Source organism: Amborella trichopoda, chromosome 13, assembly GCF_054954075.1.
Source record: "Amborella trichopoda isolate Santa Cruz 75 chromosome 13, AtrichopodaSantaCruz75HAP2 v2.0, whole genome shotgun sequence".
In the NCBI taxonomy this organism is placed as follows: domain Eukaryota; kingdom Viridiplantae; phylum Streptophyta; class Magnoliopsida; order Amborellales; family Amborellaceae; genus Amborella; species Amborella trichopoda.
Window position 1 is genome coordinate 46839686 of NC_142348.1, and position 144179 is coordinate 46983864.

The 144179-nt window shown below is 34.4% G+C and overlaps 4 protein-coding genes, 1 long non-coding RNA gene, 2 other non-coding genes and 1 pseudogene across 22 annotated transcripts; 6 read left to right on the forward strand and 2 right to left on the reverse strand.

Annotated features, from left to right (window-relative positions):
- Positions 1-11999: 11999 nt before the first annotated feature.
- On the forward strand, positions 12000-17425 carry LOC18438283 (la-related protein 6C). The gene is made up of 10 exons (XM_020669917.2): positions 12000-12484; positions 13121-13202; positions 13408-13502; positions 13639-13710; positions 13924-14003; positions 14090-14186; positions 15250-15297; positions 15393-15461; positions 16095-16226; positions 16764-17425. The coding sequence occupies exons 1-10, from the start codon at positions 12215-12217 to the stop codon at positions 17001-17003; spliced, it is 1185 nt and encodes a 394-aa protein (XP_020525576.2). The 5' UTR covers positions 12000-12214; the 3' UTR covers positions 17004-17425.
- Positions 17426-20372: 2947 nt separating this feature from the next.
- TRNAI-AAU (transfer RNA isoleucine (anticodon AAU)) lies at positions 20373-20446 on the reverse strand. The gene has a single exon. It is a non-coding gene; the product is annotated as a tRNA-Ile (tRNA).
- Positions 20447-20516: 70 nt separating this feature from the next.
- On the forward strand, positions 20517-22616 carry LOC105420975 (pentatricopeptide repeat-containing protein At1g08070, chloroplastic pseudogene; annotated as a pseudogene). Its single transcript, XR_016047483.1, has one exon. The product of XR_016047483.1 is annotated as a pentatricopeptide repeat-containing protein At1g08070, chloroplastic pseudogene (transcript).
- A 4039-nt stretch (positions 22617-26655) lies between these two features.
- Positions 26656-27235, forward strand: LOC148779281 (uncharacterized). Its single transcript, XR_016047054.1, has 2 exons — positions 26656-26853; positions 27006-27235. It is a non-coding gene; the product is annotated as an uncharacterized LOC148779281 (long non-coding RNA).
- Positions 27236-32448: 5213 nt separating this feature from the next.
- LOC18438285 (desiccation-related protein At2g46140) lies at positions 32449-36389 on the reverse strand. 10 transcript variants are annotated; one of them, XM_011626693.3, is made up of 3 exons: positions 36050-36389; positions 34656-35560; positions 32449-32656 (listed from the first exon to the last, which is right to left on the reverse strand). In XM_011626693.3, exons 2-3 carry the CDS (start codon positions 35556-35558, stop codon positions 32651-32653), a joined length of 909 nt encoding a protein of 302 aa, XP_011624995.2. In that variant the 5' UTR covers positions 35559-35560; positions 36050-36389; the 3' UTR covers positions 32449-32650. The 10 variants fall into 10 exon arrangements, with proteins under 10 accessions (XP_011624995.2, XP_020525571.1, XP_020525572.1 ...); XM_020669912.2 differs by having other exon boundaries at positions 35646-36310; XM_020669913.2 differs by having other exon boundaries at positions 35984-36157.
- A 1170-nt stretch (positions 36390-37559) lies between these two features.
- Positions 37560-72571, forward strand: CTC1 (conserved telomere maintenance component 1). 5 transcript variants are annotated; one of them, XM_006848476.4, is made up of 16 exons: positions 37560-39263; positions 39354-39472; positions 40267-40341; positions 40442-40520; positions 42525-42587; positions 42775-42852; positions 48064-48252; positions 48412-48516; positions 65759-66046; positions 66383-66892; positions 67276-67896; positions 68025-68113; positions 69115-69328; positions 69904-70021; positions 71102-71424; positions 71861-72571. In XM_006848476.4, exons 1-16 carry the CDS (start codon positions 37941-37943, stop codon positions 72044-72046), a joined length of 4380 nt encoding a protein of 1459 aa, XP_006848539.2. In that variant the 5' UTR covers positions 37560-37940; the 3' UTR covers positions 72047-72571. The 5 variants fall into 5 exon arrangements, 4 of the variants coding, with proteins under 4 accessions (XP_006848539.2, XP_088711848.1, XP_088711849.1 ...); XM_088855723.1 differs by having other exon boundaries at positions 38891-39263; positions 42738-42852; XR_002281672.2 differs by lacking the exons at positions 71102-71424; positions 71861-72571 and adding an exon at positions 69589-69708 and having other exon boundaries at positions 69904-70008.
- Positions 72572-76557: 3986 nt separating this feature from the next.
- Positions 76558-76631, forward strand: TRNAE-UUC (transfer RNA glutamic acid (anticodon UUC)). Its single transcript has one exon. It is a non-coding gene; the product is annotated as a tRNA-Glu (tRNA).
- An 18272-nt stretch (positions 76632-94903) lies between these two features.
- LOC18438288 (peroxidase 10) lies at positions 94904-99454 on the forward strand. 2 transcript variants are annotated; one of them, XM_011626678.3, is made up of 4 exons: positions 94904-95281; positions 96134-96325; positions 97797-97962; positions 98675-99454. In XM_011626678.3, exons 1-4 carry the CDS (start codon positions 95081-95083, stop codon positions 99091-99093), a joined length of 978 nt encoding a protein of 325 aa, XP_011624980.1. In that variant the 5' UTR covers positions 94904-95080; the 3' UTR covers positions 99094-99454. The 2 variants fall into 2 exon arrangements, with proteins under 2 accessions (XP_011624980.1, XP_088712794.1); XM_088856668.1 differs by having other exon boundaries at positions 94990-95281; positions 98555-99454.
- Positions 99455-144179: the final 44725 nt, after the last annotated feature.

Below are 144179 nucleotides of genomic sequence, written 5' to 3' on the forward strand. Positions count from 1 at the left end.
ATCCGGCACTCCATTGTTCAATCTTGAAAATGTGTAGTGTAGAAAGTCTAATGTGGTAAAGCGTGTTATGTCCATGTTTCTCATGGCATGGCTTGGTAGCTCTTATCAATCAGGCTTTTTGCATTAATAGTTTGGATCAAATTGTCTGATCCTGTGAAAAGATATTTGGGTGGACTCCTATGCAAACCCAGATAGAGGTTACAATCTCTCAACTTTTGATTTTAATTTTATATTTCGGGTTTATTATTCTTCCCTGCATTAGTTGGTATCAGAGTTTTAAGATCCGTGCTGACCACAAATAACCAGGGTTAAAAAAATCGGTGACCCAACCTGGAATCGGGAGATCAAGATCGGGAATCACCCAGGACGCTTCAGATTAGGCCAAAAAGAGGTTTCGGGCAGTTCAAATAGTAGAATCACCGATTTTTTTACGGAACCGCCGATTTTGAAGATTCTTCACCGAGTCTGACCAATTCTTCATCGATTCCAACTAATTCCTCATCGAGTCAAGTGAAAAAAGGATGAACAATTTTTCTTGAATTATTTTTTTAAAAAAATTTGAAACAAAAATTACCGAATCTGTTGATTCTTCTGATCTGATGTACCGATTCTCCCGATCCAGCACGGGTATGGGTGTGACCGATTCAAGTCACTGATCCATTTTTTTAAACCTTGCAAATAACTAATGATCTATTTATGGTGCATATATATCAATTATTTGAACTATAGGATAAAAAACTTGAGAGACTTGAAGAAGACTGAGTATAACATATTAATAAAATAATACAACAAGGTCTAAGAGGTCTATTTTATAGATTGCAATCAGAAGAAGAAGAACATGAAGAGATAACTCTCAATGCAAAATATGTTAATTATGAAGAAGAAAATATATTAGTTGCGGTACGTAAAATACAACCCTATGAGATTAAAGGAGAATTCAAGATCTAGTTTGGTATTCCAAAGTTCGACAGTTTAAAATTCCTCTACATATTACACTCCAAGTATTTGCTCAGTTGGCTCATTAAAAAAGGCAAAGTACCACGAAGAATAGTCAGATTATATCACCAATTATTCGATTGGTCTCTGAAGGATGTAAGCTCGAGGTCGTGCTTCTCCTAACCCTAGGATAATAATGTGGTAGCTCTTGGGTGGGGGCATGCCTTTGCTCTGACCAAAGATGGGAGGTCGTATGGTTGGGGTTTCAGTCGATGGAAGATTGGGACAAGCAGGTGACATAAACATCTTTATCACTAAGTTCCACTTCTGATGTAGTAAAAAATGCCACAAAAGACAATCGGTTCCTTGCTACAAGTTGAAGAGAAGCTTGTTTTAGATGATATGGAAAAGGGGATATGTTTCATAGATGGCAATAGGAAGAAGAAGAACATAAAGAGGTAAATCTTAGTGCAAAAGATGTTGACAATTATGTACAAAGAAAATATACCAGTTGTGGTATGTGAAGGATAACTCTTTGAGATCAAATGGCAATTCAAGATACAATTTGGTATTCCAGAGTTCGATAGTTCAAAATTCCTTTACAAATTAAACTATAAGTTTCTGCTCAGTTAGCTCATTAAAAAATTCGATCATGGATTACATAAAATTCGATCATGGATTACATAAAATTCGATCATAGATTACATAAAATTCGATCATGGATTACAAAAAAAACAAACAAAAAAAAACAAAAAATTCAATCGTGGATTACAAAAAAAGAAAAAAACAATTCGATCATGGATTACAAAAAATTCAATCATGGATTACAAAAAACTCTATCATGGGTTACAAAAAAAGCAAAAAACAAAAAATTCGATCGTGGATTACAAAAAAAAAAACAAACATTTCGATCATGGATTACAAAAAAAAACAAACATTTCGATCATGTATTACAAAACATTCGATCATGGATTACAAAAAATTCTATCATGGGTTACAAAAAAAAAAAAAAGCAAAAAATTCGATCATGGATTACAAGAAGAGTGGTCAGACTATATCACCAATTATTCGATTGGCCTTTGAAGGATGTAAGCTCGAGGTTGAGCTTCTCCCACCCCCAGGAGAATGATGCAATAGCTCTTAGGTGGGGGCATGCCTTTACTCTGATCAAAGATGGGATGTTGTATAGTTAGGGTTAATCAGCCAATGGAAGATTAGGACAAGCATGTGACATAGAGCTATCTTCATCACTAGGTTTCACTTCTCCAGTAGTTAAAAATGTCATTAAATACACTGATTCATTGCTACAAGTTGGAGAGAAGCTTGCCTCAGATGATATAGGAAAGGAAAAAATATGCCCATTTTTTGGGAACCATCTCTTTTGCCAGATTTAATTGGTGTTGATGTTGCCGATACTGCTTGTGGCCTTGATCATTATTTAATTCTCATCATAAGTCATTCTCTTTTGAGCTATGGAAATAATACATATAGTCAGCTAGGCAGGACTTCAAAGGAACCAAGCCTAGGTCCAGTTGATATAAAGGAGCAGCAAATTATAAGCATTTATGTTGGTCTAGGCCATTCCATTGCCTTGTGCCATCGATCGTTAGAATCAACCCATGAAATCTTCTCATGAGGATGGATTCAAGATAATCAGTTTGGTAGATCAAGTGTAAACAATTTGTGGTCAAAGGTTATGGGTTTGGAAGGTGGGGGATATAGTGTCAGTATGTGGGGGGCCTGTGCACTTGCTCGCACTTAGTTCGATGAAGGAAGTGTGGGCATGGAGTTGGGGTAAGAATGGGAGGCTTGAGTTATGGAGCTCGAGGGATGAAGCAAAGCCCGCATTGGTGATATGTCTTCAAGATATGGAGGTAATTCAAATCTCTTCAGGTTTTGATCACAGTTTAATGCATGCAGCAGGTCCTAGTCGATAGCCAGTCAAATAAGCATAGAGCCATGGGGAAAGCACATAAATCTCAGCCTACATGTGGTAGCGGGACACAGTGTGGCACTCCATTGTTCATTCTCGAAAATGGGGCAGTGTAAAAAGTGCAATGTGGTAAAGCTTGTTATGACCCTGTTTCTCATAGCATGGCTTGGTTGCTCTTATCAAACAGTTTTTTTGCATTAATTGTTTGGATCAAATTGTCAAATCTTGTGAAAAGATCTTTGGGTGGACTCCCTTGCAGACTCAGGGTATAATCTCTCAAAATTTTTATCTTACTTTTATTTTTTAGATTTATTATTTTTCCTACAACAGTTAATATCAGAGCCTTGAGATCTGTGTTGATAAAACTGATGATCTAGTTCTGAAGCATATAGATTAATTATTTGAGTGATCGTGTCAAAAATTTGATGACCTCGAAGCAGACCTAGTAGAATGTATTAATAAAATAATACAACAAAGTTTACAAGATTCATTTTATAGATTGCAATCGGAGGAAGAAGAACCCAAAGAGATAACTCTCAATACAAAAGATGTTGAAAATTATGATGAAGAAAATATACTACCTATGGTACTCGAAATACAACCCTTTGAGATCATAGGAGTATTCGATATTCAGTTTCATATTACAGAGTTCGGCAGCTCAAAATTCCTCCAAATTACCCTCCAAGTGTCTGCTCAATTAGCTCATTACAAAAGACAATACCGAAAAGAATAGTCTAAGAACATCGCCAATTATTTGATTGACCTCTGATGTATCGAGGTCAAGCTTCTCCAACCCTGAGAGAATGATGTGGTAGCTCTTGGGTGGGGACATGCTTTTGCTCTGACCAAAGAAGGGAGGTTTTATGGTTGGATTTATTCAGCTGATAGAAGATTGGGACAAGCAGGTTACATGGAGTCATCCTCATCACTAAGTTCCACTTCTTCTATAGTTAAAAATGTCATTGAATACACCAGTTCATTGTTAAAAGTTGCAGAGAAGCTTCTCTCATATGATAAGGAAAAGGAGATCTCTTTCATAGATTGGAGTTGGAAGAAGAAGAACATGAAGAGATAAATGTCAGTGCAAAAGATGTTTACAATTATGAAGCAGAAAAATATACTAGTTGTAGTATGTGAAATACAACCCTTTGATATCAACGAAGAATTCAAGATTTAGTTTGGTAGTCCGAAGTTCGGTAGTTCAAAGTTCCTCTACAAATTGTACTCCAAGTGTCTGCTCAATTGGCTCATTAAAAAAGACAAAGTACAAAGAAGAATGGTCAGACTATATCAACAATTATTCAATTAACCTCTAAAAGATGTAAGCTAGAGATCAAGCTTCTCCCAACCCTGAAGAATGATGCAGTATCTCTTGGGCGGGGGCATGCCTTTGCTCTTACCAAATATGAGAGGTCGTATGGTTGGGGTTATTCAATTGATGGAAGATGGGGACAAGCATGTAACATGAAGCTATCTTCATCACTAAGTTCTACTTCTCCTATAGTTAAAAATGTCATTGAAGACACCAGTTCATTGCTACAAGTTGCAGAGAAGCTTGTCTCAGATGATATGGAAAAGGAGAAAGTTATGCCCATAATTTGGGAACTATCTATTTTGCTAGATTTAATTGGTGTTGATGTTGTGGATATTGTATGTGGCCTTGATCATTCTTTCATTCCCAGCAAAAGTGGTTCTCTCATAAGCTGTGGAAACAATAAATATGGTCAGCTAGGCAGGACTTCAGTGGGGAACCAGGCCTGGGTCCAGTTGATATAAATGAACACCAAATTGTAAGAATTTTTACTTGTCTAGCCCATTCCCTGGCCTTGTGTCGTGGATCGTTAGAATCAGGCCATAAGAATGGAATCAAAATTATCAAATTGGTAGATCAGGTGTGAATGATTTGCCATCAAAGGTGGTGCTGCAGGAAAGTGGGGATATAGTGTTTGTAAGTGGAGGGCATGTGCACTCGCTCGCACTTAGTTCGATGAAGGAAGTCTGGGTATGTGGTTGTGGTAAGAATGGGAAACTCGGGATAGGAAGCTCAAGGGATGAAATAGAGCCCACATTGGTGGAGTGTCTTCAAGATATGGAGGCATTTCAAATCTCTTCATGTCTCTATCACAATCTATTGTATTAGGTCACAGTAGATGGCCAGTATGGGAAAAGCATATAGAACGCATCCTGTATGTGGTAGCGGGACACAACCTGGCACTCCATTGTTTGTTCTCGGAAATGTGTAGTATAGAAAGTGTAATGTGATAAAGCTTGTTATGGCACTGTTTCTCGTGGCATGGCTTGGTTGCCTTATCAATCAGTTTTTTTGCATTTATGGTTTGGATCAAATTGTTTGATCTTATGAAAAGATCTTGTGGTGGACTCCCTTATAAACCCATAGAGATGGTATATTCTCTCAAACATTTTATTTTATTTTTATTTTTTTGGTTTATTATTTTTTTCTGTATTAATTGGTATTATTGCCTTGAGATCCATGCAGATCACAAATAAATGATGATCTAATTATGGAGTGTATGGATCAATTATTTGAGCAATTGGATAAAAATTTGAGAAACTAGAAGAAGACCTAGTAGGATGTATTAGTAAAATAATACTACAAAGTTTATAAGATCTATTTCATATATTGCAATTGGAGGAAGAACCTGAAGAGGTAACTCTCAGTGCGAAAGATGTTGACAATTATGAAGAAGAAAATATACTAGTTGCCGTACGTGAAATACAACCCTTTGAGATCAAAAGAGAATTCAATATTCAGTTTGGTATTCTAGAGTTTTGTAGCTCAAAATTCTTCTACAAATTACACTCCAAGTATCTGCTTAGTTGGCTCATTAAAAAAGGCAAAGTATCGAGAAGAATAGTCGGACTATATCGCCCATTATTCGGTTGGCTTTTGAAGGTTGTAAGCTTGAGGTCGAGCTTCTCCCAACCCCGGGAGAATGATGTGGTAGCTCTTGGGTGGGGGCATGCCTTTGCTATGATCAAAGATGGGAAGGTGTATAGTTGGGGTTATTCAGTTGATGGAAGATTGGGACAAGCAGGTAACATGGAGCCATCTTCATCACCAAGTTCTACTTCTCTTGTAGTTAAAAATATCACTTAATGCATTGGTTTGTTGCTACAAGTTGCAAAGAAGCTTGTCTCAAATGATATAGATAACAAGAAAGATATGCTCATTATTTGAGAACCATCTCTTTTGCCAGATTTAATTGGTATTGATGTTGCTGATATTGCCTGTGGCCTTGATCATTCTTTAATTCTCGGCATAAGTGGTTCTCCCTTGACTTGTGGAAATAATACATATAGTCATCTAGGTAGGACTTTAGGGGAACGAAGCTTGGGTCCAGTTGGTATTAACGAGCACCAAGTTATATGCATTTTTGATGGTTTAGGTCATTCCCTTGCTTTGTGTCATTGATCATTGGAATCAGGCCATTAAATCTTCTCATGGGAATGGAATCAAAATTATTAGCTTCGTAGATCAGGTGTGAATGATTTTCCACCAAAGGTGGTGGGTTTGGAAGGTGGGGATATAGTGTCTGTATATGGAGGGTGTACACACGCTCACACTTGTTTTTTTTTTTGGTGTGTACACACGCTCGCACTTAATTAGATGAAGGAAGTGTGGGTGGGGGTTTTGGTAAGAATTGTTGGCTCAGGTTAGGGAGCTCAAGGGATGAAGTTGAGCTCGCATTGGTGGAGTGTCTTCAAGATATAGAGGTAATTCAAATCTCTTCAGATCTCGATTACAATCTAGTCCTTGTAGCGGGTGACAGTAGATAGTAAGCCAAATAAGCATAGAGCCATGGGGAAAGCATATAAAACTCGGCCGGCATGTGGTAGCGGGACACAGCCCGACACTCCATTGTTTGTTCTCAAAAATGGTTAGTGTTGAAAGTGTAATGTGATAAAGCATGTTATGGCCCTGTTTCTCGTGGCATGACTTGGTTGCTCTCATAAATCAGTTTTTTTGCATTAATCGTTTGGATCAAATTGTCTGATCTTGTATAAAGATTTTTGGGTGGATTCTTTTGCAGACTTAGAGAGAGGGTATAATCTCTCAAAAAAATTTATTTTTATATTTTGGGTTTATTATTTTTTGTGCATCATCAGCCCGATGAATATGGTAGATATGTGAAGATTTGAAATGGATGGTCCAGAGAAAGTGTTGAAATATATACTATTTTAGTGATTAAAATCCTTTTTTTTTCTTCGTATCCATATTTGTTATGGTGGAGATGATTGATTTGTAGGTTTTCCAATGTAGAAACCTTTTCATATTTTTCATGGTGGAAATGATTGATTTGCAGTTTTACCAATGAAGAAACCACTTTTTCTAACAACATTTGAGTTGCAACTTTACAAAGTACTCTCTCTTGCGTATTTTATGTAAAAAGTAATTTGGGATATTTTTTGGACCGTAAAGTAAGGTAGAATTGAAATTCTTGATGTCATGTTGCGGTTTCACCACCTAGACCATTAAGCCAAGATATATAACTCTTTTTACGTATAGTCGATCCTAATCAATTGGAAAAAAATTATGATGATGATGATGAAATTTTCATAGGATAAACCCACACTAGCATTGATAAGTTGGAGGAAAGATACTAATGCTGTAAAATATGTATTATATGATTTTAAGATTGTAAAAATAATGAGCAATTATTTACTTTGCAAATTCAACCAACTTTATTAGAATTTTAGTGCGCACTTGATAACAGGGTCTGCAATTCGCTTGGGAATTGGAATTGGAAACCTGAATTTTCATTTAGGTGATTTGAAACCTGCGTTTTAAAACAATTTATTATAATGTTAGTATCCACTATCCACTAATTAACGCCACAAATATCTAAAGACTCTAAATTATTAAGTAAATAAAAAGGAAGGAATAACCTGCACAATATTTTTCTGATAAATCTTTTTAGAAAATGTTATCATCATCGTCAAAGCCTTTTCCCAACTAATTGGGTTAGGTTAATCCTTTCAAAAAAAAAAGGGAGAAATAATGTTTACCCCTTGTACTTCTTAAATTACACAATCAACCCAAGTACCATTTAATTTTGCAGTCACCTTCCTAAGGAAGAAAATAGCTTTGTTTTAGATGAAAATACCCCTAGTGTGCAAACCCAAGATTCTCTTTTTAAAAACCCGAAATTTAAAATTTTAGAGGGATAAACTATTTCAAAATTTTTAAAGAGAAAAACTATCTCAAATTTTAAGTTTCTAGATAGATAAACTATCTCAAAAGTTTAGAGAGAAAAACTATTTAACATTTCAAAATTTTAAAGAGAGAAACTCCCTAAAAATTTGAAAGCCTCGAGAGAAAAAGCAAAGGGATGAGAAAATAACTAATAAGCGGGTTAGCTGTGTGATTTAAAAAGCATTTGGGGTTATGCTTAGCAGTATAGATAACATTCTCACAAAATAATTCTGTCTCGAAATCCATATTGTTTTATATATGCCTGATATTTATTTGACTAAAAAAAAAGATTTCAGTCTTAGTTTTTACTTGCCTTGAAAGCTATCATCATTATTATTATAGAGAAAATGACCTACTACCCCCTCTCTCATACTTACGGCCTCATAGACCCCTAGGTCCTTGGTCTCCTAAAATTTATAAAAAAAAGGACCAGCACCCCACTTTTTCATCCTTTATCACACATTATTTACCAAAAACAGTCATTTCTCAAAAGAAATGATATACTGATCCAAAATTCAAAACAAAACGAAAGAACCCCAAAATCATCTCTATTGTACGTCTCTTAATGGTATAAGTGATTTTTCCACTTAAACAAAGTACAATAATCATGTGCAACTCGTTCAAGAAGCATCAACGAGTAGGGTTTAGGATTTTGGGAGTTAACGATTAGGAGTTTTAGGGTGTAGCATTGGGTAGAGGAGAAATTAAAAGCCTAAAAATTATAAAAATAAATAAATATCAATAAGTCCGTACATTATTTAGAGAGAGAGAGAGTGAGGGAGGGAAGAGAAAGCTTGTGCTTGTGAAGGAAGAGACATGGACATTACACCATTCTTGGTTTTAGGCAACGGAAGAGAGAGAAAAGAGAGAGGGAAATTGTTTTCATTAATGGACGTATTTGATATTTTGTAAAATAAAATGATGAAATTCGGTAAAAAGAATAAAGAAAATCGTAGTTCCGGGGCTGACATCCTCAAGATTTAAACCTGAGGAGATCTAAGGGATTTCTGAGGACCCGAAGGTTTAAAAGGGATGAAAATTGGGAGGGGGGTGCTGGTCATTTTCCCTTATTGTTATCCCTTTCCCCTTATTACAGTTTAGTCCACTAAAAATTAAAGTTCAATAACACAAAAAATTGTTCTAGGATAAGAATATTTAAATCCCCAAACAATAAAAGGTCTGCAACTCAAACCTTTTTTCCTCTTTTTTTTTTTTAAAAGATGTGGTTTTTATAAGGTTGCAACCTTAAATAATCCAATTAAAGCGCAAATCATATATCATAACATGTAGTTTTGGTATAAAAAAATCTTAGGATTATCTCAAATCTATTTTTATATTTAATTATAAAATTTTAAACTTCAAAAATGGTCAAAATCAAGTAGATCTATAAACATATGAAAATCTCGAAAATAGACGGTCTAGAAAATGTGTTTTAAGATGCGCTATTGCTGGGACTCAAAATATTTTTTTTTTTTTTACATATTTATACATCTCGATGCCGAGATGATCAATAAGAAAGTTTTTCAACATTAAAATCACATTGTCCGATGGGTTTTTGGGGTGCATCTTTAACTCCACATTTTAAGTTTGCAATCTTGTATAAACTTTTTTATTTTGTAAATTAGCACAACTATGTTTGCATTAAGGAAAAGGATTTCAAGGCATCTAGATTTCTTGTTCTTTGAGATTTTAATAATTATTATGGTGATATTGATCATATATGCTTGATAATTAGCCATATTTATGTGCTTTCTCTAAAGCCATGCTAGCATTGATCAAGCTTGACAAACAATCGTCGATAATTTCTAGAAGGTATAGTAAGAATTTAAAGATTTCTCCACTTGAAACAAAAAATTTTCAGTTCTACTCCCCTCAAAAAATTATTAATATATTGAAAACTTGACTAAGCAACAACAACCAATCATTTGTAGGAGTAGCAACCATAAAGCGTGATGTTTGTATGAGGCGCCCTCAGGTAAGGCGCACATTTAAAATTTGCTTTGAGATGTAGTTTTAATGTCGGAAATCTTATGATGGTCTGAAAATCTATTTTCATCTTTAGTTATGAAATTTAAAATTTCAAAAATAGTACTGATTGAGCAGATTTATGGATCTTGAAAATAAATGGTCTAAATATTTTATTACAAGATGCACTATTTTTAGTACTTGAAATTCTTGTTTTCTTAATATACATTCATCTCGAGGTTGAAATAATCAATTGGAGGGTTCTCCAACATCGAAATACTCTCTTTTAGAAGATTTTTTATGTGCACCTTGCTTTAAAAAGTTTAAGGTTGCAACCTTATATAAAATATTTCCAACTACAGATAACCATTTTTTCTTAAAGGAGCTTCAGTATTTACCCAATTGGTTCCTTACTTTATCGTTAAATGCATCAAACTATGGCAATAAAGGATCAATGATCACAAGAAAATCAAACATTCACATATACGCATGAAGAAGAGATCGAGATAATGACCATTCACAATAATTAGGTGCTATTGTGATATTATGAAGACTAATCTCAATTGATAATTACTTCAAAATCAAAATTCACTTTTTAACACCTCAAGAATTTTAAGAGTTTATTGTGAACTGAATTTCAAAAATGAAAGATAAAAAACTTCAGTAGTTTGATCTAGATGAAAGGAATTCCACATGAACACAAGGACATTTTTTTTTTTTTTTTGATACGTACAAGAATAAAACAATAATATAACATGTTAGTAAAATAGATATTGATCACCTGCTCGGCAACAATCCTATATGAAATTGACAATACTATGAGCCTAAGCATTGTCATCCAAAGTGAGAAAAGAGGTAAATATTCTAGTGAGGGAGATTGAGAGGTTTGTCAATAGACAATTCTATGATACATTAGAGGGAGAGGGAAAAAGAGGGCTATCAGAGAATAATTAGCGGATCCGGATTTGCAAAACAGAGTCCAAATATGTTGCTTCAGTAGAAGACATCTTTATGATGACCTAAAAATTTAATTTCATCTTTTATGATAGCCTGAAACAACATCTTTCGTGATGGCTTGAAACTAGTGTAGGAAACATAGAATCGGAATGGTTAACCGGACATGAGTTGGAAGCAGTTCAACCGGCCTAATCGGTGAACCAACCGGTTCAATTTGCCTAACTAGGCAAGTCCCAGGCGGTCAAAAACATGTTAAAAAAATACAAAAAAACCTAATAAAATATGAAAAATATATTTAAAGTATGATTAAACAAAGCACATTCAAATGAAGTTGAAAATTAATGAAAAAAATGGATTTTAAAGTATCGATTTATATCCAAAGATATTCTTAAATTTTTTAAAAAAGATGAAAAAATGTAAAATAAGTATTAATGGCCAAAATACTTTTCAATATTTGCTAAAATGATGACAAACACTAAAAATACATTACAAATAAAATCCCTTATTTTTTCGGTATTTTATATAAATTTTTTAAATTATTTTTAAAATACCCGACCGATTCACCAAAACAGGCCGAAACGTTAACTAGGTGGTCAGAATTCTAACCCCTAAACAACAACTTTTGACACCATTTGAAGGTGCGCTTTAGGTTAATTGTTTAGGGCCTAAGCCGTTTACAAACCACACCCTTAAAAAAAATCGGAGGGTAAATTGTCCTTGTTGAAAAGGGTAATTTTCTCATTCACTGAGACGGTTGTGTGAACTGAAAACCCTAAAAATACGCGCGGGAAAGGATCAAACTTTGAACGAGGAAAAGGGAACTGCTATCTATGCAGATTTCACTATTTCCACCCAAAAGACTGGTGGATCTTATATCATTGTTTCCGTCTAATAATACCACCTATATTTTGGGTGGTAATAGCAAGAACAGCATCGCGATCTGAGAAATGTTTCTCAACACTAGAAACCAGAAGAACCAGGAGAGAGTGAGACAGAGATCAATATTCTAAACAAATACTAACCCTAAAACCAAATTTTGCAGTAAATTGTTATAGGAATCTCTTGAATCACTATTTTTTGTTGATCAATTATTGCCTAATTGAGGTCCAGGCAACCCCCAAATTTGGACCGATACTTACAGAGAATTCTTTCAGTAGGCTCTGAAAACACTAATTTTTTAACAGATTTGGTTGAATTTTTGGGCTGAAATGGCGCAGGAGTATCCTGAAAGGCCTCAGGAATCAGCAGAGGCTCCATTAGAGAGGATTGTCTCATTTAGCAAATTGAATGCTCAGGCCCCTGAGTTTGTTCCTAGAGCTCAAGCTCAACCCCATGTCTCTGCCTGTATGTATCCTTCTTTCCAGGTTAGTGGTACTGGTTGGATTTATGGAGGAGAATCAGGGCAGCTGCAAATGGTTTCTACTTCTTCTTCAAAAGAAATTCTCACTGATGAGCTTAAGCAGAAGATTATTAAACAGGTATGAGTGCAGTATGCTTGATTATTTTCATTTTTCTTCGTGTTTTTACTGGATTTTGGTACACAAAAGGTTTTATATATGAATTATTTTTTAAGAATTTTGACTGAAATTTGAACTGAAGTTCTGAATTTTGTAATTGTTTCTTATTCTCATCTTGGTTGTTGAATTTTCTATGCCATTCTGCACATATCTATATTCCAGTGTATTTTTCAATCCAGAACCTGTTATAATTCTGGGTTTCATTTGGGTTTGATCCTTATGGTGCCTCAATGTTGTTTGAAGTTAACTTGCTTTGATTTTGATATCTTGAATCTTTTATTGTGGGTTGGTTGGTGTTACTTCTATATCCTTGTTTGTTTTATATTTTGGTTATTTGACATCATGAGAATGATATTCATTTACTAATGACTGATGCTTCTTAAATTTGGATCCTCGATAAAATGGGAGAGATCATATGCATTTTACAATTTTTACTACTTGAATTTCTGTTTTAGTCCTGATTATAAAATTTTCTCAACATGTGTCCATATAGTGGTCTGTCTTTCTAAGTAATGAGTAATTCCTCCTCATTTTCATCAAGTATGAAAGAATATGTATTCCATACCTTTTCGGCTTTGAAAATGGCACTTGTAACAGGTGGAGTATCATTTAAGTGATTCAAGTCTGGCTACCAATGACTACTTGATGAAACAAATGAATAAAGACCCAGAAGGTTATGGTAAGAGAACTTGCTCATTCCAGCTATGCAAAGGAATACGCTTATGTTTTACTGATAATTGCTCCTTTCCTCAGTTTATCTTTTTGACAATGTTTGATGCTATGAATATTCTTATGATCCTTCCATTTGTTTTTAGCGAGAACTGCATTTCTACTGAATCAATGAGAGATAATGTTAAAAGGGTGGTCCACCTTTTATTTTGCAGTCTCAATATCATTGATTGCATCCTTCAAGAAAATAAAAGCCCTCGTTAACAACAATCATATGCTTGCAACAGCACTTCGGTCCTCATCTAAGCTTGTGAGATAGTCACTTTATCCATGTCTTCTTTTCTAGATAGTCACTCTGTCTTCTTTTGTATATAGTCACTTTATCCATGACTTTTTCTGCTTCTTATTCATTAATCTTTCATCCATTTTCTGACTCTACCTTGAAGGTTGTGAGTGAAGATGGCAAGAAAGTCAGACGCCAGCAGCGACTTACTGATACTGACATAGAAGAATTCCAGGTTCTACATGGATATCTTTCTGAGAGAGAGAGAGAGAGAGAGAGAGAGAGAGAGAGAGAGAGAGAGTAGAATTCGTAGATCATCTAGGATTTGGATTTTTAAGGGTGGATACCTTCTCTATTACTACTGTTAGTTGTTAGTGCTGTCAGGCTTTTCATTAAATATTCTAACTTATGCCTTTTTCTTTTTTAAAAAATATTTGTTAATGTGCAGTCTCGTGCTGTTGTTGTTGAAAACTTACCTTCAGATCACTCTCATCAAAACCTTGAGAAGATTTTCGGTGTAGTTGGAAGGTAAAGCATCTCCAGTTTTATTCTTGATTCTATCTTATTGCTTGAGTCATATAAGGTCTTTATTAAATGCTATCTATCTTTTGCAGCGTGAAGACTGTCCGAGTTTGTAATCCACCAGCTTCTAGTACCTCAGGTTCCTTATCATCTAAGTCTCCTAAAACTGACATGCTCGTGAGTAACAAGGTATTGATGTTTCATATTATCAATTACGAACTCAGATGTTTTTGTACCTTCCTGCTGCACAACAAAATCGAGCAATGAGCTGAACTTAAACATTCTCTTCTTGGTGATGAAACTGAGAGCGTTAGTAATCTTTTGCATTATCCATATTATGTCATACTGAATATAAGAGAGTAGTTCTTTTATTAGTCCTCCAGATATGAGTGGAAATACCCATCACTACAAATAGAAGTTGATTAGGCCTTAGTAAAATGTCCTTTTAATCCTTTTAATATAGAAGATTTAAGTGGGACTTAAATAATCCCTCAAACCAATTACTGGCTTGGATGTTGGATCTTATCTATCTTTTGTAGAAAGGATGCCAAAGTGCTTTGCATAATCTCAAGGGGAAGTTGATCAGAATGGTGGGGTGATTGGAGTTGGTCATGTAATCCTTTTTATGTTTGGTGTTGAGGAGTTCTCTAAAGGTTTCAGTTGTTTCAAAGAAGATCAAATCACAGTTTTTCATGAGGGGTATTTTAGTCATTCTTTATTTGAATTTTTTTTTTTTTGTTGGATACACCCTGTGTTGATGTAGGATACCCCAAATTTCATAGAAAAATAATATTTTAAAAATAAAAAACTGAAAGATATCTAGGCCATTGGGCATACAAGATGAGATGTGCAAGTGGGTGTAGCTCATCTTTTTCATATGTGTGTGTGCGCGTGTGTGTTTGTGTATGTGCATATGTGTATTTATTTATTTTATGCATGCATATTCTCCAATGGTATTACAAGTCTTATTTTACATATATCTGGGGGAAAGTATGCATTAACCCAATGGACTATAAGAAGACCACAATCCTTAGGATCATTGTTGTCCATTGACATGATTGACGGTGATGGAGATAGTTGGGTTGAGTGATGTTATCTGGTGGTTCCTATTCCCTACCACTGTCCATTGTTTCAATGGACAGTAATGACCCAGTGGATTATGGTTTCCCTAAGTCCATGGATTAGATTATAATCTTCCTAACAATGTTGTCTGCCGAACAATAACTTCTATTATTTTTATTGATTTGTGAAGCTGCATGCTCTCGTGGAGTTCGAGACTGTTGAGCAAGCTGAGAAAGCAGTGAGTGTACTTGAACATCGAGAACATACTATTTCAGCTTTCATTCTTTGTCTCTTCCTTGAATAATGATAAATTTATTCTCTGGGATTGAGCAGGTTGCAGAATTGAATAATGAAAAGAACTGGCGGAGCGGTCTCAGAGTGCGACATCTTCTTAGACGTTCAGTGAGGCCCCAGTTCAACAACTCATTTTTTTGCCGTAGCAAAAAATCTTTCTAATACTTGGGCATGAGTGGGTGGCATGCCAAGCGAGCAACTTAGGGAATGGTTAGCAGAATGCCACAAAGAAGCCTGGATTTGGCCTAATGGATAAAAGAAAAAACATCTCTTTTTCCTCTGTCCACAAAGACTTGGTTGTTGTTCCACATGATTAACCATTGCCCATAGATGCAGTTAAATATATGGCTTGGATATGACTATCTCGACTTTCAAAAGCAGCCTCTGTATACATGGACAATGTTAAATATGAACACAAGTATATGCACTCAAGCATGTCTCACAAAAACATATATTTTGAGAGAGAGAGAGAGAGAGAGAGAGAGAGAGAGAGAGAGAGAGAGAGTTGGTACATGCCCAATAAAAAAGTTATGCAAAAGTAGATAGGTACATATTTACATCTATAATAAGTATGCATATAACTATAAGCCAATAGGCACTCTTGCATACAATAGGCGAATGCATGCATAACATGCCAGTGATCCCTATTATGCCTCAATGTTCATTAACTTGTTGAAAAATGAGCTCACTCTCTTTGGTATTTTTGATTATGGATTTTCCATTATTCCTCTTCATGTGCAGCCCAAGTCTGTTAGGTGTAGGAAGCTGGACTGCGACAATACTGACGTGAATTGCGAAGACGATGCAGCTCTGCCCTCCAACGAGTCTGTGGAAGATGGCTCTCAATCTTCCAAACAGCCAGCAGAACAAAATGTAAACCTCCATCCTCTGTTTCCTTCCCTAGCATCATCGTTTTTTTCGTTTTTTGGGTGACAATTTCACTATCGTCTGTTTCTCTCTAATACAATTGTTTCTCTTGGCAAATTCTCACTATCCAATGTTTCAAATTACCTCACTTTCTTTTTGTCATACCAATCTTGTTTTCTCTGCAAATTTTCTGAGTCCCCTGTTTCTCTCAATTATCATGCACTCTCTTTCTATGGTTAAAACCACTCTCCTCTGATTCTCTCTCAATCACACTATTTCTCATGATATATCCTCTGAACATCCTCCATTACTCTCCCTTAAACTCTGTTTTTTGGTAAATTCTCTTACCATATTCTGTTTCTACCTACCAAACTTTCTCTCGGCAAAATCTCTCACTGTCCTCTGTTTCATTTCCTACCACTGTTGTTTTCTTGGCAAATTCTCTCACTGACTGTTTCATTCTCTACTACTTTTATTCTTTTGCCCAGTTCACAGTATCGCATAATTCTTATATATTTGTTGCCATATTTTGAGTTCTGACAGGGTGATGATGATGTGGAGGAGAGAGAAGGTGGGTCCAGGAGAGGGAGGGGACGAGGCAGGGGAAGGTCTCGTGGGGCCGGGCAGGGTAGGCCCCCCTCTCAGCTTGGAAATGTGGGCTCCACCCAGTCTGAGAGCACGAACAAGCAGACGCCACATAGCCCAAGAATGCCTGATGGAACTCGTGGGTTCACGATGGGGCGTGGAAAATCGGTGATCTCTTCACTGTCAGCATTGGATTAAAAGGAATCCAAGCTTCATTTTCTCAAATGGTTTACGTTTTTTATGAGGTGCATGCTTTTCAGGGCTTTTCTTATTGCTCTTTTTGTTGTTATTTAGTTGTGGTATATGTAGTTTGTGTATTGCTAGAAGGTGTTTGTGTGAGGGGGTTCTACCATTATCTAGGCACTTGCGTTCTTTTCCTTTTTTGTTTATTTGTTTGAGAAGGGTGATGCAAAGTACAAAAAATGGGTAAAGAGAGTTCCTATATTAGAGATGAGTTATGTAATGCAAGATATGGAGTAGTGCAGACTTAGAAGTAAAAAATGGGTAAAGAGAGTTCCTATATTAGAGATGAGGTATGTAATGCAAGATATGGAGTGGCGAGGACTTAGAAGTTAAGTTTATGTGCTTGTTCAAATAAAAGAAACTGCTTTTTAAGATCATCTATGTGTTCAATTGTTGGATGTTATTCTAGCATTTCCATGACTGATTCCCCACTTCTCTTTTTGTTTTGTTTCATTATGATTTCTGGTTTGGGTAAAAGATTATATAATTCAACAGATTTAATTTGTAGTGTAAATCACTTGGAAAAGAAGAATCCTGTACAGTGCGCACACATGTCGATCTTGTCCATGCACTCAGAAACTAAATGTGGGAAAAAATAAAAATAAAAAAAAGTATTTGCTCAAAAGAGAAAAGGTGAGAAATGAATCTATCTCTTTTTAGTGAACAAAGTGTCCATATAATGAATGATGAGCTAGTAGCTCTTCAAGAACTCAAAATAAATTTATTTTTTGAATATTTTTATCAACTTAAAAATGTACAAAATTTCAGCTCAAAAAGATCTCTCTAGCAAATACATTTTAGAGCTCGGCCTGGATTACAACGTATAAACGTTATTCCCTTGTGATTGTTTTCGGAGATTTTAGCTTTTTGTTGCCAGCTTTACCTGCCGGCCAAACCCCTTTACACTATTGGAGCTTTTTTGGGGACAAAAAAAAACGGACATGATGTGGACTATGAAATATTATGGATATTTTTTAATAACAGCAAAAGATATTTACTTCAGTTTCATATCATAAAATCAATAAATGTTAATCGTAGGTCATGCATAAAACAGTATTGAAAACTACTACCTGGGCCGATTACTCGGCCCATGCCCGATGTCAGCATTCAGACCATTCCGAGTAACTCGGCCAAAGTAGTGCTGTAGCAACAAAAAAAAAAGGTTCAAAAAATTATAAATAGCACAAAAGAAACCAAAAAGATTAATGAAATGTATGTTTAAAGTACGATTAAGCAAAGCACAACAAAATGAGGTTAAAAAAATAGTAAAAAAATAGATTTAAAAAAAATCAGAACGTATTTCTTAAATAATCCAAAAAAGATGGGAAAATATAAAAATAAGTATTTATGGCCAAAACACTTTCTCATCTTTACCAAAGTGATGGAAAATATAATAAATAAATAAATAAACCATATCCAAATAAATTCCTGATTTTTTAGAATTTTTTTATGATTGAACAACTCGGTCTTGGCAAGGGTTGAGCCCAAGCAACTCGGCCAAGTAAAAACTACTCAGCTGATTTTAGGAAAGAAAGTAGCCCTTACCAATTTTAAAGAAAAAAGTTTATATAAAGTTGCAACCTTAAAATGTAGAATTACAGATGCACCTCAGAAATCCATTGGGAAAGGTTGTTTTAATGTTGAAAAACCCTCTAATTGATCATCTCGACATCAAGATGTATGAATCTGAAAAAAAAAAAAAATAAAAAAAAAAATTGAATCCCCAAATAGTACATCTTACATCACATTATCTAGATCATCCATTTTCAAGATTTTCATAGGTTTATCGATCCACTTGATTTTAACCATTTTTAGAGTTTAAAATTTTATTAATTAGATATGGAAATAAATTTTCAGATAATTCTAAAAAAAAGTTTTAACATCAAAATTACATGTTATAATAAAATTGTGAGGTGGGCCTTAATTAGATTGTTTAGAGTTGCAACCTTATAAAAACCACACCCAATTTTAAAAGTTGCATTCAAATTTGTACATGGCACTGCTAATTAGTAGAAAGTAACACAAAATAAATATGCAATCTCCATTCGCCCATGCTGCTTTAAAGCTATTTTACAGAAAAGAGAACAAAAAAACATTATTTAATCACCATTGGCCAGCAATTTAAGGCTAATTAGTAGAAAATAACACAAAATAAATATGTAATCCCCATTGGCCCATGCTGTTTTAAAGCTATTTTACAGAAAAGATAAAAAAAAAATTTACAAAAAAAACAAATTACAAAAAAAAAAAACACAAAATAAATATGTAATCTCCATTGGCCATGCTGCTTTAAAGCTATTTTATAGAAAAGAGAACAAAAAAACACTATTTAATCACCGGCAATTTAAGGCTAACTAGTAGAAATAACACAATATAAATATGTAATCCCCATTGGCCCATGCTGTTTTAAAGTTATTTTGCTATTTTACAGAAAAGATAACAATAAAAACATTATTTAATTACCATTGGCCGGCAATTTAAGGCTAATTAGTAGAAAATAGCACAAAATAAATATGTAATCCCCATTGGCCCATGCTGTATTAAAGCTACTTTACAGAAAAGATTAAAAAATTTTTTACAAAAAATAAAAAAAATTATATAAAAAAAACACAAAATAAATATGTAATCTCCATTGGCCATGCTGCTTTGAAGCTATTTTACAGAAAAGAGAACAAAAAAACGCTATTTAATCATTAAGGCTAATTAGTAGAAAATAACACAAAATAAATATGTAATCCCCATGGGCCCATGCTGTTTTAAAGTTATTTTGCTATTTTCCTGAAAAGAGAACAAAAAAACATTATTTAATCACCATTGGCCAGCAATTTAAGGCTAATTAGTAGAAAATAACACAAAATAACTATGTAATCCTTGGCCCATGCTGTTTTAAAGCTATTTTACAGAAAAGATAAAAAAACATTGTACAAAAAAGAAAAAAATTTATAGAACAAAAAACACAAAATAAATATGTAATCTCCATTCGCCATGCTATTTTATAGAAAAGATAAATAAATAGATAATAATAATAGTACAAATTATTTTTATAGAAAAGATAAATAAATAGATAATAATAAAAATTAAGATACATGAATAGATAATAATAAAAATTAAGATACATGAATAGATAATCATAAAAATTAAGATAAATGAATAGATAATAAAAAAAATTAAGATAAATGAATAGATAATAATAAAAATTAAGATAAATGAATAGATAATAATAAAAATTAAGATAAATGAATAGATAATAATAAAAATTAAGATAAATAAATAGATAATAATAAAAATTGAGATAAATAAATAATTAATTTAAAACCAATTCAATGGCCCATGCAGGTCTCGAACCTGCGACCTTCGCGTTATTAGCACGACGCTCCAACCAACTGAGCTAATAGGCCAGATGTTAATTTTCTCTCAGCAAGTATTAAAATACAGATACTGAAATTTCTAAATCTTTTTTCCACTCACCATTCAATAAGTTAAAAAAAAAAAAAATTAGCGCCATGGCAGTGGGCAAACCTCGTCACCACGAAGAGGTCAACCCGCATAAACCAGAAATAAGAACACACAGCTGCCTCTCTCTCTTGCGAAAACCAATCAACATAGACCAATTCAAGGAAATTCATGCCTTTTTCATTGTAAAGGGCTTTGGAAACGTGAGCTTTTTCGCCACCAAGCTTGTAGATTTCTGCAACTCCAACAAGAAACTCAAATACGCTCTCAAAATATTCAATCAAATTCCCAACCAATGCTCTTTTTTGTTCACGTCCATGATAAGGGGTCACTCGACAAATGGATTTTATCAAGAATCCATTGCCTTTTTTCTTCATATGTTGCGCAAGGGGATCAAGCCAAACCATTTGACCTTCCCTTTTGTTTTGAAAGCTTGTGGTGCATTAATGGGGGAGAAATTGGGTAAAATGGTTCATGCTCACACAGAAAAATCTGGCTTCTGGTGTGATTCTTATGTGCAAAAATCGCTTTTGGATCTTTATGCTAAGTTGGGTTTATTTGAACAAGCACGCCAAGTATTTGATACGATACCCGCAAGAGATATCGTGGCCCATACTTGTATGGTGTCCGCATATAACAAGGTTTCGGATATTAGTTCAGCTCGTCTAGTTTTTGATAGTGTATCAGAAAAAGATATTGTTCTATGGACCGCCATGATTGTTGGGTACTCTCAAAATGGGGCACCTGATGAAGCTTTGGCATTGTTTCGAAGCATGAAGAGCACCAGCGTAAAGCCTAATTATGTGACACTGGCTAGTGTCATATCGTGTTGTGCACAATTGGGGGAGTTCGAGGAGGCAAGGATGCTTCATGAATCTATGGAGGTCGATGAGAGAGCGAATCCAATAGTTTGCACTGCTTTGTTAGATATGTATGCAAAAGGTGGCTATGTAAAAGATGCTCTTGATTTATTCAATAAGATGAGCCAAAAAGATGTAGTCTCATGGAATGCATTAATAACCGGGCTTTCAAAGAGCGGGTATGGCACCGAGGCCTTAGAACTCTTTTGGAGGATAAGAGACTCGAATTTGGAGCCAGATGAGGTCACCTTACTAGGGGCTTTGGCTTCATGTTCCCAACTAGGAGCTCTAAGCATGGGTGTAGAGATTAACAAATTGGCACAGGATATGTGTTTGGATTCTGATCCAACAGTGGGGACGGCTATCTTGGACATGTATGCAAAATGTGGTAATATACACGAGGCCCGAAGGGTTTTTGAGGGCCTACATCGCAGAGATGTGATAGCATGGAGTGCCATGATAAATGCCTATGCTATACATGGAGAATGGAAGGAAGCAATCTCTCTCTTCTCTAGTATGTTAAGGGAAGGTCTCAGGCCTAATTTTGTGACCTTTGTGGGCATTTTGGTTGCTTGCTCACATGGGGGTTTGGTCCCTGAGGGATATGACTACTTTAACTCTATGAGAGAGGTTTATGGCGTGGAGCCAAGAATGGAGCATTACGCATGTATGGTCGATCTCTTAGGTCGAAAAGGAAGGCTTCAAGAGGCGCGAGAGTTCATAGATAGCATGCCTTTTGAGCCAGGGCCGACAATCTGGGGCTCATTGCTTGGGGCCTGTGCAAAGCACGGAAATGCGAGAATGGCTGAGCATCCGGCTCGACACTTGTTTGAATTGGAACCCGATGACAATGGAAATTATGTGACTTTATCTAATATATATGCAAATTCATCGAGGTGGGAGGAAGTTATGAGCACAAGGAATAAAGAGAGAGAGCAAGGGGAGCACAAGACACCAGGGTACAGTTGGATTGAGGTTGGGGGTGTCATCTATGAATTCTTAGTGGGAGATAGGAGCCACCCTCAAAGCCATGAGATATACAGTGTGTTAGGTGGATTGGCAGTGAACATGGGCCTAGGGGTTCTAACATAAGTAGTAAGCTTGATTCTTGACTTCTTTTACTGATATGGGGTTCTTGGATGACATTCACAAAAATATAAGTATGGTTGGACCAATTGATGGTCCCTGAACTTAGTTCATCAGTACAAATATGTTGTACAATTACATTATAATACATTGGTCTACCTTTTTCAAAGGTTTCTTTGAACACAATCTGAGGGACATGGTTGTACATTTTGTAAGTGTGCGGGTTTGTGTGTGTGAGAGTGAGAGAAAGAGAAGGGGGGAGAGATTGATTCCTTCAGATTCCCTTAATGTCTTTTAAAAGAATAGAAATAATAAAAAATAAATAAAAGCAAAATATCCAAAAAACCTACCCAAAAAAGTAAAACCTACAATAATATACTTATTGAAGCAAAAAAAACCATTAAATTGAATAAAAGAAACAACCTATTTGATAGATTTTAAAAAGATATGTTGTTCAAAAATTTTCTCAATATAAAAAAACAATGTAATAAACTTGTTGGATTGATGGCCAGAATCCCCGTTAGAAGTCGCCAAAATTTAGCCATAGATATGTGGGGTTTTCAGGTTGACAGAGAAAAATTGCTAAAGTTGTTCTCTCTCTCTCTCAAACAAGCCGAAATATTCGAACCTCATCATAAATTCCTGGTTGCCTAAACCATTGATTGTGGTTGAATCTCTCTTCCTCTTTATAATGATACTCTTGATTTAGAGAAAAAGATTTCATTAGATTAATTTTTTTTAATAAAAACTCAGCCTTTTCTTTTGAGATATGCAATAGCTTTGAGAGATTTATATTGGGATAAGGCTTGGATGATGATGTATCAACAATACTAATCATAAATACTTGACAAATTTTATGTTTAAATTTTCATTAAATACAACAATGCTTGCTCTATTGTCGATACGCAAATCAGACGACGGATTAATTGGAGGGTACAATGAAGCATCACAAAAACTACCAAGCATAATATTTACATTAATAAATAACAAGGATTGTAATATGATTAATGTTAGAAGGAAAAAAATTGCTTACTTCTACCGAATAATATCCATAAACAAAACCAAATATTCGAACCCCATCCTGAATTCCTAGTTGCCTAAATAAACAAAAGCAAATATTCATGCCTCATCCTGAATTCCTAGTTGCCTAAACCAAATATTCATACGTCATCCTGAATTCCTAGGTAGTGACTGAATCTATCTCTTGCTCTTTGTAATGATACTCTTGGTTTAGAGAAAAAAATGTCATTAGGTTAATCTTTTATATAACGCCATCTTTTTTTTTAGATATACAGTTGCTTTGAGAGTCAAGGGTTAGCATTGAGCTCGTACCTTTTTGTTTTAGTTATGGATAACTTAACTAAGCATCTACAAGATGAAGTACCGTGGTGCATGTTGTTCGCAGATGACATAGTTTTAATTGATGATACCCAAAATAGTATCAATACAAAGTTAAAGCTTTGGAGGGATGCTATAAAATGCAAAAGTTTTTAAAGTAGTTGGATTAAGACATAGTATATGAAGTGCAAGTTTAGTAATAATAAGAGTAGAGACGAGGAAGTACAAAAAACATCGCACTTTTGATATCTTGGGTCCATAATTCAAGAAAATTGAGAGATCGAAGAAGATAACGCACACAAAATTAGAGTTGGGTAGGCGAAGTGGAGATGTACAAGTGGAAGGACTGAAAAAGAGGGGTAGGCCCAAAAAGACATGGTTGGAAGTAGTATGAAAAGATATGGGGTCTTATGACCTCACTGAAAATATGGCCTGTAATAGAGCAGAATGGAGAGCCAGGATTCATGTGGCCGACCCCAACTAAAATGATGATGATGATGGCAGTTGCTTTGAGAGATTATTTTTTATAGGATTATATTAAATTAGGATAAGGCTCGGATGATGACGATGATAAATACATTCCTTGTGTTTTTTAGGAATACATTATAATTTTTAAGAAAATTTGTTTGTGAAAAGTTTATATGGAACTTTTTGTTAAATCAACATTATTAATTTAAGGACCCAGTTTTTATGCAGCCAAGCCTGCATATGTAGAAATGCAGGCCTATTAATAAATCCATTTTTGAGATGTATTTTTGGACTTAATTTTTAACTACATGTAATCTCTAATATGAAGATCATGAATATAAAATAATAAATAAATTTTAAAAACTAGAAATAATAATCTAATAAGAAAACATTTGGACTATTAGTTTCCATTATTTTTAGAATGAATACCTACTTGCATCCATCGTTAAGATGGATGTTTTTCATTTGTGGACCGCATATGTAGTCATGCGGTCCAGCCAGCATGAAATAATTTTCCTTAATTTAATCTCTCTTTTGGAGACTTCTTTTCGGTCTATGCAACAGCCAACCAGTAGGGTGAATGTTCTCATCTCAAAACCAAAATTTAAAAATTTTAAATCAATAAAGGGAGTGGAAGTTTCATTCATGTTACGGGGAAGAAGGTTTTTTATTTTTTATTTTTATTTATTTATTTATAATAAAGTACAGATGTATATAAGTTTTAATAAAAAAGCACGATTGTTTGAAGACCTATTGAAAAACTCGACATTCTTAATGGATATAAAAAAGAAAAAATATATCCTATTTTTAGATTTTATTTCTTAATAAACTCAACTTTTCAAAAAATATATTCCAACCCCCTGGCCACTTTAGACTAGTTTTTTTAATATAAACAAATATGATAAAGATATACTCTTTCTAAATTCATTCCCTTCTCTCTTCATTTATATATTCCAAACTTGTCTCTTTCTCTCTTTTCCTACTGTTTCACTCTCTCTCTTCCCACGTTTATCCAACTACCTCTCTCTCTCCCTATATTTATCTAAACACCTCTCTTCTCTCGTATTTATCAAAATACCTCTCTCTCCTCTCGATAACTTCTCATCATTAAGCATCTTTCTCCTCTTATGTTTATCCAAGTACCTCTTTCTCTTCTTATGTTTATCCAAACACCTATCTTTCTCATCTCGGTGACCTTTCACTACCAAACACCTCTCTCTCTCTCTCCGTACACATCTCTTTCTCTCTGTATACTTATTGTATATTTAAGAGGAGAGAGAGTGAAAAAATGTAGAGAGAGCTAGAGAAAGAGAGTGAGGGGTTAGAAGTAAGAAAGATGGAGAGAGAAAGGTATGGGGAGAGAGAGAGAGAACTTTGAGAAGATAGCTTATAGAAAATACATATCTTTTTAGGTTTATTTGGCCTAAAAAAAAAAGTTTAAAGTAGCTTAGGGGGTTACAAGAAATAAAATGTTAAATTTTTATGTTTTAAGATATCTTTTAAAACTTTGAGTCTATTGTAAAATGAAATCTAAAAATAGAAGGTATCGAGATATTTTCCTTATAAAAAAAACAGGAGATTTTTTTAATAATCATGTTTTAATCGTAACGTTGCTAATTATGATTATAACAACGAACTGCCCATCTTATGGGAATTCTAATGCTAACCCCCCCCCCAACCAAAAAAAAAAAAAAACTACACTCTCACCCACGCCCAAAAAAATAAATACGGATAACCCAACATTTAAAAAAAAAAAAACAACAACGTGGTTAGACAACTGTAAAATTGGCATAAATACTGATCCTATACATCTTTTACTTATGGCACTGACCCTCTCACTCATGGTACTGGCGTAATTTTTCGAACCAATTTCAACTGGACTGGACCGTGTCCAAACGTGGTAAATCAACTCTCTATCTGTACCTTCTCCTTTTTGAATTGAGACTCTCTGCAATATCCTCGTCACTACAAAAATAGAAAAAGCATTAATGCAGTTAAATGCAATAGCCTATTTCCTAGCCTGTAAATCTGAAAAACACGGCAGAAATGGATGCCTTAAAATATCCTTTGAAAGTGAAAGAAAACCAACTCAATTATACCACTATACACAAACGCTGTATTGAAATATTGTATATGTTACACCATAGAGACATCCACCCCTGTTCTTCTCAATGATTACACTTAATCAGATACGGTCAATCCCCGCCGTCCATTAATGGAGCAGGGTGCTAAATGATCCTCTGGTGTAACATATACAGACCCCAATTGTGCATGGTATGCTTTCCATAAAAATTCAGTCTTAGATAGCTCCTTAGGCAAACAATGGGTCCATGCACAAGGAAAGCAATCTCATTATTCATAGACAGTATTCATCATCCTAAAATAGACATTTATTTATTTTTTGCATTTAAATCCAAGAAAACTTTTGATTATAGAACTGAGTCATTCTTTTTTTAACAGGTTTTTGAAAGATAAATATATTGGGTTTTGAGATTAATGTGATAGAGATGAAACCACCTCAAGTTCAAGGGTTTTCAAGCTATGAAGCTCAGGATTATGAGGTTGAGGATGACAAGAAAAAAAAGGTTCATGAATAGCTGGTAAGACACCTAGGGTTTCCATTTCATTTAAGCTAAATGTTGTTTACTGAAAATATTGATTTCTCTCCCTCTCTCTCTCTCTCACAGCTATGATATCCTCTGGTTGCATGTATCCTTTTTCCTACATTGAGATAAATTTCTTGTGTTTGCAGTTGCTCTTGGGTTTATGACTGCTGTGCTTCCATTGACTGTTGTGAACATTTCCTTGATTGTATATGTTGCAATTATTGAATAAGTTTGTCCTTTTTACCTTGAAGAGAACCCTTTTCACAACTTTATGTTATGCATTTCTTCGATACTTTGTGTGTGTTTTTGTTTTCTTTCTTCTTCATGTAAATTAAAAGTTGGTGAATACTAGAAATGACGAACCCCTTCGTTTTTTTTTGTTGTTTGTTATTTTTTCTTTTCATTTTCTTACATATGGAAAATGAAGCATGGGGAGTTTGAGCACTAATTCATAATTTATGTTTTGTGTTCATTTTCTACGAGGGTTCCTTTAGCCATGATTGCTGTTGAGCACATGAACGGGCATTTCATATTTTTACGAAAAATATATTATAAGAATTTTGCTTTCCTGGGGGATCCAGCGAAAAGGTGGGATGGGTGAAACAAAACTAAGGCTCTCAAAGAAAAGTATAGGTCTGAGGGATTCGAGGTGTTATACTCCCATAGGAGTATGATGTCCATTTACTCCTTAAGATAAAACCCATTATAAGAGTAATTTTTGTATCTTAAATTTTGGGGATATAAACTATTTAACCCATAGACGAACTCTTTGGAAAAAGGAAAAAGTTCGAATTGAACTCTCTATGTTATAGAAAAAAATTAATGTCTCAAAAGATTTGAACAAACAAGGTCCAATTCTTGAAGGGCCAGATCAAGTATCAAAAACTCAAAATTCAAAATTTTTTTTTTAAAAAAATCATGGAATGATTATTAGGTGGTTCCCAAAATTTCATACTGAAAAATTCGCCCACATGGACTTTGACTGAGGGAATTGATGCACACTACATGCTCCCGTGGAAGAACAACAGACGAGTTGGTATATACCAGCGTTTAAAAAATCGCTGTCCGGTTCGACTCGGATTTCACGAAAATGGACCGGATCGTTTCAAGAATCGGGAATCGTCCGGTTCTAGAGAGAACCGGACGATTCCGCACAGTGACTCGCTGATTCACTGTGCGGAATCGGCGAGTCCGTGAAAAACACGGGTTGCACAGTGTTCTTCACGGATTCTTTCAAATTTGTCATTTTTTTATCATTTTTTTTGTTTTTTTTGGCATGTGATCTGATTTTCAGGCTGTAAACAGCTTTATTCAGCTTTTTCAAGAATTAAATGGTGGAAAAATTGGTTGTTTTTGGATCACAAAAATTTCGGGGTTTAGGGTTTCCGCCTTTTCTGAAATTTCATGCCAAATAGGGCATGAATCTTTCAAAATTTGTAGGCATTTTGATCTTAAAGCTGTGAATCAAAACCTTTTGTTACTAATTTGTGATAATCGTTGAGAAAAACTGAGTTTTTTGGAGATTGAAGGCTTCGGTTCACAAAAACAGGTAAGAACTTTGGGTTTTTTTTTTTTCCGCCATTTGATTTATTTCACGGCATATTTTGAACAAAATGAGTTCAATAATTAGGGTTTTTAATCTTTATTGTGTCTAGTATGATTTAAAATTTTTAATTTTACGTAATCTAGTCAATTACAGCAAGATATTTGATATGAACAGTGAGATGTCTGCGGAACCAAATTCCGCTGTTTTTTTTTTTTTTTTTCTGCCTTTTGATTTTGTTTTCATGATATATTAGAAATAATATGTTAGAAATTTAGGTTTTTGATTCCTTATATTGTTGTTTATCAGAAAATATACTCAATTGGATGTAATTTATTCACTTAGAGGTGAATTTTACAGTTAAAATCGCTTATGTAAAACGAACTCTGTGAAGAACAATATTTTTTTTTTATTTTATTTTATTTTTATTGTAGCCCATGATAGAATTTTTTGTAATCCATGATCGAATTTTTTGTAATCCATGATCGAAATGTTTGTTTTTTTTTCTTGTAATCCATGATCGAATTTTATTTTTTATTTTTTATTTTTGTAACCCATGATAGAATTTTTTGTAATCCATGATCGAATGTTTTGTAATCCATGATCGAAATGTTTGTTTTTTTTTGTAATCCATGATCGAATTTTTTGTTTTTTGTTTTTTATGTAACCCATGATAGAGTTTTTTGTAATCTATGATTGAATTTTTTGTTATCCATGATGTAAATGTTTTTTTCTTTTTTTGTAATCCACGATCGAATTTTTTGTTTTTTTTTTTTTTTTTTAATCCATGATCGAATTTTTTGTAATCCATGATAGAATTTTCTGTAATCCATGATCGACTTTTTTGTAATCCATGATCGAAATGTTTGTTTTTTTTACTTGTAATCCATGATCGAATTTTTTGTTTTTTTTTTTTTTTTGTAACCCATGATTGAATTTTTTGTAATCCATGATCGAATTGTTTTTTTCTGTTCTTGTAATCCACGATCGAATTTTTTGTTTTTTTATGTTTTTTTTTTTTTTTTGTAATCTATGATCGAATTTTATGTAATCCATGATCGAATTTTTTGTAATCCATGATCGAATTTTTTGTAATCCATGATTGAATTTTTTGTAATCCATGATCGAATTTTTTGTAATCCATGATCGAATTTTTTGTAATCCATGATCGATGTTTTAGAAAATTTATGATTTTTTTTTTTAATCCATGATCGAACTTTTTGAAAATTTGTTAATTTTTTTTTTTAATCCATGATCGAATTTTTTGAAAATTTGCTGTACTTTTTTTTTTTTATTTCTTTTTATCCATGATCGAATTTTTTGAAAAATGATGATTTTTCGAAAAGATGTGAAAATCGTGATAAAGTTTTGATTATCATGATGTATTAAACATTTAAACCCAATTTTTAATTTTTATTGTTTGAGTTTGCTGTAAATTTTTTTTTTTTTTTCCATGATCGAATTTTTTGAAAAATGATGATTTTCCGAAAAGATGTAAAAATCGTGACAAGGTTTTAATTATCATGAGGTATTAAACCATATTTTAAATTTTTATTGTTAAAGTTTTTGTTGAAAAAATTGTATGTTGATGGATTATTTATGCAAAAAAATGCATGTTATTATATTTTCAATACAAAACTGTATTTTTTTTATCTGTTGTTCATGGATTTTTTAGTTGGAATGACTGATATTAGCCGGCTCTTTGAAGAATTGTTTTTATTATTAATTTTTTAATGCAAAAAATGTATGTTCTTGATAATTGAGTTGTAGCCATGTTTGGAGCTTGCATTTTGTATTATTCTAAATGTTTGTAATTGATATGTACGAAAATATTATTGTCCTTTTGCAATAACAAATAACGACGAATATGACTACATGAACTACCACAACATATTATCACTACATATGGTGATTATTTTTCTTTTTGAACTGTCAGGTTAATTTAAACTTTTTACATCTTAATTTAGATCGTATGTTACTAATTTTATGCTTTATTGTAGTCCATGTATGTTGATATACTTATTCCATGATAATTCTATGTTTATCCTTTTGTGTGATGTAAATTAAATGTTGAATGGCGGTTCATGCAGGGGAAGAACATATCAATATTCGCATATTCATTGAAAAACATGAAAATTCTTAATGGAGTACCCTTATTTTTTATTGAATTCCTAAAAAACAATATTTATAATGAATTTTAATAATTTTTTCGGATTTTTTTGAAGCTTTATTCTAACCGATTCATCCGATTCCGATCCGGATCGCCGATTCGCCGATCCGGATAGCCGATTCGCCGATCCGGATCGCTGATTCGCCGATCCTGATCGGTTTTTGAAAAGCCCGATCCGGGTCACCGATCCGGTTTTTAAACCATTGGTATATACCCAAAAGATTTTATATTTGATTTAAAATTGAATTTTTTTTAGATAAGGTGTAAAAATGTGAACCTCGAAAATCTACCCTGATGTCTGAAAAAAAAACCTAATAATTGATTATCTTGATCTTGAGATATATGGATTTAAATAAAATGATTTCAAAGTCTTAAAAATAATGTATCTTGTAATACATTATACATAACTTAAAAGTGCAACCTTACAACATCACTCATGATAAAATAATATAAAAACTAATATACTTTCTAAAAAATACACTTTAACAATTTTAACCGCTGTCAACCTTAAAAAATTGGTGCATTAGTCTATTGTTAAGGTGAAAGCAAAAGGTAGATTGTGCATGCCGACTCCGGGATGCTTTAAACTAAACTTTAATAAGAGTTCTTTAAGCAATTTTAAACTGGCAAGTATTAGAGGCCTTCTCGGAGATTCCACAGGGGAGGCGCTTTCCTCTTTTTTGTGGAGCCTGTGGTATTTCATTATCCAATAAGGCCAAAAGAAAAGAATCTTGGTAGGTTCTGTGTTGTAGAAGAGACTCTCTTAATGTGGTCAATTGGTCTAATAAGGCTAGTGAACTGCCTTGGACATCAGGGTTTTTATGGTTAGAGATTATGGATGTTTGTGGGAGTTTAGAGGATGCATCGGCTAAAAAGGATGCCTCCTCTAATGCTTTGCTTGTCGCTAATGAGTTAATTAATGATGTAATTGTAAATTCCACGTGTTTGAATAAATACTATATGATTCTTGTCAAAAAAATAAAAAATAATAAAAAAAATTGACATCTTATGCAAACCACACCTTTTAAAATTTGGAAAAGATTTATATAGGGCCTCAATTTTATACTATATAAGTAAGGCGCTAGTAAAAAATACACTAGAAAATGTTGATCAAATGTTAAAAACACACCAATTAATCATCTTGCCCTTGAGATGAATGAACATGAAAATAAAAATGATTTCAAGTCATAGAAATAGTGTATTGTGTATTTGACATTCCATTTTCAAGATGTTCAAGCGTCTATACATTGGCCTAAAACAACACGATTTTTTTTAAGCTTTAAATTTTGTAATTTGAATGAAAATTAATTTCTAGGCTATCACTAGCAACAGAAGTGCATCTTCAGCACAATTTGGTGGTACACCTCATTTTGCAAGGTTGGCACCTCATGGAAACCACAACCTTAGAATTTTGAACAATGCTGCTCTCTCTCTCTCTCTCTCTCTCTCTCAGCTTTGCTTTTTAGTTGATCGTCTCTCTCTCACTTGCGCAGCCGCATATGCGTTAGTGTGAGCAAAGTCAAAAAGATTTTATTTTTCCACTGGAGCATATTGTTCATTTATCTCTCGGATAAAATCCAACTCAGGAATATTATTTATCTCTCGGATAAAATCCAACTCAGGAATATTTTGAGGACCCCAAAAATTTAGGGGTTTAATATCGTCAATCTAGCAAAACTCGGTTTTTTTTTTTTCATTTTCAGATCACTCTCCATGTGCCTGAAAAATATCTATCCTGAAAAATATCGATCCGAGATTGAATGGAGAGCGTCCAATTTTGGGAAGCTAAGATCTAAGTGCTCAAGAATTCAAAATCCATTTTTTTTTACTTTTTGAAATAATCATCGGGTGATTCTTCTTAAGTCGATCCGAAAGATTTAGATCGAAATATTCTCTCAAGTACCTCTTTTTCTGGAGAGAGTAAGATGCTCCCCCCGGAGTATAAAAGCGCAAAACACAGTTAACCAAAGATATATAAGAACAATATGCAACAACGAGTATAACAAATATAATCCACAGAAATTAGTGCAATGTAAACCACCGAAGGAGCCGAGGCCTGTTTCCTCATAATATAGTGGTCAGTCCTGCACAAATCATATAGACGAAATCATGGTTACAGACCATTAAACACATACTATTGATAATATTAAATTCCTAATCTCTCAAATAACAAATCCAAATCAATACTAGCTCATTTATCAACAATATTCAGAATTCCTAGCTTTTCTTTTTGTAACTTGTAGCAATTCAAGAACAACTGTGTTCAAGCTCTACAGAAAAGTTTTTCTTGGAGTGTCAAACTTATTAGGATATCCTGGTTCCCTGATGTATAATTTTCCTTCTCATAGCAGCATTTCAAAACCCAGATCGATGGAGTGGGTCGTGCACCCCTAGATTCATGTCAAATGGCTGATCGACGATCTAGACCGGCCCAAATCGGCAATCCAGTACTAAGAGTAAAAAAATCAAAGAAAATTAGAATGGGGGACCTAGGAGCACACTAGGTATGCTTAAAAAGAAAACATAAAATGTGAAAGGGGGGGTTGTAGGGAGGCTAGGCCGGTGCCAATACCTTCCTGGAACTCGTTCAGTCCCGTCCAATTCCCAATCCGGATTGGTGGGCTTTCAAACTAAAGCAAAACATATTCAAGGTGATTTTATCAACTCTTGCAAAAGTATATTATAAGCATAGATCTACATGAATCCTGAACTTCCCCATTCTCCCAAAACAGAGAACTTCTAAGGTCTTAGAAGGGTAATCTACCTTAGGGGAGAAAAATGCTTTTCGATGTTTTTGACAAAGAAAAGGTTATAATAAACAGAAACACAAGAAAGGTTTACAGAACAAAAACAAAAAGATGAGCAGTTCTGATGACTTGAATTTCAGTCCGATCTTTTGTTTATTTTGGGAATCAAAATTTATATCATGTATTATCATTAGGCTTCACAGTTTCCATGTAACTACAAGCTAAACTTAGAGGAGCAGAAGCTTCCTAAAGAAAGAAAATTTGGAAAACTGAAATGAAAAGGATTTTACAAAAGGAACGATTTTCCGAACATCCAAGCCATGCATTGTGAATCATTCTTAATGAGAGAGCCAAGCGTCAAACAAAAACAAAGAGCATAAACCATCTCTTGTCCTTCCCTAGAATTGAAGGTTAGTCCTTTTCTTTTGTACTTGATCATCAACACACTCTAGAAATTGTAAAGAGCATGGGGTATGCCTTAACATCTGGTTAATGCAAAATTGCAAAATATGATAGGCCATGCAGTAAGTTTTGACATCTAAAAGAGAATAACAACAAAAAATTTAAGTCAAAAGATTTGGAGATGAAGATCACAAGTTAAAGGGCATAGAAGACTTATCCTAAGGAATTAAGAAAACAAGAATAACCTGCACATATAATAAATATATTGAAGCACCCAACATAGAACCCATCATCTTGGCCCCAAAGTATATGATGCACCCATCTTTTTCTTACTGTTGTTCCTTTTTGCATCCATCTGATCTAATTCAGTGACGTACCAGCTTTACAGAGTCCCAATATTAAAGATCTCCAAGATAATCGTTAAGATAACCGATATACAGTACAGAGGATGCAGTTTTCTTCGAAGTTTCCGAATACAAAAGTTCTTGCACCATCACATTTAAGATAAAAAATATTAGCAAAGTTAAAAACTCAAATATTTAGAGTTTCCAAAACAGAGACTAAATGCATATACAAATTCAAATCATCAAAAACAAAAGTTCCCCCACTAAAACCCTTAGCCAGTACGTGAAGCTTATGAAATCCTTTCCTGTAACATAAAATTTAAATCATCAAAAACAAAATCTCCCCCATTAAAACCCCTAGTAAGTAGAAAACCCACCTTATCTGAAGCTTATGAAAACTGTTTGAGCACAGAAATGCAGATTCTCAATATTCACCCTTCCCCAAAAACAAGCACCCCAATAATAAATACAAGTTTATGTGCAGTATACACTTGGTATACAGAGCCCCAGCATAAAACGCCCCTCATGATAAAATATGTACAAAACCTAATTTCAGTGAAGAACATAAGAATTGAATAGAATTAGATTACCTCATCATCATCCTCTTCGCCCTTCTTAATCCGAGTGTTCCCTCCTTCCTTGCCAATAGGCAGATTCATAGGCCCAAATGGAGTGTTCACATCGATGTTCCCTTTCATGGAATAGCCAGTTCCCCTTCCCCTTATCATATCCCAAAGTGCAGATCCAAAATCCTTAGGCCTGAAAGTTAGAGGAAGCTCAACAACCCCAAAACCATTTTTATCAATCTTAACCGACTTCGAAACCTTTGCTCCACCAATACTTTCCCCTGCCAACCAAACCTCATAATCCAATGAGTTTAGACCCAATTCAAAATCATTCTTGTTCTCCAATTTCAAATGAAGGGTGGCACTTGTTTCTTCAAATGAGAAGCTACCAAATTGAATCTTCTCTAAATCGATATCAGGTTTGTAAGGTATCGGAATTTCCCCATTTTTCTCCATTGGCAAAGTGATCCTCCCCATAACTGGTACATCTATCATAAGCTCGACCTTAATTTTATAGGGAATTACACTCCCTGGTTTGATGTCTCCGTAAGTCTTCTTAATGTCATGGTAAATTAGGGTTAGAGGAACTTTTACGATCTCAGATCCATGGGCATGGATAGTGCCAGTATCAGGGATCAAACCTGAGAGAAGCTTTCGACCATTGCTTTCGATGACGTAGTTTATGTCAACTAATGGGATCGGAATTGGGTTAGGGTTTGTTACAAGAAGGTCGACTATAAGATCAGCTCTCTCCATATTGATTGATGGAATGTGGATTGCAGAGACATCAGCAGTGGGTTTTCCAAAACCGACTGCTTCTTCGATCTTCTCTCCAATGTCAAGGATGAGATCCTTCACTTTTTCAAGGAAACCACCATTCTCTTCTTCTGTTTCGATCTTTTCCACTGGTTTATCAGATGAAGCCATGGCTTCATAGAAGGGAAAAAATGGAAAATCAGAGATAGAATCAACAAATAAAACGAAAGATATAGAATTCAATAGAAATAATCTAACCAGCAAATATTGAATCATTCAAATGGTTGGAAATAAGTTGATTACAAAGCGGGGAAACAATCCATGGATCCACCGAAACTTTAAAATTTACTCTGCTTTTGTTTCTGATGCTTCTACGACTATGGGTTTGTTTATCTCTCTGTCCTTTCTCTCTCTAAAAGCAATTCAGAAGGTGCATATTTGAACATTAAGCTAAATTTTAAAAAATAAAAAACTAAATAAAATATTTAAAAAATAGAAAAGCTTAGTGGATTAACCCGAAATGCTCAAAACAATGTATTACACATTCTTCTCTCTCAAAAATTGGTTCAAAAAGTGACTAGAATGATAAGGAGTACCCTAAGACATGAAAAGTTTGATGGATTGATTCGTTTCTTCTATAGGTATGATCTTCTATAACCTACCCTCTCTCTAACTTGACTGTTTCCTTTGTTTATAATCTCTCTTTTTCTCTCTCTAACTTGATGAATTTGTTCGTTTCTTCGGCAATCTCTCTCTGTGTAATGGCAAAAAAAAAGGTGGTGGTGGAATGCTTAGAAGGCATGAAGAAGGCAGCAGGGGCACATGCAATATGACTATTTTTGAAAATAAAAGGCAAATATAGGGGTAATTTGTAACTAGAATTTGAAAATGAGAGCGAATAATTCGCTGAGTCTTTCTCCTTCGGCTGGCTGTACTGCCTTTGCGGATTTATTATGGTTTTCAGCTTGCTTTTTAAGGCTTTCTCAAGGCCCTTCTTGTCTTGTTATTTGCTTCTTTTTTTCCGTTTCTTGTATTTTTACGTGTCCAGTTATTTGTACATGCTCCTATAGTACATAACCTCCGTTTTGGCTGGCCTCTCACGCCCGTTCCAAGCCCAAGCCCGAGCCCGGATAAGGAATGAGGGTTGTTAGCATAAAACTTGGCCAAATCTTACTATGAATTTTGAACCAACGAGTAAGCTTGTTATGACCTATGAGTATAATGGCGAAATAAGATTTGATGTAACTTATCCCAAAACGTTGGTTTAAGACTTAGAGAAATTATCACAACTATTAATTTTCATTTATTTAAAAAGATTTTCAACTTTTATAAATCTTGTCCACACTTTTTTTCTTCCTCACCCACACCTTTTTTTCCTTGCCCAAACGTTTTTTTTCTCGCTCACCTTTTTTCTTCAATTTTGAACGTTTTTTACCGATGGAAAGCCCACACCCTTTTTATTCAATTTTAGGTTTTTCATCAATGATAAGACTTTGGGTTTTCAATATCTGCAATCATATAGTTTTTCAAATTAGTTTTAGGGAAAAAACCGAAGTCACTGGGGCTATTCAAAATATGAAGTTAAGTGACTTTAGATTTTGAATCTTTGAGGTTGCATTATGGATTCAGATTACAGCTTCAGATTTTTAATATCTGAAGCAAATTTTACTCCTGCAAAATTTAATCTTTGAAAAAAAAGATGATTAAGGATATTGAAAATATGAAGTCTCCATCTAGTATGGTGGCTTCAGATTTTCAATATGTAGGGTGAGGTTAAAATTAGAATAAAAATCTTAAGACAAAAAAAGAAAAGAAATGCCCATAATATATGAAGATTAGGAGAATGTTTGAAAGGAAAATTGTTTTATGTGACTATATATGCAGTCCAAAAAGTGTAAAGCATCCATCTTAAGGATGGATACAAGTAGGTGTTTCATCTAAAAAACAATAGAAACTAATGGTCCAAATATTTTCTTACTAGAACTATTATTTTTAATTTTTTAAAATTTACTTATTTTTCATATTCATGATCCGATTACATGTCATTAAAAATTTAAGTCCAAAAATCCCACTTGGCCGCTTAGAAACCGGGTCCTTTGTAATTACAAGATTTATACGAGATACAGGGGTAAATTCAATTGTTTATATAACATGAAATTCCCGCCATTGTGCGTATCATTCGAAAACCCTAATCAAGTAAAATATCTCCATCTCCGCAACAATAATATAGGAGTTGAGCAAACCCTAAGCTATAGAGTGGATAAACCCTGGAATCTCTGCTTCAATAGAAGGCATACCAGAGAAAACCTTAGAATCTCGGCACCCATGCAAATTGTAAAGAGTATCTCGCCCTTAAACATGCGTAACCCCATTTCCGCGTCCATCCAAAACCCTATAGAATCTAGTTTCTGCACCAGATAGAGAAGAGAAAACCCCATAATTTTTCCATCAGTGGAGGATATGAAGACCCATGTTCCAAGTCTTCTGCTTGAAGACCTTAAAAAACCCTAAATTATCTGCACTAGCAATGGGAGTAGAGAAGAAGCTGCATCTATGGAAGGTGTGAAGACCCTATCACTCTCAGAGCTCATTCATCGTTCTCTCCCAGTTACTGGTACTCTGTCCCTTCAAGCTCGAAGCTCAAATGTCTCCAAAACTGTAACCCCGATTACTTGCATCTCCTCTCATAAAAAAAGGAAAAGCTCATATACCAGTGCTAATGAAGCGTCTGATGGTCTAACGCATTTGGGCTCTGAGAAAAACCCTAGAATTTTAGAATTTCTCCATTACCCTGCGATCATAACTGGGACTGTTAATTTATGGACCAATGGCTCAAGTTACAACCTTTGCTCTATGAAGGACTGCTTTTCATTTACTGATAGTGAAAGCCGCACAATTTGCTGTGCCATTCTTAACTTAAACCTTGATATTATTGGAAAGATAATTAATGTTACTTCATGGAATTTTATACCATCAAAATGCACAGGGGGATTTCTCGAGATAATTGAGTGGAAGCCAATAGAGCCATCTCTTTACAACAACAGTGATTGTGATGACGATTTGTTATCTTTTCGGTTGGCAAGTGCTTATAACGGGGATAGATTGATAGGGAGCTCTGGAAATGGTAAGAGCAGGATATCTGGACAACTGGTTTCCATCAGTCCTGTTTTTGTTGTTCCATGTGAAGCTGAAGATGGAGCTTCTAAAGCCCAAGAAATCCAATATTGCAGTAAAATTCAGCAAAATTTTGAGAAATTGCTTAGCACTGCTTCTATAAAAGCACCAAAAAGATTGAAGCTAAATTCCTCAAAGAGCTTAAATGGATTAGAAGATGTTAAAGCAGTACGAGGTGCTGAAACTACAAGTGGGTTTCTAGTTGAGCTTTTGGTTTGCAATTGCATTTCTTGTCGTAAAGAAAAATCATTGGGTACACATATTTATGATCCTTCTAATGACCCGTCTCATGTATTTTCTTTAAAGTCTCTGTTCGTCTACTTTTGTGGGGCAGCTGTTGTTTGGCGGCCTGTGTTTCTGAGTCTTAATGGGAAGCTCATTTCATTTGTGGGATTGAAGAAGAAGATGGTAGTTGTTGGCAAAGGGGAGGCATATCCAATGTATGTGACAACCCAAGAAACTGTGATACATTTGTCTCCTTCTCTATCTGGTAGGAGAGCTTTCCCATTCAAAGGTTGTGAAATTTCATTTATGTTGAGAAGAGAAACCATTAGTTTTGGAAAGGGTATAATCAGTAATTACACAGGAAGGGTGACAGGAACATACATGCAAGGCATGGTTGTAGAATTAGACAGTACAGTTTGGCTCGTGTTAACAGATCAGTTGATTCCTCCAGTGCATGCCCTGAGGGTTGGTGCACTTGTAAGTCTCTCTCTCTCTCTCTGACTCTTTGGATGATGATGTTTGTGTTGTATTCACTTCTGATGCTCTCTAAACTTCATTTCTTTGCAGATTTCTTTATGGAATGTTCATTTCATACGTCCCAATTTCTCTTGGCTAAATATTCTTGTCCTTGGTGCTTGTGTCAAGACCAACATGGCTGTGCAGTCATTTTCACCATATGGGTCTTCGTAAGTATTATCATTGTCCCTTTAATTGGAAATGGGGATAATGGACATTATTCAGAATGCTGAGAAGTTCGAATTAGTTGAAGACAGTACCCATTTGTAAACTATTTGGCAACATTTGACTATAGACTGATAAAACTTTCTCATATTAGATAATAATATTTGTCCTATGTATACTATTAGTGTAAAAGGAATAACTGGTTTAGAGGAACTTTCCCTTTCTTCAAATGAGCTTATTCATGTAATCGATTCCATCTTTCGCATTTAATGCACCCACAGACTGTTCAGAGTGCTGATTGACTTGGAAAGCCATGGTCAATTATGGGTTAATTGGCATATTTTGCTGGACAATTTTGTCAAGTTATAAATTTCATTACATGATCAGCAATGGTTTTAGTCAGGGTTTCAAAATTTGTCTGTTTAACTTGGGATTCGCCCTAGTTGGGCTGAATCAGGAGACTGTCGATTCTGGGCCCAAAACCCTGGAGTTACCCAAGTCTATAGTTTTCCAGTATTTTTAAAGTACTTATTCTTAAAAATTTCTTGTACAACTCGCATTCCCTGGGCAGACTGGGAGACTCAGGCTGAGAACCCTGGTGAGTCGGAGCCCGAGTCTGACTTTTCAAACACTGATTTCAGTCATTTGTTCGCTGATTAACTTGTGAAGTAATTAAGTGAATTCTTGGTTATTGTGAATATTGATATTTATTCTCTCATTCTTAACTGACAGTTCTTTGAACTCATGTTTTACGTCTGAGCAATGTCATTTGTGAAGTGATGGCCTCTTTCTCATACAGGTGTCCCCTGAGGTCTCAAGCACAAAGCCTACTGGGAAAATTTATTGAATCTCAGGCATTTTCTGCAAGATTCTGGTATAACGAAAGGAATGAATAAATTTCTGCTGAAAGCTTAATAAATTGAGATTTTTTTTGACGTACATGGTTTATTAGCTTTTCATTGGTTGTATTTCAGGGTGCTGCTTATCATTTCATGTTTCAGAAAGAAATTTGATGGGTTCTTATCTGGGAAGGATATCTTAGGCACAAGAACTGTAATGACCTTGACCTCTCCTTGCATGCTCTACATTCTCTCTAATTAGCAAAATCCAAGAACGGAGTTATGCTTGTCCATGCATATGGATTTTATTATTGCCTCATGTGAGAATGACTTTGATGGGCATTCAAATTGCTTAAGTGGTCATCCTTGTCTTGATAACTAGTTCTTGTTCTGTTCATATTTATGTTTACCTATTGTTAATATATATATGCATGTCGCCATGCTTGCTACATAACTATGCACATATAGACACTTATACATTCATCGTATGTACCAATGTTGTTTTTTTTTTTTTTTTTTTAAAATATGTCAATGTTAGTGTACCCTTTCAAAACCTGAATTCCTACTATGCTCTTAAGACGTCATTCTAGTGCTTCTTTAACGTCCTCGGACCTTAGCCTAGCTTTCTTCCTGGTCTGTTACTTGTCTTTAGGGTATCTGGATTTCTGCCCTTCTTCAAGATACCCTACTTCCAATCTTACTTGACAATTGGAGCCTTAGGACCCCCTTGGGCCTTCTCATTCTTATTCCAGCTTCCTACTTGGTTTATAGATCTCCCGCCACTAATTGGAATCTCTCTCCATTATTTTGTCTTTGCTAGAAAACTTCCTTGAGATTGCCTTCAGTTTCTTTTCCACCTTTCTAGCAATTTAAAATAGGGAGATATGATAGAGTTGGATATTGCATTAGGTGGCTCTATTGAAAGTGACCTCGACCTGAATATAACTAATTAGCTCTTTCATGTTCTCATGCTCCTCTCCGTACTTTCCACTATTGAAACTTTGAGAATCCTCTTCATTGTTGCCCCTGCACAATAACTTCCTCTGGATGCACTCGAGTTTTCTTTGCCACCATTTTGAGATTTGTGGCAAAAGCTTCCTCTGGATTCTCTCGATTTTCTGTCACAATTCTGAGATTTGACAAAGGGCTATTGTATAACTGGATATTGTATTTTGTGGCCTTAATGAGAGTATCTGTCCTTCAAAGGATCAATAGTTGTGCTCTCTTGGTGTAAGTCTCCTCACATATCATTCCAAATATGGATCCCAACCTATTGTTCTAGGATTACCCACAAAAAAGGGGTGACCAGATAGCTATATGGAGTTATGAACTTCTTGCAATGTCAAAGGTAATGAATTCTAAAATAGTATGTTTGTTTAAAACTTGCTGATTCAATTCAGGACTTGCCCAAGTTGACTTGGCTCGGCAATCAGGCAAGACTTGATGAGTTTACAAGACTTGATTGAGGCTCACCATCTTGTCTTAATTTTCGAAGAGCGTCAGCTGAATAGACTTGATCAGGCGCAGCTGGGGACCAGGTGCAATGATGAGTCAATCGGAGTTTTAATACATCGGACAGCAATCTGCAATCATTATTGCATAATATAATTTGGCCTTAGTGGGTTCTTGAGTTTTCAAGTCTCACACTATTCAACTTTTCAAGTCCGAAAAGTAGCTTTCCTAATAAAAAGTTCATTTTAAAAATCCTGCGCCAAACTGCCCTCTCTTCTTTGGTAACTTCTACTCTATGCTTTTCCTATTTCCAAATCACTTCTTTTTCAACTTTGGTTTCGACTGCCTAGTATGTGGGTACCATTATAGAGGGCATATGTTCACCTAATTTACTTTTTCATAATTTAATATATGCATTTCTACCTAGTATCCTTAAATATTTACATAACTCAAAAATATGAGTGGTAGTGAGTGGAAACTTATGAATCTGAATACCTGTAAAGAAAAAAATACATAGTCGCTTGAGCTTTCCGGGACTGTAGTTGTAGGCAAATAGTCTTAGAACATTCATAATTTTATTACTACGAAGTTTACCCTTTGAACAATATATTGATCGTTATAATTATAAATATGGTATTCTATGTATACATGCTTGTGTGGCGACATGTACTACAATTTTAAATCTACTAATCAGCTGCTACGATGTTTTTTAAAAAAGTTCGACTTCTAGCTGATACTTACAACGAAGCTTGCATGGCTTTAGCAGCATGAAGGATTGGTTCAGAGGTATGCTACTTCACACTTGTCTACTTCTGCACTCCGACATAAGGTAAATTATTGAATAAGTGGTTGTAGAGACATTGTTCTTGGCCGTTCAAATTTATTCTGAATTTGTTACCCTATTCTCGGGAAAAAAAAAAAAAAAACTATGCTGAGTTTCATGCGTGTGTCACCTCTTGGATTAAGTGTTTTATGTCAGGTCGCCAAGGGTTCTCAGCAATAACTTTTGTTGGCAGCTTGGCATTTTTAAGGAGTTCTGTGAAAATGACTGTTGTTACAGCACTACTGAGTGTGGAATTACTTCCATGGAATTGGTGGGTCATGATTTCCCTTTGAGGAGAATATACATCTAGAAAATCACAATATATAACTTAGGGAAAATATCGTACGGACCCTCAACTTCTAAACTTATTTTGGTGATGTAGTCCCTCCCATTTTTCCTCTTTCAAGCACATATCAAATTTCTCCTAACACTATCAAGATACCCCCTCATCCCGTCCCTTCCCTTGTTTCTCACTTTTTTACATTCAATTTGACATCAACAATTTCTCTCATACTACATAATGTAGAAAAGGGTTGGGAGAAGGGGGAAGGGGATGAAAGGGTAAGTTTAAGTTGATAGTTTTAGGGGGAATTTAATGCCTCTTGAAAGAGAAAAGTTGGGAGAGGCTACTGTGAAATGAGTTTTGAAATTGGGGGTCCATATGATATTTTTCCTATAATTTATTCAGTTAAATTTGTCTATTTTTATGTTATACTTTCAGTTATTCTTTTCTTGTCATACATTTATTGCTGTAGGCAGTGATTGAAAAATTTAAATTAGATACAATACAATGTTGCTCTTCACTAGGCTACAATATAGTTCTTTGATTAATGGCGATAGTTTTACTTGTTTGTTGCAGCTTCATCTTTGTTGTTTTTATGATACAATCTTACCATTTGGTATCATTGTTCCTTTCGTGCTTTTTCCCTTTTTTTTTTCCTTTTTTTTTTTCATTTTCACATAACACTTCTAAGCCAAATTCCTTTGACTTGTGTATTTGCCCTTGAATAATCTTCGTCTGTTTGACATTTATAGTGTGAGAAGAATAATATCAAAGAGAATGAAGGGAGAGAGAGAGAGAGAGAGAGAGAGAGAGAGAGAGAGAGAGAGAGAGTTGAAGAGAGAAGACTAGAAGAGGGTAGAGGTGGCTAGAGGCAGTCCCCTTAGGGTTTCTTGGCCTCCACACCCCTCCCTATCTTATTTATAAACTTCAGTTGTGTACAAGTTACAGTGATGCCCTTATTTCCCTTAGTTATTATTCCAATCCCCTTAAGTATAAGAAAAAGGACAAGATTGCCCCTAATTTTTTTGGGTAGATCAGTGGGGAATACATGCACCTACCCGTTTTTAGAAATAATTAGCGGTTTTCGAATGTGTCAGTGGGAATGGAAACCTAGACCGGTAGCTGAGGCTCAAGGGGTACTACCGCCACGACCTCAACCCCATTCCCAAGATTGCCCCTATTGGCCCACAAACAATGCACAAAAGTAAAAGAACTAAATTTTCAACACTCCCCCTCAAGTTGGAGCATAAATACCACCCATGTCAAGCTTGGGACAAATCATCTGAGCTTAGTTTCTACCAAGAGGCTTGGTGAATATATCAGCCAACTAATCCCTCAACTTCATGTATGAAGTAGATATATGCTTACTTGCTACTTTCTCCTGAATAAAATGATAATCCACTTCCATATGCTTTATTTTTTGGAATACTAGGTTTCTGGTTATCTGGATTACTGCTTGATTGTCACAAAACATCTTCATCGGTTCAATAACCATGAATTCCATCCCCTGTATCAAGGTTTTTAGCCACAATTACTCACATGTAGTGTGGGCCATTACTCTCTATTCAGCCTCTGCGCTAGACCTGGTTACCTCGTTCAGTATCTTACTCTTTCATGTCACCAAGTTTCCTCCAACAAAAGTACAATAAACTGCAGTTGCTCTTCTATATGATGTGTATCCTATCCAACTGGCACTAGAACAGCTTATCGTTACTGGAGTCCTCCACCCTGCATTTTCATGAAGGAATCTCCACAAATCCCGATCCATGCAAGTTAGGGATCATGATTCCCTATTTTTTGAATCTCATTCTGATGCCTTTGGAATATAGGTTCCACATCACCGAAATTTGCAATTCACGGGTGCTCAAGATCATGATTCAACCAATATGATACCTTGCTTCCAAATGTTAAGAATAGCGATCAGAGGTTCTTGGAATTGAGAGTCACGGCATCAAAGTGATTGCCAAAATTTTATTGAATGCTTGGAATTTTTTAAACATAATTTGAAAAAGAAATTATTTAAAGATTTATTAGTAATTAATATAAATGGGTTAATCTAATATTCCTATGGGTTTTGACAGCCTCTAGTTTACATCATTACTAGATTTCAAGAATTTGTAATAAATGTATTATTTTTAAACAGATATTATTAATTTATTAATTTTATTTCATTATTTAATCTAAAAACTCTAGGAAAGTACTTAGTTAAGGGTACTCGACCTTGTTTCCAGTACTTATGGAGAACTGTGATAAAGGGCACTCAATACATTGACCCCAATTTTAGGGGAGGGCTATCAAAGACATTGATTCCAATAATATGGGGCTTTGGGTTAACGTAATCAATATATGGAGTCTAATACTAACAAACTTTTGCTTTTAGATTATTTCAAACCTTAAATCTTTTCCTTTTGAAACCTGTATCTTCATAATTTCTTGCCTAGTTCCAAGTGGTTTGGTGCAAGGTTATATAGTAAGTTAGGAGTCTCAGTTCGAAGTTGATGGAACCGTGATTCCAACAGAGTAGGAATCTCGATTCGTATTATATTGGAGCACGATTCCCAAATGGTAGGATTCTTGCGTCATGTGATGCATTGTACAGACGACTATTCCAACAAGAAGAATCATCTACCCACCTGCAATTTCATGATTTCGATTCTTGAAACAATTTGGAGTCATAGGCATTTCCAACAACTATAGAATAGCTCTAACTTGTTGAAATGACTGTTCTGCCTATATCCTGGAGCCCCTTCAAATATTTCAAGATTCTTCTTAGCGCTTCCTAGAGTGGTGTCCTGGGAGATGCATGAAGTGGCTCATTACACTCACTGCAAAGGCTATGTCCGACCGAGTGATTGTTGGGTAGATAAGTCTACCTTCAAGCCTTTTGTACCTACCTGGTTCTTCAAGTGCCCTTCCTTGATCCACTGGTAATTTAGTACTTGGATCCATCGGCATGTCAACTGGCTTGGCACCTAGCATCCCTATTTCTGTCAGCAAATCTATTACATATTCTCTTCGAGACAAGCCAATACCGTACTTGGACCAAGCCACTTCAATCCCCAGAAATATCTTAGTTGTCCCAGATCCTTTGTCTGAACATGGTGTCTCTTCAATTTATTAATTCTTTCCTGATCACTCCCTGCGATGATAATATCATCAACATAAACTACCAAGATAATTGCTCCCTTGGGTTGTCTCTGAATAAATACTGATTGATCCACATGGCTTTTTTGAAACCCATATGCTATAAAAATTTTGTTGAACTTATCAAACTATGCACGTGCGGACTACTTCAGGCTATAAATGTCTTTCTCCAACTTGCATACCTTGTTTAACTCCCCCTGATTAACAAACCATTCGTCCACAATGAGTGCATTTTCTATTACCATAGCCTCTACTACAACCTCCCCCCAAATCAAGGTCACATCCTCCTTTACCACCACCATGACCTTTGTCCCCATCACCTCTACCCATGGATGAGGTCAATGCACACCCATCACTAACACTAGAGGCGGATGAAGGTGTAGATATGGCATCTCGTTGAAGATAGGAGAATGCATTATTTAGAGACAGGAGTTCATTTTCAGCTAATATCTATCTACGAATAGTCTAGTATTCAGAATTAAGGCTGAATTTTGCAACTCGAAATTCATCTTGTTGCTTTCTTCAGTAACTCCATATAAATAATGGCTGATACATGTTTAACTCTTCCAACATGCCTCGAAGAGAATTGTAATATACACTAATACTACAATTGATAAATTCACTTATAGTTACCTTGCTGTAAAAGAAAGATATTCTCATAAAGTTTATAAATTCAAGAAATGTTCTTATCAGAAGAGTACATCTAATTCAAAGCCTTCCAAACTTCTTTAATAGTATCAAGAAACATCACATTTGCAATCACATGGGGTCTATACTATTTCATAACCAGGTCATGAATTGATAATTCTCCATAAGCCATTCTTCATACCTACTATCTGATTCTTTGGGCCCCATTTGCAGTCAAGAACTTCATTTACCCTTGGCACCAAGAAACACCTTTATAGACTGAGCTCATAAGGGATAATTGGATATTGGACCCATTTAATTTCACAGAGGTAACTGGCATTGCAATCACTTCATTGATGCTGGAAATTCCGAACTTGCTTTCATTAGCCATGAGGGTAAAATGCACACAAACTCGGAGAATACATCGATACACAATACTATAGCAGGCCGGATACACTTGAAGGCATTAAATCAATCCATTGAATATTGTAAACCCCAAAAGACAGTACAAACAGCAGGTTACATGGTGGAATACTTCTCTTTTAGATGTAGACAAACATAGATCTCCCTAGTTGAGCTTTGCATGAACTTCCTCTATCTGTCTACTGTATCTGCAACAAACTTTGACATATTTCAATCACTATTCCTCTTGATTCTTCATATCCAAAGGAGGAAACATGAGCAACACAAAGTCTTAACAGTAAGTGCAAATAACCATATTTGTTCTACATAGAAAAAGAAAGAAAATTGAGGTGCCCTTTGATGAAATCAGGAATTTTTTTTTTTTGTCTTTTACTTTTAAGGAAAAAAATAGGAAGAGATATGGAGTCCATGTTTTGATACCATGTTTGAAGAATTATATCAAATAAGAGGAAGAGAGATATGAGAGGAAGTGAGAGAAAAGTCAGAGGGAGAAAGTTGAAGAGAGAAGGCAAGAAGATGGAGAGAGGTGGCTGGAGGCAGTCCAAATTGGTGTTTCTTGGCTTCCATGCCCCTCTCTATCTTATTTGTGAACTTAACTTATGTACAAATTGCAGTAATGCCCTTATTTCCCCCAGTTACTATACTAATATTCATAAGTATAAGACAAGAACACCCTATTGGCCCACAAAAAAGGCACATAACTAAAATAATTCATCTTCAATATATATAAAACTGAGTCAAATCTGAACTTTGGTATGGTGTTCTTGAGGTTATAATGTGTTAATAGGTAATGGCTTTATTAGTACACTGCTAATGACTAACTTTGTAACTGAGTGTTTATGTACTGTTTGGGAATTCTGTTTTGGTGATCTGAAATCTCTACCTTGAAGCTAGTTAAGGATCGTTGCATATATTTACCTGACTATGGTCGGTCTATTTTGAGAAAGAAATGTCATGCTTCAAACAGCAAGCCTTACAATTTACTGATCTTTTTCGCATTTTCAGGTGCCGCCCTTTAGTAATTTTATCAGTCATTCTGAGGCTTTGTGGATGACATTTTCATCTCAGAAGCAGAAAGGTATTGGGAACAATGAAATCGATGACAGTGTGCTCCCCTCTTCAAATCATGGAAGGTTTACTCGACGAATAATATCAAGTAGAGATCTTGGTATTGTTCTTATGGGTTTTCTACAGGTTGGTGCCAAATCTTTTTCCAATACACTATGTCTAAACTTTTAGGGTTAATAAGGTGCATTCTTTTGTTGTCATTCTATTTTCTGGTTGTGATATCTACCATGTCTAAATGTGTTGTCAAAAGGTTTATCCTTATTTTTATTGGTATTTGATGTTTAGGTTTCTCCATCTTCAGGGCGATTGCAGCTGATTGATGCAACTGGTGCAATTGATGCTGTCATACCAGACTTGGTGCCAAACATGGATAGGCCGATCATCTATGAGGTATTGCTTATTTTCATCATGTTTTTCTGTATGATGTGGGTCCCCCCAAAATAAGGGCTGGCTTAGCCTAAAATAATAATAAAAAAGCTATCAGTAAATGCATTCTATAATGACCACAAATCTTCTATGTTGTTAAGAAATCCTTACTGGCAGCGATTTTTTCTGCTTTGCTCATTTGATTAAATTTGTTGTAAGGAAGAATGTTAGCTTGGGTTTTTACTTTCTGTGAGACTAAATATCGGCTTTACAAGGAGAGAAGTTCCCGACCTAGTTTATGCTTGCAGTTCTAACACTTTAAATAAATACATATCTGAAGATGACTGTCATATCCTTAAATATGAAATAGAAGTGCGAAGTGCAAACTGCAGTATATGATTGCAGTTATTGAGCTGAGCATGGCAGGGTATGAACGGCCTTACTGAATGCCATATAACACATGCAGTATGTTGGAAATAAATTAATTAAGCATTATTGTATTTGATGGGCAGAACTGTATTTTATCTTTGTTTATGACTTCTTTATCCTATTTCTCTAAATAAGAGGCGGGGAGGTCACATTGAACCATCACGCCACTCTTCTCTTCTCCTCTCCTCTTCACTCTATATCTCCGATACATCTCTCTCTCTCTCTCTCTTCTTCTTCTTTATCTTCTTTCTTCTCTTTCTCTCTAGGTCCTATGTAATTGTTCTATTCTCTTCTTCTCACTTTTTTGGTTACTCAAGATTACTTTGAACTTGTCATCAGAGTAGAAAAAAGTTGTGTGGAAATAGTGTTTAGGGCTGACATCATCCCTAGGGTTAGATGACATCATCAGGCCCTAAAATCCTAGATTTTTTGTTTGTTCCAGCAGTGATTGAGTCTATCAAGGTGAGTTATTTTTATGATTTCTGGATGTAGATCATGTGTTTTATAGAAAACCTAGTTTTTGGATGGATCAAGGTTTGTTTACCCCAATCAAGGAAATATTGGTAGTGTTGTTTTCTTCTGATTTTTTTATGTTTTTTCAAAAAAAGGGGAGTGTGATCAGATTTGGGGGTGTAACCAGATCTGTATAATTTTTGTTTTAAAGAGATTAGAGGGTGTAATATGATCCTAGTTAATTAAGATCTGAGGGTGTAACTAGATCTCAACTATGATAGAAAATGTCTTTACAAGCATCAAATATGGAGCCTTCTAGACTCCAAATTACCACAGTTAAATTTGATGGCACAAACTATTTAGAATGGGCCAGATAGTTAGACTATTTCTTGGTGGAAAGAAAAAATTGAGATATATTGATGGCCATGTAGGAAAACCAGAGCTCACAGATGCTAAATAGTCAAATTCGGAGGCTGATGATATGGGATTTATGAATTGGATACTTTCTTCTATGCAGCCCAATTAGACTCGGACCTTTATGAGTTGTAATGCCTCTAAGATGACTTGTTAGTGGGAGACTATTATGTTCATCTTTGTGGTTTTTGGATGAAATAAGCCACAATCAGCTCATAGAGTGTTCATCTTGTGCAAAGGTACAACGAGAGAGACTAGCTAAACGGAAGATTTTCGATCTGTTGAGGGGAGTTAATGTGGAATATGAATCAATGAGGGCAAATGTTCTTGGTGGTGAGACTTTTCTATTAGTTCATATTGTTTTCTCCCTTCTTCACCATAAAGAAACTCGCTGCAAGATAATGGCAAGTCTATAGCTGAAACTGAAAGATTTGCCCTATTCTCAAGTTCTAGTGGTCATTGAGGTGTAGGACATTTTGGGAGCAGGGGTGGGTGGAGGGTGTGGTAGTCAACGTAGTTGTGGAAGCCCTACATTTGATGAGAAGGACAAATTAAAATGCACCCACTTTGGGAAGACTCGACACATGAAGGATACGTGTTGGGATCTGGTTGGATGCTCAAGATGAAACTTTTCTCGGGCAAATTCAGCAACAATCAGTGAAGGTGCTGCATTGGCTATTTAAGGGCAGCAAGATACTATGTCCTTTGAACCTCAAGAAGAGTTGCTGACATTCTTAAAAGAGAGCTGCTGGATCTCAAGCAATAAGCTTCCATTCGAGACCCTTCTTCCTCTAAATCTCATAGTGCCCAATCAGGTACATCTGCATCAGCGCATCATGTCTCTATAAATACATCTGAAACCCCTTGGATTATTAACTCTGGAGCTATTGAACATATGATTGGTATGACTGATCTTTTCTCCTTTTATATTCGTTGTTTCAGGAATGAATTATTTAAAATAGCAGATGGTTCTCTTATTCTAGTCAAGGGAAAGGGAACTATACATATTAGTCCTTCTATTAACTTGTCATCCACCTTACATGTTCCCAATCTTTCTAGTAACCTCTTGTCAGTCAACAATCTCACTAAGACCTTAAATTGTGGGCATGGTCTTGAAAATGGAGAGTTGTACCTTTTGGAGACTCCTGATTGTGCCTTGACTACTGCAACACGTCTTGGATTGCTAATAAAGAAATGATGTATTTTGTGGCACATCCGTCTTTGTCTTGCATCGTCCTTTACTTGCATTCTTTATTTCCTAAAATGTTCGAGTTTCTAGTCGAGTTCAATTGCAATACGACATTTATGAGTTGTTAAAACATTGTAGAACTGCATTTCCTATTATTATTAATAAAAAGAATGTTGTTCCCTTCTCTCTTACACACTATGATGTGTGGGGTGCTTCTCCAGTTGCCTCTGTGTTTGGAATTTGGATTTTGTTTCTTTGTTACATTTGTGGATGATAGTTAGATTAACAACTATCTATCTAATGAAACACAAAGATGAAGTTGCTAATCTATTCCAAATTTATCACAAATTAACATCTTGCATTCTGACAATGGGGGTCAATATGTGTCAAACCAACGTGTATGGACACGTTGCATTCCAAACAACGTGTGCATACACACCTCAACAAAACGGTATTGCTGAGGCAAAAAACAGACACTTGTTGGAAGTCACCCGAGCTCTTTTACTAGGAATGAAGGTCCCAAAAATTTTCTGGTATGAAGCAGTTCTCACTGCTGCATTTTTAATACATTGCATGCCCTCTCTTGTTCTTGAGGGAAAATCTCCTATTGAAAATATTTATCTTGACTCACTCATGTTTCCTGTACCTCCCAAGGTGTTTGGTTGTGTATGTTTTGTCCACATCCTTGGTCCAAAGAGGGACAAGCTTAATGATAAAGCTGTCAAATGTATTTTATTGGGATATCCATCAAACGGGACACAAGTGTTATGAACCTATTAACAAAGTCCGTTATGTTTTTTGGTGAATCTGTTCCATACTTCGCATTTACAGGTCATGAGTGCTCTCTTCAAGGACAAAATAAAATGCAATTTAGTGAGGGGAGCACCTTAGTGGTTCCCTTTCCTATTAACGCCCCACTTTTGTCTAAAGAGAATTTTGCTTCAAAGGAGCTGAAGACATACCAGGAGGAAGAAAATGGTACAACTCGACGATTATACCTCAAATGCTAACCCAGACTAAAGAACTTTCTGACTCAGGTAATTCTTCCACCTTCTCAGAGAATCCTAACTTGGACTTACCTATTGCTATTCGCAAGGGTATAGGTTCTTGTACTTAGCATCCAATAGGAAACTTCTTATCCTATAATTTTGTGTCTTGTCATCGTACCTTTATATCAGCTTTGTCTTCTGTTTGTCGTGTGTTACAAAGGAACTTTCACAACCTCAATGGAAGGCTGCCATGGATGACAAGATGGGAGCACTTGAGCATAACAATACATGCGAAATCAACCACTCTCCCAAAGGGAAGAAGTCGTAGGATGTTGGTGAATATTCAATATTCACTGTAAAATGCGAAGCTGATGGCACCATTGAAAGGTATAAAGCAAGATTGGTTGCAAAAAGTTTCACTCAGATTCCTGGTGTAGCCTATAAAGACACTTTCGCTCCTGTGGCCAAGTTGAACATTATGAGGATTCATTATTTTACTAGCTGCTAATAAATCTTGGCCACTCCAATAGCTAGATGTAAAGAATGCCTTGTTGCATGGGATATCCAAGAAGAAATCTATATGGTCATGCCTCTTGGTTTTTAGATTACAGGGATGACAAGAAATGTGTGCAAGTTAAAGTAGACGATATATGGACTTGCATTGTTGCATGGGGATATCAAAGAAGAAATCTATTTGGTCTTGCCTCCTGGTTTTTAGATTAATGGGGAGACATGAAATGAGTGCAACTGCGATATGTGGACTTAAACAGTCTCTTAGATCGTGGTTTAAAATATCCAGTGAGGCACTGCTGAAATTTGGGTTTAAAAGAAGTCAAGCCGATCATATGCTCTTTGTGAAGAACAATATTGCTCGAATTATAGCCCATATTGTGTATGTTGATGATATTGTTGTGATAAGGAATAATATGAAGGGTATTGAGGATCTTAAATCTTTTTTAAGCAATGTGTTCCATATCAAAGATTTAGGCCCCTTTAAGTATTTTTTCGAAGTTAAAGTGGCAAGATCAAAGAAAGGGATAGCCATCTCCTTGAGAAAATATGTGTTGGATTTGTTGCAACAAACGAGGATGTTGGGATCTAGACCAGCGGATGCTCCTATAGAAGTCAACCATAAACTTCATGGAGAAAGGGGAGTGTTACTTAAAGATACTAACCAGTATCAACAAATAGTGACCAAGCTTATATACCTCATGATCACTTGATCAGACATCTCATATGCGGTCAGTGTCGTCAACCAATTTATGCATGCACCATGTAAACCACATCTTAATACAGTGTATCGAATATTAAGATATCTCGAGTATGCTCTAGGGAAAGGGATATTTTTCTCCAATCAAGGGCATTTTGATGTTGCTCTTTACATTGATGCCGATTGGGCTGGTTGCTAAACTGATAGAAGATCCACAACTAGGTATTGTACTTTTGTTTTAAGAAACCTGGTTTGGAAAAGGCAGAAACAAAATGTGCTGGCTTAATCAAGTGTTGAAGCAAAATACAGGGCAATTGCTCATGCTATATGTGAAGTATTGTGGAGCAAAAATGTTCTTTTTGATTAGGGGTTAAAGTTAAGCTTCCCATGACTCTATATTGTGATAATGGAGCCACCATTCATATCGCCAAAATTCCTGTATTTCATGAAAGGACCAAACACATTGAAGTAGATTGTCACTTCATCAGAGAGAAGCTTGATGCCAAGATTATTCATATTCCTTATCATCAATCATCATCATCAAAGCTTTTTCCCAACTATTTGGGGTTAGCTACGCGAATCCTGGTCCACCATCATTCATTCATACTCCTCATGTGAAGTCTAAAGATACCTTCACTAAAGCTGTTGGATGTGATAGACTACATGATATCACAAGCAAGCAGGGCATGATTGATATCTATGCACCAGCTTGAGGAGTGTTGGAAATGAAATAATTAAGCATTACTGTATTTGATGGGCAAAATTGTCTTTTATCTTGTTTTAGGACTTATTTGTTCTATTTCTCTAAGGGCAGTATTGTCGGAAATAAAATAATTATGCATTCATGTATTTGATGGGCAGAATTGTCTTTTATCTTTGTTGAGGACTTGTTTGTCCTATTTCCTAAGTAAGGGCAGTATTGTCCATAAATTGTAATTAGGATAAACATAACTAGTGATCTGCACATGCATTGCACGTGTACTAAATATTACTCACTAAAATAGTATTTTAATCTTAAATTGGCATATTTGATTATAGAGAGGTATAGAAAGATAGAAAATTTGTTGGATCCATCTTCACATATGGGCTTCTATTACATAATAATGTTTTTATATTCTAATTATATTATTCTATAACCTTCTTTAAAATTACTATTAATCATATTGATAAATTTGTTATTTACTTGTAATTAAATATTATTCTAGAGATTTAGAAAAATAAAAATGTAAAAAGCTCATCACATAAGCTTCAATAAATGATTATAATTCTATTTATGACTTGCATTTTGAGGTAATTATATTTCTAAAAAATAATCTCAATTACATTCTTTACATCTCTGATTTGTATTTACGGTTAATTACTATCCTATTTTACTTTCTTTTTATATATTCAATTATATCATTCACCAATATAAATAAAACTATTATATATTTCACTAATATAAATGACATTATTTTTACTTATATTAATAAATATATTATTTACTTATAAGTATTATTTTAAAAATTTGAGAAATTGAGAACGCAAAAAAGAAATACATAGAAGGAATTATCTTTCTGTTTTTTTGTTTATTTTTGGTTAATTAATTTTGTATTTTATCTTTTAATTATTCTTGTTTTCAATTATACTAGTTTTTAAATAATTAAAATTAATTTAAAATAATATTAACAAACAAATTTGTTACTTATAAGTAAATATTATTCTAAAAAATTCAAAAAATAAAAATATAGTTTTTTTTTTTTTTTTATAATGTTAACATTGTATTAAAGAGGAGAATTACAAGGTTACGGGATTCCAAAGTCGCCCACGCAGGGTGACTTGGTAAAAAAATGCCTAAGTCTATCATGTACAAAAAAGGGCTTCTAAAATCCGCCCAATTACATCGATATACATGAAGCTTTCAAAAAAATACAGTTATTACATCGATTTACATGAAGCTTTCAAAAAATTCAGCTTAGGTTGCTGAGTTACAAGGTGTTTAAGCTATATTCCACGGTCCTGAGCAAAAAAGGAGATGGACCCGGTTAGAATTTGTCCTTGGCTTCTAGCTCCCTCTTTCGCCAACCTATCTGCGAAATCGTTGGACGTTCTAGGAGACATCCATAGCCCTGCAAATGTGATCAATTTCGTCAAAAATAGAGGTTAGGTACCATGGTGGGGAGGACGTCCTACTTGCCCAGGAAAGAACATTTTGTGAGTCTCCTTCCACTGTCAAGTGTGAGCCCCAAGAGTAGTTGAAACTTAAGCCTATTAAGAGGGCCAAGGCTTCTGCGTGTTGGGAATCTTTGAGATCAAGGTACTCAGAAAAAGTTAGAAGGATGTTGCTTTGATGGTCTCTAAAGACCCCCCTTGCCCCTGCCTTGCCAGGATTCCTAAGGGAGCATCCATCAAAATTCAGTTTGATGATGCCTTCTGGAGGTGGTTGTCAGTTATAGGGTCTTGATGCTGGTCTCGGTTGGTGATGAAGGATATTTGGCCATTGACAGAGGAAGAAGCTCCCTGGTATGCCCGAAAAAGCCTTGTGGTTAAAGGCCCAGAAAGTGACTAATGAGGTTACCTTGTGTAGGAGTGCAGATGAGTGGAGTTTAACACCTTGAAAGATTCTAGTGTTTCTTTCCACCCATACTGTCCAGATTGTTGCGGCAATAGTTTCCTTCCATAGGATTCTACCAGCCTTCGGCCAACAAGAATATAAGTCGTATGAGATTAAGACCTTGGCCGTAGGAGGGGTGACCCATTTGACAAAAATCTGCAACACTTGGCCCCAAAGATTGTGGTTAAAGTCGTAGAGAATGAATAAATGAGGATTAGACTCCTCCTCACTGAGGCATAGAGCACATCTATTGGGGATCGGGATCCCTCTCTTTGGAAGATGATCCACTGTGAGTTCTCTTTGGGAACAAGCGAGCCAGTTGAAATTTTGAACCTTGGGTGGGGCGATGGTGAACCAAACTTTTGATAGTATCAAAGTGGGGTTCTCTGGAAAAGTGGGAGGGTGGGTTAGGTTCTTGTAGAAAGAGGATACCAAGAATCTACCAGAGGGGGCTAGAGTCCATACTAAAGCATCTTGTCCTCGAATGGGAATGAAGAGGGAGTGTAGGGTTGTCGAAAGCAACTGAAACTGATTGGTTTCCTCTTCAGTTAGGTTCCTTCCAAAAGATGGGTTCCACACTCTTTTGCCTCCTGACAACCATTTCCTCTGCAAACAAAGATTCTTTGTTTATGGCAAGTGCATAAAGGGTAGGGAACACTTCTCGCAAGGGAGAAGGTCCTAACCATAAATCTGACCAGAATCTCACTCTAGAACCTTCTCTAGGGTAAATCCTAATGAACTTTCTGAATTGAGAGAGAGCAGAGGAGAAAGATTTCCAGGCTCTTGAGACGTTATGCTACTGAGACCTTTTTGGTACTCAGACTCCTTTGGGAATTCTATACTTGTTCTGCAAGACCTGAGCCCATAGAGAGTTAGGCTGAGTGGCTAGACGTCACCACCATTTTCTGAGTGCCAAGTTATGTTTGCGAAGAACTCGGATTCCTACACTTCCCTGATTTTTAGGTAGACAAATGTTGTCCCATGCTATCAGATGATATTTAGTCTTTTCAGCTTGTCCCAACCATAGGAAGTTTCTCATGAGTTGGTCCAGGCTGTTAGCCACCTGGGCTGGCATATGCAAAATGGACATGAGGTAAACTGGGGAGTTTGCAAGAGTAGCATTAATCAAGGTCGTTCTACCTGCCATAGAGGGGAAACGACCATTCCACCTGCCAGACGTCCGTCAACCTTATCTAGGACTTTGGACCACTGTCTCTTTTTGGGTTCCCCCAATCCCAATGGAAGGCCTAGATAAGCAGTTGAGGTCCTCCACTTTACATTCCCAAGTAGGAATGAAAGCTCTAACTTCCGCATTTGTTAGAGCTACCCCCAACATTTTAGATTTATCCGTATTGACTTTGAAGCCAGTTGCTTTTTGGAAGCATTCTAGGAAAAGATTGAGGGTGTCGACTTCACTTCAGGAGGCGTCAAGAAACACCAAAGTGTCATTTGCATATTGCGGATGAGACACTATAGGGCCATGTCTATTGCTTTTGAAACTGGAGAGGAGTCCTGCTTGGTAAAGCTTGGAAATTGAGTTGCTGAACACTTCTGTAGAGATAGCAAACAAGAAGGGGGAAAGGGGGTCTCCTAGACGAAGGCCTGTTGATGAGGATTGAGAAGTGTGGATGGGAATAGCAACTTTTCATCCACTTCCTCGATCTATCCCATTGACTCCTCCAGGATTGACCAGTCACATGGTCATAGGCTTTTTCTCAGTCTATTTTGAAGATTAGACCTGGTTTTTTCCCTAGATATCTCGAGTGGATGCACTCATGAGCCACTAGGGCCCCATCGAGGATCTATCTGTCTTTGATGAAGGCTGATTGTGAAGAAGGGATGATGAAGGGAAGGACTTGCTGAAGCAAGTACTTTTGCCAGAATTTTGTAGGAGGAATTTAGAAGACTAATTGGATGGTCCTTGATTTCCTCAGCCCCTTCAATTTTAAGGACAAGTGCAAGAAAGGTGGCATTAATAGCTTTGTGGAGAGTTCCTTGGAGGAAGAATTCCTTAAAGAACTTGATGAAATCAGGCTGGAAGGTATCCTAGAATTCGTTGAATGGTGTGATTGAGAAGCCATCAGTCCCGGGGGCCTTGTCTTTGGCTAGAGCATTGATAGCTTGTGGAATTTCTTCTTCTGAAAAAGGTCGCTCTAGCCATTTGGCTCAGTCTACTGGGAGGGTTAAGAAGTCAAGGGATGACATTCTCGGTTTGGGGCCGGAAGGAGCTGAGTATAGAGCTTGAAAGAATTCAATGATTGCCTACTTAATTTCTACTGGTTGAGTTAGTTAGCAGTTGTTGTTGTATTTGATCATTGTTATAGCATTGTCTCTTCTGCGGCAATTGGCTATCCGATGAAAAAAGGCAGTGTTGTCGTCACCCACTTTCAACCACTTAATTCTAGATCTCTAGAACCAGTAAATCTCTTCCTTTTTTAGAGTTGAAAGGAATTCCAGTTTTGTCTCTGATCTTAGATCCTGCTCTGTGGCATTCAGAGATCTAGATTCCTCAAGACGGTCAAAATTTTGGATAGTTTCCAGAAGGGAGGATTTGATTTGGGAGAAGTTACCAGGGATGGAACGACTCCAAGTCTTAAGGGAGGCTTTAAGGAGTTGAATTTTGGTCTGAAGAATGTAACCAGCTCTATCGGTGACCTGGGAGGAAAAGGAATTCCACCAATTTTGAACGAGGGTTTGAAATGACTCCAAGGTGGGTTTGGGTAGGGCCGAAGCTAAGGATCGTAGAAACTGTTCCCCCCAGTTAAGGGAAAGGAGGAATATGTCTAATTTAGAAAGGGTGGGGTTTGTTGCATGGTTGGAGCACGTATACCGGCAGCCTTGAAGGGGGATATCTAAGAGTTCATTTCGACTGATAAAGTCTGAGAAATCCCTCATATTCTGAGAGATAGATGAAGAGGAGTTTCTCTCGTGGGACCACCGGGTGACATTAAAGTCGCCTCCCAAGCACCAAATGGGGTGTGGAAGGGACGCAACAAGTTCCAACTCAGACCAAAGTCTACTTCTTAAAGTGGGTGAGTTTCCATGGGACCCCGTCTTAGGTGCTAGAGAGAAGGATGGAAACTGAAAACTCCCTTATATAGGAGGAGATTATAATATGGTCTGAAGGGTTCCAGACCACCCAGATTCCATCGGAAACCCATTTGCCGGAAGAGCAACCCACTGGCAGGGTCTTCTTCCCTAGACCTAGCGAATGAGTTTGAGGTTGGGCTCTATTTGTATGGCTTCGATGAGGGCAAGAACAACATGAGAGAGTTTGGAGGTGAACTCTTTGACAACGTCCTTCTTGGAGGACTGTCCCAACCCTCAAACGTTCCAAACTAGCAACTTCATCTATTGGGGTAGGGCAAGGAGGAGGAGGACAATTTGGGGGACCTCCTTGGATGGTTTGTAGGGGAAGGAGAGGGGAGACATTCTGTAGGCTGTCCCACAAAGGTGATGGAGGAGAAAAGATTGCAAAGCTCTCTCTGGCCTTTGAATCTCACCTGCATCGTGCTCTGCACGTCAGCTGTGAGGAACCTGTGCGTCGGTCGTTCAGGTCCATCATACTCAAACCCCATAATTATGTACATCTCTCTCATTCTATCTTTTGCTCTGTTAATGCCTTACCCGTCGATCTCTTCTGCCTCGACAGAGGCCGAGGAGGGAGAGATGGGTGCCGCAATGCTATCCCTGTCGACCTCCGCTGCCTCGACGGAGGCTGGGGAGGGAGAGATGGGTGCTTGTAAGTTTTCGGGTGGTACAAAAACATAATCTATGGAGTTGGGAGCCTTGACAAACTCGCTAGCAGATACAGCCAGGTCGGGTGTCTCGGTTGCAGCTTTAGTCATGGGTGAGGGTGGGTTAGAAGGGTAAAGGTCAGGGGGTAGGAGGGGGAGGGGCACAAAAGAGTCTAAGGAAAGAACCTGGGTAGAGATGGTGCAAGGGAGAGCAGGAGGAGCAGGGGAGGAGATAGGGGCCAAATAATGAAGTGGTTGGGGGTTAGGCTCCAAGTTAGGGGGAGAGGTGAGGGGGGAGAAGGGGTTTCAAAAGGGCAGGGGAGGGTTAGCAACAGTAAAGAATGGGAGATAAGTAAGGAAATAGTGGGTCGGGATGGAGGAGTAACTGGATACCATCACGGGGTAGGAGGAAGGCCAAGCAACATGGAGTGTCTGAACCTTGCGAATGTGAACGAGGTGCGGGTGTACGACAGGTGAGGGGCCAGTAAAAGAGAGATAGAAGTAGGGTCAGGGGGAGAGTGGTCCATGGAGTGAGCAGCAACAATGCCCAGGGAATAAGGTCGATGTTCGAAAACTGGTTAGGGAAAGGCCGATCGAAGGCTTGAACTTTTGGGAAGGTTGAGGAAAATCTTCAAGGTTGAGGGAGAAGAAAGTCAGGGAGAAGTGGGGGGGGTGAGTAGGACCAGCAAGGGCCAGTGAGGACGAGTTGGGAAGAGGAGGGGGTAACAAGGCCAGCAGTTGGGGAGGGTCAGAAGAGCTGGGAGGAAGGGAAGGGGTAAGTGGATTCTGATCACAGGGAGCTAGAGGTTCGGAGTCAAAGCTGGGGTTAGTAAAAAAGGTAGACAAACAGGAGGAGCCGAGGGGGTGTTGTGCGAGAAACGAGGTGCATAAAGGTCAAGTGTCACCTTCTAGAGAAACGTGATCAACGGCGGGATGATCACAAGGTGACTCACTGGGTGGGTTAAGTAGGATGGAGGGTGGAGGAACGACGGGAAAAGGCAGAAGGGGTAAAGGGGGAGGGGTGACAAAGCCTGAGGAGCAGAAAGAGGCGGTGATGGAGACAAAACCTGAGGAGCTAACAATGCCTTAGGAGCTGGCAGGTCGGCAGAGTCGGTTAGCAGAAGGTCAGGGGTCACATATGCCGTTAGGGACTGGTAGAGGGACATAGTTGCCTTAAGCGATGGGTGGGCGTCAGTCAGAGACAAGAGAGAGGGTGTAGGCGGCTGCGACAGATCGCAATGGGTGGGTGTCAAAGATGACAGGTGAGCGATGGACGGAGACAGGTGGAGGGGGGGAGGCGGCGGGTGAGCAGGGAGGGGGGGACTCGAGGGGACACATAGAGGAAGAGGCCGAGGTGTGGTAGGGGGGTAATAATGAAGGTGACGAAGGACATAAAGCATTGGGGGAGATGGGCCGGGGGAGGGAAGAGGAGGAAGGACCAGGCCAATCTTGTGGGCCCGAAGAGGGGGGTGAGGGGTAAGAGTCCTCCACTACTTCTTTCCCCGGTTGATGGGGTGAGAGGGGAGTGACAGCAAGGGGTGACCTGGTCAAGGCAATGGAATTCAGGTTAGATAAGGCCAGCAGGCTGGAAGAAAGCTTTGACTGCTTTGTGTCCAGTACGTTTCACTTGGACTGGTTGTGGCACTCGGCACGAGGACGCCAGTACGACTTCCTCAGTGGAAATTGTCCCGGGTTGCTCGCTTTGAGTCGGGCCGGGTCGGGAGGACGCCGAGGGGGACCTCTTGCGGTGTCGCGTCCTTTTAGCCATTAGAGTCCAGGGTTGAGCGGAGATTTCCGGTGGGGGGTTACTGCTAGCAGGTTGACGAAAATGGGGAGAGCGGTGAGAGGCTGACGACCACGAAATGGAGATAGGATAGTAGAGTTCTTCTATTACGAGCCAAACAGTTTGTGGGATTCGACTAGTATCAAGGACTTCCAGGAGAAGTCGAATGGAGCCTAGAGGAAGAGTCTCCAGTGAAATCCAATGAATAGATACCAGAGAACCACAGGCCTCTCTGAAAAGTTTCGGGGGCCCAAGCGTGAAGGGGGATTTGGTTTAGGGTAAGCCATACTCTTTGTTTTTTGAAAGAGCCTTCTTTGGACGACCACGCCCGAAGTTGATAGGAGGCCCCTTTGAAGGAAGCTTCCTGTAATGCATGTTGGGCTTCAGTTGGTGACGGAAAGGAGAAAAGGAAGTCCATTGGATAGGCATCTGCAGGTTAAGTTTGGCTCCTTCCAGAGACTTCTGGCCCAATTTACTATCCCTCTTCGATCATCACGCACAGGTTGGAAGCTTCCTACTAGCAATGCTAAGAGTTTGGATTTGTACTTCGAAGTCTCCTCGGAAGGGGAGTGAATGCAGAAAGAGGGGAAGGGAGAACCAGCAGAGGAGAAAGAGTGACCTCTTGAGGGCGAAGGGTGGGATGGAGAAGAAATGGTAGGAGTTTTGTTTGAGGCATCTGCTTATGCAAAAGAGACTTTCTGGGAGTGAGGCGAAACAAGCAAGGTGGGTTAGGTTGAGGGGAAGAAGTAGGAGGGTTAACGGGTCGTGGTGGAGGAAGGTGGGTTTTAGGGTACAGGTCGTAAATGTTGTTCAAGGTGAGGGGGTGGAGACGAAAACGACAAACACTGGATCTCCTCCCCATCAGATGGATTGTCTACTCCTATTATTCAATATTGGGAGGGTTGACGGGCAAAACTCTCTTCGCACGAACATTGATTATGATGCTTATTATACAAACTATCAAAAATAATAATCCATATGAACTCTCTCTCTCTCTCTCTCTCTCTCTCTCTCTCTCTCTCTCCCCACACACATACTAAGGCTCTCTTATGACAATAGTAGATGCTATGATAAAAAAAAAAAAATACAAAAATTTATCACATGATATGTGTAATAAATAACCAATGATATTTAGATATTTATTACAATTAAAACTAAAAATAATGTTAGTATATATGCCAAAAAAAATCAAAAGGATATCCAACAATATATAAAAATTGACATCTTAATAACTTAGAGATTATAATATTATGACTATAATTGAATTAAAAATAAATGTATTAATTGTAAGGGAAAATTACATACATATCCGTTATAGTTTCCGTTATTACGGCTCTACTGAATAGTTTCCATTATTACTACCGTGTCCGTTTTTTACATGTCAAAATGGAAATTTTAAAAAAGATGACATTACCCTTTTTCAGTTGTTGAACAACCGAATTCAAAGTATTTTCGGTTGTTCAACAATGGAAAATACACCAATTTCGGTTGTTGAAGAACCGAAAATTTTAAATTTTCGGTTCTTCAAGACCGAAAAATGTTCTCTCTCTTGTGGTGTATTTTCTCCACCTCTCTGAAGTCATAGTTATTCGATAAAATCAAAGGGGAACAACTAGTTTGAGCCCTTAAATTTAGGAGAAATCTTAGGGATTATGAGATTAGAAGATTAGGAAAAATCTTGTGGCGTATTCTTTCCCTACCTCGTTGAAGTCATGGTTATCCGATAAAATCAGGGAGGAACAGCTAGTTTGAGCCCCTAAATTTAGGAGAAATTTCAGGGATTATGAACTTACCCAAAAAAAAAAATGCAGAGTAAAAAAGAGAGAGTTTAAAAATAAAAACCATTTTTACCCATGTAATGTAGAGAGAGAGGTAGAGAGGGGATATGCAGACCCACAAGAGAGAAAAAAAATTTCGGTTCTTGAAGAACCGAAAATTTTAAATTTTCGGTTATTCAAAACTGAAATTGGCCCCATTTTCTATTGTTGAACAACCAAAAAAAACTTTGAATTCGGTTGTTCAACAACCAAAAAAGGGTAAAATCATCTTTTTTAAATTTTTTTCGTTTTGATATGAAAAAAACGGACACAGTGGTTGTAACGGAAACTATTCGATAGAGCCTAATAACCGAAATTATAACGGATATGTATGTAATTTTCCCTAATTTTAAACTAAACGAATTAATATGAAGTAATAAATTCTATAGATAAAATTTGAATTTCTTTACTATTAATAAATAATTATAAAATTATACTTATATGAGGTATTCATAATATTTAATCAGGATTCTAAATACTTTCGTAATTTATTTCAATCATTTTTTTTGTATAATTATTTCATTTATATCTATCACATGAACATTACAACAATTATTATTAGTATTAATTATTGTAACAAAGTAATTAGTTTTTGTAATTTAATTAATAATATTAAGTTAAAATTTGAACAACGCTTCATAATGATAATTTTTATTACTAATGAACAATGAATGAAAATCGGCCACCTTGCCACTTAGGCGGCCCTTTTTCCAAACTGTCTAGTTCTGTAGGTGGCATTCTATAGGCTGGTCCATCTAGGCGCTCGCTTAGGCGGCGTAACAGGCGAGCATCTAGGCACTGCCTTAACCTGCACCTTTTTATGCTACTTATCAAAAAATCTATATTAATTTATGGGTAAAGTATTAATTCAGTTTTAATTGATATGTGGAAGGATTAGGTTTTGTATGCTACTTGTCAAAAAAGCTTTTTGCATGTAACGGTAACATGAGTAGCTATATTAATTTATTGGTAAACTATTAATTCAATATTAAGTAATAAATAGAAGGATTAGACTTTTTATGCCACTTGCCGAAAAAGCTTTTACATGTAACAGTAATATGAGTAGTAGCTCGATTTATTTATTGGTAAATTAAAAAATAGTATTAATTCAGTTTTAATTAATATATGGAAGAATTAAACGTTCTACGCTAATTGTCAAAAAAGCTTTTTGCATGTAACAATAACATGAGTAGTTATATTAATTTATTGGTAAACCAAAAAATAGAAGGATTACTTTTCAGCATGTAACAGTAACCATGAGTAGCTATTAATATATTACACTCCTTTCGTCAATTGTAAATCACTTTGATAAATGTCTTGAAGTGCAACTTAGTTTGGAAAAAACAGGAATCATCCTGGCTGCCTATGTTTCTGGGTGCCTGCCTAAGCGGACGCATCCGTGTTTTTGAACTTTGTTAATGAAACTATAATTAATATCTTGAATGATTATGCTTATTTTATGATGAAAAAGAGTGTTGAAATGGAGGAGAGAGAAAATGAGATAGAGAGGGTGTGCATGTGGGGAGGAGAGGGAGAGCAAATGTTTCTTGAATCTAAGAAAGATAAAGATGAGATAATTAATAGATGTGTTATCAAATTTAAGAGATAATGGATAATTAATGTAAAAATAATGTTAAACAATTAATATAGGAGAGATGAAGAGAAAGGTGAGAGAGAATGTGGAAGACAGACCACATAGGTAGAGGGAGAAATAAAGAGCTTTAAAACATAAAATAATGTTGAAAGTTTCAAATTTGGGGCATATTAAAGATGTGAGTGATTATGGAGAGAGAGATTAATGTATAGCTATTAATATGGAGAGTTGGACAATCCAACAAATAGAAGGGTAAACTGAGGAATAAACTAATAATTAGTAGGATACAAGTAAAAAAAGGATACATATCAATAAAATAAAGTGGGACCTCCTCTCGCTTTATATATAATAATAGATAGATAGATATAAATGAGAGGGTGGAGGTCACATTGGACCATCACGCCCTCTTCTCTCTTTATCTCTCACATGTCTCCCTCTCCCTCTCTCTCTCTCCCTCTCCTCCATCTTTATCTTCTTTCTTCTCTTTCTCACTCTAGATCCTATCTAATTGTTCTCTTCTTTTCTTTACACTCTTTTGGTTACTCAAGATTATTTTCAACTTAGTGGAAGGAGGGTTTGCTAGGGTCTTGGATTTCATGATGTTTCTTTTTAATAGTAATATTACTCGGAACATTGCTGGGAAGAAGGGAAAACATAAGCATGTGCTACTTTGTCTCATGCCTGTGCACAGACATTTTTCTCACTCATTGACACTCACATATTCTTTGGCGAATGTAACATATAATCCAGTGAACTATGCTCTTGCATATTTCTTTTGGGAATGCAACCTATAAACAATGGTTTTATGGAAGACCATAGCCCATTGTGGTCCTCATCATCTAATGAAATGATTCACCATGATGGAGACAGAGTGAGACCCATTCTATTGTCATGTCCTGTTCAGGTGTCAACTCACCATCATTATCCATCAGTTTGTTGAACCATGATTACCCTAATGCCATGGTCCATCGTTCATTTGTATACTCCCTTATTTATGTTTCTTTTATGCCTGACTCTAACCTTTTAGCCTAAAGTTTTTGACCTTTTATTCTGAACAGGTTAGAGATTACAAGCTGGTTATGGAAGGCTCGACCATCAAAATGGACTCCATAGAAGTGTATAAAGATGAATCATTCTCATGCAAGAGTATCTTTGGGCGAGTTGTGCAAAAGAGAAAGCTGGATTATCTGACAGTTTATGTTCATTTTTATTTGAAGAGGACGACCAACATTATTGCTCCTACTCATATGTCTAAATGTTTAACTAAGATTGATGATGTCAAGGACCGGAAAGATAGAATGTTTCACCTTCTGCTAGTGACCCATAAATTTCCAGTAACTCAAACGGTGTGTTACATTTGGATTTTTCTTGTTTCATCTGGCAGTTAAGTGTTTGATGAAATAAATTGTATATTATTGAAGGAAACTATCTATAGGCCAATGGATTAGATCTAGTCCATTGGAATCATCATTGTCTGGTTAAATGGGCACTATGGAGAGTGGAACCCCCTGCTTGGGTCCCATCCTGTTCTGTTGTGTCCCATTTTTTGCTCAGTCACTACCCATTTCACTGGATGGAGATGAACCCATTGGGCTATAATCATACTATAATACATTGGATTGTATGTACTCTCCATTCCTGAGCTACTATAAATTGAACATTCCCTGTCTCTGCTGTTGCAGTTGCAAGATGAACCAAACACTTCAAAGAAGTCGAGATTTTGTGCTGAGGCTGTAGTGTTGCCTTATGATTTGTTTCTTCCTGGGGGCTTCAGAGAATCTCAAATTTCCGAAAGTACTTTTGCTTTTAGAAACAGTCTGTTAGAATCTTCAGAGGGATTTATTGGACCACCATCTTTTCATGAGTCAAAATGTGCCCTCCCTTCTGATAGGAAAGAAGATATTATCGTTTGTGAACGGGCATCTTCTGATTCTGTTCAGGATTGTCAACAAGATGTACTGCATGGGAACTGCCATTTTCCATCTTGTGACTTTGGCAGTGGAGAGAATATTTCATACTTGGATTCATCTCTTGGAATTGCGTGCTCCCTCCTCTTTAGACGCGTATTTTACTTTGCTCCTGTTTCGGGTACATTATTTAGAAGATCTGATGTCAAGGACAAAGTTCTGGGGGATTCTAATGTCAGAATGGTCCTCCTGGAGTTTAGTTCTGATAGCTTATTCGAGTATGAGGTACATTACCTAACTAGAAACAAGAGTTTGAGATACATTGTAGTGCTGTTTGTCTATCTTTTTCTGAAGGGAATGTCTAGTATAATTTAATGGACTATGGGAAAACCTTGTCCACTGGATCACAATCCTCCAATAAAATGGGCACTGTACCTGTAAGAAAGGTCATGCCCTATTCTGATGGTTTCCAATCTCTTTACATAACCACCTTGTATTGGATGGTGATGACTCAAAGAACTATGGTTTTTCCACGATTCATTGATACTGCACTTGTACTTTGCTAAATTGCTCAAATGTTTAGTGTCTCTAGAACTTCCTTAATCTCTCCTTTCAGTATCTGATAGTTGAATTCATCTTGGACATCCGTGTTTTTCTATATGTTCCAGCTACTAGATATTGGTCAGTATGTCATTATGGACTATGTCGAAGCTCAGCTGGTATGCAGTGGAAAGCATATCATGGAGTATCCTAGTTGCCCTAAAATTCTTGTAACTTCCCAAACTCCACTTTGGAGCTTATCAATTTGTGGGTGTTGCTGTCCTTATCCAAAGGCAGTCTCGTCTCTGTACAAGGAGATTACTTTGGGCGAGTCTTTCAAGAACTCTCTGCCTTTCCAGCACTGCCAGGACCATGCCACATGTGGATCTTCTTCAGATGTGATCCTGCATATGCCTCATGATGTGAATCACCAAGTGAAGGAAGAATTTAGAGCTGCTGAAGATATATTTGTGCTTTCGACTAAATCAGAAGAGTTTTTTAGCAAATCAACAGACATTCCTGCAATTCCCTTTCAAATTTCACTGGCTTCAGGAAGAACTTCTGAATGCAGGTTGCCACAAGGGGAATTGATATCATTCTTTGGAGAAGTGACAGATGTTCACCCTCTGGATGGCAAGTATGTTGATAGTGGGATCCATTTTGGCAGCGAATGTCTCAAGAATGTCTCAAAGTTCAGAGGTTTTCACGAAAGGGGGACATGTATTCATGTCTTTGTTGATCCCTATGTGGTAAATGCTTGTTTCTGAATATTTGTATTATGCATCTATGTACAATGTTTCATTGAGTTCTTTAAGAAAAAGCAACTTTCATGAGTTTATGATATAGTTTCTTGCTGCTTTTTCTTTTGATTTCTTAGGTGAGGTTGCATGGTAATTTCAGCAAACATGCTTATCCTCTCGGGTTGGGACCTGGAGCTGTTGCATATTTTCACCGTGTTCTGTTCAGGTAGTGCTTTTAAAATGCTATTCCCAGTGTTTCTTTTTTTTCATTCTTGATTACAACTAGCTAATAGCTTGTTCTTGTGGATACCCTTGTTTGGCTAGTTAAATTGTCTTATAAAGTTTACAGCTCGCATATGTGTGTGTTTGGGCTCTGTGACCACTGAACATTTGTTGTTTCAGAAAAAGACAAATCATTTGTGTGGTTATACCATATTAAAGTTTTATCTCTTCCATTCATGTTCATTTTGGTTTTCATTTCGGAGTTGTATGAGTGGAAACTGCGGTAACAATTAAGAAAGAACAAAGAAACTTCGATATCATGTATGATAGCTTGGTTTGGCATTGGATTCGTTCCAACTTTCCAAAGTCTAAACATGGAATATTTTTATGATATTCTCAGTTTATCTTCGGTTTGTCCTCTGATTTCTATTGGGGAAAAATTAAACCCAACCTCACCTATAATTATGATATCCTCAATTTATGTTCAGTTTGTCACCTGATTTTCTAGTAGTCTTTGGGAAAAACTAAAGCAAACCTCAACTTTGAATATACTCATTAAGATGCACAAGCAGAATCTTTCTTGAACCATAAAAGAAACCAAATAGCATATAAAGAAACTCTTCAAGTGTCTGCATCTTCTAACACCAAGCTTTGTTTTTCGGGTGAATAATAAGAAACATGCTCTTGTAGTTGAATGTCGATTCTCTGTTCTAAAAATTACCATCGTCATCCCCACAACTGAAATTTCAGAGTTAGGAAAGCTATGCTAATTTTTCATTGGCGTTGGAGAGAGTGGACCGTGCTACAATGGGTACATGACCCCAATGAACTCTCCATCAGCATCTATCATTTGATGGACAGTGATGGCCCCGATGGAATATTAATTTCCAGAGGCTATTGGATTATAGTGTTCTTTCAAATAGATTATAACTTCACTGACCTTGATATAACGCATGTCATCTGAGCTGAGAACATATATATGACCTGTTTGTTATCTACGTCCAGCAACTCCTATGGAAGACGAGAACTGTTGTTTGTGCCAGTCTCTTTCATTTCAATCATTGCCGTTAAAGAGGTTGATCACTGCTACAATGGAAGTTGCTTGCTGGAAATTAATAATCAATGTAATAATATAGAGTTTCAGAGAGTGCCGTTGCCAAGTTCAATTTCTCAATCATTTCAAAGCTTGGACACTACAATTGTTAGACTTCATGGAAAGGTAAGATTCTAAGATTCTTTTTCTTCTCTTTTTTACCTTTTTTTTTTTTTTTTTGAGAGACCTAACTTTTGGAAAGGTAAGAATATTCAGTGCAACTATGGTTCATTTGAATGCTTCTGAGTTTTATTTTGTTTTAAAGAATGTCAAAAGGTTGCATCATACACCTTCATAAATTGTATGTGTTCCAGTAAATTGGAATCTTAAAACAGTGTCTGTACTAGTTACTTCTTTCCTAAATGACTGTATGCCCTTCTGGTCAGATAATTGAGGGCATTTTACTTAAGTGACTAGGGGCAGACTAGTCTAGTAGAATGACAATGACCAGTTCAAGCACAGTTTCGAGATTCCGATTTTTTACAGCATCTAGACAACATATGCAGGTTTTGTGCTCACTGTTTTGACTGTTTCACTTATTCCTTTTTTCTTTGTTATTGTTATGTTCTTGTCATGTTGGGCATAAAATCTTGGAAGTGGTCAACTGGATATTGCTGGATTCTCCAGTAATGGAGTTTCTTCATTTTAAATTTTTTATCGGCTCTCTCTATTGTTTGAGTTTTGATTTGAAACGTTAGCAGGTTGTAGCTGTCCATACCCTTTCACTTGTAGAACATGTGCAGAATCATAAAAGGCATCGGAGCAGGAAACAAGCCAGAATTCCACTAGTCAAAATACCACGTGCCTGTTTTATTTTTGGTATGTCTTATATTGGCGTTCTGAGCTTCCAAAAAAGATTCTTGCTTTATAATATTTTATGGAGGTTGGTTAGCTTACATATCCCTGGATGCTTTGCTTTCACTTAAAGGGCTATGAGATTTCTCAGTATTGTTACTTTTGTGGTTTAGCCACCTTAGGAAGAACACTTATTGACAGTTACCACCATAGGAAAATCCATTTCTTGTGACTAAAAAAAGAATCCCGTGCCATAAGCAAGCACTATGAAATAAATTGAGTTATGGCTAGCCTACTTTAAGTTAGACGGGGTATTCTAGCAATGCCTTATGGTGGTTATATGTTGGTAAATCTTAATTACATTTCACCCATCTTTATCAAAAAAAAAATATACATTTCACTCAAATCTTCAAGGAAGATAAAATATACATTTATCAAATCTTCAAGGAAGGAAAAATAGAAAAATTCACTCAGCCTTTGGGCTTCAGAGTTCCCTGAGGTTCAATTTTATGGTCAGATCAGGTGCTTTATTTATTTTAGTGCTTTAGCTTGAAAATAATACTATTCACTCATGTATGGTATACCAATACATGTGAGGGCATCCCCATCCTGTCATATCGACAGTGAGGAATGAACTTTTCGATCTGCTCTTCGTCTATCGTTTTCCTTAACAGACCAACAGTTAATCTCCACCATCTGTTGGGGTGAACAGGCTGTGAATGTGTGCAAGTAAGTTGGTATGCTCGTTGAGGATATAATTTGCTGACCCTGCAGCTTAATCCTATGGCCATTTTAGGAGCTCTCTCTCTACTAAACATTAGAAAGATGCAAATCAAACTACACTTAGATGCTGCACATAGCCAGCCCACCTAAGTCCATTTTCTCTCCTCTTATCGCCTGTTGAATTTGCATAGGTGATTTTATTAATACTATACTGAACCTTTTTTTATGAAATTTTGTTAAGCTTTTAAAATATCTAACGGGTGTAGCAACTAGCATAGTGCAGTTTTCTAATTGCAAATTCAGTTTCTATTCCTTGCTAAATTGAAAGAGATGAGTATGTTCTTACTCTTTTTGTTAATGATTTTATAACCTGCCATTTAGAGGATGGGTCAGCCTGGTGTTCTTGCTGGGCAACTGAAGAAAGAGCAGCTGTTATGCTAGGACTTAAAGAAACATCGAGAAAGGCTTTTGATGTTAGAGGCCTGAGATCAGCGAGAAGCAATAAACACCAACTTTCTGTGGGATATCTTCTCTCTAGAATGCTTAAGAAGCATAAGAGAATTACAGTCAGAAATCTAGGTAGTCCATGTGATAAATACTTTTTGGAGTTTTCCTTTACCGTCGGTTCTGACAAAATCCTGAGTATCGAAGATCAAAGTCTCCTCAAATTCATTATGCTAAATGCATGCCGAGGCTCCATGTTGGTGAGTTCTTTTAACCTTTTGTTAAGGGGAGATTATGCCATAGTTTAGTAGGGTATGTTTATGGTACTCCAAAGAGGCATCTGCAATCCGTTCCTGATGATGGACAGCAGGATTAATTGTATAGGGGCCCATCAAAACTGTCAATCGAGCACTGTTAATCTCTAGCATGCATGATTGAGAAAGAATAGAGGATGCCCCATGCCCCAAACCTATGCCATACTCTTGGATTGTAGTTCCTCCTTGTTAAGTGCATATTAAGAGCTGAAATTTGATGTCCTCCTCATTTGCTTTAATGCTTACTCTCATCTTTTTTAATCCATGCACATACAGTCAATTTTCAATAAAGTTGTGTAAAACAAATAGAACAAACAATGTTCTTGTGGAAATACACCTTCTAATTCTGTTTTTTTTGGTACGTTTTTCACTTTTTCTGCAGAGGGTTGTGGGGAGTACAGTGGGATCTGATGGTTTAGGGATGATGGAAAATGAGTTGATGGAAATGCAGGTTCCATTACAGCAAGAGGCAAGTATCTGGGCTAGAGAAGTTGAATTTGTGAATCACTTGGAAGAGGCAAGGAACACGTTCAATGAAATAACCAGTAAACAGAATTTCAGGTTATGACATTTATCAAATGGAGAGCCTTCATATTCTCTTGAGTGACACTGAATTCGCAAAATCCTGCTACAAGATGAATTGCTTCTGATTTATGTGTCAAGATTGCAATTGCTTCCTTCCAAGGGCAACATGGTGAAGTGGGTCAAATGGAGGGGTTTCTAGGAGGGTTGTTGAGAGCCTTTTTATGGGCCATAAAGCTCTTTTTCTTGAGTGATTACGGAGTTTCACTAGTTTTGTACAAATTGTATTTGTATATTTTTCAAAATCTTTGACAAAAAATAACCCTTTAATGGTGCCTCCAAGTCTACTCTACAGTGAGGCTCAAAATCCAGTGTGTTTGCATGTGATATTTTGTTGTTGACAGGTAAAGAATTGCAATCAAATTAGACATCTGCCTAGGGAGAGGACAAAACCATGACATAGTTAGCATGATAAGTTGATGTCTACTGCTGTATCAGAGAATAACACAGAAATGAAAGAATGTATCAAATTTTGGATTTGGTGATCAAATATGTTGGTTTTGGTTGTGCACATCTTGTATTTGCAACTGTTCTCTATGTTCTTCAAGTTTTAAAGACTTCCTCTTGCAATTGTGCCCTTGTTTTCATTTATTTGCCGAGTCTTTCAATAACTGTAGAGATATAACATGAATTACTAGTTCCCTCATGTACTTTTGATTTTGATGTCTCCTATTTTGCGTAACCTCTATCCCAAAATGAGCTTCTGATTTTGGTACTGAAGATTTCACATTTAACAGCATGAACTCTCAGTATGTTTGATATAAGGGCCATTGGCTGCCCGTGTTGAGAATATGGGGAGACCATTTGAAGGGTGTCTTGCCTCTCATGCTTGGAATCTTTACTTTCCTCATGCATCTATACTTGCTATGAGAAAATTTCATGTTCCTTTTATGTGCACGTGTGTTAATCCAATAGTGAAAATTGGCTGAAAATTCACTGTTTGCTCATGACAATGAATGTACACAAGGTGTTTCTAAGAGAGACCTGTGATAAACATGCCATTGGCTTGTTGCTTAGGGGTTTAATAACCACTTAAAACTTACGAGAAGAAATAAATTCTTCTCATTGCATTCTTGTGATTGTGAGTCTAGATAGGGTTTATGTTAGCTTGTATTAGAAATGCTTAGAAACAAACAATTGATAAAACAAGGGAATTGTAGTTAATCTAGAATTTCATGGTCAGGTGCACTGCAAGGTATGAGGCTTGATACCCAGCTAAACTTACCAACCAATAAAAAAGATATGCATATTTTCATTTTTGCTTGTCTAATTTAAGCATAACTAGTTCCTACTCCTTAGTGCCTAATCTTGTTTTATCATGTTTTCATTTTCAAGTTGTATTGAGTCCAATCATTTCATCGAAAAAATCAGCAAAATAAAAGCTTCATGTATTAAGTCAAAGTAGGAGGCGGGATGATTGTTTTTTATTGAGCCATGTTATGCTTTGGAAATGTATACAATGATACTAGCTTTTCGTGCAAGGAGGTTATAATTATTATTGACCATGAAATGTGAAATCGAGTTGATATGGATGTGTTATCAATTAGGCCAAAGCATCAAATAAAATTTGTCGAATTTTGTGACACTTTAATAGATAGGATTTCACATCTAATGTCTGATTTGACTATTTTGTACTAAAAGTAAAAGGTCTTATAATATATAATCCTTTAAGCTTTGACTGCATATTTTAGTAGGGTTTAATGCATTCGAAGATTAGGGCTGGTAATGGACCCAGACCCGACCCGAGACCCGTTGGGTATATTTGACACAAGTTCGGATTTGGGTCCAAACATTGGAAATGTGGGTAGGGTTTAGGTCCTTTGTGGACCCGATGATTTCAGGAACGGGTTACGAGTCCGAGTATTAATGGACTTGCCCCATACCCTATCTGGGACCCGAAGTTTCCCACTGCATTAAAAATCTACCTTTCAAACTGTCCTACATTACCTTTTTAAATCTTTAGTGTGGGATTAAAAGTATTTTTCAACCGTGAAAGCAACCACAATTTTCTCTCACCTACGACCCAATAATTTGCACCAACCGTTTCTGAATAAAGGATGAATCCGAACCATCCATTAAATGAAAGTGAGGTATGGACCCACAATGTTAATAGTGTTTTCACTGATACTTTGAGAAAAATTCGTGAGATTACTAAAGTGACCCGCATGAGGTGTCCTTGGCAAAAAAAACAAAAAAAAAAAAACAACATTACGTAGAAAAGTACCAACTAGCCAAGAAACAATCAAAAGAAATCTTTTTAAGCAGGGGAAGGGGAAGGGGAAGGGGAAAGGGAAGGGGGGCGGCAGACCAGAAAGTGAGCTCCGGCTATCGGATCCATGTGTGCGTCTGTGATCAGGCATGAGGCATTGCCTACGTGGCAAAGTAGATAAGATTCAAAAAGCATAAAGGGAGACAGGTTGTTTGTTGTCTATTAAGTTTAGTCCCACATCAATGGAAAAATAAATAAATAAGTTATGTTCCATAAAAGCAGAGGCATCGAAGGTGCTTGAGGCAATGACAACCTATTTTCAAACTCCTTTATTAGCTAGTGTCGGGTACGGTTCCGGGTCTTGGGTTTATTAGCTAGTGTCGGGTACGGTTCTGGGTCTTGGGTCTAAAATTACCTATCATGTACGGATATGTTAAATTTAGATCCCGGGTACGGGTATGTTACATTTAGATCCCGTCGGGTTTGGGTCCAAATTTGGGTATATATAATCTATTTTGGGTCTTGGTCCGGATCCGGGTTCAGCTGGACCCGACCAGTTACCACCCCCACCGAAGACGGTTGAACTACGTCCCTTGACATCTGCACTATTCAATTACAATGGATGGTGTTGATCATACTCTAATCTCGACTTTGCACTGTCCATTTACACCAGACAATACATGATGTTGATCATACTCTAATCTCGACTTTGCACTGTCCATTTACACTGGACAATACATGTATTTCTATTTACACCGGACATGCAGTACAATAGCTACATCATGGCGTCCTTATAACCAGACCCCCTCTTCTAGCATTACTTTTTCCCTCATTTTTACATTCAGTGAAAAAGGGATGCATGAAAATTCCCAAGGCTTGAATCCGCGTTGAAATACCTAAAATCAAATCAACAAAAGCAAAACGGTTGAGGACTTCTAAAGGTACGCTCACTAATCAGGAAGTAGTTAGAGAAAAGATTTGTGTATAATGTGTGGAGTTGGTTTGAGGCTTGAAGGGAGGGAGCTGGTGTTTCTAAAATTGATATTTTGTTAAGGAAAATTGTTTTATGCAGGCTGGACCCCATTTCTACATATGCTGTTAAGAAAGTGTTGAGCATCCATCTTAAAGATGGATCCAAGTAAGTATTTCATCTAAAAACAATAAAAACTAATGGTCCGAATGTTTTCTTACTAGAATTATTATTTTTAGTTTTTAAAATTTATTTATTTATTCATCTTCATGATTTCCATGTTAGAGATTACATGTCCTTAAAAATTAAGTCTTAAAATCCATCTCAAAAATAGATTTATTAAGAGGCCCACATTTCTACATATGCAGACTTGGCCGGATAGAAACCGGGTCCTTTTGTTAAACCTTAAAGAACTTATTAAAAACAACTCATTTCAATTGAAGTTGAAAAGTAAATGGATTCCGCTGGTGTATGGGCGTATTAAATTCAACTTTGATGCCAGTTCTTAAGGGAATCTACGATGTGCAGAGACCGGAGGTGTGATCCGCAATTCAGAAGGACAATTTTTACTCTCTTTTGCCTGTCCATGTGTCTTTGACATTGGAAATAAGGCAGAATTTTGTGCAGTGCTGCAAGGATCGAAACTGGTGGAGAGGAATCTTGGAAAATTTTGTGTCTATGAAAAATTGGTGCAATAAAAAGAGTAAACCACTATGGAGGGAGGTCTTGGATAGATGCATAGGCATGAAAGTTTAGTTTCGACAATTGTATAGGACTGCCGTTGATTCTTTTTGCAAAGGTCTTTCTTTAAGGGAAAATTGTTTTATGCGGTCTGGATTGCATTTCTACAATATATGGTCCAATAGTATAAAGCATCCATTTTAAAGATGAATGCAATTAGGTGGTCCATCTAAAAAAATAAATGTAACTAACGGCCCAAATGTTTATTTATTTATTTTATTATTATTATGATTATTATTATTTTAATATTTCATGATCTCCATGTTAAAGATTACATATTCTCTATAAATTAGGATCAAATTATGTTTAAATATATATATTTATTGCCAAGCCTGCATTTTTAGCGAATAAAACTATATTAGATTTTAGAGAGAGAAACTGCTGAAATTTTTTTAAAAGAAAAACTATCTCAAAATTATATGATAGAAAGTTTATAATTAATTTATAAAATATATATATAATTTAAGTGATTGTTAGGCTACTCAAAAAGTTTAGGTTAAAAAAAACAAGGTAAGTTGTCATTTGAAAAAAACATTTTAGGGTAAAATATAATTTAGTAATCAAGTTGATTAATGAATCCATTGTCGTCTAGTCCGGTTAGGATATCTGGCTTTCACCCAGACGACCCGGGTTCAAATCCCGGCAATGGAATAATAAGCATTTTTGTTTAATCTTAAGCTTCTGCGTGGTCCCTCGCTTCTGGAATAAATATTTTTTTTAATATCTTACTTCTGCGTGGTCCCTCGCTTCTGGAATAAATATTTTTTTTAATATCTTACTTCTGCGTGGTCCCTCGCTTCTGGAATAAATATTTTTTTTTATATCTTACTTTTACGTGGTCCCTCGCTTCTGCCATATTTTCTTATTTGTATGCAGTTATCTTACTCCTTCGTGGTCCTTCGCTTCTCTATGAAAGGCAATTGGACGAATGTTTTTTTGGTTTTTTATATATATACTTATTCCTGCGTGGTCCCTCGCTTCTCTATAAATAGCTATGAGTCTGTGTGGTCCCTCGCTTATCTATAAATGAATATGTGCCTTATTCCTGTGTGGTCCCTCGCCTCGCTTTAAATGACTATGAGGTCTAGATTACTATGACCTTTTTTTAAGGCAGTTTCAAGGTAAGTATTAAATTTATTTTTAGAAAATTCATCAAATTACTCAGGATAGATGAACAATTTCACACCTTACCTACGTCTTATGATTTCAGTTCAAAATTCCTAAAAAAAATGCATGGCCTTAAGTTAGAATTGGTACAAATAGGTAGAATGTCAAATAATTCATCTCTTATGGATGATTTTCATAAAATTCCCTTTGTTTTTGACGTTGGGTGTTATATATTAAGTAGTTTACATCCCTAAAATTTTATCTCAAACTTCTCCTGTATTGTCTAAAGGAGCAAATCTACATTTTGCTCTTATCCAAATATATATAGTCTACTAAAAGTTTCATGTTATAGAAAGAGTTTTACATTTTTTTAAGACTACTTTTTCGTGACCATCTACCTTGTGTACTTTCAAGTAATTCAAGATAGTATAAAAAGAGGAAAAGTATACAGTATGACCATTTACTTTAAGTACAAGATAATCACAGTTAATCTTGACTTTTAGATTTGAAATTGGATGGTTGTATTTATTCTATTAACAAAGCTTATACTTCAAAAGAAATTTTTTCAAACTTTGCGACACAAACAAGCTATCAAATTTTACATTAAATGGTTGCAAGTAATTGTAACCTCCTTGTATCGAAGATAAATAGTCTCATTATATACACTTCCATAAAAATAAAGACAGAACAACTTTCATTTTTACTTTTGCATTAATTCGAAAAAAGTGAATATCTAAATTTGGATATTTTCATCTTTAAATCATACATGGAAGTTTTGTTGTGAAAATTACATGGAATAGCAAAGCTCGCTATTCTTTTTTTGTTTTTGACAAAAAAAAGGTACGGCTAATTATAAATACCCCTTCAATTTCAATTTTTCACCCCCTAAAGTCCAACACTGTTTTTTTTTATATCTACACTCCAGGCAAATAGCCAATGAGTTTTAAGACCAAAATTCTTTGTTCTCTCTCTTCCCTTTTTGAAAAGATAGGTCACATGCTACCTATTTGTCTAAAAAATGCACTCTCTCTCTCTCTACCTCTCTCCACCATCACCCCTATTATCTCTTTACCCCCACTCTCTTACATTCTCTCTTTCTCTCTCTACCGACCGTCCTTACCATTCTCTCTCTACACCAAACGATATAAGGCTTGAAAATACGGTCAGGCACAAATGGTGCCGGACCGCAAAACAAAAACCGGTCTAGTGCCGCACTGCATTTTTTGAGCCTACAACTTATTGGAAAACTACCGGTCCAAAACAATTGTGTTGGACCGAAATTTTTTTTGCAGTCAGGCACAAAATGTGCTCGACCACATTTTTTTACTCATAAAACTTCAAGAAAGTTATCGGTCCGACACAATTTGTGCCGGAAGTACTAGACCGCAAATTTTTTTCGGTCCGGCACTATTTGTGCCAGACTGTATTTTCAAGCCTTGTATCATTTGGTGTAGAAAGAGAATGGGACGGATGGTGGGTAGAGAGAAAGAGAGAGAATGTGAGAGAGTGGGGGTAAAGAGAGAGAATGGGAGAGATGTTGGAGAGAGAATGTATTTTTTAGACAAATAGGTAGAAAGTGATCCATCTTTTCAAAAGGGAAAGAGAGAGAACAAAGGGCATTTTGGTTCTAAAACTCATTTACTATTTGATTGGGGGTTGATATAAGAAAAAATAGTATTGGAGTTTATGGTATAATATAAAAAGTAATGGGGGGTAAGATGTGCGCAAAGTTGAAATTGGAGGTATCTATAATTTTTTTGAAAAAGTAAGAACAAAAATACAAAATGATTTTTTTAAAAAAAATTAAATCCCCATTTTTCTTAAATGAAATGGCCTCTTCAAATATCTAGATTGCTTAATAGTCTTCCCCATCCAAAGATGTGTCAGTAAGAGAAAATTTATTGGCTTAGTGGTTAGGGCATCATGGCTAGGGTGCTTTAGTCAAAGGTTCAGATCTCATCTTACCCACCCCAGCTTACCTACAAATCACATAAAAACAAAAATGAAAAATAGAGGTGAAAACATGAAAAAGAAAATAATAATCTAAAACAGATGGTGGAATTTCAGTTTCCTTGCGGTAATAATGCTTCAAAGATGATTTGGAAATTTCTGTCTTTGCAACCAATTGAACAACAAGTTGACTAAGAAGAATCAGATATCACTATCAAAAAAAAAAAAAAAAGGAAAAGCAAAGAGGAGGGAGGGGGGGAAGAAATCATTAATGGGTAGTGGAAAAGCAGAGGAAAAGAATGTTAAAATAGATGTTAGAAAGTAGCAAACATCTATGTCATGGCTCATTAGCCTCTATAGAAGAAAAAAAGAGAATACTATTCTTTTATGCTTTGTTTTTTACCCAGTCTATTTTCCTGGTTATAAGGATGCTATAGGCACATAAACTATGGTTTATCTGAGATCTTACTCCTTCGCCACTTAGCCTAAGTGACTTCTTTTAACAAAAAAGAATGGGAAATTGATCAAAATGCACTCCCGAGATGATTCGTTTAACATTTTATCCTTCTTTTTTTTCAATTAGAAAACGATCATACTTGATTTAAAAAATTTCCATTAAGGGACGAGGGACATTAATCACGATTTGGAAGTTCTAGGACGGTATTTTTCAATTTTCCTGTCCTAAAGTTAAGGGTTGTGGTTAGGCGCACCTCTAAATTTTATCATAATATAGAATTTTGGTGTAAAGTTTTTTTAGGATTATCTAAAATCTATTTTTATATTCGATTATAAAATTTTAAACTCTAAAAATGGTTAAAATCAAGTAGGACAGTCTAGATAATATGTTGTAAGATGCACTATTTTTGGGACTCAAAATACATCTTGATGTTGAGATCATCAATTAGAATGTTTTTAACATTAAAACAACTTTTTTCGATGGATTTTTGAGGTGCATCTATAATTCTACATTTTTAGGTTACAACCTTATATAATTTTTTTTCCAAAATTAAGTGGTTCAATAGACATATATATTTTTAATTCTCAAAAGACTAGTATTTTCTTGGGGAAAAATATACATTTGCTCCCTTGGGCAAAACCCAAGCTTAGAGTATTATTAGGATTCCTAGTTTTAGGGACATGAAGTACTAGAAAGGAAAACCTTCAATACATATCTTGGAGCATCTGGAAAAACATATCACGTAAAATAAGGGAATTTTATCAAAATCATTCAAGATGGGAAGAACTTCCCAATTGAAGTATAATATGATATCTCCCATCATAAATAAGAGCATTTCTGGACTGGGGAAATGACTTTTGACCCAATTAAGGCATGTTACATGATGAAATAATATAATACGATTTTAAAAATGAGGAAGTATCTCCCTATCGTGAGTGTTTTCTTGTTGAAGATCCGAATACCCGAAACTCCAATTTAACCGATCACCGAATATCACACACTCAATACCAAGTATGTAAAATCGATAATCCAATAATAAGCTCAAGGATCGTGTGTAACAATTTAAGAAAATAAGTTAGAGATGGAAAACATAGTCATGAGAGAAAATTAGATAGACAAACCACAACACCAATTTAACGTGCTTCACCCCATAGGGCTACGTCCATGGGCAAGCCAGCAAATATTCCACTATCAAAAGAGAAATTTACAAAGGGATACAGCGTTACCTTAAAAAGAGAAAATTGATAAAAAAACATCACCAAAAATACCTTTCTTATGATCATCTAAACGAACACGATTTACCCCGCTTCACTTCGGATAACCCAAAACCATGAGCAACACACGCTCATATCATTTCTCCTAAAAATAGGACAAGAAAATTCTTTTTCACCTCCTTCCCTTTCTTAACACAACCCAAAATGCCCTAGCCCCTTTTCTAGAGAGAGACGAGTTAAAGAACAAGAAGAATCGTGTATATTAAAAAACCCCTTTGTTTTTTACTTTTATGCAAGCCACCTAATTACAATGACCAAAAAGCCCCCAAACAAATTATAAAAGACAAAAGCATCTATCATGTGATTTTTCTATCACCATTCGATAATCTCCACCTTGATAGTAAATTACCTACTTGCCTTGTCAATAATGCCCTTTTTTACTTCTTCGTGAAGCTTAGAGAAGTTAGGTTTCATTTCAACTTCTCTATTGGAACCATCTTCGTGAGCATATCTGCCACATTTTTTATGGTTCCAACTTTCACCAAACGAACCAAACCATCTTCAACAACTTGTTGAACATAATGATATCGAACTAGTATGTGCTTTGTCCTCTTGTGATAAACGAGGTTCTTAGTCAAATTAATGACACTCATATTGTCACAAAGTATTTCTATGGGCTTAGAATTGATACCCAATTCTCCCAAAAGGCCTTGAAGCCAAACCGCTTCTTTGCTTGCTTCGGTTGCCACCATGTATTCTGCCTCGGTGTGGACAATGCCACCATTGATTGAAGCTTAGACATCCAACTTATCGGCACATTTCCAAACTTGAAAACATAGCTGGTAGTTGATCTTCTTCTATCAAGATCGCCAGCATAATTTGCATCAACATAGCCTTGAATCTGCCCCGAGCATTTGCTAAACGTCATGGCAAAATCACTCGTACATCTCAAATAACGAAGCACCCATTTTGCACGTTCCCAAGCTTTTCTGAGATTTGATGTAAAGCGACTCAAGACACCAACCGAATATGCTATATTCGATCTAGTACACACCATGAGAAACACTAGGCTTCCCACAATACTTGCATATGACATCTTAGCTATATTATCTTTTTTATCCACGGTCTTCAGACTTTTCTTGAAAGACAACTTAAAATGAAGAGCTAATGGAGTCTTCACCGGCTTTGCCTTGCTCATGGCAAACTTTTCAAGTATTTTTTCCACAAAGTCCCACTCCGTCGATCTCTTTAGATTTTAACTCCAAGTATTTGTTTTGCCGGCTCGAAATCTTTCATTTCAACACTCTTGCTCAAATATGCTTTGAGCTCATCAATCCTAATTTTATCCTTGCATGTCAAAAGCATATCATCAACATACAAGACTAAGATTAAATAAGAACCATCATAAAAAAACTTCATATAAACATAATGGTCATAATCACTCCTATAGTATCCAAGACCAATCATGAACATGTTAAAAGTCTTATACCATTTCTTGATGCTTGCTTGAGTCCATATATGGATTTCTTCAACTTGCACACTAACCTTTCTTTTCCCTTTTTAAAAAATCCTTCCGGTTGTTGCATGTACACTACTTCTTTAAGTTCACCATCCTCTTCAAGTTCACCAAGTAAAAATGTTGTTTTTACATCCATTTGTTAAAGGTCCAAATCATGCAATGCAACAAGCTCAAGCACCAACCTTATGTAGTCTAACTTGACAACCGGGGCAAATATTTCAAGAAAGTCGACACCTTCTTTTTGTGCAAACCCCTTGGCAACTAGCCTTGCCCTATACCTTTTCAAACTTTCATCAATCCCTTTTTTGATTTTGAACACCTACTTACAACCAACTGCTTTTCTACTTTTTGGCAACTCTACCAAATCCCAAGTTTTGTTCTTACGAAAAACCAAAATTTCATCTTCTATGGCCTTCTTTCAAGATATGAAATCATCCCCTTCTATAGCTTATTGGTAAGTGCTCGGTTCTTCATTCATAATAACCAAAGTATATAGTACTTGAGAATCCACATAGTCCCTAAACAGCTCGGGTGGATGAATTACCATTGTAGATTTTCTTGTCATGGATGGTGCAACTTCTTCATGGGAATCACTTGGTTCACCAACTTGCTCTTCTTCATCAATGACTTCTTCATTGATACTTGTGTGTGCTTCTTCCGACATATAGCCTTCCCTAGATGATGGGAAATAAGGTTGAAATCAATTTCTTGGGTCTCATTATGAGATTCTTTCTTTTCTTTAATCTCATTTCTATACTTCTTTTCAACACGGATTACTCATCAAAATGCACATCCCGACTTGTAATTATCTTTCAAGCACTTGGATCCGATAACCGGTATCCTTTCACACCTTTTATATATCCAACAAAAATGTATTTCTTTGATTTTGGTTCAAGATTATTTCTTTGACAACTAGAAATTAAAACATAAGCATCACAACAAAAAATCTTTAAATCGAAATAATCACGAGTTCCGGACCATACCTCTTGAGGTGTTTTCTCCCCCAAAGCCGTTGAAGGTGATCGATTGATAAGATAACAAGTTGTCGTCATGGCTAAGGCTCATAGCTCTTGTTCTAATCTGACATTGCTCAACATGCTTCTTGCTCGTTCCATCAATGTGTGATTCATCCTTTCCGCAACACCATTTTGTTGGGGAGTGTAAACCGTAGTGAAATGTCTCTTGATTCCTTCATCTTTATAAAATTTTATAAACTCATCAAAATTGTACTCCTTCCCATTGTTGGTGTGAAGTGTTTTGATGTGGGCCCCGTACTCTTCTCAATTTCGGCCTTAAAATGCTTAAAGGCAAAAAATGCATCACTTTTTGATTTAAGAGTGAACACCCATACATTCCTTGAGAAGTTATCTATAAAAGAAATAAAATATAATGCACTACCATATGACATTATGGGTGAGGGTCCCCCATAAATTCGAGTGAACATAATCAAGTATTCCCTTGCTTGTATGGCTTCCGGCTTTGAAAATTCATCTATGTTGTTTCCCATAGACACAATGCTCACAAAATTAGGAATCACCAAATTTTATGGTAGGAATTAGCTGCATCTTCATCAAAATCTCAATACCCTTTTCACTCAAGTGGCCCAACCTCTTGGACGATCATTACTCTCCACTACCGAATTTGCTGCATCATCAACAATGGAGCTTCCCAATAGCTTATACAAGTTCCCAACGTTAACACCCTTGATCACAATAAGAGCACCCTTAGATGCTTTGAGAACTCCCCCTTTTCCGGTGCATTTATAGCCATGGGAATCCAATAAAGAAAGAGAAATTAAATTTTTTTTCAGGTCCGGTACATATCGAACATGCTTAAGTGTACGGATACTTCCATCATACATCCTTAATTTCACCATGCCAATCCCAACCATTCTACTATTTGAATTGTTTCACATCAACACAAAACCACCATCACATGGTTCATATAAACTAAATCATGACTTGTGTGAACACAAATGATGTGTAGCAGCACTATCCAAAATTCAATTTTGATGGAAGTCGGGATTGCTTCCACGGCATAAACCTCTGCTTCAATAAAACCTAATGTAGATTCATCCACTTGATTCACCTTTTTTTTGGACTTATTGGTTTCCCTTGCTTTTTCGAACTTTTGTCCTTTACCTTTTGTACAATTTTTCTTCATATGTCCCGCTTCACCATATCCCCAACAAACAAATTTACTTTTTTGACCTTTAGACTTAGATCGACCTTTAGACTTAGATTTAAAAAAATTTCGAGAGGAATTACCTCTCTCACTTGAACGGCCACTTGAAAAGTGCAATTCCGATTCTGGTTCTCCAGTAGATGTCTTTTTTAGAAATTCATGGGCAAGCAAAGCACTAGTTAGCGTACTTAAGTCAAGTGAATCTTCTTTAGTGCAACTTAATGTTATCACTAAATTATCATAAGATTATGGTAAAGTACATAACAAACTTACTGCCTTGTCTTCATTTTTTATTTTTTCACCAACACTATCAAGTTCATAAATAATGTTATTGAAAGTGTTCAAATGATTGGAAACTTTTGTCTAATCTTTCATCATTAAACTAAACAATTTTCTCTTTAATAGAGTATGATTCGTAAAAGATTTGTTTTGATAAACACTTTCCAATTTCTCCCACAAGCTCTTTGTCATCTTCTCTCCCACTATATTGAATAAAACCTTATTTGCTAACCACAATCGAATTGTAGCTATAGCCTTAAGGTCCATTTCCTCCAAATCCTCGTTACTCATAGACTTCGGTTTTTTTTCCTTTTCGAGTAATGTTTTGTAGAACCCTTGTTAGACCAAAAGATCATGAACTTGAATTTTTCATATCTCAAAATCATTTTGTACATCAAATTTCTCCACCTCAAACCGATTATTTTCATTTTTCAAAATATATTGTACAAAACCTAATGCTCTGATACCACTTGTTGAAGATCCGAATACCCGAACCTCAATTTAACCGATCACCGAATATCTCACACTCAATACCAAGCATATAAAATCGATGATCCAATAATAAACTAAAGGATCGTGTGCAACAATTTAAGAAAATAAATTAGCGATAGAAAATATAGTCATAAGAGAAAACTAAGGAGACAAACCACAACATCAATTTAACGTGGTTCATCCTGTATGGATACGTCCATGGGCAAGCCGACAAGTATTCCACTATCAAAAGAGAAACTTTCAAGGGGACACAGTGTTACCTTAAAAGGAAAAAATTGATGAAAAAAAATCACAAAAAATACTTTCCTTGTGATCATCCAAAAGAATACGATTTATCCCGTTTCACTTCGGATCACCTAAGAAGATTGAGCAACACACGCTCATATATTTCTCCCAAAAATAGGATAAGAAAATTCTTCTTCACCTGCTTCTCTTTCTCAACACAACCCAATAAGCCCTAGCCCCTTTTCTAGAGAGAGAGTGGAGTTCAAGAACAAGAAGAATCGTGTATATTAAAAAACCTTTTTGAAGAATCGTGTATATTAAAAAACCTTTTTGTTTTTTGCTTTTATACAAGCCACTTAATTACAGTGATAAAAAAGCCCCCAAACAAATGATAAAAGACAAAAACACCTATCATGTGATTTTTTTTAAAAATAAATATTTTTTCAGTACCTAAATGAATACTTTTTAAGCATTCAATGTTCATTTTCAAGTTATTTTCTTCTCTAGGTTGGTCACCTTTTGAAGGTTTTTACTTTTCTAGGTTGGTTACTTTTTGGTGTTTTGTTTTTCTTCGGTCACCTTTTGAAGGTTTTTCCTTTTCTAGGTTGGTTACTTTTTGGTGTTTTGTTTTTCTTCTCTAGGGTGATTGCAAGGCCGGGATGGTCATACCCCAAATTTTAGTTGCAAGGCTGGGAACGTCATACCCCAAATTTTAGGATTCTAAAATACTCCTAGTTAGGGTTTTGCTTGAAGGGAACAAAACTATTCATTTTGCCATTCCAAGAGCATACTAATCTTTTGAGTGAATAAAACCATGTCATGAAGTCTCCGAGGGTACGCTCAAATGACCTACTTAGCCATAGAAGGAGTTGTAAATTGGAAAGTACCCTACATGGAAATTCTAATTAATGATTAGGGTAATTGATTTTTTGAAATTAAATTTGGACCTTTGGAAACTAAATTAAAAAGATAAGAATTGTCTCGCGCACTGTTTGATAAATCTATCAAAAAGAATTTTCGTGACATGAATATGTAACTTGAACAGACCTATAAATTTTATCTCCGACTTTTTGAATAATTTCTTTTTGTTAAATGTTTAATATCATTATCGTCGAAATTTTTTCTCAACTTATTGGGATATACTGATAAATGTTTAATATAATAATGTGAATATGAGCTAGTTTAGCCATATTGTGATTTAAAATAAAATTAATAACATGAAAAGAATTCACAACAGGTTCCGCCACAACGAAAATGAATGGCGAGCGCTGTGAATAATGAGCACTTTTTATTTTTTCTAATATTTAGAAGTGTACAATAAGACAGTTTTACCTCAGGTAGAAGGTCACAATCACCTTCCACATTTGATTTAAAATCAAATGTTTGTGTTATGCTATTGACTTCACTTGAAGTCTAAAAGTTTCATTAAATTTTGTGACGCACCACTAGCTGTTGGATTCACATCTAACAATTAATTGATTGTGACATTTTCTATTAAAGCCGTCTAATATTCATCTCCAAACTATAATTCAAAAAAAAAAAAATACAAATCCAAATGAAAGAAAAGAAATATATTGGTAGTCCAAGTAATATCTGTCAAACAAAAAGAAGTGTATGTTAATTATAAGAGATCTACATGAGTAGCATACAATGGGGTTTCGAATAGTTGTGCCCGTGTTGTGAAAAGAAAGGGACATCCTAGGAATGGGCTTAAGGCAAGGTCGTTAGGGTTGATGAGTATCGTACCATAAGGTCTTGAGTTCCATTTCTATAATAGGTATAATATCTTATCCCTCTTAAACTAATAAAAAAAAAAAAATGGAACATCCAATTCATTCAGTTACCGATTAAAGACGATAGTGAAAGTGAAACGAAGCCAAGCATTTCAAAAAGCGTCATGCCCATGAACCTCTTTAGAAAATTGGACTAAGGGTCGTGATCAAGTCGGAACGGAATCGGCCGATTCGAATCGGTAATCGAATCGAATAGAGAATCGGTCATCCCTTGTCGATTCTTTTGAAAAATCAGGAATCACCTGATTCTAGAGAAGAACCGGCGCCTGATTCTAAAGAAGAACCGGCAATTCTGTACAGTGAATCGCTGGATGACGTCATGACTCGCCCCGTACCGACAATTATGTACAGTGAATCGCCTCGGTTCTGTGCATGCGCATGACATCATGAGTCACAAGGGATATTTTTGTAAATTTTTTAGTTAGAATGGGCATTTTTTTAAATTTCACAAGGGGCATTTTTATAAAGTTTCGAGTCTGTGCACGTGCATGACATCATGAGTCACAAGGGGCATTTTTGTAAATTTTCAAGTTACAATGGGGCATTTTTGTAAATTTCTCACAAGGGCCATTTTTGTAAATTTTATAAGGGGCATTTTTGTAAATTTTCAAGTTACAATGGAGCATTTTTGTAAATTTCTCACAAAGGGCATTTTTGTAAATTTTTGACTAATCATGAGTCATAAGGGGCATTTTTGTAAATTTTCAAGTTACAATGGGGCATTTTTGTAAATTTTCGACCAATTATCAAAAACACGTGCTCCATCACAAACCCACACTGCTACATGCGTTTTGTGCACAACTAATTTTTGTAGCAAAAGACTATTTATCCTTACCAAATTTGTTCTATGTGTTCGATGTGGGACAATTGCGCTAAGGTGATTGCTCAGAAAGAAATATGATATAATTATTGAGTGACCTCTTTATATTACAACTTAACATTTGACGTGGTGGTTAAAGTATTGTTTTAGTACGTTAGATATCGCGGGCTCAATTCCTACCCAAGTGTTATCATTACTTCACAAACAAATTAAGTTTTTCCTTTTTACAACATAATTTTTACAAAAAAAATAAAAGTTTTTTATAAAAAAATATTTGTTTTGTTAACAAAATTAAAAGGTTCTTGTCAAAGAAAAAAAAGGTAATACAACAAAAAAAAAATTTCTTGTCAAAAAATAAAAGCTTATTGTAAAAAAAATATAAGGTTCTTGTAAAAAAAAAAAAAAGGTAATACAACAGAATTTCTTTGTCTTGTCCAAAAATAAAAGTTTATTGCAAAAAAATATAAGGTTCTTGGTAAAAAAAAAAAAAAAAAAAAGGTTATACAACAAGTATTCCTTGTTAAAAAAAAGAAAGGTTCTTATTAAAAAAAAAAAAATACAACAAGCATTTTTTGTAAAAAAATAAATAAAAAGTTATTGTTATAAGAAATAAAAGGTTTTTGTCAAAAAAAAAAGGATCAAAGGTAATACAACAAATATTTATTGTAAAAAAATAAGAGGTTGGATTTGTTATTATTTGTATAATAAAATAATTATAAAATGTAAACCAACAAGTTCAATTTCAGTATATAATGTTCTCCACCAATTCGATATTATGATGGCCATTTTTTATCGATTAAAATCATTCTTTATTATAGTCCGTCTATGATTATATATTTTATCCATGATAATTCTATGATTTTTCTTTCGTGTGATGTAAATTTAATAGTCAAAATAAGTTCATACAAAGAAAAAACATCTTAATATTCACATATTGATGAAAAAATGAAAATTAATAATGTAGTCCCCGATTTCTTATTGGATTCCTAAAAAACAACATTTATAATGAATTTTACTAATTTGTTTAGATTTTTTTAAAGCTTAATCCAACCGATTCGGCCGATTCCCGATCCGGATCGTCGATTCACCGATCCGGATCGCCGATTCACCGATCTGGATAGGTTTTTGGGGTGCCCGATCTGAGCCACCGATCCGTTTTTTAAACCACTGGTATAAACTATACTAAAGTGGAATTTTAATTGTAACTCCAATCAGATGACAACTAGGGTGCTATATATATATATATATATATATATATATATATATATATATATATATATATATATATATATATATATATATATATATATATATATATATATATATATATATATATATATATATATATATATATATATATAATATTAATTATAAATATAAATTTTTATTTTGAAATAATATTTTAAAAGGATTTTCGATTATAAAGAGAGAGAGCTTCTAATAGATCCATCTTCACATAATATAGAGAAAGAAGATACATCTACTTTGCCGGTCTTATTTGATCAAAATAATTGAGAAACAATATAGTGAATACAAAAATATGAATATTTTTCTCGTATTCTAATTTAATGTATTTTGCTTATTTATGGGTCAAACCAAAGCCCAAAAACATCCTTGTTCTGTTTTTTTCTTTTTAATTATATCATTCACTAAATTAGTTTTACTTATATTAATATATATTGTTTATTTATAAGGTAGAATTATTTTGATAAATTAACAAAACTAAATACGTAAAAAATCAAAAAAATAAAGAAATTATCTATTTCTTTTTTATTTAGCAATTACTTATATAATTTGTATTGTTATTTATTATTTTTCGGTTTTTTATATTTTCGATTATATTATTTTTAATTACAAAAGCACATATATTATTCATTTATAAGTTAAAATTATTTAAAAAAATTAGAGAATATGAAAATACAAAAATATGCCATATGATACATAGAATAAAAGGAGAAAGTTTATATAAGATTGTAACCTTAAAATGTAGAATTACAGATGCACCTCAAAAATCTATCGAAAAGGTTGAAAAACCTTCTATTTGATCATCTTGACATCGAGATATGTATGAATATAAATAAATAAATAAAATTGAGTCTAAGAAATAGTGCATCTTGCAACACATTATCTAGGCCGTCCATTTTCAAGATTTTCATATGTTCATGGATCTCCTTGATTTTAACTATTTTTGGAGTTTAAAATCATATAAATAGATATGAAAATAGATTTTAAGATAATCCTAAGAATTTTTTACAATAAAATTACATGTTATGATAAAATTTGGAGGTACGCCTTAATTGGATTGTTTAAGGTTGCAAACTTATAGAAACCGCACCCATAATAAGATTATAATAAAAAGGTAACTATCGCAATCAAAACAAATCATAGCGTTGGTATTCTTTATTTTTCCTTCCTTAAGATGGGTACAAATTTTCTTATTTTTAAAATAAATTTATTTTGAATTTTAAAAATTATATGAAAAAAGTACAAATAGAAAATGAAAGAAATAGAAGAAGAAAAACATAAATGAATAAAACAAATTGGAAGAGTTGTTTTTTCAATTACTAATTATTGTAATACTATAATTTTTAATTTTTTTATTTACTGAGGTGACTTGCATTTTGGGGTCGTTATTTTGACAAAATAACTTCAATTATGTTAGTACCTCTATAATTTGTATTTATGGTTAATTATAATTATGTTTTTTTCCTATTTTTTACATTTACAATTATATCATTCATTAATATAAATTAAATAATTTTTACAAAAAATATAAAATTTTCTTTAAAATTGAAAACATATAACATTAATGCTTTCAAATATATGAAAGAAAATTACATAAGATAGAAAGTTGCATTTTATATCAAACATTTAAATACTCACTAAATAGAAAAAAGTTTTTATTGAAATATAAGAAAAAAATTATAATATGTGTAAATGGAAGTTATGAAAGAGAAAGGTTTTGAAACGTGGGGGAGAGAGGTAGAGAAATTTTAGAAAAAATGATTTATTACCAAAATACCCCGAAACATTTTGGGGGTATTTTGATCAATTATTTTTTCACAGATAATTTTTTTTATATTTTTATTAGATGCGCCTCAACAAGATGTATATTCCCTCCAAATTTCAGGTCATTCCGATTTGTAGAAAAAAAAATGAAAAATAAAATATTACTAGACAATCGCAACCGCGCGATAAAATTTGGATGGTGATGAGGGTAGGCGAAATCACTATTTATTTTCGCCTATAGGCATTGGGAAAAATTTTCCTATATATATATATATATATATATATATATATATATATAACCCTACAAAACGCCTATAGATGAAGTTCTACAGGCACCTACGACTTTGTCGCCGTTCAAAGTTTATCACACAGTCTAAGATGTTTGACAGTGTTTGAATTTTAATATTTGTTTTACAAATCATAATGATATAAAATTTTGTAAATGTGTGTGCCTTAGTGAGATGCACATGAGTAAAATATAAAAATAATAATTTGAATGATAAAAATTACGTAAAATACCCCTACAAAGTTTCAGGGGCAATTTTACCATTTTATTTTATGACTATTATTTTTTTAATATTTTATTTTGGTGAGATTTGGTCATATATACATACATGTCCCAAATTATAGATAAATATGTTTAGTAAAAAATTATAAAATTCAAATACTACTGAAAATTGTGACCGTGTGATAAACTTTGGACGGTGATGAGGTGTAGGTGAAGTACTTTAGAACTTCACCTATAGGCATTTTGTAGATACTTCATATCATCTCACTAAGGCGTAAACACCTACAAATTTTCAAATTATTATGATTTGTAAAAAAAAAAATTTTAAATTCAAACACTATCAGACATCTGTGACCGTATGATAAACTTTGAACGATGATAAAACCGTAGGTGAAGTACTGTAGAACTTCACCTACAGACATTTTGTAGTGTTTTTCATATATATATATATATATATATATATATATATATATATATATATATATATATATATATATATATATATATATATATATATATATATATATATATATATAAGGCATCAATTTTGTAGTATAAAAGTAAGGTGCACATTAAAGATCTCTAAGAAAATGTTGTTCCAATGCTAAAAAATGTTCTAGTAAATCGTATTCACCACAAGAGAAATGGATGTAGAAAAAAAATTGAGTTCTAAAAATAATGTATCTTGTAACATATTATTTAGAATGTTGTTTTTTTAAATTTTCAAGTATTTATAGACCTTCTCATTTTGTATTGTTTATAAAAGTTTAAATTTTATAAATATAGGTGATAATATATTTCCTAGCCATCATAAGAATTTCCTAACATTGAAATTACATATTCTGACAAGATTTAAAGGTGCATTTTAGGCCATCTCCAACATTGAAATTGCATATTCTGACAAGATTTAAAGGTTGCATTTTAGGCCATCATAAGAATTTCCAACATTAGAATTACATTTTCGACAAGATTTAGAGGTGCACTTGATTGTTTTAAGACCGACACCTTGTGCAAATGTCAACTCGACATATCTAAGTGAATGAGAGAGGGAGGGAGTGGGAATGAGTAAACACTCAAGAAAGCGGGGGTGGGGTAGACATAATCTCAAGGGTTTGGCCTGTCATATACCTTAGCGATAAACAATAAACCATTTTCATATGCTTGCATTGTATATCAAATTGGTGAGGACCATTATCTTCATGTAAAATATGCACAGCATAATTAGATTTATTAATATGTTTTACTTGGTGTGGAGTTTGGGGGTGGGGGTTGCAAAAGTGCTACATACCTAAGCCCACTATGGGACCATTTTCGAATTCTTGTATTGATAAGTCAAATTGGTAAGGAGTAATGGGTAATTAGATACCATCGTCATGTACATAAGCATTATTATAGGTCTGCTAAGATACTTCATATGGTGTGAAGTAAAGAGAGAGAAATAAAATAGAGAGTGTAGATATCTAAGAGCCCTCTTAGATGTAAAAACAAAAATCTCAAAAATTAAATCCCACTAAGATCGTATATTTATCCAACTTAAAACAAAATAAGAGAGAGCACGAGTCATAATACGAGAGATAAAGTATGAAACACACACTATAAGAAGACAAAGTTGTACGTGGTTTAGCCCAAGAGGGCTACATCCATGGGCACGACATATTTAAATCCATTATACCAATGAAAGTTATATCATAGATTTTGGGACATAAAGTTACATCCCTAACCTTCAACAAACACAATCGAGCAAACCCTTTTAGACCCGCTCTCCTGATCGGCAACACCTACCTATCTCTCATCTCTATTCTACAGCTAAACCACTTTTTAAGAAGAAATCTATCTCTATTCCACAGTTAAACCGTTGTCTAAGAAAAAACCCTTGAGAGCAACCAAGACTTTCTCTCATTAAAAGAGGAAACCACCCAAAAGAAACCAGTCTCTCAATCTACATGAGCAACATCTATGGTAATTCTCTCTATATAAAGCTCTTTTCTCTCTAAGGAGTGGTTTTTCCTCTGATGCAAAGGAGGTCATGCCTATCTCTTTAAAGGAAGCTACCTTTCCCATATGGTGATTTAAATAGGGCACATATAATCTTTCCTCTTTCATCCCATATATATAAGGTTTGGACTCTATACTAAATAGAAAATTTTCTATAGATATTATATATATCTCAAAACCAAGAGATATACCCCAAGAGTCTTACTCTTTTTTAATTTCTATTTTTTTAAAAAAACTTATCAATATCAATCTCAATCCAACATAACATGGGATTTCCTTATATGGGTGATTTTGGATATCACCATATCCAACAGAGAGAAAAAGAGTTAGGCTCATAATTTTCTTATAGTTAGGATCACAATTTCCTCAGCTAGGGCTAGAACTTGCCCGCCCCAAGCCCAGGCCTGATCTCTATAACCCAATGCGGGTGGGCAGAATAGTCCCTGCCGTGGCTCTATATGGCCTAAGCGGTCCGGCACTGCCAAAGAGCAGTCTGAAAATGGGCCCATGCGGTTCGGCAACAGGCTCATACGGTCAACAAGCCCAAAGTCAGCCCATGTAAGCCTACGTGAATGTCCGGCCAAAATTAAATTTTTAGATAAATAAAAAGGTATTTGCACAAAAAAAAATGTATGTTTTTTTACTTCGAGAGACATTGCCAAAAAAAAATATATTTTCGAAAAAAAATAAATATAAAAACAATTAAGGACAACTTACATAAAAAGTCCAGTCCTCGGGTTGTTTGGACTTTTCCCTTTTTTTTTTACTACCTTAGGAGACTGGGCCAGACGCCCAGACCATTGAGAGTCCTACGTCAGAGGAGCACTAACTAGAGAGACAAAAAGAGTGGTGGGGTGACTAAAATAAGAATGGCGAAAGAGCACGTTTGAAATTTAGGACGGAGGCACGTAAAAAAAGACCACCTCCCTAATCCCACCTTCTAACTATCAAATGGTGTGTTGAACAAAGTCAAACCCACCACCCCATGATCACGCTACGTGCACAAGCCTAACTCATGAGGCGGCTCCGAAGGGTGATAATTGGATTCGGTGGGTCGGGTCTGGGTCCAAATCTTCGATTTGAATATTATTCGGAGTTCATGGAAGCTGGGTTTGGGTTCAATAATGTTTTTTCTAATCTTAATATATCGAATATATTTAAATATAATTATATACATACATATTTTAATTTTTGGATGTGATCCGATTGAATCCGAGTCCAGGTTTGAGTCCCATAGCATTTTTGGGTACGCCCGGACCCATTGCCACGTAATAACCCTCTCATTTTAAGGACGTGGAACTTGACCAAACTAGATGTGGACGTCCCTAGTGGGACGACCACTAAGATTTCTCTATGTGTCTCTCCAACTTTTTTGGTCACTTCCTCTTTCTAAATTTCGAAGCATTACTTCCATAGAACAATTCACTCCTTATAAATTCCCATAAGCTTCCCTCATAGTTTCATAACACATTTGCTCTCTCTCTTTTTCAAAGAAGAATAGAGCCCGTAACTTAATTCTCAACATCAACTGATCCCTATACCAATTTGATGGGTTACTTCTTTCTCTCTCTATTTTGCTTTGTAAGTCTTAGCTCTCTGGTGCAGTCTCAGCTTGATTACAACTTCTACAAATCGAGTTGCCCTAATTTAACAAGGCTGGTTAAGGGTGCAGTGTGGGCAGCTGTTAAAAATGACTCTAGGATGGCAGCCTCTCTTCTACGTCTCCATTTTCATGACTGCTTCGTTAATGTGAGTGCCTGTTATATTGATTCTGTTGAGGAGATGAAGCCTTTTTTTTGGTTTTTTTTATTATTTATTTTTGGATAATTAAGTGGGAAAGACAAGTCCTTACTTGGTTTTTCAAATAAATTAGGGGTTATTTGTTTGGTTTTTCAAATAATATAGGAGTTAGTGTTTTGAAGATATTAGTGAGATGTTGTCGATGTTAGTGTAGTGGTGTCAGTGAGAATAAAACACAACATAGTAACAAAGGTACGGGGGTAAAGGTGCGGGGGTGCTACCACCACCACCACCCCAACCTCTTTCCTTACCTTTCTTTAGTTATGTAAAGGTTTATGAGTTCATTACATTCCCTTTTAATTCTCTCTCTCTCTCTGCTGCTATTACTATCACTTATTATGCTACTCTCTATCTCTCTACAAGTTTAGTACCCCTACCACTAGTTCTCTCTCTAACCACCGTTTTTCTATCTTCCTAATATTAGTATCTCTACCACTTGTTTACCTTAACCAGTGTTTGCAAACTCGGCCGGTCCAAATAAAACCAAGCACTGGCCGATTTGGTTTTGGTCGGTTCTATCTTTTGTTTAAAGGATTGTCTATAAAGAGTTCATTTATTTTTTGTACATAGATGTCATAATAAATCTTGTCCTTTAAATTTCAAAATAAGTGGTTGTAAAAGGGTCAATAAACACAAAATTCCATAAAAAAATCCAGTATTTTTTTAAACACCAATTTGACTTTTAATTAATGAAAATGAGTGTGACTTCCATATACAAAAAATAAATAGTCTCTTTATAGACAATCCCTTTTTCTAACCCCCTCTCTCTAAATTGTAATTTGAGCATGTTCTGGATAATAGGGGTGTGATGCATCACTACTTTTGGACGACACTGCCAATTTCACAAGCGAAAAGAATGCGGGGCCGAATCGGAACTCAACAAGAGGTTTCGAGGTTGTAGACACCATCAAAGCAAGTGTCGAGAAGGAGTGTCCTGCCACTGTTTCATGCTCTGATATTCTTGCTCTTGCTGCTAGAGACTCCGTTTTCCTTGTACTTACCTCCCCCTCTCTCTCCTTCTCTCATCGTCTCTCTCCTTCTCTCACGAACTTAGCATTTTTATCCTCTTTCACAAAGGAGCATCGTCTCTCTCCTTCTCTCACGAGCTTAGCATTTTTATCCTCTTTCACAAAGGAGCTTAGAATTTTTATCTCTCTCTCTCTCTCTCTCTCTCTCTGGTAATGAGGTAAACTTTCTATTACTTTTGAGTGACTTACGTAGAGATTTTAAAATTTTAGGTAAAATACAAAATGTTTCATTTATATGTAAAAATTATAAAAAAATGTCGATCAACTCATTTTTTTTTATTTTATTTTTCAAAATTATCTCTCGATCAACCAGAATTTTGAATTTTTTTTTTTATTTATTAGTAGGGCAATACCTTAAAATTTGAGGCACTGCCCTACCATAAAAAAAAACTAAAAACAATTAAAATTCAGGTTGACCGAGAGGCAATTTATTTTTATTTTTTTAAAAAAATCCAGTTGACCGACTTCTTTATAATTTTCATTATAACCGAAGCATTTTGTATTTTGTATTTTACCTGAAATTTTAGGTTCCGGACGTAAATCACTCTATTATTTACGTAAACGACAGAGATATTGAATCGGTGGTGCTGAGCAGATTACCACCATTTCCTCCCCTAAACATATTATAATACTATCACTTGATTTATTTAAGAATTTGTTTGCATACCCATAACAAATGACCAAAGTTACCCGCAGGAGAAAATTTTGCCTATTTTTAGCTCGTTGGGGATGATCCTTAGAGGGGTATCCAAATCTTTTTGCCTCTAATTTCATTATTTCGTTAGATATGGGCCTACTATTATGTGCATATTATTATTTTGTTCGGCAGGTCTTGCTTTGTTTCCGAGTATTTGTATAAATGTTGGGGATTGTATACCTTATGACAATTTACCTTTGTTACGAGGTTTGCTACTAGCTATTAGATGTCAAATTAAGTGATTTGGAGACGTCATAAAAGTTCGATAAATCTTTATTTTCAACTTTGAGTCTAATCAACCATACGTACACAACTACCCAATTTGAAATCTAACAAACAAGAGTTATCTCCTTGTATCGAAAATAAATACTTTCTTTGTACAACTTTTTTAAATATTTTCAACTTTAAAAGCAGTCTCAAAAATAAATTTTTGACCTTAAATTTCACATGCCAACAATATCGGTTACCATGACCATGAATGTGAAAAATATACAATTAAAATATTAAAAATAGTCATCTTAAACATTGTTATTGGCATGTACATCACTATTTAATTTAATTATTCGTAGATCAATTTATTTTAATTATTTGCAAATTATCATATCTAACTATTTTTTAGTTATTGTAATTAATGATGTGCTTGAGATCTTAAATTCTTTTCTAATATGGATCATTTGAAGGAACTAACCGCATTTGAATGGGACAGGATTTAAATTTCTTGACTGTTGTGTTATGTTAGATGGGTGGTCCTTATTGGTACGTATATTTGGGAAGGAGAGATGGGAAAGTTGGGAGTGAAAGTGCAGCAAACAGTGAAATACCAGGGCCTTCGGAATCCCTAGATAAAATTACTGACAAATTTGTGGCCAAAGGTCTCAATCTCAAAGATGTTGTTGTACTCTCAGGTTTGTCACGTGATGTATTTTTTCTTTGTTATATGAGTAATTTTAGTACGGACACAAGAAAAAAGAGTGATTTACATATGGAGTTTCAAATTTTAGGTAAAATAAAATTATAAAGAAGGTTGGTTAACATTTCTTCTTCTTTTTTTCATTTTTTTCAAAATTACTTGTCGGTCGACTCGAATTTTGATTATTTTTTTGTGTTTGTTTTTTAGTTTTTTCAATAGTAGAGCAGTGCCTTAAAGTTTGGGGATATGCCCTACTAACGAATAAAATTTGAATAACAAAAAATAAAAAAATAAAATTCAAGTTAACCGAAGGGTAAAATTGAAAAAAAAAAAAAAAAAAAAAAGACCGGTTGACCGATCTTCTTTGTAATTTTCACCTATAAACGGAAAATTTTGTATTTTACCTAAAATTTTAGTATCCATACATAAATCACTCAAAAACAAAAGAAATGAAAATATGAAATGGCCATTTTTTTATAAAAATTACAAAGAAGGTAAGTGGAACCATGTCTTTTTCTTTTTTCAAAATTGCCCTCCAGTCTGAAGATGCTATCATTAAATCGCTTTTCAATTTTTTTTTATTTCAGTTTTCATTAGCAAGGCTCAATTCTAGAGCGGTCGGAGGATGGGGACCTTGGACCGACTTTGATTCTTCCAACTTTCTCTCGTTAGCCCAAATGAATGACGATCTTTTTCCCCTTCCTCAGGTGGACACACCTTCGGGTTTGCCAAATGCTCCACCTTCAGCTCAAGGCTCTTCAACCACAGTGGCACAGGGAGCCCAGACCCAACCCTTGATTCCACTCTTTTAGAGGACTTACAAAGTCAATGCCCCAACAATGCCTCAGATACATCAACCAATTTGGCTCCCTTAGATCGAGTCACCACTAACTATTTCGACAATGTTTATTACAAGAATTTGATCAACAATTTGGGCCTTCTCAAATCGGATCAAGCACTGTTAACCAATAACCAGACAGCTTCTATGGTGGCTAACTACAGTTACAATCAATATCTCTTCTTCAAGGACTTTATGGTCTCTATGGTGAAGATGGCCAACATAAGTGTCCTCACTGGACAAGATGGAGATATCAGGAAGAATTGCAGGTTTGTCAATGATGCATGAGCTTGAGTTCTAGTGAGAGAGAGTGAGTTTAGATGTAGAGAAAGAAAGAGAGAGTGGGATGGATTGTTAGAAAAGAGCCATTGGTTTAGTGCAAGGTTTCTCACATGTCAAGATGGAAAGTTTAGGGAGAAGTGTATGCTTGTCAATTATGTATTAATGGGCTAATGGTAAGTGTTGCGAAAGAAAAGTATATATTGCATATCCGGCTAATATAGAATGTATGTCATATATTTTATGGCAACTCTGAATATAGTTAAGATGTCTATGATTTAGTTTTTATTAGTGTTATTTGTAATTTATCTATAAAAGACAAGTATGTACATTCATACAATTAATGGATACAAAGAGTATTTTTAGAGAACCTTGAGACTCTTCACATGGTATTAGAGCCAAATTCTTCTTAGTTGTGTCCATTCCACATCCCCGAAGCATTGTCTTTGATTTTCAAGACGAGTATGTTGATCACCAGTTAGTGCAACTTCTGTCGAGTCATGATTTGACTATCTGATCTGTCCTCTCTATCGATTCGTATTTCGACTCTCTGATATGTCCCTACCTAGTCGTATTTCGACTCTCTGATATGTCTATCTATCGAGTCGTGTTTCGACTCTTTGATATGTCTCTATGCCGAGTCATGTTTCGACTCTTTGATATGTCTCTATGCCCGAGTCGTGTTTTGACTCGCTGTCGAATCATGTTTCGACTCCTGGATCTGTCTCTCTGTCGAGTCATTTTCAACTATCTGATCTATTTTTCTCTTTGGGATTGTCTACAATTTTTGTTCCTGAGGCTTGTTGATCCACCGCTGCTTTCTATGCTTGTTGATCATGTGTGCATGACAACCACTGTATCTACTGGTCATGCTATACACCTGAAGATCCAACTGCTCGTTTCTACAATTAGCGTTCAAACTCCAACTACTCTCTCTCATAACATCTTGAGTTTGAGGGGAAGTGTGAAATGAAAATATATATTGCATATCTGGTTGATATAGAAGATATATATTGTAATCAGTAAATAACGAGATGATATTGTGTCCTGTATTTTATGGTAAGTCTAAGTATAGTTTAGGTATCTATGATTCAATTTCTATTAGTGTCATCTGTAATTTATCTATAAAAGATAAGTCTATATATTTATATCAATTAATGGACATTGAGTCTCTTCAAAGAAACCTGAGACTCTGCACAAGTGCTGTTGATAAGAGAGGGAGAGTGTGTGGAATTGATAGAGAAACAAATAATAGGTTCTAAGACATGCATGTGCCTTTGCTTAGTTTTAAAAGGGCTCTCACAATTCATGTTGGATGGTCAAGAATAATTTGCGCTGATGCAAAAATGAATCAAAGATGAGAGTTGAATCAAAGATGAGAGTGGAAGAAAATTATTGAGATTAAGAGATGATCAAACATGTCATTTTATTTAGAGACTGGCATTTCTTCCTACCACTTTTTCAATAAAGTCTAATAATTAAGATCAGTGTTCGACAAATCAGCCGGTCAAACTTGGATCCAGCTGAGTAAGTCGGAACCAGTCATTGGCCAAGCCAGTTTTAGCAGGTTTAGGTGGTTCGATCGGTTATTTTAAAAAATTCATAAAATATTATATAAAACTCCAAAACATACAAGATTTGTTTGTAATATGTTTTTTAATATTTTTTATCATTTTGAAAAACAAATGTAATGCATTTTGGCCATAATACTTATTTTTATATATATATATATTTTTTTGGATTATTTCTAAAATACCTATAGGTACAAATTGAGTTTTTTTTTAAAAAAAATTACTACTTTTCAATTTAATTTGGATTTGTTTTGTTTAATTATAATTTAATATAAATTTCATATTTTTTAAGATTTTTATAAAACTTTTATTTTTTTAAACACGTTTTGGCCTACGCAGGACCTAAATTCCCGTCCGCAGTTCTATTTGTTGAACACTGATTGAGAGAAGTTATTTGCATATATATTAATGACAATGTAATTTTGTGGCTTGTTTCTCACTTGGTTAGATGCATTCCATGGCAGGTGTCAAAGGCCACAGTATGTTTCCCTACTGTAGGGGTGGCGACAGGTTATACCTGGCCCGGGCCAGCCCATGTTTGGAATGGGCGGGCTCTGATTAGAAAAATTTAAAAAAAAATTAAAAAAATTACAAAAAAAAATTTTAAAAAAAATTAAAAAACCGGCTATGGACTGAGACTCGATGGAACCCCGCTCTGGTGTTTTAACCCTGAGCTACCCTATTTTTTAGGACTGGGCCAACAGAGCGGTGCGGGACACATGGCCTCGACAAGCAACATGCATTTGTCCGGCCGCATGTAACTTTGCTGGGTGTATACCCTTTGCATTGCACATGCAACTTCCTTGCCTTCAAAGACAAAACTCACAAATTCTTTATTGGGCAGTGTTGGCAATGATACCTCGGCTGCACCTTGCACTTTCGGGTGGATTGAGGATAAAAAACCATTGGAAAATTATAAATCCCTTCAATTTCAAGTTTCCACATATCTTACTTCACATTATTTTTTTGTATTATTCTCTAAACTCTATCGCTATTTTTTTTGGTATATACTTCACAGTCAAATAGTCAAATCATTTTGTGACCAAAATACCTTTTCTTTTTTCTCTTCATTTTTTTTTAAGTCATTTGTAATATTCTCCCTCTGACTAAACTCTCTCTCTCTTCGCTATTTTCAACTTATCAAAAAAACAAGCTTTATCTCTTTCATCCATATTTTCTCTCTCCACCAAATCAAACTAAACTTTCTCTCTCATCTGTGGTCTCTCTCTCCTTTCTCCAATAGTTTGCGCTCCTTCCATTATTTTAGTCTACCTGCCCTCTCTCTACTTTTTCCCCAAACTCTCTCTCCCATTCTCTCTCTTTTTCCCTCTACCCATTCTGTCTTATTCTCTCTATGTTTCTCCCTCTCTCTCCTATTCTATCTCTTCTCTCTCATTCTCTCTGCCTTTCTCTCTACACGCCATCTACCATCTCTCTCATTCTATCTCTATCGGCACACATCGTGATGAATAAACGTGAAAATGCGGGTAGGCTCAGAGAAAGGGAGAGAGGGAATGAGAAAGAAGTTTGAAAAAAAAAAAATAGAGAGAAAGTGGGTAGACAAAGAATGGGATAGAGGCAATGGATTAGAGAGAGGGAATGGAGGAGAGAATATTGGGGAGAAGTAGAAAGAGGGTGGGCAGACAGCGATAATGGGAAAGAGGGCACAGGTAGAGAGAAGTTTTGGAGAAAGGAGAGAGAGAGTTTAGTTTGATTTGGTTGACAGAGATAATACGGATGAGAGAAAAAGCTATTTTTTTTGTTTGGGTAAGTTGAAAATACAGAAGGGAGAGGGAGGAGTTTAGTTAAAGAGAGAATATAAAAAATAAATTGAAAAACGAAGTGAGAGATAAAATGGCATTTTGATTATAACATGGTTTAATTATTTGACTAAGGGAGTATATACAAACAAAAAAAAAGATAGCGTTGGATTTTAAGGTATAATGCAAAAGGTAATAGGGGTAAGAAACGTGGAAAGTTGAAATTGGGGGTATCTATCATTTTTTTAAAAATTATTTCAAATCCCCCGGTATTTGAATGTTTATACAAGGTGTTAAACTTATATATACAAGTGCGGTGCATCGCACAAATCTATTAGAACAGGTTATGTCGATATTACACGCTTCTCCAATTGATTATCATATAAAAAAAAGTTCCGAACCTCAATGCATCTGATAAAATATTATGCACAATATCCACTTTGAAAATTTTCATATTTTTATAGATATACAAGATTTGTGAAGGGTTGAAGTAGATTTTCAGATGGTGATTTTGACACAAATATGTAGGGTGGACGATCCATCCTCGATCTAAGCTTTGAGACAATAGTTATCAACAAAGTTTTTAAATCTCTGTCTCCTTAAGTTGGTGTTTTAGAAAAATATTAAAAAATTAAATAATAAAAATTAAAATAAAGATTAATGAGGTGGGGATCTAATAGGTCACCTAAATAAATTTTAAAAGAGAGACAAAAAGGAGAGGTTATAAGGGGGATCAGTCCGATACTAATATCTGTCTAGAACCAGTTCGGTACGGTTATTCCCTATGCGAATTGGCTATTCTCGTTCAAAAACAAGAGGTTGCAAAACACTATTAGCAACTGTCTAATCTGCACTACAATTATATTTGAGAAGACCATGCCTTTGCACAAGTAATTTACATTTGCTCCCACGCAGAAGGTTCCTACAATAATTTTAAGATTTTAAATTTTAGAGACAATAATTTTAAGATTTTAAATTTTAGAGATGTAACCTACATAGGGAAGCAACTAATCCGAATCGGAGTTTACATACACACTTTACAAGTGCATGAACAATAAATCGTACCCTAGAATTTAACATAGACCAAATAAATTTTACGCGGTGAAATCCTATCAACACAAAATCTTTCTTCTTCTGTTTCTAATATTGAAAGTGCTTATTGCTTGGGCCATTTTTGTACAGGTAAAGGTTTATCTCAACCGTACAGAAGATATATACTTTCCCTCCTCTAGTTGTTCGATTAAGATCAAATGGATCATTAATAGTTTGATCTAAATTCGACGTCTTAGAGTATTTTATTTTTAATTTTTTTTTACGAAACATTTTAATCCCAAATTTTGAGCATCCACTCCTCTCTTAAACTTGCACCGGTAAAAAATATAAAAATTAGATTTTCAATAACTAAAATATCCAAAATACTCCTTAAATTATCTAGGGTATTTTGATCATTGTATTTATCGAAAATATTTTTTAACCAAAATACCTTTGAAATTATCATAAATATATTTGTCATTGTATTTTATCAAAAATAATTTTTAATATTATTTTAAAGTACGTCCCAATGAGATGATGACACATACCATATTTTATATTCACATAATTTATAAAAAAAATTAAAAATAAAACAATATAAAAATATGATATTGCGATTAAAGTCATCTCAACCGTCTGTTAAAAATGGACAATTGGATACGAGAAATTATATAATTTTTATACAGCGGTCAAAGTATAGAAAGCTTGACCTTTGTACTACTTTAAACACTAATAAGTGTCTCTTAAACGCATGTGCCATAGAATTTATTTTAGGGGTTTAAACCTAAGCCTATCAAGACAAAATCTTCCATTTTTGTACTACTTTAAAGTTTAAACATTAATAAGTGTCTCTTAAACTTAGGCATGTATCCTATATTTAGCATAGACCATAGAAATTTTAGCGGCTAAATCTAGGCCCATCAAAGACAAAATCTTTTTTTCTTTTGTCTTTGTTTTTTTAATATTAAAAGCGCCTATCGTTAGGGCTATTTTTGTACCACTTTAAACATTAATAAGTATCTCTTGAACACATATTTAGACATGTCATGCGTGACAAGTGTCACATGTGGCAAGTTACTTTAAACATTGATAAGTATCTCTTGGACACTTATTTAGACATGTCATGCGTGACGAGTATCACATATGGCAAGTTTCTAAGGTAGAACACAATTAATTTATGGACACGGTTTCTATGCGGTGAGCCCGCATAATGTAGAAATGCGGGCTTGGCAATAGGTATATTTTTAAAATACAATTTGATCTTAATTTTTAGAGAATATATAATATTTTATATGAAAATCATGAATAAGAAAAAATAATAATAATTTGATAGCTAAAAATAATAATTATATTAAGAAAATATTTGGACGGTTAGTTGCACTTGTTTTTAGATGGACCACCTAAAAATAGATGTTTTATGCTTCGGGACGGCAAATTGTAGAAATGTGGTCTAACCTGCATGAAACAATTTTCCTTAATTTACTATCTTCTATATGTTTATTTTTCTTCCTTTTGACATATCTTGTATTCATTTTTCGCTCCTCAATAATAAAAAGTTTAAAAATAGTAATTCATAGGTTGAATTCCTTTACAAAATCATAGAATTCAAAACTTACATATTGCATTTAAGAGTTTATTTGTAAATTTTAATTTTAATCAAGTATTTCCTTAGAAAAACCTTAAAATATTCCCAAATTACTCTTATTTGGGGTTAAAAAGCCGAACAATTAAGGGCATTTTGATTCTTTTGCCTCTAAAAAGGCTTTATAGATGATATGTTGCTTGTTCTGAGTAAGAAAGAATCAAAATCTTATTTTGTATTTGAAATCAGAAAAAAAAAAAAGGATTTACATCGTTTGCTATAGCTATGCCGCTATGGTTATGTCAAATGATATAAATACCTCTCATTGTTTTTCATTTTAAATACCCAACAAGCTGGTCATTATCTCTAATTCTAAATAAGTATTGGTACTTATCTCATTTTGTTTAGGCCTCTTTTTAATTAAAATTACCAAAGTACCCTTTCTTGTTCAAGCTTTTTAACACCGGCCATATGGGAATTTTTATTTTCCTTTTGAGAACATACCAATTGAAATAGGAATTTAAAAGAAAATCCTCAAATGTTATTTATAATATTTTAATCAGTTATATGATTTTGTAAAGGATTTCAAACCTTTAATTTATGTTTTCCCTGGAAAAAAAACTTTTGCTAAGACGAACTTCATCAGGCTCAAACATGTTGCATCCTTGCAAAAATCAGATTTCTACATTTCTTTTTTAGCAAACACCCATCATGTTAGAAATTCCACTTTATTAATTTGTTTCCTTGCAAAAATCAGATTTCTACATTTATTTTTTAGCACACACCCATCATGTTAGAAATTCCACTTTATGAATTTGTTTAATTATTGCATAGATTGCGTACTTTCACTTGATGACTTTTCTTCGGGTGAATTCTTTCACTGGATTAGTGCTTTCTACACATTATCAATAAGAGAGAGGTGATTTTAGCATGAAAGAATATACAATATTCTTTCATGTAATGTGATTTTTGAATCAAATATTCCATCCTCTGTTATCTTAACCGTCAAACCACATTAATTTTGAAGATTTTGGAAAACAAGAAACATGGTGCCATGCTAATCAATAGAAAGGGCTGAGAATGGGTTGGATCTAGTTTGGATCCATTGGGATCCGGATTTAGATCCAAAAGGTCTATATGGGATTTGGATTCATATCTATACTGATCGGATCTTTACATGAGTCTAGATCTAGATCATGACCCAATCAGATCCAAAAAAGTTATTTAATATATTATTTTATATCTATAAATAATATATAACAAAAATACTATATTATATCTATATGTAAAAATAATAATAGGGTGCGGTTTAAATAGGCAAAGGCTCTAGATAATTAAATTAGAGCCTACATTCAAATAGTGTCGAGAAATGTAGTTTTAATACTGAAAATCTTTTGTGATAGCCTTAAAATATATTTTTCATTTTTATTTATAAAGTTTAAAGCTTAAAAAATAGTGTAGATTGATATATCTATGAAAATTTGAAAATCTTGAAATTTGATGGTCAAAAAATGCATTACAAAATACATTATTTTCAAATCTTGAAATCCATTTTTTTCTCATGTCCATGCATCTTGATGTCAAGATGATCAATTTGAGGATATTTGGGTATCAAAACAACCTCTTCTAGTGAAATGCATCTTGATGTCAAGATGATCAATTTGAGGATATTTGGGTATCAAAACAACCCCTTCTAGTGAAATTTTTTAGGTAGGCTCTAATTTGATTGTTTAGAGCCTTGGCTCTATATGAACTTTTTCCATAATAATATCTAATATTTGAAGAACAAGGGTTTCATGTGGGCTGGACCGCATGTTTTCAATATGCGGTCCAGAGGTATAAAGCATCCATGTTAAAGATGGATGCAAATAGATGGTCTATTTAAAAACAATTGTAACTAACGGTTCAAAGGTTTTCTCAATATAATTATTGTTTTTATTTTTTAAAATTTATTTATTGTTCATAATCATGATTTCCATGTTAAGGATTATATATTTTCTAAAAATTAGAATCAATTATATTTTAAAAATATATTTATTGCCAAGCCTGCATTTCTACATGTGTGGGCTTGGTCGCATGCTAACAGCATCTATAATTTAATAACTCGATCAGATCCGATTCCGATCCATTTTTTTTTTTGAAACGGGATCCAAGTTGGATCCACCTGTACCCCAATCTAATCTAAATTACTATTTAGATCCAAATTTTGGATTCATATATGACCCATTAAATCCAAATCGTAGATCCGTACCCATACTTAGATAAGAGCAATGGTTTAAAAAACGGATCGGTGACCCGGATCGGGCTTCCAAAAAACCGATCCGGATCGACGAATTGACGATCCGGATTGGGAATCCGGTGAATCGGTCAGAATAAAGCTTCAAAAAAATCTGAAAAAATTATTAAAATTCATTATAAATATTGTTTTTTAGGAATTCAATAAGAAATGAAGGTACTCCATTAAGAATTTTCATGTTTTTGAATGAATATGCGAATATTGATATGTTCTTTTCCTGCATGAACCGCCATTCAGCATTTAATTTACATCACACAAAAGGATAAACATATAATTATCATGGAATAAGTATATCAACATACATGGACTACAATAAAGCATAAAATTAGTAACATATGATCTAAAAATAAAATGATAGACGACGTTATTGTTCTTCTTGGTCACGCTAGTGCCATTGATTGAATTCATTTAACAATTCATTGATTCGATCTAAAAACGAATCATCGATATTAGCAGGCGTCTGACTATTCCCAAATCCCTGAGTGTTAGTGTTTTGTTGTGTTTCCAATCTAAAATCCCCGAAGTTTGTCCATCATTTATGCTCACCTGCATTGTCGTGCTCATCCCTACACTGTTGCTGTTGGGACTCGATATGTGAATAATATGGCTGGGATAGGGTGGCGTCAGAATCATCATTTCTCTCATTTTCCCTTTGAATAATATGGATTAAAAAAAAAAATAACAAATTGTCAAAAAAATCGATCATGGATTAAAAAAAAAAATCACAAATTTTCAAAAAATTCTATCATGGATTACAAAAACAAATTCGATCATGGATTAAAAAAAAAAAATCACAAATTTTCAAAAAATTCAATCATGGATTACAAAAAATTCGATCATGGATTACATAAAATTTGATCATGGATTACATAAAATTCGATCATGGATTACAAAAAAAAACAAACACAAAAAAACAAAAAATTTAATCGTGGATTACAAAAAAAGAAAAAAACAATTCGATCATGGATTACAAAAAATTCAATCATGGATTACAAAAAACTCTATCATGGGTTACAAAAAAAGCAAAAAACAAAAAATTCAATCATGGATTACAAAAAAAAAACAAACATTTCGATCATGGATTACAAAAAAAAAACAAACATTTCGATCATGTATTACAAAACATTCGATCATGATTACAAAAAATTCTATCATGGGTTACACAAAAAAAAAAAAAACAAAAAATTCTATCATGGATTACAAGAAAAAAAAACAAACATTTCGATCATGGATTACAAAAAATTCGATCATGGATTACAAAAAATTCTATCATGGGTTACAAAAAAACAAAAAATTCGATCATGGATTACAAAAAAACAAAAACAATTCGATCATGGATTACAAAAAAATCGATCAAGTATTACAAAAAAATCTATCATAGATTACAAAAAAAAAAAAAAAAAAATCCGTACGAACTCGTCGATTCACCGTTCCGACTAGCTGATTCCGTACAGTGAATCGGCGAGTCGCTGTACAGAATCGTCCGGTTCTCTCTAGAACCAGACGATTTCCGATTTTTCAGCCGATTCGATCCACTTTTGCGATTTCCGAGTCGAACCGGGCGAGTCCGGTTCGACTCGGCTTTTTTTAAAACACTGGATAAGAGTATAAAATTTGGGTTTTGGATCCTAACCGAGTAATTATCTGCCAGGCGACAATGATATTATTTAGCCAAAAAAATGGCAATTAATTTTTTTATTTTTTATTTTTTATTTTTTGTAAGTGGCAATTATTTTCCTACTCTGAAGAATAAGAAGGTGAAGACTTTCATGATCTAGGTTCACTTATTTTATTCGAAAGACGTAGTGGCCGACAGTCAGAGGTAGCGATTGTAAAAAGCTGCTATGATGGGGGCAGTTTCATCGAGATTCTCCCTGAATTTACGAACGAGGAATGTTTCCGATGTTGCCATGGATCATTAAATCTCTCAGTACTTACACCATTCGTGAGTTCACTTTTCAACACTATTATTAAATATTAATAGCATGAAGAAGGGACAATGCTCTTAGTCCTTCCGATAATATCTGAAATAACCCTAGTCATTTTTTGCGTAAGGATTATCGAATAGCAAATTTTATGTTTGTTTTTTTTTTTTTTGGCGAGAGAGATGTTAATGTTTTAAAAAAATAATGCATACAACCTTGCGTTGTAATGGTCTAGAAACTTGGTCGAGCTTGGCGAGAAAATTTTGTCTCTCTCACTAGTAATTTAGTTAGTGGGTTTTCAAGCTTTCAATGGGAATGCAAACCACAATATACAACTGAAGTATGAGTAGTAAACCGGCACGACCTCAGTCCCTTTCCCATCTCTCTTACACACGCACACACTCTCTCTCCCTTGTGTGTTCGTGGATGTGAGTTTATTTTTCTCCAACAAAGAGTTGAAAATTCTCAAGAATGGTATTAGGTCAAGATATTAGAAGTTGCGTTTTTATAGCACAACGTCCCACGTTTCAAAAAAAAAATTAATAATAATAAAATAAATAGTGACTTACTAAAAATTTCAAAAAGAGTTATAAATTTTCTCCCTAAAACATTGAGGTGAAATCACCTTCAATGTAGGGAATAATCAAGCATGATTGAGGTGGTCATCAAAAAAAAGAAATTAAGCATAATTGAGCTGCAATTTTTGACGTTTCCTTTGTGATGGGTTTTGTTTTGTTCTTGATCAACATACACGTAGAAAGGCACTTTCATCGGGGAGAAGTTATTTATGGAGGATTTGGCTTTCTTTCATGAATGGGTTTTGAGGAGACTGCTGAATCAATGTGAACGTACCTTTCTTTAGCTTTAGATTTCATGCCTTTCAAAATGAAGTGGACCTTGGAGGTTTTGTATGATTCTAAAGTTACAATGGCCGTGTGGGACCAAGTTTATTTCATTTGGTCCCGCCTCTTAAACACGTGGCAGGAGGGATTTGCTGGACCAGTATCCTCATATCACTTTATAAACGAGAGAAAGCTTTCTACGTTCCCTTCCAATATGGAAGTTTTATGTTTCTCCTACCATTCGGCTGTCTATTTTTTTTATCAAGAGAGTCACTCATCATTTGATCTTAGATCCGACACCTTTAATTATTTTATTTTTTAACTTTTTTTTCCAATACAACTTTTTTTAATATGAAATTTGGTACGTACCATCTTCTCATTGGGGCACACCTATAAAAAATATTAACAATAATTTTTCAATAGAAAATAATAACCAAAATACCCCTTCAAACTTTCAGGGTTTTTGATCATTTTATTTTATTGAAAATATTGTTTTTATATTTTTCGTTAGTGCGAGTTTACTATAGGAATGAACGTCCGAAATTTTGTGCCAAAACAGTTTATAAAAAAAAAGTAAAAATAAAACAGTGTAGAGACGTGATATTGTGATTGGGACAATCTTAGCCCACCATTCAAAAATGGACGGTTGAATAAGGGGAACATAGAACTTCTATGTTATAGGGGGAACATAGAAAGCTTTCTCTATAAACAACCTCATCACTTTGTTTTGTTTTTTAAAAGTTTAAAAAAATGGATATGTGACTCGAATCGGTCACTCACATACCAGTGTCGAATCGGTGAAATCGACAATTTTTATCTTAAAAGTTTTTCAAACAATCACTATAAACTTCTAAAAATAGTATTCTTTTAATTCCTAAAAGAAGTAAGGAGTGGTACATTATGTACTTTCGTTACTTTGTAAAAATAGGTGAACATTGAGACCTTATTTTCCTATTTGGATGTATAATTAATAAATAAAATATAAGATTTTGTTATCAATATATAATTATTAATTGTAATAAACATGATTCAAAAATTTATAAATAACAACTTAATACAATCCAAAATTGTATCAAATTTTTATTACACTATAAAATAAGTTATTAAAGTACTAACAAATTAACAATAAATTAATTGCAAATATTAATAATAATTAATTGTTAATTTTTAAGTTTCAGAAAACAATTGGGGTGTTACATTATGTACTTTCATTTTTTTATATAAATACGTGACTACTGAGATGTTTTCCTATGTATAATTATTTATTGTATAATTTAATACTATAGGATTGCATCAAAATGATTCAATTTTTTTTAAAAAAGTATATTTTATGTGATTAAAAAAAATAATACCTTTTCCAAACTGAAATTAGTATCACATAAAATATTTATTAATTCTATTTGCTCATCTAAAATTATAACAACCTCACTAGTTATAATACTATATATCGAATTTGGAATTATTGATTTATCTTTTATTATTATTTTACTATACAAATTAGAATAAATTTAATTTTTATTTTATAATATCATCTAATTTAAAAATCTTATTGACAACTATAGCAAAAAAAATAATACATCACACACCTGTAATGCAAATGAATTAAAAAATAAGATACAAGAAAGTGATTGTTAATAGAGTAGGAGATCAGAGAGAGAAGCCTAGGCGAGTGAGAGAGAAGCCATGGCGAGAAAGTGAGAGGCATAAAGTTAAAATTTTGCCTTTATAAAAGCTATGCTGAATATAATCTCGAGAGGGAGAGAGTAAATTCTGCAAAGGTGAGAGAGTGTGAGTGAAGAAGTAATCTTGTATCTTTGTTTGAATATCTTGTGCTTTATATTTGAATTAATGATAAATCGTATGTTATTGTTAAAAAAAAAGAGAGAGTGAATCAAAAAAGAAAAACAATTTATACCACGTCTAAGAGTTAGAAAAGTGTGAATGACTATAAATTACTTTACAAAAGAAGCAACGAGTGCATATGAGCACATTGCAGGGGCATGGACGATTGGTGTACGATGGATCGTTGGCTTCCCAACCTGCGATAGAGGAAGGCAACTTTTATGGTGTAGATGTTGGTCTTTGTTTTTACAAAAGAACTTCAAAAATGCCCGTTGCATTATATTTTTTTAAACATGGACTCTAACCCGATCATTCGGTCCAATTTTTGAACCTATACCCGAACCGTGTTGGGTGTAGGTCCATTGCTCCAAAATGCAATCCAAGACTAAATTCTTACCCTCCATTTGATATATATCTTATGATATATATTAGATATGAGTAAATTTAAGCTAAATAAATTCTTGGAAAATTAACCCCTTCAAAAACTATTTAATTTCATAATAAACCTTTTTTTTTTTTTTTCAACTACCTAATATTAATTTTTGGAAAAGTTTATAATGAGATTATTTACTTTTGTTACGCGGTAGTCACAATTACTAATTACTCTTGACTATTGAATGTGAAATTAAGTAGTTACATTTATTTCGTTCATTAAATTCAAAGTTAAAATATTTTTTTTTCGAATTTTATGACATACTCAAATTATCAGATTTCACATCATATAGTTATAAATAATTATGACCTCCCTGTACTAGATGTAAAAAGTCTCATTATATCCCATCTCTTAATTTTTATAAATATTTATCATCCTATCCCCTTATTACATTGCTATCTTTTCTTTATTTTAACCTTTTTAACTATCACAGGAATTGTTTTTACTTGAATAACTCCTCCTCCTAATCTCTTGCTTTATGAGAGAGAAGACATAGAGGATGGGAAGAAATTGAATATTTTGCTTGAAATAATTATTGAGTAAAGATGACAAAGTAAAGGAGGGAACTGATGAGGGGTTGGGGTGGCATGTACTTCTAAAAATTACTTACTTGTGACCGGAAAAGTGTAGGGGTTATTATAAAATAATAATAATTTTTTTTCTCGAGGGATGTGTGTCAAATGTACCCATGATCCTTTTGCCGATTGTTCTTTTGAAGCAACTGAGATGTTTCCAGAAAGTCCCATCTAAAAAAGACGTTTTGTCAAAGTTCATGGTCCCACAAACCCGTAAACTTAGATGTGTTGGCTGATGGACCAAATATACAATTTCATCCGACAAGACTACATCCAACACCAAACAGTTTATTGTATATCACTAAGTTAAGAAAAAGAAGGGAAAGGCAGCACTAATAAAGTCATGGATTTTGTCGAAAATTGTGGGGCCCGTTAAAAATTAAAGGAAAAATATATAATGGGAGCATTTATCTTTAATATAAGATGATCATAATTAATCTTGACTATTGAATGTGAAATTAGATTACTACATTTATTCTATCGATCAAACTCAAATTTTAGAGTAATTTTTTTTTTAATTTTATAATTCACTCAAGCCCTAAGATTTCACATGGGTAGTAAATGGTCTCAGTGTATACAATCCCATTTGAAATTGGGGTATTGCGACGGTCCTAAATTTAGTAAACAATGTCATAAGTTGTTATTCACATCTATAAGATTCTATGTTGGCTTAAGGTAGATATTTAACACAACCTTTTAAGCCAAAAACCGATTAAGAAAAGAAACGCTTTTTAATTCCAAATTTTTGAAAAGCTTGTTTTCAAATTATGTGTTGAAACGTTTCATATTAATTAAGATCATGAAATTTACAAATCATGAGATCTGTATTATTTTTTTGAGCTACAAAACTATAGTTGTTAAAGTATATTTATGATAATTTCACATCAAATGATTGTAAAGTAAATGGTCTCATTGTATACAATCTCTTTTAAAAGCCCCGGTTTGAGCATACTACTGTGCTCAAGGCTGCACAATAAACCTATGTACATATTTTGGAAGCCACCACTTCCATGGCTCGATACATGAACAACGGTTTCCCCAAAACCATATAAATTCTAAGAACTGCCAAAAATATTGATATTTATTACAAATATTTTTTAAAAAAGTGCTACAGTTGTAAAAACCGGTGCTTCCAAAAAAAACCACGCCCAAAGGGGATTAATGACTTTCCATTGCAGCATCACTCGGCAACCGATAATCTTGAAGGAAATCTCTCCCCTCTCTCTCGTATCCAAATCTTTTATTTTCGTGTTGCACTTTTTACGGAAGGGTGCAGTCAGTTGTGGTTTCAATATTGAAAATATTTGTGATGGGTTTAAAATATATTTTTATATTTATTTATAACTTTTAAAGTTTTAAAAATAATTTATATCAATATATCCATGAAAATATGAAAATCTTAAAAATTAACGGTCAAAAAATACATTATAAAATACACTATTTTCGAAACTTTGAAATCTATTTTTTTCTCATGTCCATGTCCATGCATTTTGATATTGAAATGATTGATTTGATGATATTTGAACATCAAAAACAACTTCTTCTAGTAAAATTTTTGAAATAAAGTCAAATTTGATTGTTTGAAACCTCGGCTCTATATAAGCTTTTCCCTTTACGAAATATTAGGAGGTTTAATTTCTTGTGCGCACGCCCGTTTGGAGAGACTTTAAATTTGGCGCATCCGTCGGTAAATTTAGCCCCCATTCTTATTTTACCATAATGCCCCTCAAACCGAATCATTCGTGCGCAGGCACCCGTCCTTTTACAGCTCCCTTCTACTCTCTCTCTCCTCTTCTTTCTCTCTCTTCCCGGCTTCGTCTCACTCTCTCTCTCTAGATTCCTGTGCACTTTTTTAACCCTCACTTTTCAGTTCTCACCAACACATCACAAAACCTACTATTTTTCTCACTCAAAATTCAATCCTTCAGGAAATTTCTAGGGATCTTTTCAGCCCCTCTCTCTCTAAAATCTCAGTAATTAGGGGTTCTTCAACGAGAAAACCCAAATTTCAGTCCCCTTTTCATCTCTCTTCTATCTAGGCCCATTTTTTTTCCTTTTAGGATTTTCTACCATCCTTCGCTTTTGCCTAAGATTTAATCTATTTTTTGGTTTTTTGGTTTTTTTTTGTTTTAAACTTTTAGGTTTATTGCTTCCCAATGGGACATTTACCTGAGACTTCTCTTTTCTGGTTTTTGTGTGGGCTTTTAGCTGGTGATGATCAGGCCTTTCCATCTTAGAAATTAGGGTTTCATGATCTTTTCTCTCTCAACACCAGCTTTTCTGTCTCAATTCCACTTTTCAGCCTTTCCCTTTCGAATTAGAGAGAGAGAATATAAGTTTTTTAGCTTCCTCACTCTGAACAAGTGGCCTTTCCTTCTGAAATCTAGGCCCTTTTTCACTTGAGCCTGAAGCTTTCACATCCATACAGGGGTTTTCTCTCTCTAAAGATTCTCTCTCTGGTCTACAAGAAGCTGAGAAGTGAGAACCATTTGGTGGTGTTTTGCTTCTTTTCTAAGATTTTACAAGCAAAAGCCATTTTCTCTCTCTAGAGATTCTCCCTCCTGCCAAACCAGAGAAAGAAAGGGTGCTATTTTAAAGTTAAACTATAACAAAAACCAGAATAAAAAACAACCGCCTCCATTAAAAATTATCCTTTTATATACCAGAAAAAACCAAACTTTTTGACAGGGTTTTAACTCCACCAACTTTACTAAAGATTGCAGCTTCTGAGCCATGAATTGCAAAGAAAGAAATCAATAATGAAACCCCATCTGCTTCTTTGCTAAATCCATTTACTGAAAAACCCCACTTTCAATTTACAGAAAAAACCCACTTTCACAAGTAACGAACAGGTCATTATTGACTTGGGTTTTCTAGGGTTTTGTCGAGACCAACTTCATTAAAGGTTGTAACTTTCACCACCTCAGGGAAGAACAGAAGAACAGTCTGGTGTTTGGTTGGTTTTGGATTTCAGCAAAAGGAGCAATGGTAGAGAGAGAAAGGGGAGTATTTCAGCAAAAATAGCAATAGTAGACAGAGAAAGAGGGGGAGGAGGAGAAACAGTTGTGTGGTTAAGTGGAATGGAAACAGAGATTGGTTTACTTTTTGACTTTGGGTTTTCCTGTGTAGAAAAGGGAGAAGAATAGCTCTATTTGTCTGAGCTTTCAGCAGATTACTTTTTGTGATCAGAAGAAGAAGAAATCCTATTCTCTTTTGGGGTTTCATCAAAAGAAGAAGAATACCAGTGTTTTTCTTGAATTTCAGTGGCCCCATCTGCTGAAACAGGAAGAATAAGAAGCAAAGATTGAAAGAGAGAGAAGCTTTAGATAGAGAAAACCAGTGTTTTTCTTCAATTTCAATAGCCCCATCTGCTGAAACAGGAAGAATAAGAAGCAAAGATTAAGAGAGAGAAGCTTTAGATAGAGAGAGCCAGTGTTTTTCTTCAATTTCAATAGCCCCATCTGCTGAAACAGGAACAATTAGAAGCAAAGGTTGAACCAAGAAGAATAAGAAGCAAAAAGAGAAGCTTTAGATAGATAAATAGAGAGAGAGATATCTAGGGTCCGAGCCTACAATGTCGGTGCCATTAGAGCAGTTTCAGCCACCCCCTCTTGCCATGAACCAGGATGCCTCGGCTTCTCAGTCCAGCAATGGCTCTGTAGGCCCTGTGATCATTGCTCTCGCCATTATCGCCATTTTAGGAGTAATCGCAGTGATGATTGGTCGGCTTTGCGGAGGCGGAAGGTTCAGAGGAGAAACGTATGATTTCGAAGGATGGGTCGAACGAAAGTGTGCTTCTTGTATTGATGGGAGGATCCAAACTTCGAGCTCCATTAATGGGGGAAACACAGGTACCGCTGACAGTGGAAGTGGAGGCTCTGTTCCTCTTGCAATACCAATTGAGATCCCAACTGAGACCAAACAAACAGAGCAGCCTTCTCAAAATTCAGCTGCAACCCCTGCTTCTTAAGAGGTTGGGTTCTTTTCTTTTTTCCTTTTTCTTTGTTGTTTTTGTTTCTCTCTCTAGATTTCTTATTTTGGTTCTGGTTTTTGAGTTTTTGAGTCATTTGATCTCTCTCATGGCGTTTTTGATGAGTTGGTTGTTGTAATTTGTAATGGAAAGAGGAGTTCGGAGGAGAAGAGGAGGTTGTAAGATAGGATTTTTTTTTGTTGTATGTGTTTTGGAAGCTTTTCTTGCACTTTGGCCCATCTCTGACCTCCTCTCTCAAGCTTTAATTCAGTAATTTGGAGTCTTGCCAAACTAAAATTTTTGTTGGTCATTTGGAAATTCTCTCTTGGAATAGTACTCTTCCACTTAAAAAAAAAGATCAAAGTTTTCTAAGCAGTATACACCCACCCTACCATTTTTTCTCTCTCCCGAGATCAAAGCGGGTTGGCTACAAATCCTGGTAAGTCATTCTACCCTATTAAGAATCATACGATATCATGATTCCCATATATTTATTTTTATGCGAATTATTGTCTGATTTTCCTGATACGTCATTCTACCTTATTAAAAATCACACGATGTCATAATCCCCATATATTTATTTTTATGCGAATCATTGTCTGTTTTTCACGGCAACCGGACCGCCCATCGTTTATCGGGAATGCCCTGGCTAACCTGGCTCATTTATCCCCCTCTCTCTCTCTCTCCCTCGTTCCTTTAGGCTCTCTCTTCCTTTTCTTTATAATTAAAAGTTCCTTTTAGCTCTCACTTTAGTTGTTCTTTCTTTAGCTCTTCCTTTAGTTTTTCTTTTCTCTCTTGAAAAAGCACCCCTAGTCCTCGAGTTGTGGTTTTCGTTCCCTCTAACACTCTCCTACTATTTTCAAATTAGTAATTCCAAGGATTTTCTAAGGCTAGTTTAGAAGAACAAACATGAAGTAATTTCGAGGATTTTGAATTGTCCTCCTGTTGATTTCGATTCGACTCATCCATGGCGACTTCTGAATAAATGGATTGGTGCTGTTTCTTCCGTCTCTCCTGCCTCTCTCCCTGTATAATGTTTCTCTCTTTTTTGGATTTCACTCTCTTCAATCTCCTCTCTAGCTCGTTGCTCTCTCTTGCATGAGAGTTCATTGGTCCTGTCGTTTGGTGTTTTCTTTTTCACAGTTCGGGTTTCCAAAGGGAGCTCATTTGGGTTCAGAAAATGTAAAAAAATTCAGTATGGGGACTGGGTGTTTTCTCTTATCCTGTTCCTAGATTTTAAATGCGAAGACTCTCGGGACCCATCCCCCTTAACATTGTGATTGTGACTATTATACTTGCATTGTACCACTTTGCTTTTATATTTACAAAATATGGCCCAAGGACCCGGGTCCCGCGGCCTCAGTATAAGCAACTGGGCTTAGGCTAGGACTTGTTGGACGTGTGGACTGGGTTTGCTGGGCTCCGGGGGGCACTACAGTTCCATGGGGGTCTTGATCTACAAAATCTCGGCTGAGAGCTGGCTCACGCTGGGCGGCCTGGGCTAGGACCACGTTGACTCAATCCGGGTTTGGGCGGGTGCGGGGGCGGCTTTAAAATGAAATGCAGTAGTGAGTTCCAATACGCACCAAAGCCCTGCACAACTCTTGTTTTGTTGCCTTGCCTGTGGATCTTAATTGTCTTCTTGTTGCGGTCAAAGTTTAGTGTATTGAGTGAGGTGGTACTGCTTTCTCTCTCTTCTCTTGAATGGCGTGGGTGCAGTAGGTTCATCATCCAATGTCGGGATATTGTACAGTACGCATGTACTTTTGCATTGTTAATTCACACGAAAGGTCAAAATTATTGCCCCGGCAGGAGTAAAAACGCGTACTCCTTTTTCCATTTTGTTTTGGTGGTAATACTGTCATCTACTACTGGATATATGTTCATTCTATGTATTAAATCAGGAAAATGATTTTGATATGGCTGCAGCCTTATCAAAATAAGTAAAGCCTCTCCTCATAACTTATTGAAAATTGCAGTTAAAGAATTAGAAACTTTTTACATCGGCTTAAATATTATGGTCGAAAAAAACAAAAAGATTTCAACCTCGAAAAATAGTGTATGTTGTAACAAATTATTTAGATCACCCATTACGTTATAAAAATAAGTGTTCATAGATCTGCATGATTTGTACTAATTTTTGAGTTTTGAGTTTCATTTCCAGTGCTGGAAATTTATTTTAAAGCCATCATAGAGATTTTTGTTGCTGAAAGTGCTTTTCAGATTAGGATTTGAGGTGAGGCTTTATTTTGTTTTTATAAGGCCTAGGCCTTATAGAAACTGTCAATTTAAAGTAAAAAGTATATATAAGCTTGACACCTTAAATTTTAGAATTAAGTTGCACCTCGAAAATCATCAGAAAACGTTATTTAATATTGGACAACTAATTAATTGATTATCTCGATATTGTCATGCATGGATATAGAAAAAAAAATAATAATAATAATTTCAAGTTCTTAAAATAATTCGTCTTGCAAAACAATATCTAGACTGACCATTTTCAAGATTTTGATGTGATGATAGATTTGCTTGATTTGAACTATTTTTGAAGTTTAATATTTTATAATTAGAGATAAAAATAGATTATCAGCTCATCTTAAACTGTTCAATACCAAAATTGCATCTTATGACAATGTTTAAAGGTGGGCTTTACTTTGATTTTTTACTGTTGGAACCTTATAGAAGAAATTATATTTATAAATTTTATAATAGCCAAAAGATATTATACTGCATCGGGAGTAAACTGGCTATTTACTCTCTTGGGTAAAATCTCACCTAGTTTTAAGTTTGGACCTCAAATTTTGAGGATACAACCTCTACAACCCATAAATTATTCTGAATAAAAGAAAGTTCCTAATTGCACCATATTCACAATTGAAAAATATAATGTCTCAAGATTGGATAGAGACTGTTCAATATTTAGTGGGTGAGATCTAAGTATTAGAAAATTCAAAATTCAAATTTTTTTAAGAATAATCTAATGAATTTTAGGTGATTCCCAAAATTTCAAATTAAAAAAATCCTTCCAAGTGGATCTTCATACCAAAGGAGTAAATATAAACTATACTCCCGTCGGACTATAATATATGTTCCCAAAAAGAAGATATCTTTCCTATCAAAAGATTTTCCTACTCTTGTCGAAAGTATACTATCCATTTACTCCCTCTAGTAAAACTTACTCTAAGGATATCTTTTTTATTTCAAATTTTGGGGATGTGATCTCTATAATCCAACAAACGCCCTCAAAGAAAAAAACAATTCAACTCTCTAAATGCCTAAAAAAATGTCATCCCAAGATTGCATCGGAACCATCCAATTTTTGGAGGGAATAATCTAGATGTTATGAGCTCAAAATCTACTTTATTTTCTTTGTCAATAATCATCTAGTTACAATTTGATGGATCCCAAAACTTCATATCAACAAATATCTCCCAAGTTCGTATTTTGCTTGAGGGAGTAAATGTATGGTATGCTCCCAAAGGAGCGTAGTATATGCTCTCATATTTCATTATGGAGTTTCAAATTTCGTTATGGGTGATGGAAATTAATTTTAGTGCAGTCATGGAGATTTTTGTTGTCAAAAGTGCTTTTTGGACGAGGATCGAGGCTTTATTTTGTTTTCATAAATCCTAAGCCGTATCGTAACCTCATCCGATATGTTTTCATATACAAAGACTATATTAACATGTAATTTGCAATACATAATCATACAAACTTATCATTGTTGTGTAATTTGCAATACATAATCATACAAACTTATCATTGTTGTGTAATGACAGTTATGCAATAATTATATTATTATGTAATTTATAGTAAAAATATAGGGATTTATGACATGATTGAGGTTATAGCACTTGATAGAGCAGAGTGACGGATCAGGATTTATGTACCTGACTTCAAATAGTTAGGAAATGGCTATGATGATGATGACATAATTTATGGTAAAATAATATAATCATAATTATATATTTCATAATTATAGTTTACTATGATGTTAAAAAATAAATAATTATATATATATATATATATATATATATATATATATATATATATATATATATATATATATATATATATATATATATATATATATATATATATAAAACTCTTCCCAACGCCTATAGGTGAAAATGAATCGTGATTTCGTTTATATATATATATAAACTCTTCCCAACACCTATAGGTGAAAATGAATTGTAATTTCGCCTACCCTTATCACCATACAAACTTCATTCACGCGGTCACAATTATCAAGTAGTGTTTCAATTTTTATTTCTTTTCTACAAATCTAAATTACTTGAAATTTGGAGCATGTGTACATCTTAAGTGAGGTGCACCTAATAAAAATATGAAAAAAAATAATTAGTAAAATATAAATTAATCAAAATACCCCAAAAAAATTAGGGTTGTAATTTGGTTAATTTAATTTTTACGAATTAGTTTTTTCATATTTTTATTAGGTACGCTTCACTAAGATGTATACACGTCCCAAATTTCATATCATTCCGATTAGTTAAAAAAAATAAAAAATAAAACACTACCTGCAATTGTGACCACGCGATGAAGTTTGAATGGTGATGAGCGTAAGCGAAATCACTGTTCATTTTCGCTTATAGACGTTTTGTAGTATCTTATATATATATATATATGGAAAAAGATCTTGTACGCTCATGTGGGTATTACTACAGTAAACACCCAACAGCCCAGATTGAATCTGGGTCGATCTCACGGTCACAACCTCATTTCGTATTTGAATTTTAAATTTTTTTGTATAAATCCAAATCACTTGAAATTTTAGACATGTGTTCTTAAAAAATAGGTGAATTTAATAAAAATATCAAAAAAAATAGTTTATAAGAAATAAATTGATCAAAATACCCCCAAAATATTTTGGGGCTATTTTGATCAATTTATTTTATACGAATTATTTTTGTGATATTTTTATGTCGTATGCCTTGATGAGAAGAACATACACCTAAAATTTTAGATGATTTGGATTTATAGAAAAAAAATTAAAATTCAAACACGAAATGAGGTCGTGGTCGTCTCGTGACAGTCTGATCGGCCCAGATTCAATCTGGTCTTGGCCGTTGGGCATAATCTTACAGGTACACCCGTCGGCGTACCGTAGCATCTTCATATGTATATATATTGCATGCAACGGTTGGATAGTAGTATAATGCAACCATCTTAAAAAATCATGTTAAAGACATTTGTTTGACACAAATTTTTAAATGTACAATCTTTTCATTCTGAAGAACAATCACAAAAAAGAAAATTTTGAAAAAATGCTCCAGAAAGTTTTTATTCTAGCCAAATTAATATAGCCCGTCCATTTTATTGAAATTATTAGATATAGGCCTCAAAAGGATTTTTTATTCCCAAAATTTTCTGTAGTGTTATCATCATTAGATTAATAATGCTAAACAAGAAAAAAAGTGATTTGAATTTGTTAAGGCCCAGATCTTGAAATTCACCAAATGGATGGCCGAGATTCATTGTTGGATAGGTACTAATTTTGACCATATCTAGGGTGCAAATTGATTTTTTTTTCTTCGTAGGATTGATTATGAGATCAAAATTTGGGGTCATACAAATGCCAAAAATATGGTTTTCTAGAGGTGTGATTGTATCATACTACTATACAACCGTTGCATTATATATATATATATATATATATATATATATAAATGATCATATAGGACCCCTCTCCCTTATCACCATACAAACTTCATCACACGGTCGCAGTTGTTAAGTAGTGTTTTAATTTTTATTTTTTTTCTACAAATCCAAATTACTTGAAATTTGGAGTATGTGTACATCTTAAGTGAGATGCACTTAATAAAAATATGAAAAAAAATAATTCGTAAAATATAAATTGACCGAAATACCCCTAAAAAATTAGGGCTAAAATTTGGTTAATTTAATCTTTAAAAATTATTTTTTTCATATTTTTATTAAGTGTGTCTCACTAAGATGTATACACACCCTAAATTTCAGTTCATTCCGAATAGTAAAAAAAATAAAAAATAAAACACTACCTGACAACTATGACAGTGCGATGAAGTTTGGATGGTGATGAGGGTAAACGAAATCACTGTTCATTTTCGCCTATAGGCGTTTTGTAGTATCTTCGAATATATATATATATATATATATATATATATATATATATATATATATATATATATATATATATGGAAAAAGATCTTATATGCCCATATGACTATTGCTACAGTAAACACCCAACAATCCAGATTGAATCTGAGTCGATCTCAAGATCATGATCTCATTTCGTATTTAAATTTTAAATTTTTTTGTATAAATGCAAATCACTTGAAATTTTAGACATGTGTTCTTAAAAAATAGGTGAATTTAATAAAAATATCAAAAAAATATTTTACAAAAAATAAATTGATTAAAATACCCCCAAAACGTTTTGGGGGTATTTTGGTCAATTTATTTTATACGAATTATTTTTGTGATATTTTTATGACGTGCGCCTTGATGAGAAGAACATACACCTAAAATTTTATATGATTTGGATTTGTAGAAAAAAATTAAAATTGAAACACAAAATGAGGTCGTGGTCGTTTCGTGACCGTCTGATCGGCCCATATTCAATCTGGTCTTGGCCGTTGGGCGTATTCTTACAAGTACACCCATCGGCATACTGTAGCATCTTCATATATATATATATATATATATATATATATATATATATATATATATATATATATATATATATATATATATATATATATATATATATATATATTTTCATGCAACAATTGGATAGTAGTATAATGCAACCATCTTAAAAAATCATGTTAAAGACATCTGTTTGATACAACTTTTTAAATGTACAATCTTTTCATTCTGAAGAACAATCACAAAAAATAAAATTTTGAATAAATGCTCTAGAAAGTTTTTATTCTAGCCAAATTAATGTAGGCCGTCCATTTCATTGAAATTATTAAACAATCATGACCATCAGTTAGGGCCAGATTCGATCTGGGCCGTTTGGCATTTACTGTAACGATACGCACATGGGCGCACATGAACTTTTTCATATATATATATAGCAATGATTTCATGCAACAGTTGTATCATAATATAATGCAACCACGTTAAAAAACCATGTTAGAGATATTACGCAATTTTTTTTATATATACCTTTTTCATTCTAAAGAAAAATTACAAAAAAGAAAATTTAGAAAAAAAAAGCCCTAAAATGTGTTTTTTGTAGTCCAATTAATATAAGCCATCCATTTCAGTGAGACGGTTAGATATAGGCCTCAGAAGCATTTTTTTATTCCTAAAATTTTTATATAGTGTGATCATCATTAGATTAACAATGCTAAAAAAGAAAAAAGTGATTTTGAATTTGTCAAGGCCTAGATCTTGAAATTCACCAAATGGATGGTCGAGATTTATTGTTGGAGGGTACTAATTTTGACCATATCTAGGGTGCAAATTGAATTTTTTTTCATAAAATTGATTACCAGGATGAAGAGAATGTGTGCGCAAAATTTTGAGTCATACAAATGTCAAAAACATGGTTTTTTAGAAGTGTGGTTGCATTATCCTATGATACAACCGTTGTATGAAATCGTTGTTCATATATATATATATATATATATATATATATAGGATTGTATATAATGTGACAATTTACCTTTTATACAAGATGGTCACAACTATATACAACCATCCAATGTAAAGTCTGATAGGTTGGGTGTGTTACAAAGTTCAAGAAAATTTTTTTGAAGTGTGAGCATGATCAATGGAATAAATGTAGGCATCTAATTTCACATCCAATGGTTAAGATTAATTGTGACCACCTTGTATTAAAGATAAATGTCTTTGTATATTTTATATATATATATATGTACGCACGCGTGCATATGTGTTATGTGTTTCCAGGCATGCATGTCTCATTCCATAAATAAAATATATTAATGATATTTATCTTATGTCCATTCTGCCTTAAGATCTAGTCACTTACGGGCAATTGCTGTACGTTCTACCACGTTTTTCTGTGTCATCTTGTAGGAGACTAAAGACAAAAATTGGGACATGAAGTATGCTACTCTTTAAAATCACTTTTAACTAGTATATGAAATATTTTTATTGTAATATGATATTACTATTAAAAGAATAAAATTATTATATTCTACAATTATTATAATAATGATGCCAACTAGGGTTGTTCCTATTTCAAATTTATTATTACTACCATTTATTTATTATTTTAAGGGGTTGTATACAATGATACCATTGACATTTGATACAAGGTCACAATTATTTAGAACTATTTGATGTAAAATCTAACCGCTTGAGTGTGCCACAAAGTTCAAGAAAATTTATTTTGGAGTTTGAGCTTAGTCAATGGAATAAATGCAGCCACCCAAATTCATATCTAATGGTCAAAGATTAATTGTGATAATCTTGTATCAAAAGTAAATAATCTCCTTGTTTACTTTTCCTTATTTTAATTATGTTTGAAATATTTATGAAACAATAATATAACATTATAAGCTTAAGTTAATATCATATTAATATTAAAATATTACATATTCCATATGTTTATTATAATACACTATTAATATTGTAATATCATACAAATATTAATATTATAATAATTTATGTAGTTATAATATCTATGTATACTTTTATTAATAATAATAGGGATGGTGTACAAATAAACCATTTATTTTTTGTACATGGATGTTACAATCATTTCCCTTTATTAGATGTTAAATAAGATGGTTTGGGATGAGTCACTTTTTTTGAACCTTCGTGTCTATTGAAAGACCCTCTTATCACTATCTATTTTGAAATTTAAGGAACAAAAATGATTGTGACTTCCAGGTACAAATAATGAATGATCTCTTTGTAGACAATTCCATAATAATATAATCTCTAAACTTAGGCTTTCTCTATCCTACCTAAAAATATCTTGGTAGCCGGTCTTGGTAGGAACATAGCTGGTGGCTTGGCCACTAGTGAGCTTGGTGCCGACGGAGTTGCCGCCAGTCAAAAGGAGTACAATACTAGCTCCATGAGACCCGCAATGAAGTGTCAAGTAGGACGATAATGAAGTTCCCATCCCTGACACAATTTTCGGGGGTTGAACCCATCCCGGTAAGAGTAGGGGTCCAAATGGAGTCGCTAGAAAGATGGTGCGGTGCCGGTGGTGTTTGTTTGTTGTGTTTTTTGTTACTCCAAAAATAGATGGATAAGGAAAGCACAAATACAAAGTAAGTTTTATCATTTCATTAAAATGAGAAGAGTACAATGACCAAATACTTACTTCGAATTAAGGGTTTGGATACTCTTGGGTCATTTTGAACTCTGTCATTGCGAGTCTAAGCTAGTCATACCAGTGTCAAGCTCAAAAAAAAGAGAAAGGTTGTGTTAGGTAGACAGGTAATATAAATCGTTTGTCACATCTATTTCATGAATCCTGAAACTATGATGATAATACGCTCGGGTTATTTTAAACAACCCTCTTAGACAACTTGAATTATAGGATACCACGGTATGCCCCAAAATATCAATGTTTACCCTTAGAAACCTTTCTTTACCCATAGAAAACTATGTTCAACCCATACACATTTTGTCCTTATTTGGCCAGATTTTCCTTTTTTTTGGTTATGTAGAATCGTAGAGCTTGATCCTATGAACGATTCAAAAAAAAAAAAAAAGAAGGCTAAAAAACTCTACGTATCCAAGGAATTATGGGCTTTTTAAGTTGCCAAAATCATGATTTCAGCAATGACATAAAGATCGATCACAAATCGGCCTCAAGATCACTCCCAATCTCCATGCTGATCATGGCTTGCTATACATAAACGAAACGATAGTCGAGTCACGATCTCAATGCACCAAGCTCGTAGAAAAGTTCATCCCGGATTTGAGAAATGGCCAGATTCCTGTGTAGGCCATCGAGTCTGAAAATTACATGAACATAAAAACACATCATCAAATAGCCAATAGTAGCGTGAAATTAACTTTCAAGTAGTATGCCACAACCTTAAACTTTTAGTGAACCTTATCAGGTGGTGTCTGATTAGGTTTTAATTTTTGGTCCATTTTCTACTGTTCTTGAATGTTTTGGGCACTTTTTCCATGCCCTAATGTTTTCGATAGGTATGCACCTCATCCCTTCCCTTGCAATACCACAAATCTACACCCTTCAGATTGTCCTTTTGCAGGGAACCTATCACCATCTTCATCTTTTAACGACTTCTGGGATGACATAATGCCCGAATACCCATCCTCAGGTTTGGAAAATACGTGCAAACAAATATATCCTAGATAATATTATTTTATTAATTCTTTGGTATATTATATATAATATTATGTAATTATTGGACTTTTTTTTTTTTATGAGTATCAGCTTTTTTTTTAGTTATTTATGACATGAAGCATGTGATTTTCAGCAATTTACTTTAAATAAAATAAAAGCAATTTTTCAAAACAATAACTTATATGTAGACTGTCTATAAGTTTTTCTCAGCTATTTTTATAAGGGACACTGCTAAACAACAGATAATTCATTATCATGATTAATTTTAAGCAACAAATAATTAGTGTTAACAAGTACATCCAAATAAGATCAAATGTATACCATTGGTATAGGTCCATATCTCCTTTTATGTTTGTCAAAAAGATTCAAGGTTCCCATGAAGCCATTTTTTCTATTCACTCCCTTAGATTATTTTTAGGACCCCGAATTTTGAGAAATTTAAACTCTTCAACCCAACGACCAACCTAAAAGAAAAGGAATAACATCTTGAGATTGAAAGAGACTGCTCAATTTAAATGAGAAAATAATCATTTGATAATTTCTAGGTGTATCTCAATTCATACTAGAAAAATCTTTCGACACTTTGCTAGCGAGAGTAAATGTACAATAGCTCTTGCAGGAGCATGCTACATGCTCGTTTTTTTCTTTATACCAATCTCCAATACTTTTTTTTTTAAAAAAAAAGATAAATTTATACTTATACCCTATTATTTTTTTCCAAAATGCCCTCACTTTGGGCCTTCAAGATCCGAAATGAAGATGACTTCGGATCTTCAAGGTGTGAAGTGATATTAATTTCGAAAAAAAGAAAAAATAATAAAAAGGAGGGAGGTGGGGAAGAGAAGAAAAAAAGATGTATGAGCATGAATACAAAAAAATGAAAATCATTTGTAGTAGAAGATATTTAGAGATGGTAAATTTTTTTATGGGGCATGTGGGCATGCCTGCATGCAACCTACGCCGTCTAACTTAGTTGGACGGTATAGATTGTCTTGTGGCCTTGTAATCTCCATCGTCTAACTAAGTTGGACGGTCTAGATTTCATGCCAGCATGTGGACCTGCCAACATAGAACCCGCATCTTTTAGAGATTGTATCTAATTATCTCTTATTTAAATAAGAAATATGTTTTGATATTGCATAAAATTAGGGTAAACCATGAAAGTTGTACCTAATACTCAAGTTCATAACTGGTGTCGCGTGTTTTACACTTTTAACCGTGTGAGGAGTATGAGCACTTAGGATATCGGATAAGTGAAGAATAAGAAATGTGCCAACAATAGGGTTTGGACACAGCCATTCATGGGTGACTATTGTGTGCGCTACAACCTCCCCCACCAAATAAAATCAGTTACAAAAAAGGACAAGCTTTGTATATTTTTACAGTTTCGAAGTTATATACTTTCTTCCTATCTAGCTGTCGGATCTGAATGGGCAGTTGAGATGGACTCAATCATAATTTCATGCCTTTACATTATTTTATTTTTATTTTTTAAAAAAAACATTTCGATACCAAATTTTAGGCGTCTACTCCTCTCTTAGACTTGCACCTAATAAAATATAATAAAATATTTTAGATATAATAAAATGACCAAAATACGTCTAAAATTGTTAAGGGTATTTTGGTTATTTTATTTTATCAAAAATATATTTCTAATATTTTTTCAGGTGTGCCTCATTAAGATGGTATGTGCGAATTTCATACTCATATGATTTGTAGAAAAAAATTAAATAAATACTATGAGGCGTTGGATCTTGATCAAAGAGTCAATCGCACACTTGATCTAAATTGGACTGCTGGATGGAGGAGGTAGTATATTACTTTTATATAGTAGGAAAAGTATAAAAAACTTTTCTTATAAAAAATTATTGTGTCATCATTATCATTAATGATTTTTTCCAACTTCAAGATCCATGATAAGTTTTGTCAATGTCTTACATTGGCTACCTAACGCAATCCACCTTCTTTATATAAAAAATTATAGTGTTATACAATAGTAATAGGGAAAGTATATAAGTCAAGACTATTTACCTTTGATACGATGAGGCCACAATTTTTTGAACTTTGTGACACACCTAGACAACCAAATTTCAAATCGTATGGTCATAAGTAATTGTGATCTTCTTGTATCAGAGGTAAATGGTCTTATTATATACAGTCCTATAGTAATATGACATTTTCTAGAAAAAATATCTAAAAGTTTCATTTTATTATTGAAAATTTAAAATAGTCCCATAGGTTTCGTATATTTTGTTCAAGTTCTATATTTGTAGAGTGTTTATCATATTTTAATTTTAATTTTTATGTTTATTAGATTAATTTTAAAATTTGGGGGTGTAGACTTCTTACCATTATGCACTAATAAGAAAAGCAAACATCATAATTTTAAAAATAAAATCACAAAAATATCCCTAAAATTTGCTGAGGGGGGGGGGGGGGGGGGGGGGGGGGGGTGTATTTTTATTTAATTAATTTTTGTATTTTTCAAAGGTTCTTGATGGTGAGAAGTGTGAAAGCCAAAAAATTTGATCTCAAACTGATGGATAAAATAATAAAATTTAAATTCAATATGTGCTGCTAGAAGTGGGTCTTGGGCATAAAATATAAACTATAATAAACTATTTTGGAATTCCAATTTCCTTAATTTCTAATAAAGGGGAAAGTTTATATCTGCAACCTTAAAATGTAGAATCATAGGTGCACCGCAAAAATTTATCGGAAATATTGTTTTAATGTTGAAAAAACTTCTAATCGATCATTATCTAGACCGTCCATTTTCAAGATTTTCATACATTTATAGATCTACTTGATTTTAATTGAAATTTAAAATTTTCTAATTAGGTATGAAAATAGACTTTAAGATAATACTCAGAATTTTTTATAACTAAATAAGATGTTATGATAAAATTTTAAGGTGCACCTTTAATTGAATTGTTTAAGGTTGCAACCTATAGAAACCGCACCCTTCTATAAATGATGGATATGCTAACTATTATCACGGTAAGGTTTCTCATTATTATTAATATTTTATGGTAAAAGGTACTTTGTACTGTACAAGAAAAAAGGCAGAAGATTCCTTTGGGTAACGTTTGCTTTTTCAAAAAATTGTTTTCTTCTTAATATAATATGCACCACTTTGAAAATTCGGAAAAGGATTTGACTCTTTCAAAATCCTATGATGGCAACAAATATATAGAAAAACATCTAAAAGCAGTAAAAGAGTATTATACACTTCATTTTCAATGTTGCGGTCACTCTTCATGTAGATAGAAAGGATAATCTTTTTGTCAAGCTCAAAAGCTGCAAAAGTTTCTTTCAAAGTGACCCAAGGCCATATCCTTGGCCTTTTCTCTCCCTTTCTTGCAGGAGTGGGCTATAGGCTGGGTTCAAGTCATTTGCACTCCCAATCAGGTCTAGAAATTAAAAAAATTAATTTATATATTTTATATTTTATAATATTTTTATATATATTTTATATCATGTTAGGTTGATTCGGACCTAGACCCAACCCGATAAAATCCAGTATGGACCTGAACCTAATCGGGTTCAATTATATGGACTTGGACCTGACCTGTTGGGTCCACAACATGGACCTAAACCTAGTTTGACGTGTTGACCCGACCCAATTGGCACTCCTTATGATTCGAGACTGCATCCCCTCGCCTTCACTCTCTTTGTTAATATACGAGTTTTAGAGCATCTATCTGTATACTCCATTAGGGCATCTACCATTCATTCCTCATAGCCAAGCGGTGCATATAACGTTTACTTTTTGATGGACTATGTATTCACTTGCACACTAGGTCTCAGTATCTAAAAAAATCATTGATTTGGATCGGAATCACTTGCTTTGGAATAGAACCGGTACAAGACCATTTCGATTTTTTTAAGGAATCGGAACCTGGCCTCAATTTCCGAGGAATTACTCGGTTATGTTATAGAAGTCGGCAACTTGAATTAGGGAGTAGCTTGGGATTTGCAGTTCTGTATTTACCTGAGGATGTAATATTAAACTATCAAAGTAACGCACACTTCCAAACTTTGTCATAAGATGCAATTTTGAAGTCAGAAATTTTTTAGGATGACATGATAATCTATTTTCATCTCTAATTATAGAATTTTAAATTTAAAAAATGGTTCAAATAAAGCAGATATATAAATGCATAAAAATCTTGAAAATGGACTGTCAAATAAAATGACACAAGATGTACTATTTTTGGGACTTGAAATCTTTTTTTTTTTTTCATATCCATACATATTGATGTTGAGATAATCAATTAGACAGTTTTACAATATCAAAATATCCTGTTTTGGTATAAATCTGAGTTGTACCTTAATTCTACAATTTAAAGCATCAACCATATATAAATTTTTCCGTTAAAAAAAAGGTTTAAATCTATGTTTCTTAGAGTGGATTCCCTCAATCGGGATATCCTAATTGAGATTCTCAATCCGATGGTCAATCTGGGTCCGAAACTCCCAACTCCAATGTTTAAAGCCCTAGTTGGTTTCTTCCATTCAATATCAGAATAGACGGTGGATGGGGTCTTTCACTGACCACTTTCCCAAAATTTTAACACTTTTGACATGGAAATTGATGCCTGTGCTGGTGTTCGATATTTTGACCTCAGATATCTAGCTGAATATATTACGCCCTAGCAGCTGTATATCATAGATTCACTCCCACATGTAATGCCCTAGGTATAAGTATTTAAGAACCATAAATATTAGGCATATTACCCCACTAATCTAGTGACCAGCTTCGAAAATATGAAATATAACCCTATGTATATGCCTAAAAAATGGCCTAAAAGTGAGCAAGAACATCCAATTTTTGGACGGTAAAATCTAAGTATTTAAGAACTCAAAGCTTAATTTTATTTAGTTATTTTTGGATTTGGTGTGGTTTGTATAAGGTGTCCACCTTAAACAATCCAAACAAAAGGCGCACCTCCAAAGCTTGTCGAAAAATATAATTTGGTATGAAAAATGTCAATGATGACATGAAAGCCTACTTCACATTTAATTATGAAATTTAAAATTAAAAAATAGTACAGATCAAGCAAATCTATCGATAATGGATAGTCTAAAAAGTACACTAAAGATGTACCCTTTTGGGACTTTTAAACTCATTTCTTTTTCACATCTACACTTTCGAGGTCGAGATGATCAACTAGATGCTTTTTCAGCATCAAAATGGTTTTTTTCAGTGGATTTTTTATGCGTGCCTTTTTTCTTTAGAAGAAAGTTGTTACCTTACGTAAACTTGTTTATTTTGAAATTGTCATTTGGTTATTCTAAATTGAATTGGAAAGGTTTAGGGTTTTTGTCCTAACTAATTAAAAAACCAATGTAATATATATTGAAGCTGAAAAGGCCCGATTGGTTGAAATCAACTATTGGCCGTCCGAGAGCCAACTATAGAATTTTAGGTGACACGATTACTCTAGTTAAGGAAAATGAATACATTTGTTTTAGAGGAGTCTCAAGAGTAGAGTGTCACAAATTCATGGTGTACCAGACCCACACTAGGATGTATGCATAGCCTCATCATGGGCTCTATATATTGGATGGTGTAGATCTCCCATTCACCAATCAAATGGTGAGCAGGGTTTGATAACCATCTTCTTTATTATTTTATTTTATTTTTATTTTTTGAAACGTTAATGGTGGGAACAGAGGGTGGGACATTATATTGAGACATGCATCAGCTGCTTTAACCACCAATGCCCGAACCCTAATCCCGATAATCATCTTTTTTTTGTGTTAAAGTCATTTTGGTTTGGTTTTGCTTTGTTTCTACATAGTCCATTGTGGTCTGGTATAAGTCAAAACCAATTTGATCATTCGTCAAATTGGATTTTTAAAAAATAAAAAAATGTATGAATAGTAACTTAAAAATATGTAATGTAATACAAACAAAGTTTTCTACATTTGTTTAGTCAAGCATTACTTTTGATCGGCTTTCGACCAATTGCTGCACTAGGCCATAATGGTCAAGTCACCAATCTGTGCTAGGACCAGTTAAACCAGCCAATGCAGTACAGCATGTTAACGCTTACACCCCTAGAAAAAATGATAGGTTGTAATAATTACAATAGGAGAAAGATCAGGTGGTCTTGTCAAGCCAACTTGTACATTTAGTCTTGATAAGTTGGTTAACTCTTGATATATCATTATCATCGTCATAGTTTTTTTCCAACTATTTAGGATCGACTCAACTTTTGGTATGTATGTAACTAAATAAGTTTATAAAACCCTATTATTCCTTACCCAAGACTTAGCTTTAGATAATCGTTAGCCTATATCGCCTTAACCTATGTTTGGATGCTGCAATATTGCAGATAGAGTGACCTTAATTGGTGTGGCAACTTATAACCACCAATGTTAATAGGATTATAGGGTATCAAAAACAAATCTTTCATATACTAATAAGTGGATTATCACTCATAATTTACTTTTTTTACTAAAATTAATCTTGATAAGGATATGTTTTGTTTTTTAGTAGTGTCCCTCATAAAATTATCTGAGATGAACTTATGAGTAGTTTTACATATAGATATATCTTTTGAAAACATTGTTCTTACTTATTCAAAGTAATTTGACGAAACTCACATGTTTTTTATCTGGAAATGACTAAAATAACTAAATAATAATAATAATAATGAACTCATAATAAATATAGAATAAAATATGCATGAAACAACTAACACAATAACATTATGCAAAGGATATTAGTTTTAGATAAGAGAATCAACTAAAATTAATCCCCATCCAAGCAATTTCTATAACGTATTAAACAATATACATGAAAATAATATCTTTTTTTTCTTTTGGGTTTTTGTAGGTTTTTTTGTTTTGGCCGGGGGGTTGGGTTTGTTCAGTGGTAGGAATCGAATTGAGATGCAGGGCATGATGAACATTGACTTATTTAGCCAACTATGTGACTGAGGTGATGATAGGGTTGAAGCTTTATTTTGTTTTTTTGGTGGTTGGGGACGATACAAGTGCATTGCATGTCACATTTATATAAATGTCATGAATCAATTGGGCTGCTTAAATTTAGAGGAAAAATTTGTATAAGGTGTGAACCCCATATCTAGAAGAGAGTTTTATGATATTGGAAAACCCTCTAATATGATTATCTCGACCTCAAAGTGTATGAATTAAAGAAAAAAAAATTCTAGTCTTAAAAATAGTACATCTTGTAACAATTTATTTGGAATGTCTATTCTCAAGTATTTATAGAAAAGAAAAAAAAATTCTAGTCTTAAAAATAGTACATCTTGTAACAATTTATTTGGAATGTCTATTCTCAAGTATTTATAGATCTGCTCGATTTCTATCATTTTTTAAATTTAAGTTTATAACTAGTGATAAAAATAGATTTTCAAGTCATCATAAAGTTTCCATCACCAAAACTACATCTCCAGATAAAATTTATATGTGCTCCTTACTCCTACAGTTTGAGGAAGGCGCCTTATACAAACCTCACCCAAATTTAAATCTATCACATTTAAGGACGGCGCTAATGTGCAGGGTGTAAGTGTCAATTGAAAAATACTAGTTTCTCCACCACGTCCAAATTATCGATTTGGTCCCCAATTTCAGGGCATTTTGATGTATCCCAAAGGTCTTATGTTGTTTTATCTCATTCTCAAGTAAAAAAGAAAAAGAAAAAGGAAAAGATGACTTGAAGTTCAATGGGCGGCCCAAATCATAATCTGTTCTCAGATTTGATATGATCGTTCGTTTTTATGTACTCGGGATTTTTTGCTCGGTAACGGTTTTCTCAAGTTGATCTTAGGATGCATCAAAGATGATTTTAGGTTCGAAAACTCCCTCGAACCAGTAGCCAAGTGTTTTAGATGCTGGACCAAAAGGTTCACCGCGTGCATGGGCTAACCAGGTCAAGTGGGGAATGTGGCATGTCTATTCCCCAGTTAGCCAAGGACATGTTTGGGTGCCGCCGCAAAACGTGTGCTACATGCATTTAGGCAGCTTTCAAGGTGGCACTCCTCGCCCTGCGAAAGCCGCTTTTTATGCCCTTTTAGTTGTGCATGCAAACAAGAAGGGCACCGCTTTGTGAGTGAAAAAAATTAGTGAAACATATAATTTCACCCTAAATACAAACGCATGTTTTTTTTTTTTTTTTTAATAACACAAAAGCAACTCTTTATTATAAAAATTAAAATAGAATCTGATGCAAACACGTAGCCAAACAAGCAGTAAGCTGACAGCCCAAATTATTTGTTATTTCACATAAACACTCATAAATAAGTCTCAAAGACTTGATCATAATCCCTTTATTGCTGAATCAGTAGAGATCTCGTGTGATTCGCGGGCTGCATCACTTCGGCCCCAAAAAAATCTCCAAGTTATGAGGTAGCAAAGTGCTGTTTGCGATGCTAATCCATATAGTGTTGTGAGTTTAGACCATGGAACGTACATTTATTGTAACGCTTAATGTAAGAGTAAGGTGCATTAGTCATTATACGATGTAAGGCAGAAAATGTTAATGCCTTTGTGGTTTTTTGGGGAGATAAACTTACACAGTGCTATATTTTTGAATTGTTTAGATCCCACAAAGACAGTTAACTAAGATAAAAAAGAACCTTGATATGCACTTAATACTGATGATTCTTTATAGAAAAGCTAATAAATTAATTTCTTTAATAGGAAATTGAAATGCTGCATATGAATTGAAACATTTATAAAAAATCCCCCAAAAAAAGAAAAGAAAGTTTGGAGCAGTTGTGAGCCTCGGGCAACTGTTGAATGATAATGAAAGCACCTTATGGTGGGAATTTAATTGAGGTCAAGCACTTTATGTAATATTTTGTACACTTTCTTATGGTTAACAATAATTTAAGGAAAACAATTAGATGGTCCCATAGGCATAAATTGTTCATTTGATCTAGCATGTCGAAGACTTGGGATTTCGTAGTTCTCAAAACTCTCAAATTGTATTATAGCACTCTTAAATTGATTTTGAGTTAAATAAGGATTTGGAGCTCCAAAAAGTTCCCCAAACAAAAACATGACCGTCCAATTTTATGGATGTTAGATCTGGGAAATTTTGAATGCGAAATCATTTATTTTCTTTTAGAAATTAGTATTTTTGAGAAAGCTTTAGTCCATACAATTCATTTTAATTTGGTGTTTTGGGAGTGGGACCACATGTACAAATTGAGAGGACCACTTATGAGCCTCTAGACCATAGTTGAAAGAACTTTGGTAGATCAAATTGACTCCTCTACTTGGGGACAAACCAAGGGAAACTAATCAATAACAACTCTGCAGTTGAACTATTTACCATCTCACCTTGTTCTTTTGGTCATATTTCAAATGGCCCATCTAAGGATACATCATCATGGATCACAATTGTTGAAATTTGTTGGATGAATGAAATTTAAAATAGTTGATCTGATGGATTTCCCTAAAAACTAAATACTAAAACATGTCAGCTTTTGAGTCATGAGTCGTGACTGATTATCAAGATAAATCCGTTGGGTTTATTTTTAACCTAGTCCGACTCTGTGATTCACTAACACTTTTTTATTTTTGGGTGCAACGTTAAACAATCAAATTAAAGTGCACCTTCAAATTTTGTAATGTAATTTTGGTATCAAAAGTTCATAAGATGGTGTGATAATCTATTTTTATCTTTAATTATAAAATTTTACACTTCAAAAATAATTCAAATCTAGCCGATCTATAAACATATGATAATCTTGAAAATGGACGGTTCAGATGATGTGTTGCAAGATAAACTATTTTTAAGACTTAAAATCTAGTTTTTTCTTTATATCTATGCATCTTGATGCCGAGATGATCAATTAGATATATTTCCTACATCAAAACAATCTTTTTCCATGGATTTTGGAGGCACACCTTAATTCTACATTTTAACGTGAACCTTATATTAACTTTTTCCTTTATTTTATTGATAACATTTTCTACATATTTTACACAAGGGTAATAAATTAAAAGTTCAAATTAATTACAGTTTAAGCCTCATGAATCCCTAGTAGGTTTGACTATAGCGGTTTGTCGCACCTACTTACTGATGAGTCCAAAGCTGGCAAACATTACCTTAGATGTAAACAATGTGATAAGGATCACCTCCAATTGTCAAAAGCAACCCTAAAAAAGTCATCTTCATAAATGGTTATAATATAAAAGAAAACTCCTATTTTGAGAAGGGTGAGGTTCATATAAGGTGACCTCCTTGTATTGTAGAAGTAAGGACATCTCTAAAATTTACTTGGAGATATATTTTATTTATCAGAACCTTTATGACAGCCTGAAAATCTATTTTATCTCTAGTTATAAAATTTAAAAATTTAAAAACGATATATAGATCAAGCAGATCTCTAAACATTTAAAATTTTTTAAAAATAGACAGTCAAGATAGCTTGGTTACAAAAACTACAGTTTGAGGACTTTAAAAAAAAAAAAATCTTCATATCTATATATCTCGAGATCCTCATCAATTGGTTCTCCAGCATTGTAAGAATCTCTTTTAGAGGGTTTTGAGGTGCATCTTATTTCATTACATAAACTTTTTCCTCTTGGGAAAGGTAAACTCTCTATGGACGTTAGTGTCCATTTCTATAACAAATGGCCCCAAAACCCTTCCATTTGTTGGATGTCAGCTCTCATTGCTATCTAACTCTACATCATCCATTTGTTGACGATGAGATCTGAAATTTTAAGAACTCAAAATAATATAAAAATTCAAAAATATACTACAAATTAATTTTAAGAAAAAAATAATTTATAACATATTCAAAATGGTCTTCTTCTTCTTTTTTTTTTAGTTTTTCTAGACTTGCGAAAGAGGTACTTCTATCATTCAGTTAAGTTCCCTTTGGGAGTAAATAATGTCAGCTTACATGTAAATAATGTCAACTCACATTTGATAGATTTGATTATAGAGAAATTAGTAAGGAAGACAATGATCAGAGATAAAAACCGAATTCAACAACAGATTTAACATGCATTATCACTTGAAAAATTAAACCCAGGTGACTTAAAAACACTTCTTCTAGATATCAATTCTCGAGCCAACCCCTTTATTTATTTTCTCTAGCACCATTTACATTTTCTAGGTCCTAGTAGTATACATGCATTTTAAACATATCTGAGAATGAAAATATGATATTCCCGTCTCAATTTATCTCAAAAACTAAGGAAAACCATGTTCATAGGCCAGACATTAAATGTTGAGGCCCAAATCGAGCTTACAGGATTTTTCTAACAGATCTCTCCGAGCTGAGAGGGTGTCTAGAATAATTTGAATATTGAATAATAGAGGGTTTATAGATTAATTTATATTGGATTAATTTAGATAATTGAAACCAAAGGGCTCGGTATCAGGTTGGGGCTGAAATAAGGTTATGAGAACCTAAAATTAGGGTTTTGGATATTGAAATTAGGGTTTTTGATATTTTTGGGAATGAATGGGATTCACATGTGCAAATGGCATCTTATGTGTTGCAAAAATCATGTATCTTGTTGCAAGTATGGATATGGACCATTTTAGAATTTCCAAATATTTACTTTTATGCAAATATTTTACTAACATAATATAAAAGAATTGTATACTATATGACCATTCACTTTTGGTACATGGAGGCCAGATTCACTCTTAGCTATTGGATATGAAATCCGACATGTTAAAGTGTGTCATAACATTTACGAACAGTTTATTTTAGACTTTGTGCCCAATGACACATCTCCAACCGTCCAATTTCACATTTAACAACTAATAATTATTGTGACCTCCTCGTACTAAAGTTAAACGGTCTTATTGTATACATTTCGTAATATAAATATTTGTGATTCTTGTACTATTGGAATCTTATGATACGTTGTTCAAATTGGCAAGTAACTTACATGATTTTGAAAGAAAATCGATAGAGATTTAGTAATTTCATCCAAGTTGGCTGATCCAGAATCTTAAATGTAACCAAATAAACCCTAAATGATATTGTCATCTCTTACCCTGAGATAAATTCCTTAATATTTGGGAAGGATTGGACATGCATATTGGCTAAATGACGTGTATCATTATTGGCTAAATTTCAACTGTGGGAATTAACATGGTGGCTAAATTTCACATTATGGGAATTAGCATATTTTGGATATGGATTTAAAGAAAGGAAATGTTTATATGGAGCCGAGGCTATAAACAATCAAATTTGAGCCTACCTCAAAAGTTTTACTATAAGAGGTTGTTTTCATACCCAAATATCTACAAATTGATCATCTCAACATCAAGATGCATGGACATGAGAAAAAAATGGATTTCAACTTTTGGAAATAGTGTATTTTGTAACGCATTTTTGGATCGTTAATTTTCAAGATTTTCAAGTTTTCATAGATATGTCAATGTACACTATTTTTTAAGCTTTAAACTTTATAAATAAATATGAAAATATATTTTAAGGCTATCACAAAGATTTTTCGCATTGAAATCACATTTCTCGACATTATTTAAAAGTAGGCTCTAATTTGATTGTTTAGAGCCTAGGCTCTATACAAATCGCACTCTTTAAAGAATATCGCTAAAAAGTTCTTAATTATGAGGTTTGCTTGTAATTTGGAAGTGTTTGAAACTGTTATTCATAGGGTTCAATCACATTGGGGCTAGTCACTGGGGCACTTCTAAAAGACTTTTAGACCTATATTTTTCTAGAAAAGGGCAAAAATATCATTTGCAGGGAAGACTCATGAAAAAGAAGGATGATTTGGTATGCTGGCCCTATGAAGCCTAATGCATAGACTTGATGCTGGAAGACATTGGGAAACTCAAGCATGTGAAAGAGTATGTCACAGAGGGCAAGACCATCATGATAAATATATATAAAACCATTAACTAGGCTTCGCTTGGATGGGACAATCAATGAGTGGGAGTCGGGTTGGGGTCGTAGTGGTAGCACCACTTAAAACTCACCTACCGATCTAGGTTTTCATTCTCATTCGAAAACCACTGGCTATTTCTAAAAATGGGTAGGGCCTGTATTCCCTACTAATCTAACAAAAACAAAAAGGCAATTCAATGAGAGTAGGAGCTTGGATTAAATTAGGTATTGCACAGTTTGCTTGTCTATGGATTTCATATTGATGTTGCCATCATGGTTTAATGGTTATAGCCATTTGGATGTTTTAAATTTGAATATGGTCTATGATTTATGAAGGTTCATGAAATTCAACCTGGCTCTGCTTTTCCAGCCCCGATATTTACTATGCTTCAGGACAATCACTTCATCCCGAGGTCATGGAATGAGTAAATTAATCGAATAAAGAGATTTGAGCATTGTATAAGGAGATAGATTGAAGCTTTGAATAATTTTCTATGCAGATCCTTTTTAAAAAATTTATAAGTAATGAAAACCACATTCTTAAACCAACAGTCCTTGTTTTTCCCTCAGTTTTCTATTTAAATGGCCATGTAAGGCAAACTTGCGACTAACATTTCTAGAAAATCTCGCGATGTGCCAGATCCAGGTCCTATGTTCCTATACATTATTTTATTGTCATCGAGACATTTATTATGAGATTTTTATCATTTTTTCAGTAAAATGGTGTTCTTCACTTGTAAAATATTGCAATCAAGGTGCTCACCCAGACCTTGTACGTTATGGGGGTAAGAAGTTAGCCGGTGTCCACTACAACTCGAATTTATGAAGATGGCAACTTAGGAAGAAGGTTGTGGGCTACAACTCTATCAGCTTGTTCCCATGTTTTGGAGCATGTAACTAAGGATCAGTTGATAAAAGTGGAGAAGTCACTTTTTAATAAGACACTATTGGAAGAAAAGACCCCATAGATGAGGAAGGAGAGAGAGGGAATCTAGAGGCACAAGTTGGAGGAGGTAAGAGCACTAGTTGATGAGCAAGAGGGAGATGCAGGGGGATATGAAAACAATGATACTGATGCAAATGATGACAGCAGAATAGAGGTGCCCGAGACCAAGCACCAAATGGCTCGGGGTTTCGGCGGGGAACGACCACGAGGGGTGGATTGGTCTTGTGGTCTTTGGTTATGGGGGGCTGCAGGAGTTACCAAACTGACAATCTCGGAGATAATTGGGATGATGGAGCTCGAAATGACTTTGAGCCACTCTGTCATTCACATTGGCTTTAGATTGAGTAATTAACTTGCACATTTGTAATTTTGAAATTAGAATCTCTTATAAACTGCTGATTATTACACACTCTGGTTTAGACCACAATATCGTTATCTGGCCATTTATTAGATGAATCCATTCATATCTACAAGTTTTATATTTTTTCATCTTTGTTTGTAACATTTTTGTGTTTTTTTTTGAAATATCATAGCATTAAATTTGTTTTTATATTATCAGTCTCTTTTTTAAAAAATTTAATACCATTTAAACCGAAACGAATTGAACGCATCGAGGTTACCGGAGACTCGCTGAGTTGACTCCGGCCCGGCCTTAACAGAGTCCGGAGTCACCTAGGGCTTACATGGGTAAAAATAGCAACGGAATGGGCATCTAGTGCCCAAAGGCTGGTGTGCATATCAGCATCACCCATGGCTGGGAGGAGAGAGATTTGTGTGTGGCTATGGTTTATGCCGGAGTTACATCAATTTCTTCCTCAATCGTAGTCTATCTCTATTCAATGGTACAATGGGTGTTTTGGGAACACGTGGGTGCACAAGGAATCAAGGTTTGAGACGAGATTTCTCAACAATAATTGACTGCATTTCATTTTTCAACGCACAAAAAGATGTGAAATTTATCAGATGCACATACAATTTCAACTATTAACATTTTCCTTCTGTATTTTGATAAATTCCAAACTCATTTTGACATACTATTTAGAATTTGACAAAAAGAATTTGAAATTAGAGAAGGAAAGTTATTATGTGCCAGAGGACACAATTCGATACTGGTGCGCCTTGACACCAAGCATCCATCTTAGAGATGGATGCAAAAGAGTGGTATACCGCCAAAATAAAATAAAATTAAGAGTACAAAATTCATAATAAGATGGTTGTCTACCTAACGCAACTCACCTCCTTCATTCAGACTTGGGATGAGTTAAGAGTAAATTTAATATCATTACCTTTCTTAGATCAAAACTAAAAAGTCCAAAATTACTTTTTTAACAAAAAATTTATTAATTTTACATATTAATGATCCCCATGTTGGAGACTATATATTTTAAAAAAATTAGATTCAAAATCTATCTCAAAAATAGATCTACATGGCTCATATAATCCTTGTCTAAAGAACATTGGTAACATTTAACATTGTTCAAATCTTAGGTGTAAGTTGATTAAAAAATAGGTGTGGTTTGTACAGAGACGAGGTTATAAACCATCAAAATAAAGCGCACCTTCAAATTGTGTCGAGAAATGTGGTTTCAATACTGAAAATATTTGTGATAGTCTTAAAATATAGTTTTATCTTTAATTATAGAATTTAAAGCTTCAAAAATAGTGTAGATCAAGAGGATTTATGAAAAGTTGAAAATCTTGAATATTAATGGTCTAAAAATGCATTACAAGATGCACTATTTTCAAATTTTAAAATCCATTTTGTTCCGCATGTTTATGCATCTTAATGTCGAGATAATCAATTTGAGGATATTTGGATATCAAACAATTTCTTCTAGGGCACGTTTGTTTTTCTGAAAGATATCTTCTGAAAAGTTGAATGTTTTTAAATCTTTTAGAAAGTGAATGTTTTGATCTGAGAGGTTTAAATAAATTCTGGGTACTGTGTTTGAAAACATATACATATTAACCATATAAATATATAACATAATATAATATAAAATATTTGTATATTATGTATATAATATTTATATTATTATTTATTATATTATATATAATATTTATTTAAATATAATATTTATTTAATATAATAAATATATTATTTATAATATAATAACATATTATATATAATATAATAGGAAAAATGACTGTTAACTCTCTTCTCGAAACTTCCATCCCTATTAGCCCCTTGGGTTCACCAAAATCCATTGTACCTCCTCAAATTTAAAAATTTGGGACTGTTAGCCCTTGAATTATGGTTTTTTTTGTTTTTTTTTTATAAATTTGATCATTTTATTATACAAACATTTTCCTTCCCTTTCTTTTCCGTTGCCTAAAACCAATCTTACCCTCGTAGATACCACTCTATCAATTTAGACGTGAAGAAAAAAAAATTCTTTAACATTATGACCTATTTTACAATTATATCAATATCATTTGAACTTGAAAAATTATTAATCAAGATATTTGTTACTATTGTTAATGGTTATTATTATTTATTTATTCATTTGTTAAAAAAATTTATCAAAATACTTATAAGAGATGAAATCTTTAACAATTAATATACTATTGTTATTATTATTGTTATTATTATAATTATTAATTAATTATTATAATTATAAATTATTATCGTCAATCAAATTTATATATCAAGTCACAAAAAAAATATTGATGGCTAATGTATGGGTTTGACATTTTGTAAAATAAAGAGATCAAATTTGTAAAAAGAACAAAAAAAAATATAAGTAAAGGGCTAATGGTCCCAAAGTTTAAAACTTGACAGGGTGCAAGGGATTTTGGTTAACCTATGGGTTAATAGGAATGGAAATTTCAAAGAGGGGTTAAAGGTCATTTTTCCAACATAATATAAGATAATATTTATATTATTATATATAATATATAAGTAACATATATATAATATAAATATTATATTATATATATTATATTATATATTTAATATAATATAAAACATTATATATTATAATATTATATTACATAATATTATGTTATAGTAATATTATACCATATTAATAATACTAATATTATGTATTCATGTGATGCATAGTGAATAGTGATCAACAAAAAAGTTCTGAAAGATTAAACTTCTGGCCCTCTTAAAAACTTAATCTTTCACTTTT

What these genes read in the sequence shown, in the direction of transcription:
- LOC18438283 (XM_020669917.2), top strand. Translation starts at nt 12,215, where the DNA reads ATGGCGCAGGAGTATCCTGAAAGGCCTCAGGAATCAGCAGAGGCTCCA. An exon ending in AGCAGAAGATTATTAAACAG is followed by an intron (nt 12,485 to 13,120) that starts GTATGAGTGCAG and finishes CACTTGTAACAG; the next exon opens with GTGGAGTATCATTTAAGTGA. An exon ending in CTGACATAGAAGAATTCCAG is followed by an intron (nt 13,711 to 13,923) that starts GTTCTACATGGA and finishes GTTAATGTGCAG; the next exon opens with TCTCGTGCTGTTGTTGTTGA.
- LOC18438285 (XM_088855717.1), bottom strand. Translation starts at nt 35,558, where the DNA reads ATGGCTTCATCTGATAAACCAGTGGAAAAGATCGAAACAGAAGAAGAG. An exon ending in GCGAAGAGGATGATGATGAG is followed by an intron (nt 34,206 to 34,655) that starts GTAATCTAATTC and finishes TGATGGTGCAAG; the next exon opens with AACTTTTGTATTCGGAAACT.
- CTC1 (XM_006848476.4), top strand. Translation starts at nt 37,941, where the DNA reads ATGGAAGGTGTGAAGACCCTATCACTCTCAGAGCTCATTCATCGTTCT. An exon ending in CTTCTGCACTCCGACATAAG is followed by an intron (nt 42,588 to 42,774) that starts GTAAATTATTGA and finishes TTTTGTTGGCAG; the next exon opens with CTTGGCATTTTTAAGGAGTT. An exon ending in ATAGGCCGATCATCTATGAG is followed by an intron (nt 48,517 to 65,758) that starts GTATTGCTTATT and finishes TATTCTGAACAG; the next exon opens with GTTAGAGATTACAAGCTGGT.
- LOC18438288 (XM_011626678.3), top strand. Translation starts at nt 95,081, where the DNA reads ATGGGTTACTTCTTTCTCTCTCTATTTTGCTTTGTAAGTCTTAGCTCT. An exon ending in TTCATGACTGCTTCGTTAAT is followed by an intron (nt 95,282 to 96,133) that starts GTGAGTGCCTGT and finishes TCTGGATAATAG; the next exon opens with GGGTGTGATGCATCACTACT. An exon ending in CTAGAGACTCCGTTTTCCTT is followed by an intron (nt 96,326 to 97,796) that starts GTACTTACCTCC and finishes GTGTTATGTTAG; the next exon opens with ATGGGTGGTCCTTATTGGTA.